The sequence below is a fragment of the Glycine max genome, chromosome 18 (genome assembly GCF_000004515.6).
Source record: "Glycine max cultivar Williams 82 chromosome 18, Glycine_max_v4.0, whole genome shotgun sequence".
In the NCBI taxonomy this organism is placed as follows: Eukaryota; Viridiplantae; Streptophyta; class Magnoliopsida; order Fabales; family Fabaceae; genus Glycine; species Glycine max.
The window spans coordinates 50,974,279-51,118,457 of NC_038254.2; the positions used below are offsets into that span (position 1 = coordinate 50,974,279).

Here is a 144,179-nt window from a genome sequence, read left to right on the forward strand (position 1 = left end):
TTTTCTTGTTTTTTGTTTGGAGCGTACAAAGCAACACGAATAGCCAGAAAAATTATAGGCCCAAATATTGGCCCAAGTACTGATTATAGTATCCACCAGCTTAGTTGAGTAGTTCTTCAACATAGTTAATCAATATTAAGCATTTCAATAATCTCAGATATTAGAAAACAAAGTCTTATATATTATATAACATTTGTCAAACTAAAGTTAATTTAATTCATAGGATGTACGCAGGAATATAAGATTTCACTGCATTTACCGGAGTCGGACAAATGTATTTGGATCAATGAACTACCGGCTAAACCCGCAACCGACACAGTATATGGGTTTTATTTTTTTTAAGATCGTCTTGAATGCATGCGGAAGTCAATTATTGAAGTCGATCCTTTGAGTTTGTAATCCATATTGTCCAGAATGGAAGTTGCAATGATGGTGGTTTCCTACAGAGACATTACTACGTTTAAGTTAATGGATGTTTTAGTATAGAAACAATAGTATAAAAATGGAGGATTTCGTTATTTAAAAGTGCCAAGTGATATGAATTAGGTGAGACTGAGTTAACCAAGCTGTTAGCCTCCCACTAATGGCCCTCGTACATGCTTCTGCAAATACACATGGAGTAGTTCTTGAAGTAGTAGCAAGAATGACCCTTTAGTTAAAATGGGTGGCATTTTCAACTTGCTGAAAATCTATGAACAAAATATATATATATATATATATATATATATATATATATATGAAAAGTTGAAGTTGAAGTAGACTCAAATTTAAATTTTAAAATAATATTAGAACTCATCTTATTGGTTGTTTTAGGTACCATCTAATTGTTATCAAATCACCAATAAACATCTAGTCTTACAAATTTCACACTCTAGATATTCAATCCTCAAAGTGAGAGAAGGGTATTGAAAATCCTACATTAATTAATGATATATGACAAAAATAATATATATATATATATATATAAAAGTAAGGATCATTATCATTTCCATAAATTAAATATCATAAAGTTAGAATAATGAACTTCCAAGTGTCAAGTTGAACCTCAATTTGTCTAAGGTTCATGATGTGTTGGATATTTATTGAGTGTGCATATATAATCATTGGGCCATTAACAATTTCAAAATCAGTTCAAAACAAAATTTAATATTGCAATTGTTAGGAATCGAAGGACGAGTTAAAAAATGGAAAATTTTCATCAATGGATCACAAACACATCACACAAGTGAAATTAACATTATGATTCAATCTAAAATCTTAAGGCATTGGCTTGTGAGTTTTTCTCACTTATTTGTTAGTCAACTTGTCTATTTTCATCCTATGTGGGACTTCTCATTCCTATTTGAACTCCAACATTTTTTTCCTTATGTGTAAGTCTCTTTCACATTATAGTTCTCCCTCATATGAAAACATTTTTCATCTATGTGTAAGGGTCAAGATTGGGATGATGAATTTAGAATGAAAATGAAAAAAAAAATAGGGTGATGTGCAAAAAATTAGTTAGATAGGTATTTGGAGAGTGATGTTGAAGATGATCACGTTGAGTTTAACATTTTGAATTGGTGAAAATTGAAAGCATCCAAATATTACATTATTTCCTATATGGCTAGAGATATATTGGTTTGTGAGTTTTTCTCACTTATTTGTTAGTCAACTTGTCTATTTTCATCCTATGTGGGACTTCTCATTCCTATTTGAACTCCAACATTTTTTTCCTCATGTGTAAGTCTCTTTCACATTATAGTTCTGCCTCATATGAAAACATTTTCATCTATGTGTAAGGGTCAAGATTGGGATGATGAATTTAGAATGAAAATGAAAAAAAATAGGGTGATGTGCAAAAAATGAGTTAGATAGGTATTTGGAGGGTGATGTTGAAGATGATCACGTTGAGTTTAACATTTTGAATTGGTGGAAATTGAAAGCATCCAAATATTATATTATTTCCTATATGGCTAAAGATATATTGGTTATTCCTATATCTATTGTATCATTCGAGTTTGCATTTAGTACATAAGGTAGAATTCTAGATTCATTTCTTAGTTCCTTGGGTCCAACTACTATTGAAGCTTTCATTTGTGTCCAAAATTGACTTAAATCTACCAAGCAAAATGTTAATGACTTGCAAGTTGAAATAAATGAAGTGGAAAAATTGAATCAGTGAATCAGGTGTGTAATCACTTATTTCATTTTTTTATATTTGTATAAAATATCAAATAATTTTTGTGCTAACAGGGTTGTGCTTAAATTTTTAGAGTTGTTTAGTTTGACTTTAAATACTTTGAGTGTTGAGACTCCAAGTGTTGGGAGTACTAATGTTGGAACATCTTAAAGTATTACTTTCAGGTATATTGTTATTAGTTTCACCTTTTTTCATATTTTTTTTTTACCATGCTTATAATATTAATGGATCACATTTTGTTCATTTGTTTCAGCAAATCTGGTTGCAACAAATGTGGTTGTAGCAAATCTAGTTGTAAGAAATTATTTTGTAGGAAATAATTGTATTTCAGACTATTATAGTAAATCTTGTTAAATAATATTTTGTTTTAATTTGTATTAGTCTACTTTAGAATATTATGTTGATGGTGCTAAATGAATCAATTTTACTACTTTCAAACATTTGATAATATTGTGTTAATTGGATTAGATATTTAAAAGAATCATGATATAAAATAATAATTTTAAGAAGAAAAAAAAGACTAAATTTAAATGGATAATCCGTTGGCTCAAACCGAATCAAATCGTTTATGAATGAGTTAGGTTAAAAAAATTGTCAAAATCGAAACAAACCAAACCAATCCAATTCGATTGGGTTGGGTCTTAAATTTGATCAAAACTGATCCAAATCGGCCTGCGAACACCACTACATTGCTCCCTCTGTCATCGTTTCCAATCAAAGCTCTGACGCACCATTGTCGTCTTTCACAAACATCGTCGATAGTAACCATGTTTCCCACTACAAACCCAACACCAACAAATACAACATCATCCCACACCACCAAATTTATTCAAGTTTGCTCTCACAAAATCAATCACCAAACACATGTGAGGTGTCGTTGTTTTGCTGCAAGTCCCAGGTGTCGACGCATCTGACAGATGTAAAGAGAGAATGAAATTGAAGCTTTAAGAGAGAGACATGAAAGATGAAAAAATTTCTATTCCGCTTGCAAAAATTGAGGCTCCATTGTTCACCCCCCCCCCCCCTTCAACCTTCGAGAGAGAATGATGAAAAAGATAAAAGTTTCTCCCTTTCCAAGATATCACAATAATCGTGGCTTCGCTGGACTTTTCTAATGGCTAACCAGACAACATCGTACCTAGCTTTGTCATCGCAAGTTGGCATTTATTATTGTGGGGACGTGAGGAGTAGGGAAAGAGTTTGAATCAATTGCAGTGGGATGGTAATGATGTTGTTCATGGGTTCCAATGGTTGTGCCGTTGTGAAAGTGATGGACAGAGAAGGCTAGGAGGAGTGGAAGGGAAAGATTGATAAAAAAAAAGTAGGATAAATAGCTTAGGTGACACATCCAAGACGAATTTCTTACGCTCTACACATTTAGGTTATTTATCTAAAATATAATTTAATCTTTATTTTTCTCTTTTTTTAATCGTTGCAAACATAATATTATAATAAACATTAAAAATAGGAAAACAATACTCAAACAAAATACACCGCCATTAAGTTAAACAAATAATTAAGATAAACAAATATTAAAAATGTTTTAATATTTGTTTATTTTAATTATTCAAAGTTAATATTAATTAACAGTTACTAAAAAAATATTTTAATTTTCATTAGGGGTATATGTGTCATTTCAAATATATTTTGGTTACTGTAGCAACTTTTCATACTTCTTCACCCATGAACCACTTAAAACACATTCTCCACGGTAGAAAGCGCCTTGATAATACAGACTCTTTAAACTCTTTTTTTTTTATTTATTTATTGAATTCTCTCAAAAGAACACGGCACTTGAAAGAAATTCAAGAAACAAGAAGGGGCAAAAAAACTCACGAAGGAAGTGATAAAGAATCATTTGCATTTGATAGGAAAAAGACGAAAAGAGTAAGTAGAAAAGTGAAAATGGCTCTTAGCTAAGTCCAAAAACATGCTGCATGCAAGTTAGCTTTAAAAGCAAAGACAAAACATATATCTCATCAATCTATCGGGAACTTTCTCTCTTATTTAGTACTACACAATGCTACAGGCAGAGGAGGCTCCACCATGTTAACAAGATAACCGGCGAGGAGCGAGGGAGAAGGGAGAAAATGGAACCACTGTCCCCTCGGGTGTTGAACCCCAAAATAGGAATTTGCAAAGCACACAATTAAATAGTTTTAATCACAACAATCTAATTGTTGGACTTTTCCCATTGTCATGATATAAGCGACTCTTTTTAGGTGTGGGGAATGAACAATGATTATTGAATTATTAAGTCACTTATAAACTGTGTAAACTAGAACAAAGTTACATAATTGAAAGATGATTTTCAATTTAGCCTCTAAGATAGATCATAAGTATTGATTAACTTTTACAGACACATATCATATGTGTGATAATTTTCTTTTATTATTATTATGTGTGATAATATTAAAGTTACTTTTTATCAATGACATGAAATGACAAAATCTCAGTCATGAAATGGTTCATGCATGATCCATCAAAATCAGTTATGAGGAACAGAGGAAGGACGTGTGGGTCAAAAACAATTTTGTCTTAAGGTCAGCAATGTCGACTAGGGGTCGGGGGGCTTATCAACTGAATCCAGCAATGGATTTTTTATTTGCAACAAGCATGTGTGTGTGTGTGTTAAAAATGTGTGTGTAGGTTCAATTTGATATCTTGAGGGTGCGTGTGTGTGGGAGACACTAAAATGTTGAATTTGATATCTTGAGGGATTATAAGGAGGAACCAATAAAATCCTATTTAACGAATAATTTTATTATAGTTTATTATTGGTTAATTTTATTGTTCCCATTTCACAAAAAAATTCTTAAACATTTACAGCTTGACTAACAACGGATAATTAGAGAAATGCAGTATCAATAGACTAAATTTTAGTCAATATTAATAGACGCATAAGTTCAGCATACTCAATTGACTCTCAACTTAATACCAAGTATTTTCCTAATGAGTTGATGATTAATGAGAATGAGCCTATAAAATATATAAAGGAGTGAATTTATATAGATATAAGATTTTTCAAACCTACATAAGAAAGTTAATACATATACTTGTCTATTTTTGATAAAATCACGCCTTTCTTATTGGTTCAATTAAAAAGACTCCTAAATAATTAGAGACTGAGATTATGTTAAAGGATGATGCGTATGTGGAACCACTCATATGATGTCGAAACTCCATGAAATTGAATTAGTGTCTTTAATGATTGAAGATTGTGATAGTTTATGATTAGATGTGATTCATAATATATTTTGATGGTTTATGTTAATAATGGGTGGTTGAGCTATGTTGTTGATGATTGATTTATGGTGTTTTAGAAAACAAATTAACTTTTCATTATTGAAATTGTTAACATTAAATGATGTTAACTAATTTTCAGTTTGGAGGAAGTAGCAGTGAAGCTTTTATTTTTAAAAATAAACTTTTCAATATCCAATTATCTTAAGAAAGAATAAGAGAAAATTTACAATATTTATTATGAGAAAAAAGGCTATATGCAGACACTAAAAAAATTTATATAATCATGTAATTATATATTTTCATGTATGATAAATTTATTAATTTTTAAAATAATTATTTAAAAGTAATTAAAACGATGATTTGTGATTGAATGACAATATCAAATTATTTAATATTGTAAATGCATATGCATTAAAGTTATTGAATATTTATAGACTATAATAATTAACAATACTTTGGTAAAAAAATTAATGTAAGAAAAAGTTAGAAAAGAGTTATATATAAAAAGTATAAGAAAATTTTAAAACAATCTCTTATATTTAAGGAGAGATGGAGTATATTATTGAGCGAGAGAACTTTTTATACGCGTGAGAAAGATGATTATTAAGCATCAGATGTTGTCATAATTGACTACTGAAAGCATGAATTAACTGTTTTGAGTTTATTGGTTTTTTAACTTAAAAATCTTAAATATATAATTACATTAAAGATAAATTTTAACCGTGATAATAATTTCATCGGATTTGAAAATAATTATCAACTACTTCCAGTAAAAGAAAAGTTATATATATATATATATATATATATATATATATATATATATATATATGAGAGAGAGAGAGAGAATCCATGTTGTGACATGTGAGCCATTTTAACTAGAACATAATCTTGAAATTAGATTTTGTATCATGTATGTACTATTGGAGTATTGTTGTCTGGATTATGCGATACTGAACAATGTTATGTAGACAATTTTTTGGAATACATACATAAAAAAAATTGTGAATGTATCCCTTGGCCCACCCTTGAATTTAGATATTGTGCAACATCGTTTTTACAATTGGACTTTAAATTATATATTAATGAAAAGTGTTACATATATATATATATATATATATATATATATATATATATATATATATATATGAATCGATGCAGTTTTATTTTTTGTTCAGTTATATGTTTTTTTTTAAATATATATCGGTATGATGATTTTGCTCTTTATTTTAATATGAAGGGATATGTCCTCAATTCCACGCAAACAAAGTTTGAGTTAAATATCAAAAAGGAAAAAAATATTCACAAATTATTAAAGAATTTTATTTGGGTAACCCAAAATATGTACGATATACTACTGTTCTCATTTATTCAATGGTGACATTACTTTGAGCAGAAATCTGGCCTTTTTCGAGTGTCTGTCTCTCACGTGCTGCAACTTTCTCTTACTATCACTGACATTGTCAGAGACAATTTTTCTACTGAGCCGGTGAGTAATAACGTAGTTGCTCACTTTATGCCTTTATGGTAACCTTCTTAAGCATATCTTAAAATGTTGACAGAAAAATGGTTAAAAAGCTAAGTGAATAAAAATTTGCATATATTATAAGGTTATATTAATATTACAATTTCATTATATTTATAATCTTTGAAAAATGATCATAACTTCTTGAAACGGAATTATAGTAACAAAATATTACTACTATATTGCTAGTAGTAGGGCACGCCACACGAGAATGGCCAGAAATAAAATAAATTTAGGTACGATGTATTCAACTCAAAAGTCATTTACCTTTTATATATATACTCATATGAAGACCTTCACCTTTTAGCTCACACAAAACAGTGCCATAGTTTACTGTTTGGCTCGAGAGAATCGAAATAAGGACAAAAATTAAATTTAAAAAATTTGTTTTTAGTGAAAGACGTCTGCCTTTTTCCCCCTTGATTGAAGTTTTACAGTTTCTCTTTAAAAAAAAGTGGATTTTTATTTCTTACATATGCATAATTTTGGAATTAAATTTAAAACTACTTATTTAAGGAATTAAACGATTTTTATTCGTGACAACACATCAATTTGATTCATTTTAATATTGAGTATAAGTTAATTAGATGCATTTGATACATATGTTTACTACATTAGCTTGCATGTATTTAGTTTAACTTATTGTTGGATCATATATTAGTGAATTTTTTTAAAGATTTAATTATCTATTTAGTTTTTATAGAAGTTGTCCTATATGACGAAAAGAGCCACCGACATGACGGAGAAAACTAAGACGGACTATAAGCTATGATATCATGTTAGATTTCATCTTAAAAATCAATTGACACTGAGTAAAATTGTCAACACATATATAAGTTACACTCCAAAAACTGAGGCAAGCGATGTGAGACTTCCTAACAACAACTTTCTCTTTTATTCATCATTTTTTTTAATTCCTATATTTTAAAATATCTCATTTTAATTTCTATGATTAGAATTATTTTTATCCATTTGATCTTTGTTGTCTAAAGTTACCTAATATCATTTGAAGTAAACATGGATTAAATGAATCATACCACCTTCAATTTTCATACAATGTTAGGCGACACTTAACTTAATCCATCTAATCCGCATATATATTATTGAGTTTTATCTTTATGTTGTTTATGTTAACCCTATTGTTATTCACATTCTAAATAATTTTAGACTTAAATATGAATTTACTTTTTATAAACTGGCATTTTGTTAAATTTAGCCCTTGTAATTTTTGTTTTCTAAATCTCTGTAGGTTTATATTTTTTTAATTTCAGTTACTTTAATATTTTAATTTTATAATTTTAATATTTATAAGTTAGCGCTTTATAAATTAATGAAAAAAAACTTACCGATCCAATATATATATATATTGACTAAGTTCGTATTTAAGCCTTAAGTTCATTCTCATTGTTTTTTTATATAACTTAAAAGAGAAATATTAACCATAACACACATAACATAATATTTTAATTACTCTATATTATTAACTAAAATTTATCAAATATCATAAATTTACACTAGTCTCATCCATTATTTAATGTTTTAGTGAAAAAATTATAAATTATAGGGTAATAGTCATTTTTGTCCCTCAATGTGTAATTCGCTGATAAATGCATCCCTGAAAGATAAAAATATAAAATTAATTCTTGAAAGTGTAAAAAGTGTGACGAATATATCCGGCTGTTAACGTTCGTTTATCATCGTTAATAAAATAGCCTACATGACACAGAGAGATAAATTTGTTACGGAAATGATTGCTAACATGAATTGTCAACATATGAATATATTTGTCATAATATTTTTTTGACTTTTCATCTTCTCACCCTGCTGACAAATACGTTACTGAAATATGAAAATGCAAATTTTAGTCCCCAAAAGTATAAAAAGTGCGACAAATATATTCGAAACTATAAAAAATGCGACAAATATTATTATTATTATTATATTATTATTATTATGTGTTTATAATTTACTGCTCCTATTCGTTTAGTAGTTATATAATATATTTTTTACATTGTCTTTATATATATATATATATATATTATTTTGATTTCTTTGTCAAACCTTAATTTTTGCTGTTAAAAAAAACTTTATCTTATATCTTATAATTTATCAAATTTCTATTAAATTTCTCACTTTTAATCTTTAAAATTATTCTATATCCCAATTCCAACTTAAGTATCCTTATATTTAGATTAAAAATAATATGTCAAGAGTTTTGAGTAGAAAAATACAATCACTCGCGGGATCACATTTATTTATTTTAAAAAAAGAATTTAATCAACTATTTTTTTTAAAAAAATCTCACAAAATTTAAACTAGATAAAGCTAAAGTGGAATTATAAATTTTTTTCCTTAATCAATAAAATGTATATACATATACCTCAAATATGAAAAAATCTTTTGGATAAACCTTATGTGCTTCCACTCGAGACAACACTTATTATATATAATATGAATGAAACGAAAACAGTTACTAACAAATAAAAAATCCAAATAAATTTAAATAAAAAATAAATAATGCTCAAACTAATACAGATGTTAACTTCAAAACAAAAAAAAATTAATACAGAGATTTATTCTTTGTTTTTGGAACGTAAAGTTGTATCTCTCGCTGATTTAGAGACTGCACCGATCATTCCACTTGGCATATTGTGACATAGTATGTAATAAAGATTAATAATTAATTTAAAAAACAAAAAATTTCAAGAAATAAAAGGCTTTCATTTTTTTAAAGGGTAACTCAATTTTTTTATATCATAAAACTAAAGAAAATTATTTTATTTTGAAAAATAAGTAGTTATATTGATTAATTAAAAAACTAATTAACAATTTGATAGATGAATAACTAGATAAATAATCAAAGTATAAGAGTTCAAATTTTAAGTTGTATTTTACTGTTTTTTTAATCCCTTTTTTCCTAACTTCACTCCTATACAATTCATTATTAACGTCCGAATATATTTGTTATATTTTTTATGCTTCCGGGAACTAAATTTTGTATTTTCATCTTTTAGGGACGTACTTGTTAATAGAGTGGGAAGATGAAAAGTAAAAAAAAAAATATTATGATAAATATGCTCTTGGGCTGCTAATCCATGTTGACAATCATTTTGTGACAAATTTGTTCCTCTGTGTCATGTAGGCTATTTTATGAAGGGTGACAGACACTATATATATTTGTCGCACTTTTTACACTTTCACGAATTTTCATCTTTTAGGACATATTTGTCAGCGAATTACATATTAAGGGACAAAAGTGACTATTTACCCTAAATTATAGTCAATAATAAATGAAATTAAAAATATGCTGTTAATTTTTTTAACCTAAAAATTATGTTACCTTGAAAATTTTCAATTTAACTTTTCTTTATATGACCGTTAGTTGCTCCAACTCATACAAGACGATTACAAAAATTCTATCTTCAAGGTTACGAACGATTATGCAAAAGCTTGTCAATCCCTGCCAAAGCAGTTTTATACCAAATCGCAATAGCAACGGCAATATAATTATCGCCCAAGAGGTTATCCACTCAATGAAGAATAAGAAATTAAGGTGGAAATGGATGGATGGTGATCAAGGTAAACCTTGAGAAAGCCTACAATAGGCTCTCAACTGGGATTTTATTCGAGAGATACTCTCAGTGATATTGGATTTCCCTTCAATTTTGTTAACATGGTGTGGCACTGTATATCTTCACCAACCTTGTGCATGTTATGGAATGGTGAAGCCCTAGACCCTTTCTACTTTCTAGCCTTCTAGGGGTATTGGGCAGGGGATCCTATCTCCCCCTATGTATTTGGTCTTTGTCTTGCACGTCTTTTCCACCATTAATGTTGCAGTGGATTAGAAGCATTGGAATAAGATACCTTGGTATTCCTTTACAACATGAACACATTTCAAAACAGACCTATGAGTTCCTTCTCGATAAAGTGCAACAGCGCTTGAGTAATTGGAAGAAGAGGACACTCTCTTTTAATTTGTGGGACGATTAGCAAAGTCAGTGGTTTAAGCTTTGCCCACTTATGTGATGCAATCTATGCTCCTTCCTATGTCCGTGTGTGATGAAATTGATAGGAAGTACAGGAATTTTGTTTGGGGGGATTCAACTGAGAGTCAGAAAACTCATTAGCTTGGATGGTGTTTGTATGCCTAATTTCTGGATGACAACTTTGTCATAAGAGGAAGGATACTATTGGGTACAGGTTATTCGGGATGAATATAAGTGTGGTCAAGATCCTATGCCTATCATTGATGATCTGAGAAAAGGCACTAATTTCTGGAAGGGAATCCGAAGTTGCAAGTAGAATGTAGGTTCTAATTTAAGGGTTGCATCCGATAAGGATTTTAAAGGATTTTAATTTTTTTATAAATTTTTTTTATACTATTTAATTAAAAAATTTAAATAATGTAAATAAGTTTTGTAATATTTAATTAAGACTTTTAAGATTTGTTAAGGAAAATAATAAAATTTAGTGATATTCAATTAAGATTTTTTATAAATTATAAAAAATCTTTTAATACTCAAAAATATAAAAATTTCAATAGATTGTTATGTAAAAAGAATTTCAATGAATTTTATCATACTTTTTAGTATAAAATATTTATCAAACAATCTCATATAAATTCTTGAGATTTTATTAGATTTTTTTTTTTCATTGGTTACCAAACTTTTTTTTTCTCATCACACATAACCCCTTCTCCAGGATGAGTGTATTATATATATTTCTCCTATTCTTTCGGAATAAAAGATTCCACATATATTTCTCCCCTGTGTTCTTTTACCTTTATTTTTCAACTTAAATTAATATTTGTCTTATGTGCTAAGACAAATCATATTTTTCTTATATCGGCTATGTTCATTACTTGTTCGATGTAATATTTTTGTGACTCTCACCCTTAATTTTGTCATTCACATAGCTCAATAACCCTATTATCAATTTTTCACCCTCACTATTCCCTTATAGTGTGTGTTTATTATTGCATTCCATTAGATTTATCATGAAATAATTATATTAATTAAACAAATTTAGAAAATCATCGTATAATTTTAAATTTATTGTTCAATCTAAAAGTGAGAATAAGATGTTATTGTAAAAAATATTTGCATAGGAAGACATAAAGTTAAAATCAATATAGTTATTAAAAGATTAAAAAAATTATATTGGTTTTACTTTTTTTTTTTATCCAAATCTTATCATTTCTTATTATTTTTTTACTAACTCTTATAATTTTGAATATATTTTTAAACCGAAAAAATTACCGGCTGAATCGCGGACAATGTCGCTTTCTTCAAGACGTTAGGGAACCTTTCTAGAATTACACTCTCTTACTTGACTTGAAAAGTTACTCTAATAGTCAACCGAAAAATATGACTTGAAAAGCCACTCTAAGAGAAAGAGAGAAATATGAGAGGGAGAAAGAAAAGTTGAGAAAATGCTTTTAAGTGGAACAAGAAAAAATAAAGAAAGGGACTCTATATATATATAGGGAATGAAACACTATTCAAGTGTTTACTCTGAACGATATGAGACTTAAAGTTTTTTTTTTCTTTTCTTTTTAAACTTTCACCCATTGTCTCATTTGTTCTATCATTCTTATAATATAAATCCATTAAAATTTAAACTATCATAAAAATCTTTAAAAAAATCTGATAAAATATAATATTCTTCCTTAATTTTTAAAACTCAATATTTTTTTTGTGTTAAAATAAATTTTTGAAATCCTAATCCAATACATTTGATGCATTGGTAATGGGAGATCAATTGGGAGGATAATTGGGTTCCAAATCATGGAAAGCTATCCCCTTTGTGCATAAATACAAACATTTCATTGCCTGGTTGCAAAGTGTGCTTGTGTTTCTTTGTTGATAGTGAGAGATCTTGGGATCTTGAACGTCTCAATCTTTTGCTCTCTCCCCAAGTAGTTGAAGATATCAGAAACTTTAAACCTCCTATTGGAAGTATGGATCATGACTTTGTGCAATGGAGAAGAACGGTTGATGGTAGTTTTTCCACGAAATCTGCTTTTGAGAGCCTCATTGATCAATCTATTCAAGTTCATGAACCCTCTTAAGCTTATCTAGAGGTGGCATGGCCCTGAACATATTAAATGTCATCTTTGGAAAGTTGCTCGTGGAATCTTAGCCATGAATGATCTGAGATACAATCATCACCACATGTCAGATATGTCCGACTGTACTAAGTGTGAAGGTGCTAAAGAAACTTTGCTTCGTGTTTCTTGCGACTGTTTGGATGTGATGAATGTGTGTGGCAGACGTTTAGGAGTGTTTGCGATCAAAAGTTCTTCTTGAATGGTCCTTTCATTGACAATTTAAGAAGCATCAAGGTCCATGAATTTGGGCCATGGAAGCAAATTTAAAATAAACTGTGATGGCGCAGTTAGAGTATCTGATGTGAGATCAGCTTGTGGTGGAGAGGTCCGTGATTTCCAGGGTCATTTTATTATGGGTTATGCTTGTTCTCTTGATCCTTGTGATGTGAATAAGGTTGAAAATATGGCTATTTTCCATGGACTGAAACAGGCTTATGAACATGGGTTATGAGAGCTATTTATTGAGTCTGATTCACAAAACGTGCTTAACTGGCTTGATACATCCTCTCTTCTCTCTAGTAGAGGGTGTTTATCGTATGAGTGGTAAGATGTTGTGATGCTTTTTCTCCTTTATTTTGCGAGAAGGAAATTCAGTGGTGGATGGTTTTGCAAAATTTGGGCAGGGTATTAATGACCCTTGAAAAGTTTTCTTAGAGATTCTTGATTTTGTATCTGTCTTTGTTCAGGAAGACTTAAGTTGTATGTCTTCCTCCTTTTCTAATAATTGATTCTGGTTGTGGGCTTTTGCTGATCATTTCCATTAAAAAAACATATACATTATTGTGGAAGTGTTCTACACTCTAAGACTTTTTTTTTTCTTAATTAATCATGTTTTTCAATGTTTTTTGCTTAGTCAAAACTTCGGGTTAAATTAATCCGGTATTATTAAGACCCAATTTCAGTCATACCCAAATATTGTCAACATTCTTTAAATTTAAGATTGAGTTAAATTTTTAAGCTATATTCAAGTCAAAATTTGAGACTAATTGGAAGATAAATATGATCGATCCTAACGTGCCCCGAAGACCCCTTCTGCTAAGTGCCATTGGTATCAATATGAGTACAATTTCTTCTTTCTTTCAAGGAAACATGCTAGTAACAGTATAGTTGAATAAATTATTGTTGTTTGAATTAAAAATCATTTTTTAATCTCGGTCTCATGGCTGGATGGAGACCAGTCAAAATTTACCTAAAGATTAAAATGAAATTTAATATAATTTAGGACATGTTTGATTTACAATTAAAATCCTTGTCTCACATGTTTTAATTCAAATGCAATGAATAAAAATAAGAATCCTATTCTTTTGACAAAATACTTTTGTCTCAAAAATATTTTTTTTTACCTAATTTCTAAATATGCGATTAGGTATGTTTGAAAACAAATACCATAAACATACGATTGATTCAAAAGTAACAAAGTTTTTCTTCTCGCATCATATGTTGAACCAATTGTCAACAAAGTTTAAAACATAAATTTTATGATGATAAATAATTAATTAATTATTTATATTGAATGTAAAGTAAAAAAAAGTATTTTTTTTACATTTTTTATATGGGACCACGATAATTTTATGGGATAAAATTGATTATGTTTGTTAGTGAAACACATACATTATTATAGGTAGATAAACTAAAGGGTTGTAATATAAAATCATGACAAAATTGTAAATTTGGTTCCCAATTTTTCTTTAATTTTGATTTTGGTTCCTCTTTAAAATTATTGACGAATTTTATCCTCCTATTTTATCTCATTACACAATCTTGGCCCTCCAGTTCAGAATTGGACTTTGACTGTGACAAAAGAATGTTGACTGTTACGTGTTACGTTCTGATGACGGTAACATGTCATGTTTTGATTGACCAATGATAACAATCAAAATATGACATGTGACTCATGATTCAATAAGAATGTGACACGTAACAATCAACATTCATTTATCACAGTCAACGTCCAAGTCTGAACTGAAGGATCAAGATTGCGTGATTGGATAAAATATGAGGACAAAACTCGTCAATAATCTTAAAGAGGAACCAAAATTAAAATTGAAGACAAATTGAGAAACCAAAAATATAATTTTGTTTAAAATCATTAAAATGTCATCTTATGATATTGGTTTTTCCAAAGGGAGCTTGGTTGCATATTTCCTTATAGGCAGTCCCGTTAAACAAAGCGGTTTAGAATTGTTTAATGTGTTTGGAAGGAGTTTTAGATGAAAAGGAAAGAAAGGGAAAGGTCAAGAGTTTAATATTTGATATGGCAGAAAAATCTTTGATTTGATAGTGCAGAATGTTTTGTTCAATGCATTGTACTCTTACGAGTCATGTGCAAAAAAATTCTTTATATTTAAGGACTCGTCGGAACAGCTTAATTCTTGTTTTCTTTCGTTAGGATAGGAATCACGGCACCTAAAAGCACTTGACAGAAATACCAATCCGTACTGTTTGTTTTTCTTAAGAAAATTCAAAACTAATTTAATGGTAACTAAACTTTATAAGTAACATTTTAATAAATTAAAATATTTTTAAACGTGAGACTCGTAAAAATTTAAAAATACTTTGTATGTATACTTCAAAAGTATTTAAAATTTTGAGTCTCACATTTAAAATTATTTTAATTTTATTAAAATGGGATTACTATGGTAATATTGAAGTATTTTTCCAATTCATTGGTGGCTTACATGGTAATATTGAGGTATTTTTTCACAAAAAAAATGCATAAGAAAATTCAATTTTTGGTTAGAAATGAGAAAACTTCCAACAAATTAATATAAAATAATCTAACACTATTATAATAAAAACACAAATATGACAAGAAATGAACTACTACTGTTAGAAGATTAAATTGAAACCTAAAGTTAAAAGATTAAGTAAATATTTTCACTTATTTTTTTAATTTTTCATGTAACCAATAATATTGTTAGCAACAAAACTTTAATCAGAAATTATTTTTAGCATCTATTTATTAATAATTAGTAAATTTATCTTAACTTTTGATTAAATGAGGATATAAAAAATATTTAAAATGCATTAATTATTCAATGAATTACTCATTTAAAAAGAAAAAGTCATTTTTTCCAGTCTAAACAACATAATCCGGTTATTTTTTGCAACCCAAACATGTACTTTTGTACAAACAATTTAGCTATATATAAAAAAAAAAGTAAAATTAACTGTAATAATTAATTTAAAATGTGTGAGAATGTAGCTGTGTCTCAGTTTCCTTTTTGGTCATTGATTTGCTGCCAGCTTTTTGGTAATGTGTCCGTTGCAGTTTTGACAAAATTTGATAAAAAATGAAATAAGGAGATGAAGTCAAGAGGAAAAAGCTGGTTGCTGATGCCTCAGTTGAAAGCAAAATGTCAAACGCTACGATTCAGATTTTTGGGAACTGAGGTTTGACAGCTCCTCCTCTGCTCCTCGTTCATAGCGACACTACACTTCCTCCCTATCCTCTTTATTTTTATTATACATCAATAACAATAATCAATAATGTCATGTGTCATTGTTTTTCGATTATCAATTCCTACTTTTTATGCCATACTACTACTATACAATCATTTCTACTACTTTATCAACATTTTCATCTTTGTTTATGAAAAATGTTCATTAGTGTCTTATGTATTGGCTAGTTAAGAAATTTTAAGTAAATTACTTTTTTATTAAGACAAAGAAAATTATTATTTATGATTTTTTTATACTCTCACATGATTTACATAATAAATATTTTTATTTTTTAATTAATATCCTAATGACACTTGTTATAGAGTAACAAGATCCTTTTTTCTTTGAAAAAAATACATTTGTTTATTAATCTAGTGTGTGTTTAAATTAAAGTTTTCAAACTTAAATTTAGATTAAATTAAATTTAAGTTTGTAAATTTTACTTCTCTCAAATTAAGTTTTAAAGTAATTTTCTTTACTCACAAACACATTACTTATTTAATGTTGATAAAAGAATGAAGATAGTAAAATTTTTAAAAATAACATTGGCCAACCAAAATTTGAGTGTAATTTCGATGTATTATTAATATAGCAAATATATATGGTTTTAAGTTAATTATTTTAAAACTAATAATGTCATTATATATGAAAATTATGACTAAATGCCAGTATAAAAGCTTGTGTATTTGATAGTGAATTCAAATTAAAAGTTTAAAATTTAGTAAACAATATGTAAAGAGGGTTCTTCTGTTAACTATGAGTTGTCATGGGAAGACGACGAAACCGTAGATAAAAATATCTGCCCTCATCCTAGCTTTAATTTCCGATCACAACCCCAACCCCAACACCATTACCTACCACCGTTCCTCCCTCCTTCTTCTTTCTTCTTTCTTCTTCCTTTCTTTCTCTAGCCACCTATTATATACTAACATATCCTATGCCTAATGTCACATTCATCTCAAATACTAAAACTAACATATACTTAGCAACATATAAATAAAATCAAACCACACAAAGACGAGGCACTAACCGCCGTGGCTAGTGCCATACATCCCTCCCCAACACAACACCCTCATTTTGCAACCATCCAAAAGGCAAAAGGCATAGAGAATCGTGTTGGAGAGAGGTGTGTCAATATTGGGAATCCTATAAACCACTGTCCCAATCTTCACAACGTTATCTGCTTGTAACTTTGGCCATGCCCCCCCTCTCCCTACCTACAAATTTCATTTCAAACTAACACCACACATTAACTTGTTTTTAAACCATACCCCCTCTTTACCTTAATTATTAGTATTTCACAAAGCAAAAACACACCGCTAGAATCTCTCAACAAAAAAAAATAAAAAAATTTCCATGATCTGAAGTACCTACCGACCCACCCATCATCACTTTTTTCATTAATTCTTCTTCTATATCTCTCTCTCTCTCTCTCTCTCTCACTCACTCACTTTCTCATCCCCCATATATGGCTGCTTGTGCTTTGTTCAGTGCTGGCGGTAACATTACCGAAGATGGCAATGTTAATGGAAGTGGAAGTGCTTCTAGTACTCCTTTGACAAGTGCCTCTAACTCTAGCAGCATGAGCAACGAAGAAAAAAAACACAACCTACATGGTGGTGGCATCATGCCACAGCCTCATTGTGAAAGAAAAATGGTGAGAAAAAGAATGGCTTCTGAGATGGAAGTTAACGTTCACGCAACTCCACCACACAACTCTTCCTCCACAACAAGTGATTATCCTAGGTTTCCTCGTCGAAGCAGCACCAACATGAACATGTTAGAAAAAGGGTCCACCAGTACCACCACAGCAACAACAACAACATTAGCCGAAGGTACATGTAATAATAATAATAATAATAATAATAATAATAATAATAGTAATTGTAGTAGCTATCATTATAATAATAGTAACAATAGTAATAGTGGTAATATTTCATCAAGAGATAACGTTGCTATTCCAAATTACCCCACTGTGACGGTCACAACCAACTACTCCACTATGTTGCTACCTTCATCCACCACCACCACTATCAATTCCTCTGGTGTTGCTCCAAACTACATCACTCACCACCAACACCATCATTTCCAAGGACTCGTTGAAAGCCAGGACCATCAGCAAAACCCTGTGCCTGCAGTTTGTGGATTCTCAGGGTTACCACTTTTTCCATCTCAAAGCCAAAGAAACCGAGACAGCAACAACACCCCCACCACCAACAACATAAGAAACAGTGGTGGAAATATTGTTGACGTGGTTGCTTCTTCTTCTTCTTCTTCTTCCATGGATGACACTTCAGCAGCAGCAGCAACAAGTGGTTGGATCGATGGTATATTGAAGGATCTCATTCACAGTTCCAACAGTGTTTCGATTCCTCAACTAATCAGCAACGTGAGGGAGATCATATACCCTTGCAACCCCAACCTTGCAATGGTTCTTGAATACAGGTTGCGTCTTCTTCTCACTGAGTCTACAACACAAAACAAAAGAGGCACAGAAGGGGTGCCTCTTCCTCCTTCTGTTTCCTCAGTGAAGCTCACGAGCAACCGTGTTGTCGATGGCATTGTTCCTAATTTGCACTTCACAGATGCTTCAGGTGGTGCTGTGGTTGTGAATCAGCACATGTTGTCCAATTGGGGTGTGCCTCAAATCACTCATCACCATGATAACAACACCAACACCAACACCAACAATAGCAACAACCCTTCAGTTTCTTTGGTTACTTTGCCTTCACCAACACCGCCGCTACCACCACCTCATTATTCACCACCACAAGAGAAGCACCCTCAAGAAGAGGATCTAGCAGCAACCAGCACGGCTGAGGTGGCACTTTCAAGAAAGAAGAAAGAGGAGCTGCGTGAACAGAAGAAGAAAGACGAAGAGGGTTTGCATCTTCTCACTTTGCTGCTTCAGTGTGCAGAAGCGGTTTCATCTGAGAATCTAGAAGATGCCAACAAGATGCTGCTGGAGATTTCTCAGTTGTCAACACCCTTCGGCACTTCAGCACAGCGTGTGGCAGCATATTTCTCAGAAGCCATATCAGCAAGGTTGGTGAGTTCATGCTTAGGGATATATGCCACTTTGCCACACACTCACCAAAGCCACAAGGTGGCTTCGGCTTTTCAAGTGTTCAATGGTATTAGTCCTTTCGTGAAGTTCTCACACTTCACAGCAAACCAAGCTATTCAAGAAGCTTTCGAGAGGGAAGAGAGGGTGCACATCATAGATCTTGACATAATGCAAGGGTTGCAGTGGCCTGGTTTGTTTCACATTCTAGCTTCAAGACCTGGTGGAGCACCTTATGTGAGGCTCACAGGGCTTGGTACCTCTATGGAAGCACTTGAAGCCACGGGAAAACGCTTGTCTGATTTTGCAAACAAACTTGGCCTTCCCTTTGAGTTCTTCCCTGTGGCTGAGAAAGTTGGGAACCTTGACCCTGAGAGGCTCAATGTTTGCAAAACCGAAGCTGTTGCTGTTCACTGGTTGCAACATTCCCTCTATGATGTCACTGGCTCAGACACCAACACCTTGTGGCTCTTGCAGAGGTAGGTGAAGAAAGGGTTTTAGTTTTAGGTCCATTTCATTCATTCATTCATTTATTTAATTCTATTCACTGCATGGCTTTATATTTATGCATTGGATAATTTGCATGATCTAGAGGGAGCGGATATGAGCTGGGTGGGGGTTTTTTTTAGTACACGGGGAAATAGTTATAGTACTACTTTTCATGAAAGAATTCCCCAAAAACCTTTTTTCACCTTTATAGGCTCTTGTACCCACTTTATGTCTGCCTTTTTTCTTTTCTAAGGAAGATTGGGAACAATGATTAAGTCTTGTTTTGAATCACTCTCTGCACATATATTAATGGGGAGAAACCAAAAAAAGAACTGTAGAATGTATATAGTAAGGATTGAATGACATGGTGATGGGTCTCGTGTATTTATCATTACTAACATTGTCACACTAAATAATTTCAGGAGTTTAATTAAAGGCATGCTACTGTAAAACCAATCCAAAATCTTCTTTGCTATCACCTGTTAAAGTGTTTATTTATTATGAAAGTTAATAAATTTTGTATCTTGCTAACCAAACTCAATGCTTTTAGCATACTAATTAAGAAATTAAAAAAATATTTATTATAAGATCACAGGAGAAAATAGAAAAAAATTATGGACAAATAGATACTTATTAACATTTGTCATAAATTCATTTTATACGAAGAATTATGATTGGATAATAGTATAAATATGAAACTTATTGCATGGACTTGTGTTATGCAGGCTGGCACCTAAAGTGGTGACTGTGGTGGAGCAGGACCTAAGCAACACTGGTTCATTCTTGGGGAGGTTTGTGGAAGCCATACACTACTACTCAGCATTATTTGACTCTCTTGGGTCAAGCTATGGGGAGGAGAGTGAGGAGAGGCATGTGGTGGAACAGCAACTATTGTCTAGGGAGATTCGAAATGTGCTAGCTGTTGGGGGGCCATCAAGGACTGGAGAGCCAAAGTTTCATAACTGGAGGGAAAAGCTTCAACAGTGTGGGTTTAGAGGCATATCTCTAGCTGGTAATGCTGCCACACAAGCTAGTCTACTCCTTGGTATGTTCCCATCTGAGGGCTATACCTTGGTGGAGGACAATGGCATTCTTAAACTTGGTTGGAAGGACCTTTGCTTGCTCACTGCTTCAGCTTGGAGACCACCCTTCCATAGTGCCATTACCCATCACAACTAGGCTTTTGTGTTGGCCTTTTTCATCATCATCTCATTATTCTAATCATGTGTAGCATCCACCCCCTCTTTGTTACTTAATTTAGAGAGAGATTGTTAAGGTGATCCCATAGCACGTGATTTTTCTTGCCTAATGTGTACCACTTCAGCAGTAACATATTAAAAAGAAGATATAGTTAAAAATAGGAAACAGTGATATGACCAAATGGTTGAAGGGGTACCCCACTTATTGACATAATGCAAGAAAGTTCTCTTGCTCGGGGAGCACTTGGGAGTTTTTCTAATAGTATTTTATTAAGAGAACTTATAAGGATGTTACTTTTATATTCTGATTTTTAATGGTTACCCTTAAAAAGGATGTTACTTTATATTCTGATTTTTAATGGTTACCCTTAAAAGGATGTTACTTTTTATATTCTGATTTTAATGGTTACTCACTTACCCCTAATGAGTGAGTTGGTTAATGGTTATTAGTTGCTGGTTTTCTCCCTGAATAAGTATTACCTGAAGTATACTATTGTCTAGTGTAACTTTTTGTTGCCTCATCAATTGTTGGTTGTTCAGTTTGGTTTGGAACAGTGACTTGAATGGCTTATCAACCGCGTGATATAGAACAAAGGGAAAGCATACTCTAAATTTGGATAGTTTCATTTTTCTTTTCTCAAGGAGTCCTGCTAAAAGAGATCTATAGAAGACAATTCACTGTAGAGGAATCCACATTCATTACTTCTGTTAGGAACATTCAACGGTCTTTTTTGTAAGCACTTTGCGCTTTTCTCTCATTTATAGCATACTCTTTTATTTGTGAGGGAAGGGAGAATTAAAAGCTGCACATTCTAAAGTAAAATGGTACTTTCATTTCTTTGGGAAACATGGCTTTCTTCAGAAAAATAATTGTTTTTATACATTAAAATTTACTAAACGACATCCTGAAAGTAGCAAGCAATGAACTTTATTTGCATTGTAAAACATTGCGATAGAATTAAATAACATTTATACGTTGAAATCCATCACATGTGTAAACATTGTTTAAAGTTTGATGTGTAAATAATCCATTTGGGTATCTGAAATAACTCTTCTCTTACAATTGAAAGTGAATAATGTCGAGATTCAATAAAAAAAAATGGTCTACAATATTCATCGAGTTATTTCTAGTGTAATGTGAATTCAGTTCCATATATTCGATCATAATACAGCTCAATTCATTTATTATTTTCTTTTTCATTTACGAAGAGGTTAAGCCAAAGTAAAAGACAAGTGTCTCAATTACATTCGTAGTTTGAGCCCGATAACAATTAATTAAAAAATATTGGTGCTTTCTGTATGAAGCTTTTAAACAAAAATATTTTTGAGATCTACTTTTTATATTTAATAAACATCTTATTTTCAAGAAACTGGTAAAAGAATGTTATAATTCTAAAACAATTTAAACTAATGCACGCACTAATCTCGAATCCATGCCAAACATTATTCCTTCAGTGCCATCCAAGAATTCTTCCCTCTAACAAACATTCTGCAAACCATTAACCATTAACCATTAACCTCAGTTACCAGAGACCACTCTGTTAAGAAGCCTAGGATCCTAATCTTCTACAGTTCAAGACGAACTGCACTCTCAATCACACCTTTCAATCATTTATATTAAATTACACTTTTTGGCCGAATAACCAAAGCGATTTTTACGGAGGTTGTCTACAGTTTTTGCAAAATACTGTAGACAGTCCCAATCCCATTGCCTCAGCATACATCCAGCGAGCAAAAATACCACACTCCGACCTTGGCTCCTACTCCCCATGAAAAGCGTGTTTCACTGATACAGTAAACAATAATGAATTGCAAAGGAGAGTAGTTACTGTTAAACAAATTGCTAGAGGACAAAATTGTTACTTTTTTTTTCATTTATAGAGCTGTTGGACAACATTCTTGTCATCAAATAAGAACAAACTTTGGGCAAATTATGAATGGAAAGAACTAGAAGGAATAGCTCTAACTGTTTCTCAGCTACGAATAATTTACATCATGTAGCATAATAAAATCTTGAAACAAACAATTTTACTGTCTTTTATATTGAGTTATTTTTTCATGAACCACTGCCTTGCTAATGTATAAATCTTCATAGTGCCCACCGGCATAGTGGGGAAAACCTCAACACCAATTAGCTATCTTGAAAACTGTGAGGCTACTCAGACTTCTTGGTCCTTTTGCCAGAAATGCAGGGAAGTTTCCCGGTTCCTTATTCACTGATTAATTTTTATAACTGGTGTGTTAAACTCATCACCACCGGTCCACCATTGATTCTTCCACAAAACCCCTTCGAAAACTAGAGTAGAAAATTGAGCACCCAAAGCACAGGCATCCTCTTGTTTAAGAGCTGAACCCTACAATTTTCCAAAAATGCAAGCTTATGCAGGAACTATAACTTATTATGAATTTACATTGCATTCGCTTAAGAGATGATCTTCTTTGTTCAGAAACTTCTTCCAATAGCTTTTATACTGAGGAATTCCCAGATCAAGCCAAGGTTTCATTTTCCCATTGTAGTGTAGCACCGAAGCAGTCTTAATGGGTTGAGTACCAATTGTATAATCATGACCCATTCCAGACACAACCCATGACTCATTGAGTGGATATATTTCATTCTCAAAGGTGAGCAAGCTTGCCCGCCATGCAATACCCTCAACAGATCCTTCCTGCATGGTAAACTACACAAGGAAATAGAAAAATCAGAAAATGTAAAAGGGACCAAAATATACAAATTTCCAAATGATTTATTTAATTAACTTGGAATAAAAAAATTTCAAAAGAATTGAAACTTCAAAAGAAGAAACTTATTAATTGAACTTCAAAAGAAGTTTATACTAAGGAAGCAAAAGAAGAAACTTATTAATTCTAGGGCCAGTTTGGATAAACTTCATGATAAGCAATTGTAGAAAAGAAGTCAAAAATAAAGTATACTAAGGAAGCAAATTCCATCAAACTTCTTGCAAAAGTTAAAATCAACCTTTGCACGTCAACTTTTTTAAAACTAACTTCATTTAACTTCTTGCCTTTAATCATAAACCACTAAAAAGCTCTCCTAAGCTAGAGGCTAATCTAAATTCTAAACCAGGTAGGCCCAAATGATTAATAGTTGATTTTGGCAGTTGAGTCTGTGAGTCAGGCACGTTGGAACTTGAGCTAGGCAAAATCAGGGCAGCAGCAATAGGTTAGGCCAAAATAAGTTTATAAGTAAATTTTGTTAGCCCAAATAACTCATTTTATTGGTTTATTTGGTTGAACCACTGAATCCATTGAGCTTGGCCAAAATTTGACGCCCCAATTGATACTAACTATATTCATCAAGATTATCTCAATACCTTTATTTCCAATTCCGAAAAGATTGTATTGCAATTGCAGTGAACTTAGTTACTTACCTCTTTTATCAACTTTCTGTAAGTTTGAGTAAGACCAAGCTCTCTCCACCTCACCAGGTCAATTATGTTCAACCCTGACATCCAAGCACAGGAATTCTGACTGAAACCTTTCTCACCCAGATAACTTTTCAGTTTACCCAGCTTTACTGAGCAGAACTGCACTGCACCGTTAACTTTGTGTCCCAAATCTATATTCCACAAGGCAGATAAGTCTTGTTGGATAACAACATCATCATCCAGAACCACAACTTTATTCAAATTGCTGAATAAATGAGGAAGTAAATAGTGTGAATCAGAAAAAATTGAAAGGTATTCCGTTCTAATCCGGTTCCTGGATGGATTATCACGAAATGAAATGCGGAACTCCTCAGGCAAGGATAGAAGCAATGGATTTTCCTTTTGGCTGTCCAGCTCAACATTTAGCACTTGAACAGCAGCTTCCTTATAATGATTTCTCAAGAACCAGAGTTTGATTGCATAATAATTTTCTCCATCAGTCAAAACATGAAAAACCAGATTCGAACTTTCCTGAAACATTGTGCAGCAACAAGTAAATGATTATTATAGCCCCAAAAACTCAACCTCTATCAAATTAGTAGTGCATGACTAGAAGCATAACATACTTTCGCATGAAATACAGTTGAGTTGATAACTACTGAAGCTGCAAGCACATTATTAGAGAAAATAACATAATGGTGCAATGAAGAATCAATAAACTTTTCTTCGTCAGCCTTTTCGTCATTATGCGAGGATTTGAAATATTCTACAGTTAGTTTTAGTGACAGGCAGTGATGACTCTTTGGCATTGTCTGAACATTAAGCTTATACAAGAATGCACTCTGTTTCATGTGGAAGTTGGCTTCATCCTCAGTCAAATCAAATATTTGTCTCAATTTCTTGTCCACATTGTCGCAAACCACAGGAATTGATTTTACCCTGGTTATTGTTTTTTCCATCTTCTTTGAATAACTTTCAGCCCTGTAAAATAATATTGAGTGCCATGTAAAATTACTTGCAAATTTATAGCATTTTAAAGGAGGAAAAAAAAGGAGAAACAGGTGCAATCAATCCTTGTCAAGAGACATAGTAAAACCAATCACATGCTTACACCTAAGAGCTTTGCATTTGGAGAGTTGGTTCATGAAATGATATTAGAACCTCCTTCACCAAGTGGTCACAAGTTTGATCCTTCCTGGCCCCCAATTCTTCTAAATAAAAGTTAAATTTCAGCACATGGTAAAAATGAGCCAGTGCATTGTTCATGCTTCAAGCCCTAAGGCTTTTGCATGAGGGTGTTTAAGAGATAATAAAACCATTCAAGTGCTTAAACCTAAAACCTTTAGCTTTTAAGAGAGTTGACTCATGACAATCCTGAAAGGTGAGGAAGACAGCAATAGCTTTTGGTTAAAGGTAAAACAAAATAAAGGACACATTAAACCCAATGATAGACCGAAGTTGAGACAAGAAAGAAAGATAAGGCTACGCTTTGGATAATAATGTATTAGGCCAATAGTTGTCTAGGGAACCATAAATGGCGCTAAAATATGTATTTAAGTAGAGCAGAAGTCATAGACAATTGAACTACTTTAAGGATTCTGAAAATGTGAAAATCAGCTGGATTCAAGAAAACTACCAAAAGCCTGATCTGCAAGCAGATATAAAAACTGAAATTCAACAACATTTTTATAAGACTACTTGATTGAAGGAGAGATTTTGCCCACCAATTGTAACTATGAAATTCCAATAGCAGCTCAAACAGAATGCAACTCAGACAAGTAAAACTTAGGGTTAAGGGAAATATAATATGAAATATCAGCTTACACTGGTGGAAGATCAGCATCTGTGGTAGATTCACTAAGCATGTGCTCCATCTCCTGTATATTCTGTTTCAGTTGGCGAGACAATTTATCATTTGCTGGGAGTTTTGCAAGGCTAGGATAATAAGCTCTGGCAACAAATAGTTGGTCTTTCAATTTCTTAACCAGAGCATCTTTCATTTCTTGTCTATGTTCTTGTTGCCAAAGGCAATAACTTCCAAATGTTAGCTCACATGACTTTCCACCTTCATCGGTAGAGCTTGTTTTAGGGTTGTTGACTTGTTCAATTTGACCACTTCTAGGACTCTGTTGCAGAATTTAATCAGTTCAAGTCGTTACATGAATGTCAATATATAAAATAGCTTGTAAAGAACTTTGCTGGAGAATAACAGTGTCCAGTTACATATCTTAAATGTTATAACCTGAGCCATTGAATGTTATTGGGCTGAGCCAGTATTAGTTGTACTACATTAGTAGTTGACCTATATTAATTAGTATAAATCCAAGTCTGTTATGAATTATACTATTCTGAGGAAACAATAATCATTGAAAGAGTTTCAACATGGTGCAAGAGCAGTACATTCCGATTTCCATCATGACCTCCTGTCCACTGTGCAGAATAGTGTTCCCCCCAAACCTTAAACTGTCCTGTATACCATTATCTGTTTCTCATCTCAGAATTTTCCTTTTGCATTCTTTTTCCCATAACTGATGCAAGACCCAGTCTATGTTTTCTGCTTACAGTTTTACTATTTGAGGGGCAGTGTTAGAGAGCATGAGTTTGCCTACTAAGAATTAACATAATATAGGCAAACTCATGCTCTCTAACACTAGTAATAGTCATACTAGATACAAGATTTGTGTTTGTTTAGATTATTAGTGAAAATTGGGGCCTGCATCAATATTATAGTTCAATTACTTGTTTAATGTGTTCAACAGAAATTTCAACCATTTACAGTAATATATGCTTACATTTGAAGTTGGAGGTGATTGCAGAACACCCTTAGGTGGCGCCCTAGAACCTGAAAATCATTTAAAACTAAAAGCATAAGATATGAAGGAAATGACAAACAAGAAGGTATCGTGGGATGAGAGTAAATAATATTGAATCAGTAGACCACCTCTTTGTTTATCACTCTTGCCTTCTCGAGTGTATTTCTTCAGAACATCCTGACATGAAATTATTGATAATTAATGATTATGCCAAAAATATTCTAGATCTATATGATGTAGTGTCCCCCCCCAAACCAAGTTCCAGTGTAACAAGACGGATTCTTATCCTCCTTGATCTTTCTTTTCTTTCATACAATCTTAGACAAATCAGTACATTTTTTTTTTTTTTGGAAGGCAAAAATATATATTATTGATATGAATCATAGCAGTACCAGGGGTACTGTTGAAGTATACATGAATACAAGACACTTAGTGTGTCGCCTTTCAACATAAACAAATACCCAACATTAATCCCACTACATAGGATAAATATACCCAGCCCACTACATAGGATAAAAATACCCAGCCCATATTAACTAAAATATTCCACAAGGTTAGAAGACCATTGATTGAAAGAAATACTAAAGTTTTTCTCTCTGGTCTTTAACCAAGACCATATGAGGAATAAAGCATCATCCATCACTTTAGAAGGTTGAAAGTGATTGCCCTCGAATACCAATTGGTTCCTATGCTGCCATACGGAGCTAGTCAATGCTACCCACCATCCATATCGATGGGATTGGTTTTGCCCTGCAACAAAACCCTCACAAAATTGGGCAAAATGAGATGCTGGAGAAGGTGCAATGGGGCCAACCATCTGATTCCATCTCATGGATTCCCACCAACAAATCAGTACACTTATACCCCATAATACAAAAGAATTGTAATAGATAAATGAGCCAGTTAATATGGAGCAAGGAGTTTAGAAGATTGAAGGAGACTTGAGAAAAGAATTAATAACACTAAATTCAATAGTTAAATCCTTAATTCTTATATGTTGAGAAGACTACAGAGCAAAAATCACACACTAAATCCTTATCCAGACAATAAAGACACCAAATAAAATTTAAATTGCTATATATTAGATTTACAGAGAAAATAGAAAACAAACTTTCATTGATCTTTTATGGGAAGTACAAAAGTCACTGAGTTACAACCCTATATATACTATCAGGACCAGCTAAGATAGGAGGAGTCAGTTGTAACTGTCTGACAGTGACAGTTATAACTGACAAGAGAAGAATACAGTAAAAGAAAATATAAAGAGAAGAATATTCTCTTACACTATAACTGAATCTCATAATCATATTAGGATAGGAAAGTATCCTCAATTATACATATTACTAATACTAGTATTATCATTCATACTATTATATAACCAGATTAAACCATATGCATTATGTCTAACTGTCTAAGTCTCTGAGATAACATAAAACTAATAATATTTTATCATATTCTCTATTACTCAATCATGTTCAAAGGATGAACTTTGCAGTTTAAGAGGTTAATCTTTCATTAATAATTAATAAATAATTATAAAAATAGAAAGGCAGCTGCACTAGCATCCATGGTTCTAGCCATTGGTTATGGAAATCCAAAGATGATACAATATCATAATGCAAAAGTCTTAAATTCACCACCTTAAATATAATTGTTAGAAAGGAAGGGAGAATTCTTAAAACCCAACATTTGACAGAGCAAAGATGACAGCTTAGGGTAAACTGAAGTATGATTACTATACAAATCACTAAAGATATACTACATAAAAGAACTAAAATACATGTACAATCCATGTCTCATTAAATAAAAAGAAAATCAACTTGAAAGCTACAAATACATCAAAAGGAAAAGTTGAAAAAGATACAAACTTGTATGGCATGTTTAAAAACTAAAATCATTAGACCTTCACTTTTGGGCACCGGTTCTTACATTGTAAGGTGGTGACTTTTTTTTGGTGATTTTGGTTAGCATAGGGTGTGTCCTACTTTGGAACAATTTATAATGGTTAGATACAAAGGCTTCAGCAAAATAGAAGAGGCATATATTTTGTGGAAATATGCAGTTTATGCAGTCCTTTGGTGCATATAAGTAGTTAGGATAGGATTATCTTATACCTCTCAACTATGGTATAGTATAGCATGCATGATATTCTTCTAAACTGCCATTTAAAAAATGCTTAGAGATTGGGCAGCTTTTGATACATTGTTTTTATATTCTCTTGTTCTCTTATGTATTTTTCTTTTTCTGTTTTGGAAATTCTTATCCTCCTTTTTCATCTGTACCTTTTCCCATTTTTTTCCTAATGAATTTATTTCACTATAATTATAAGGAAAAACCAAAATCCTCAACAACTTACATGGATGAAATTTTTAGATTGACATGGAACCCAAATTATAATGATGACAGTTACATAAATGTGATTTACTCTCAGTCTGTTTGGGCAGAGGAGGGATTTTAATTAAGAGAAGGGGTTGGTAACTAGAGTAATTTACTATTATAACCTTAGAGTAAACAAAGAAAACCATTAAGCATAAAAAGGATAATTAGGTCAGCACAATTCACAAACTCTAAGCTTTGTCCCCTTCCTCCAAACTCCCAAATATTGGAGGGAGGCAAAATCAAAGGGGAGGGATTTTGCCCTCTTATTTCCCCTTCCCTCCCTTCCGTTCTCCTCCAACCAACCACTGTTCAGTTTTCTTTTCAATTACAGTAGGCAAGAATAAACATGTACATTTTCAATACTCAATTAAAAAGATGAGAATCAGCAGTTTATAGATATGATATTTTATTAAACAAGTACAAAAATGAACCACCACAATATTATGCAGAGAACCTTTGGAAGAGTTGGTTCAAACTTTGTGATAAGATCCTCCACATGACTTGATTGTTCTCCCTGTAAAAGAAATTTACAAAAAAGACAACATAAATTCAGAGTTTGAGGGAATAAGATTTAACTTTTTGGATGTTTGTGTTATAAGTTCTATAACATTTGTGCAACAGCTATCCGTTTCTTTTAGACTTCATTGCCGATTACTGATAGACTACTAAATGTATGAATTGCTTGCTCAATTTTCTTTGTTTTGAGAACATACTATCAATAGTTGTGCACAGCTATAAAAAAATTGAAAAGTATTCACTCATTTGACTTCTTAAAAACGACAAATTACGCCAAAAATTTTGTTATTTTTCTGCAATTGGTGACAACTGTAACTTTACCACAACTATGACCAACAATATTTTGCCTAAGAATGCTAGAACAAATGGACAGTTACAAATAACTTGGGGAGGGTGTAAACCACCATACCTCAGACTCATTATGGCCAACATCATGTCTATCATATCTTTCAAGACTTTTCTCATTCTGAATTGGAAAAGAACAGAGGTGAATGGGAGAAAAGAAAAACACACAGCAACATCAATACAATGATATCACAAAGAGCTGGAAAATTTGTAACAATTCACAGATACATTTGAATTGAAAGGTTACCGAAGGAGTATTCTTCTGTTCATATATATATCCTGCAAAATTGCAATGATAAATGGAATCCAAGAGTCAGAAGAAAAAAAATCAAGTCAAGTCAAGGCACAAGATCTTTGATTAGTAGAGCATATTCAAGTACAAATAATAGTTCATTTATGACAACTGCTAATAAGTACACATAAATATATGCTAATAAATACGCATAAATATATCCAAAGCATGAGACATTAATTTTTGGAATTCCACTACACTACAAATATATAATCATCAACAGAACATCACTATTTGGCATTAAAAAAAAAATCACCATTTGAAAAATAAGTGAAACGCAGATTCTTCACGTAACTCAAAATTGAATGAAATTATTGAGAAACAAAAACAAACAAATAAAATCGAGCCACTGATTGTAACATATACGTCCTGCGTGGTTTTCCCTCGTAAACACGTTCTTTCTATTACTATTATTGAGAAAAAACCTAGATGCAATTCCTTATATGCTTTTCGTGTTGTTTTTTAACCAGAATTGGAGTTTTACTTCGGTAACGCATCATGATGACATTTAATGCGACGTAAATTACTGAGGTGAAACTCCAATTCTATGGAAGAACAACACCAAAAGCACCTAAATAAATCTATCTAAAAGTTTTATCCTATTCATTATTACTTTTTTCGCTATAAAAAAGAAAACGAGCACACAGATCTTTCACTAACAGCAAAAGCGTTTCGAGCTCGAACTACTCAGAACACATCGATTCGTTGATATGGAACAAGCGAAGATTCAACGACGCCGTTTCTCGTGAAGCGCGAGAAAACGATAGATCTAGCGCATTTGGAAGTGCGAGAAGAGAGAAATCGGAGGTGAAATCGACGCGGATCTGTTGCGGAGGGAGAATGTGGGAGAATGGAAGGGTATTTATAGAGAGGAGAGAGATCTCGGCGAGATCGTACCGGAGGAGTGGAAACCATTGTGGAGACCGAGCAAGAAGACGAGAGGGACGAGCATGGAGAGAATGACAAGACCGAGCACCGCAATTACGAGCCCTCTCCACCGCCGTTTCGCGGGGACGCCGTACGACGGAACCGCGCCCATACCACCACCACCACCACCACCGCTCTTCATCGGTTTTCTGTTTTTGTTTTTTTTTGTTTTCTTCCTCTTTTCTTCTCTCTCACTCTATGTAGAAGAGATAATATACCTCTCTCTCTCTCTCTCTCTCTTTCTTTCACTCTACTTCTCACTTTTTAGTTTTTAATTCTTATTTTTATTTATTTTTATCTTTCTGAGATATTCGTGAGCGTATTGGACTCCAGAGATATTTTTTTTAAATTATTTTTGGCGTATTTTAATCTTTGTCAACCGCCGACTGAGGGAGTTAGTTTTGTTCAGCAGAATTCGCCGCTCCTCTACGTGCTTCCATTTGTGCGCTTAACGTGAGCCTCGGTCTCCCAGCCCTACGATTTGAGTATGAGTTAAAAAGATGGATCAAACGGTCATCTAAGTTGTTGTTGTTGTACCGGCTATGGTAGGTCTTAGGTAAACTTGCCAGGAGAAAATTACAGAGTAAAAAAGACTAAAGAGGAGAAATTACTATCACTAGGTTTATGGAAACGGTAATTAACTAATTATATATTTATATTTTTTATTCGATATATGTACCTCATGGGTGGAACTGGACAAAATGCTGATAAATCGATCTCATTTAACGTAAACTACAAAAATTATATATTGGATTCCGTTAAATTTTAAAGTTATTTTTTGAAAACCAATTTATCTGATCTAATCTAATTTAAAACATATATGTATGATTTTATAATTTTATTTATGAAGTCATTGTAACTCTAAAAATTTATATAAGTAAAATTTATTTTTATAATAATTATAAATTGATTAGCATGAATCAATTTGAAATTCATTTTGTATCAGTTATACTTTTTTACTGTATAATATTTTGTATTTAATTTTGAAGAATAAATTTTAATAAAGAATGAAAAGAAGAAAAACTACGATTTGATTTTTTTGGTTCATGTAATATAAGATATGATAAGATAATTTCACCAAAGTTATAAAATAAGTTACAACAAAAGTAAATATTTTTTTTTTCAAAACAAAAAAAATAAGTTAGTTGATAGTTAAAATGTTAATGAAGATAGAGCATAAGTTCTCTTTCAGTAATCTAAACATGAAATGAGATGTATTACTACACGGGATAAGATATTTGATACTTTTTTTGCCTAGATATTTGATACATTAAATAAATTTTTATTATATTTATAGTTTAATTTTCCTATATCACGAGTTTAAAGATTTATAAATAAATTTTTATTATATTTATAGTTTAATTTTCGTATATCATGAGTTTAAAGATTTCTAAACTATCAAAAGTAAGTATTATAAAAATAAACAATCTTATTAAATATGACAATTTATAATTAGATAATGGTATAATTTTTTTATTCTTTCTAGATTTTTTTATTAACTATGATAACTCAATTTAAAATTTAGTTACACTTAAGGTTCATTACTCCTCCCTAATAGTGTATTTTGTGAGAATCAAATCATATTTCTTCACAAACTCAACCTATATTATTATCTGAAGTATATTCATTGGGTCTCTATCTAGGTTTATTACCACTTAAAAAAAAACAAAATAAAGTAAAAGGTGAAATTTTAATATAATGTAAACCATAACATATGTTAGATGGTAAAATAATATGAAATATGATAGGGCTAGATTTGATTATTTTTCTTCTCAAATTTGATATAATCCATTTAAAAGTTATCCTTAAAATTGAGCTAAATTAATCAAATTTTACTTTGAATAAAAGTGATTTTTTTTAACCTAATATTAAACTTTGTACAAAAAATTGAAATTAAAAAGTGAATTTCATAAAAAGATGAGAAACTAAAAACATAATTTATCAAACATTTGATACATGATTGTCATATCAAATTAGTAAGTCATCTTATCGTCATATCATCACTTAACAATGACACTTGATGATAGATTAAAATTGATCAAATTTGTTTTGAGAAAAAAAAATGAAACACAAAAAAATTAAGGGATGAAAAATATAATTTCACCTTAAAAATTTAATGGCAGGAACAATTTTAGTCTTCAAGATGTATGGTCTCTATCACATCAGTTTCCGAAGGTTACAACCAACAAATTCGCATAACTAAAAGAAAAGCAACATTTTTCTTATATCACTTTGTGTGAGGAAGTTATATATGAAGTGACTGAAGAAGAAACAATAACCAGCCTTATGGTGAAGTTGAAGAGCTTTTACATGACCAAATCAATTTACAAGTTATTGTTCACGAGAAGGTTGTTTGTGCTTTGCATGAAGGAAGGACCATCCTTGAAAATTGTTTAATTAATAATCCACGTTCTTGTGACTTTCACATTATTAGCATCACACTCTAATCAACTAAGCTAATAAGTCATTTATGTTATAAAATAATTAATATTACTATATATAACACTAAAAAATTTAGTATGTATTTAATACATATATAAATTTACATAATAAATTTTGTGACAATTAATTTTGATTTAATAATTAATTTGTTTACATATATAAAATTTTATGAAACCTATGATTTTTATTTAAAATTTATATATATATATATATATATATATATATATATAAAATACATTATTAGATCAAAATTAATTATAATAAAACCAAAAAATACATTAGTAGATTTATATCAAAAATGTATTTTTTTAACATATATAAATTTTTATTAAACCTATAATTTTTATTTACAATTTATATAGGTAAAAAAATTAAGTACTAGATCAAAATTAATTGTCAAAAAATTTATTATGTAAATTTACATGTGCATTAAACATATATTATAAAATTTAGTGTTATATATAACAAAATTAATTATTTTATAACATAATTAAATTATTAACTCAGCTGATATGCGGATTGTCAATTCATAATAGACTTACGGATTTATAATCCGTATCAATTTTACGAAAAGACTACATTAAAATTGTTCATCTTATGTTAGGTGCACAAACAATTTGTTGGGTGCGCAAGCAATTGTCATCATTTTCCCTAGGTTGAACTCAATCATTCTAAGTAGTCCATGCTACTTTGTCATGGCATATGTTACGTTAGGGAATGCAAGTTGCTTCTCCACTTCATTACCATCAAATGGTTTGAGAATTAATACAATGGTCCCCCGTAACATATTGACAATCGTATGGAGCATGGAAAGGACAAATGCCCCACATCATACACAACTATTTCATGTAATTAATTGAATTCTTATTTCAAAGGTAGAAATCAATTCCAGCACTTTATAACAATAAAAAAAACACACACATTTCGATTCAAATTTAGACAAACATCACAATCACATTCAACAATTCAAAATCAATTCTCCCAACCTCTAAAGCAAGAAAATAACTATAGATAGTAGTGAACCAGCAGTGATCATTATGTTGTCAGTATATTGTAAATTAACATTCTTGATTAAGAATTCGGTATAGGTGGCCAAAGCTTCAGATACCTTGGTGCATGTATATGTGTTGGAGCAGGTACTTTTCTGATTGAACATCCTAATCTAGATATAAGGTACTGTTCATCATATTTGCTTTGGTTAAGTCCACTGTATTTACATATCCGAAACTTCATAATTTTTCTTTAGTTCTCATTGCAACGGAAAGTGTGATTCTGTCTCCTGTTTAGTTAATTTTTTGGCACATTAAGTGATAGAAGCATATTAAGAAAGGTTACAACACAGTGTGGTAAATGACATGTGAATTGCATATATTTACAGGAACGTATTACATTTGAACATCATCTATGCAAGGAACAGTTGATTGTAAAATTTCAATCAACAATCATTCCAAGCAACATCAGTACATATACTGATGTATAGTTCCAATGAAGGGTAAAAAATTGAACAGAAGAAAATCCATGTATAGTTCCTAATCCTGAGTGAGATAACATATCAGGAATTTGAACACACTAATTAACTAGTCAAATCCTTAAACCAAATTGCTCACCATTCAAACTTGGCACAAGAACACGTCTCATCAAGAAAGAAAAAAAAACATTAATCATACCAAGTGCCTATGCAAACGAATTGCCACCCGGATCTCAGATGCTTCAATGCTACAGATTCTCTTAGAGACCAAAACGAGAGGCTTTGGATGCTCCATGTTTTCTGTTGCAAAAGATAAAAGCAGTTTCTCCTGATATGGCTATGCTAGCTCTCAAAACTCTTGGGCATTGAAGTCTGGTGTCGTTGGATACTCAAGGCCCTGAAGTACGGGCATCCTTCGTATATCTTCTTCTGAATAAGCAGGGATGAACCAGTATCCCTTGTCCATCCCAAAAACCTGATACCATAGCAACATAACTTCAAGATTCTAAACTTGTTCAATAATGATGTGATGAGAAGCACAGAATTAAAATAAATATATTATTAGCTTAGTATAGAATATAGAACTCCATGTCATCATGAGGATAAATCATTTCCCTTATATTCTAAAATTATAAGAGAGCATCTTAATTCTTAAAGCATCTAGACCCTTCCTTTTGCAAAACTGAGTTTGTGGAGATTTACTTTGGAATTTGTGCACCGCATTTTGAACAGAACTCCAAACATGCACTACATAGTTCCAATTACTTAGAAAAGCAAGAATAAATTATTTTGGTGTTGTCAATATAATGAATACTTTCCTTTTCATTAAATATGTATAATTTTTGTTTCCATATCTAATGCCCTAAGGGCCCCTCAATGATATTCTCCTAACAGATCAAAGTGAAAGTGAGTCTTACATTGATCATCCCATTATATTTTTGTTCAATTGCATTGAGGAGACAGAATTAGTGCTTGAGTAGTTAAAACACATGTTAGAAAGTTGTGTTAAAATCATTTATTAAGGATTTTGAATGCCACAGGTTTAATACCAACTGTAAAGAACATTTAAAAAGATAGGAGTAAACAAATACCAATATAATATGCACAAACCTGTTCAAAATTTTTTCTACGACCAAGGTCATAATGCCATTTTGAAGCAGTTTTCTTTTCATATGCCTTCTCACAAGAACGAAGAAAATTCAATCAGTACCCGCAGTACTTAAGCTAACCACCCATTAGGATAACAATTATCAAAGATTCACAATTTCAATGCAAATAAATACTGTCATTCAACTATGACCAGAGCTGCTTCTTTGGGTAAAAAACAGAAAAAATGTAAGGAAAAAACCTCCCAAATGAAATGAATAAAATCAAGTTCATAAGCTCTTTTGTTAACAGATTTCTAAAGTAAAAAAGAGCAAATTACACATAACACCACTTTTTTTCTATTCCTACACTAACCCCCTTTATGTTTGAAAACATTACACTGATAGTATGGCACCCCCTTATATGTTTGAAAACATTACATTGACACCCCCTCATATGCTACACTAACACCCCCTACAAGCGAGGCGACTATAATGGATAAAAAAGTAAGGGGTGTTTGTGTAATTACACAAAACCTCAGGGGTGGTTAGTGTAATTTACTCAAGTAAAAAGGGAAAGGGAAAAGAGTGCAAAACTTTACCTCAATAGTGGTTGTATTAGAAGCTACCAATGACATGTGCAAGACAAGAAATCCCAAGACACTCAAGGAAAAGGCCAGATTCAAAACTGCAGCTAATCCAACAGTGTTATAAAAAGTCAAATATGAAACCAACAGCTCAAATTAGAAACCATGTTTCAGAACCTAACCGAAAGTAAGAAAAGTTGTGGCAAGAGTGCCGGGTGTTCCAGGAATTTCTTCATCAGTAAAGAATGTTTTGAAATGTGGCAGTAATGATATAGTCACAATAGTGGTCTCAAGGAGAGTGTAGAACTGCAATAAGATTTAACATAATAATATTATATAATTACTGTATTCTGATATGGCAGCTACAAATAACACAACAAATGCACAACCTTTCATGTTTAGACTAATGGTAACAGGAAGAATATCACAAGTTAATTATATGTTACGTGTTTTTACTAATCATATAACAGAACACTAAGAAACTATTCAATAAGCATTAAATTAAGTTGTTTACCCAAACATGCTCTTAATCAAGTAGCAAGATTAGAAACTTGGAGGCTCCAATCAAATGATTTAAAAGTCACACTAAGAAAATCTAGTTTTCAAATAGTAGAAGGCTCCAACAGGCAACAACAAGCAAGATGGTGACAATTAAGTTGCTAGATATCTGACTTGTGTGAATATGAAGAAGTTGAAAAGCAGGAGGATGAAAAATGAACACCTCCAAAACAAGCTGAAGATGATAAAGTTAACAGAAATTTGAATGTTTGTAAAGATGAAGCACATGAAAGGCTTGGATAAGGAACGGCCACCTGATGATGTTGAAAATTTTCAAGTTAAAGAGGTGATGATGGTGATGAAATGAAACACATAGTCTTGCAACTCCTAAGGAATCTGCAGGGGATAAATAATGGCCTCAAACCAGGCCTTAGATGTGAAGTGTAGACTGTAAAGATCAAGTGGTCAAGTTATTACCGATAAAAGGTTCTTTGGTCACAACAAAGAGAGCCAGCAGTAAAGGATGTTAACATTTTGTTATTTAAGTAGTTAAAAGGAAAAACTAAATTAAGATTGCAGAAGAGCAGATAACCCCATTCAATATTATGGATCCAATGAAGATATGAACAAAGAACAAACCATTTACACACATGCTAAGGTATGGTAAGCAAATTGGAACATGGAAGATGTTATGAAAACCATTCAAGTCACATGAGTGATCACTAATCAGTTGAAATAAGAACTTTTTGAGCTAAGGTGTCCATACCAAGAAAAGGAGGAAATACTTGTAATTTGATGCCCCAACACAGTTAACTACCCAGACACAATGGTGGTCCATCTTCAGTACACAACGTCCACCTGGTATCAAACCAGAAAAGGTCAAACTTATCCTCACTTATTTCAATTTAGCAATGAAAATAAAAACTTTGGTGTGCCAAAACTCACAAACAGAACAATGATGACATCGTGGCGGCTTGGGCTGACTGCACTTCCGACAGTATCTGAACCGTTGATTTGAAGTATCAGACTGCAGATTACTTAATTCTACCCCGTTCAATGGATCAACCTCTCCTCTCTCCTCATCAACAGCAGGCTTCCAGTTAGGAGGTACAGTCCCCGGATCCGTAAACACAACAGCAAAGTAACACCACAATAACATAACCAACTGCATAATCAAAACAAAACATCAAATTACCAGTATCATTCAGTCCACATATTAAAAGACATGATACTTGAATGATCTCTAAATGTAATTATTCTAAAGATTTATTCTTCAGTAAAACAGCGTTACTAAATTTAAATGCTGAAGAGAAAAAGGCTCCAGGTTGAGGTAAAACAGAACATTTTTGTTCAATTAATCACCAAAAAATAATAATATATATGAGAATTTGATTTTTAACCGAATTTAGTGTCCTCATGTGATCCATGTGAGGTACCTCACTTAGTGGCACAAAACTATTGTTGTCATACTTGCTAAGAAAATTCAAACTTTCCAAAATCATCACCAAAATAATATACTCTAACCCACCATATAAACCTGTACCCCTCCAGCTCTCTGGGTACATATTTAGCCTCTTCGCGCCACAATGCTTCAGGCTGAGGGGCTATGTATCATTCAGTTCTTATTGGATCAACCTGTCCAAGCCCATTAACTCAGGATGACGAACGACCCGTCCCAAATACGAATAGGACGTTACTATATAATCCATACTAGACCTAGAAGACACAGATTACACTTTTGCTCTTGGACAAGGTCTCTTTTCTCCTCACAACCTAACGACAGGAACATAAACCCATTATCCATAACTGGCAAGCTAAATTAAAAAAAGACTCACTTCTTCCCTGAATAAGGTTTAAAAAAATTCATAGTTTCAAAGTCAAATTCAAAACCCAAATGCCAAAAACACATATTCGCACCCTCCACTCAAAAAGGAGAAAAAAACATTATTACTTGGTTACTTTTTTTTTACACAAAAAGAGAACATATTTAAAGCTTACCAAACAATGAAACAAGATCAACACCACGAAGGAGATAAGAGTATCAAGGCCTCCAACAAACAAGGCAGGTCCAAAATTAGTCAACACAACAGCGTAATAGGTAACACCCACAACCCCAAGAACCATTAGTATCATGATCGAGCCTAATCCTCGCAGGGCAGTGCAGAACCTAAACACGTTCCAAGCCATTCCAGCTCCAGATCTATACATATTATTGGAGAGAGAAAAAAACAGAGGAACCCCACCTCAATTTAGGACCAAAAGATTGTTCCTTTACGCACTTGGCGGTGATCCCAGAAGCGGAACACGACAACAGCTGCCAGTGGCGGAACAAGCAGAATCATCGATGTCCTCGAACGAGAAAACACGCGACCGGATATGGCGGTGCTCCAATTCCGGAGGCAAAGAAAAAATAAAAGTTTTTTTTTTCTTGCGTGAATCTATGGTTCATGCAGAATTGGATGGAAAATTGGGAACTTTTTGGGCATAGACGTAGCAACCTGAAATGTTGTTGAAATTACCGATGAGTAGTATATCAGTGGCGAATGGCGATGATAAAATTAATTTTGACCGTGTGGAGTGTGATTAAAATATACTAAATTTAAATTATATTGTATTTATATTTTATAAGTGCTATTTATTAAAAAGTTACTTATGAGGATTATGTTTTGTTTAACTCCAATTAAACGAAGATTTAATTAGTATACGAGACCATTTTTCATTATTGCAAACATATAATAATTTTTAGTTTAGGTTTAAAAAAATTAGTAATTACACATTTTTTCTCCTTTTTTAAAACCTCCTTGAACTTTAAAAAAATTACACACATCCATTTTAATTTTATTTTAAAATATAGATTTAATGTTATTATTATTGCTGATACCAAGTTTTTTCAAGTGATTTTGTGCATTGAATCATTGATGATTTGATTAAGGTAATTTTATTTATTTTCTAAAATCTATAATTAAGCTTATGCATGGGTTTGATAGAATAAAATTGATTGTTGATTTTTTATGCACTTTGATTCAATAATTTCATTCTTCACAATGGTATTCATTTAACTTTTAGATTTGCTAGAATGATAACTTAATTGAATTTTTTGCAACCTATTTATTTATTTATTTTATCAAAATTATCCCTACTTAATGGAGAAAGAGAAGTCATTTCAGAAGAAAAAAAATAGTCATTAAACAGGGACATTGTTATTTAAGATTTGCTTTATGTACGTAATGCTAGTAATAAATCATCGTAAACTTTGAAAATAACAATAAAAAAAGTTTAGTGATATTCCAATAACACCATAAACTTTAGGTGGTAAGTATTGGCTTGTTTAATCTTGTTTTAGTTAATGAATTGCCTTGATTTTATTGTTTTTAAAAATAAAAAATTTGTTAGAAAATAATGAAAGGGGAAAAATATTGTTTATATTATTTCCTTCATAAAGTTCTAATACTAAATAATAGTAATATGGTATTTTTAATTATTCCAAAATTATATCAATCAAAAACGAAAAATAGAAAATAAAACAAACCAAACAGTAACTAATACAAAACTCAGTATCCATATAATATACAAGGACTGATATTGGAGCACTTAATAATTTCAAATATACTTTCTTAATACCTATAATTTTTTTCTTCCTATTTATTGTACTTATCTTTCTCTTTCTCTCTAGTTGGATATCCACCATTTATTTCCCTATGTAGTAATATGTTGATGACAGAACCTTAACAACCGCCAACTCCACGATGATGACAACTTCCAGCGAAGGTGCTGCAGCAGCACAACCAGCACATGTCAAAATCACCATGTCACTGCCTTTGGGTTGAACAACATGGCTTCTTGTAAGGCTCTTGTCATTGTCATTTTTATCATCTCTTTTGAACAACTAGAAAAACATTTTTTTAAGTTGATTAATTTTCTTAAAATGTGTAATATAAGAGGTCTAATTCAACCCCAAAAGTTAACTGAGGGTTGTCGTTCACTTATAAAGTCTAATATGACTTTATTGTTAACTAATGTGAGACTTAAATTATTTACAACATTTCAACTTTTTCTGATTGGGAACAAAAACATCCCACGTCGTCCAATTATTGTAGCCTAATTCTCACACAATGATCACTGATCTCCTATATCCCTTTATATACAAGGTAAAAGCAAATGTCCAGCACCAACTAGGAGATAGGAGTAGAAAAATAAAATTACAAGAGGAAGAGAATTAAATGAAATACTTAGAATGAAGGGGGAATATCACATGGGTACTAAGAAAAATTGCCAGAAAAAGTAAGAAATATGTGTGACCATGAATTGAGAATGATAAATTTATTGTGAGAGATGGAGAAAAATGGGAATAAGAAAAATTAATAGGTATGCTTCTAGATTATCACTCTAGTATATGTTAGTCTTCTGTGATTCATAATTAAGTGTTACTAATTTTTTTTCATAAATTGTAAATTTTAAATATATATGGATATATAGTTGGTAGTTCAGAACTACCTAGCTAATAACTTCTCATATATAGGTATGGTTCTATATAGATGATCACTCTAGTATGTGTTAGTCTTCTGTGATTCATAATTAAGCGTTACTTATTTTTTTCATAAATTGTAAAGTTTAAATATGGATAGAATTGGTTCATAACTACCTAGCTAATAATTTCGCATATATATTTCTAGGCATGGTCTTTATATATTTCTGGGCATGATCTAATTTGCATGCCAGATTTTATATATATATAAAAAACTAATAATTTCTCATATATTAGTCATTATATTAATTGTAGTGCATTCTCCATATATTGTTTTGTTCATATATATATTTTAATGAACTAAAAACTGACATGCAATGCGCGAAAACTCCTTGCGAATACAATTTCTGCAGGAAGGTGCTAAAGAAGAGAGTTGTTGTTGCTTATGTTTGGACTAGTAAGGAAATACATAATGAGGTTAAAACAAGTATGTGAATACAATGGTGGGTCAGTTTAAGTTAGCAATGCTTTATGGTATTGGTACTAAATTTAGGGGTGGTAAAGTGCCAATAAGATTATAAGCTAAGTGTTGTAAAGAATGAGTGTTCATAAAAGAATATGATAAAAAAAAAAAACGTATTAATTAAGGGGAAAATCTGTTGAGGAAAAGATGGTAGAACCGTAGAATCAGACTTTACATGATTTGGTCATGTAAGATGAAAACCAATAGAAACCCTAGTAAAATGTGGTGGATCAAATGGAGAAAGACCAAGAAAAACTTTAAGTGAAAGCATTAAAAGGACTTTAGATCTTAAATGGTCTCTCTAAAGGCCTGATTTTTTATAGATCATAATGGCATAAATGGATCCACGTAGCCAAACCCACCTAATGGGAAAAGGCTTTTGTGATTATTGTTGAACACACAAATTGTCCATACCTTAAATCTATGCAAAATCCAGATTTGCTAATTGCTTGTTGCAAAAGGTACAAACAGTAGGGTGATGATAAACAAACTAAACAGCTATTATACAGCAGCATCCTGGAATTACATAAAATTGAAAAGACAGAGATTGAAACAATGTCCCCACTGAGGGAAGCCAAATATTCACCCAGGAACTTAGAATCTAAAGATCATATATAGCATAAGGGGGATCTTGATTATTAGCTCAACAGAAAATAAAGTACAAGGTGTGTGTGAAATGGAGTGATATGATATGAGATGCTGACAACAACAACAGGAACCGTTACACCCTTACCCTATATAAGAACCATATTGCTTACAAATATTATAGTGGGCAATGATTACCACTATTATAGAGGACCAAAACAAAAAATTCAAAGGAAGTTGAATACCTAGCAATGTGAAATTGTAATTTTAAGTATTTTTTTTTATCTAAATAGTGTTTGGCCCAACTTCTTCTTTTAAAGAGAAAATAAATAAAAAATAAGTTGAGTTGAATACTACCTAAATATAATCAAAGGACTAAAACCAATATTAATAAAGGGAGAGCAAAATTATATTTAAGTCTTAATTTAAGATACTCCCACAAATAATTTGTTATGAACATAAAAACGTAAATATTAAATGGTTTATTTAGTATTTAGACAAACGAAAAAGATTATTTCCCTCATTCATTTATTACGAGTAACATCATACATTCCAAGATGTGCATATCATGAACCATGATTGCCATCGATCTGAAATAGTTCAAACTAACAACCATCTTCGTCAATTTTACTTTGTCAATCTCATGGCTAAAATCGATTAAAGATAACCCTTTTCCTTGCAGCATTCAATTGCATCCTGAAACATGTCCTCCAAGCTATACTTGAACTCAAAACCAGCATCCTCAAGTTTCTTGGAGGTTAAATGTGGTTGCTTGACACCTTTAATTCCCTTCAGCTCGCTTAAGGAAAAAAACAAATTAAATATTAGTTATGCAATGAGATCAAAATGAGATAGTATTCAAGGTCTAAAAAAATGGTCCACAACTACAATTGTGATAGTAATTTGTAGCTAATTTGTAGCTCATAGTGATGAAATCGTAATTAGGACTGCAATTTGAAACCTTGATGATGCATATTTAGCAAAGCCTTTTACAAGAAGGAGGAGAATGGAACTCACTCTACTGTTGGTATTTGATATTCTGGATATTTGGCTGAAAGAATTTCACCCATCTCTTCAATGGGTACAATGAATGGTGAGCAGTTATACCTCCCTTTTGGATTAGGATGCTCAAGCAGGAAGATATGTGCTCTAGCGACATCATCCACATGTACCATATGGTAACGAATGACACCAATTTCTTCCTTTTTGCCTGCATAGCACCAATTTCATCTTAACAAGAACTTACAAGGAACTTGAAGTACATATTCATAAACTGTTTTACTTCCTCCCTTGAACCTGAATTTCAAGTGCAAAACTGCTAATCACTTTAATTCTTAACTTTACAAAACCTTTTTTTTGTTTCTGACTCTCTAGTCTTTCTTTTATCATATTTTTCATTAATATTAAGGATAAAAATGATATCTTTTCGATTAAAAGTTTAGATAAATTGATCTTGAAAACTCACTGCAAGTAAGACAAATCTTAAGGTTTAATAAACAGTCACAAAAATATTTATAGATTTAAAAAGCAAAAATGATATTACTGTCTTAATGATTAAAATGAGAGTTTTCTTAAAAGGATAAAACTACCACCACTTAGATCTAACTTTTTAGATTTTTTTTACCATCATATATATAATTTTAAAGCACTTGAGACATTGCATCTAAGTGTCATAGTTGACCTTCAAATGATTTAAATCAAACTCTATTTGAGAACATGAAAAATAAACAGAGTAGAGTAAGGTGCAGCCTTCATACCCAACACCATAAGCAGAGCTTTCTCAATGGAGTCAGGAAGCTTGGGACAAACAAAACGACCAACAATGAAAGGAGCAATAACAGTTGCAACTTCCAACCCATTCTGTTCTCCAAATTCAAGCACAGCCTTCTCAGTCAACACCTTTGAAACTGCATAGGACCATCCAAAGGGCTTCACACTCCTAAGCATATCAACATCACTCCAAACACTCTCATCTACCACATCTTTTTCTTCAAGGCTGCTGAAGGAAACGGTGGAGCCACTAGAAGTGTAAACAACCCTCTTCACTGTCTTTGCTTTGAGGCCTGCTTTCATGATTCCTAGTGCCCCATCAATGGCTCTTTTGGTCACCACTTCCTCTGGCTCGTTCACTGCAAAATCAATTGGGGTGGCAGTGTGGAAAATTCCAACACAACCCTCAACTGCTGGACCAAAACTCTCTGGGTCGCTGAGATCAGCATTGAAAATTTTTAGCTTTTCTGATGCACCAGGTAGGTTTGTGAGGAAGCTAACATCTCTCTTGCGTCCTGTTAATGTCAAAATAGAAACAAAAATATAACATTGTCTAACATTAATTCTTATAGATACACTAGACTTAGTCCCCTTCAATAAAGTCTCCATTTCAAATATTATGGATATAAAAATATAGGTGGAAAGAGAGACACTAAAGGTAAATCAGTTAAGTTTTCTTATAAATATTAGTTATTAATAAAACTGATAAATCATTCATATCAATATCAAAAAAATAATCATACACATACAAATTTTTACATCATCATGATTAACTTGTTGTTCTCCAATAGTAGTTTGAGTTTCACTTCCTTGTAATAAAGATTTACATTAAAAGTCATTATAAGTTACAAGTTATTAGGGTAAAGCTCTAATTTTGATCAAAGAACCACACAAAATATTTATGAAACTGCATCTAAGTTTTGTGCTACTAATAATGATAAAGATAAAACTTAGATGTAATTCTTTATATGTTTTTTATGTTGCTTTTTAATAAGAATTGGAGTTTTACCTGGGTAAGTTGCATGATAAAAGCTTACATTAAAGATCAATATAAATTATTGAGGTATAACTTTGATTCTAGTTGAAAAAATAAAACTAATGTTACTTATGAATACTTATGAAACTGTGTCTATGTTTTTTCTAATAATAATAAGGCTTATTTACCTGGGTCAGATCTAATAGTGGTATTAACAGCATATCCATCTTCAAGGAGTCTCTTGATGATCCATGAACCAAGGAACCCAGTGCCTCCCGTGACACAAACTCTACCTTTTCCCTCTGCCATTTGAAAACTCTTGCTATTGCAGTGTTTACTTTTCTTTGTGTTGTGCAGTCAACTTTTGATATGTTTGTTCTGCTGGCCCTGTATGTATATAACAAAGTTGTTTGGTAGCTTCTGCTATCCACTACCGAGCTCACATAGAGTTATAATTTTTGGACACATCTACATGTTAATAGTTTATTGATATTTCTCACTTCTTTTAGTTTTTCTTTTTTTATCATAATATGAAGTTGTGACATATTGATAGAATATTCAAATCTTATATATCATCTATACATAATCAATTGAAGTGATATATGAAAGGTTTAATTATCAAAATTTCAATTAGTCTCTTTTTTAATATATGTTGTTATATACGGAACCCATGACCAACAAATCACTAAGGCATAACTTTACCGCTGCACCAGGGCTCGCCCTCATGTTGTTATATACGGATATTTGTATATAATTCAACTGTAAATTGTACAATAGTGAAATTATGAGAGATTTATGAAAAAAAACTTGCTTGAATTGATCTACAGAGAAATTCTGCAGATCAAGTCACATGCTGAGAATTATATGGCTGGATGACGGAGTGGACGTTTGATTAGCCGTCTTAACTTATTATTTTTTTGGTGACCTTCTCTCATTTTATTATATTTATGCGTACATTATATAAAAGAATAAAAACAAAGTCCAATTTGTACAACTCCAGAAGATTAGCCGGTTGATGTAGATATTCAAACTGGAAGAAAATAATTTATACTTTGTAGACAAATTTCACAAATCCGTTGACTTGGATGCTTAAGAATTTCTTTATATATATATATAAATTGACAAGGCTGCTTCTGCCCAATGCCAACAGCTAGGCCTAGGACATATTTCCTTCTTGCCACATTACAACATTTTGCAGAAGATGAATTTAGGATTCGTCAATGTGCAAAGAAAGAGAATGGAATGTGAATAAAATCAAGAGTAAAATAAGATAAAACACTTACATTTTTACATTCTATTTAATTCAATTACTTTTTTTCACTTTAGCTAACGGTATCTTAGTAGGAAAAATAGGGTGATTCAGGTATCATAACATGATAATTTTGTATGAGTGGAGACATGGTGCTGATTAGCTTTATCGTATAAATCATAAATGAATGATGAAGTTGGGGGATCACTCCCCCTTCTAGAAGTAGACAGAAGACAGTCCATGTAGATGACTTGTCAAATGCAAAGGGTACAAACTAGGGTTTAGGGATGAGAGTACAACAGGTTAAGATAGATTTATTTTATTTTTATCTGACTCAAAAAATTGATCAAGACCTAAAATGTGGAATAAAATAGGGTAGATCGAATTATCATTGCAATATTAATATTGTGAATAGTTAACTTGTGTAGTATAATAATATAACTTTCATATACTCAACGACTCAATTATTAGATGACATAAAATTAAATTTCAAAGTAGGACCCTAAACGTGAATGAGTTGAACTATGTAACCTTTTAAAAATTGGACCCATATGTATTTTTGAGGACCACTGGTCTTGTTTGTTCCAAGTTATTCCAACCTAGAATAATGTGTCCTATATTCTTATAAAAAAATTTACTTTTTAAATAAATATATATTAATAATTTTTAAGAAAATAGATAATACTCTTTTATAACATGATGTTATTAATAATATTATTTATTTTAAAATATATTGTGAAATATACTTTAATTTAAGTTTTATATATATGCATAAGTCAACTCAGTAGATAATTTTTTAATAATTAGTAACATGTTTAACTTTGGGATTGAATGACTCACTTTTCCCCCACTTTATTTTCTTTTTTACTCTCTTTTCCTCCTTGTTTTTTTCTTTAAAAAATGCACAAGATGCTCTCTAGTTTTTTTTTTCTTTAATCTTAACGTTTCCAAGCCAATGGATTTGTGAAATTTGTCTACAAAATGTAAAATCTGTTATTCTAGTTGGAATATTTACATCAACAAGCTAATCTTCGGTAGTTGTATATAATTCTCAGCATATGACTTGATCATATCTGGCATATTTGTTCTTCTATTTATATATATATATATATATAAAAACATTTTCCTAGCTAGTAGAGACTTCCGAGAAAGAAAAAACAAGAAATAAAAAACTAATAAATGTAGATATAATAAGTTTTTTTTTCTCTTGTTTTCAATCCTTACAATTATTTCCCAAATCTGATGGAGCGCATGTATATTTTTTCGTTCCTTCTTCACTCAGATCATACCAAACGATGGAAGAGATTAAAAAACGCATGCTTTCCGTTCCCTTTTAATTGTTCCGCTAAGTTTCTACTGAACCAAACAATGAATTAAATTTTTGTAAATCTGATTTCATATTTGAAGATTCCTTTTTGATTTTATAATTCTTAATAAATTTTAATTAATAATAGAATTTGTGATAAAAAAAATATATCAAAAAGTGTATTGAGTAATTTTCTTTAGTAACATTGACAGGAGTATTTGAATATTAAAATAGATTATGAGTTTTTGTTGGTATAGAATGGATAATTCTTTTGTAGTTTAGAGATGACTCTTCAAGGTATGATTCAAGACTAAATGTGAATATATTTTTAGTGAGAATTGGAACATTGATTTATTGTGAGAAACTAAGAGTGTTTTGGTTTGGAGTTTTATTTTCTGTTTTAATTTTTTTAATTTTATTTTTATTTTTAAAAGATTATAATTCTAAAAATAATTTCTTGTTTTCTGTTTTTAAGAAATAAAAACACTGAAAGTGCATTTTCAAAAGAAAATATATTTTTAGATTTGTTTAAAATTATATTCCTACCAACACGTTTTTATTTTATGCAAAATGAGATTTTTGGTTTCAGCAGAAAATGAGATTTTATTGTTCTCAGATTTTGGTTCATTTAGAAAAATATTTTCACTAAAAATAAAAACAAAAATTCAACCAAACATATTTTCATCACCATTTTCTATTTCCAGAAAATAAAAAAACAATCAAACTAAATACCCCCTAATTAATTTTGTTAGATCCAAGATGAGACACACTATCAAGTATTAACATGTACCGGTACTCTATTTCTTAATACACCAAGCCACCTACCTTGTCTCTTTGAATGAAGAAAAACGAATTAATATCTATGTAGTTCATTCAACGTCGCTATGTTTGACTGAAAGAATAGTCAATAGCAGCACTAAAGTGACCTCAGATGATAGCAAAAGCCACCAACCAACATTGTTTTGTTGTTATTTATATACACACAAAGAAAGCAAGCAGAGCAAACGTGTTAGAAGTTGAGGATAGCACAAAGAAAAGTAAACACTGCCACAGCAAGAGTGTTCAAATGGGAGAGGGAAAAGGAAGAATTTGTGTCACTGGAGGCACAGGATTCCTTGGTTCATGGATAATCAAGAGCCTCCTTGAACATGGATATGCTGTTAATACCACTATAAGATCTGACCCAGGTAAGTAAGCCTTATTGTTATTAAGAAAAAACTTAGGTACACTTTCATAAGGTTGTTTTTGGTGCTATTCTCTTATCAAAATTGAAGTTATACCTCAATAATCTATGATGATCTTAATGCAAACCTTTATTACGCTAGTTATAAAGATGAAAACTCAATTCTAATCACAGGGCAAACTAAAAACATAAAGAACTACATCTAAGTTTTATGATTTTGTCCTTATTATTATTACTAAAACAAAACTTAGATGCAAGTTTTTAAATACATTTGGTGTCATTTTCGATCAAAATTAGAGTTTTACCTCAATAACTTATAACTTACATTGGCTTTTAAAGCAAATCTTCATTATATGGAAGCGAAACTCCGGTTGCAATGGGAGAACAATTAGATGATTAGCATGTTTAGTATCATGTTTTAGAAGTAGTTTTCAGAAGTTAATAGTTATAGCTTTTACTCCATCCTTAACGAGTTTCAAAACATGCTAGATGACGATGCAGAAAGTGGTATCTCTAAAACTATAGCAATTGATGTTTAGACAAGGTTATATATTTTTGTTCTGTTTTGACATTAATAGGACGCAAGAGAGATGTTAGCTTCCTCACAAACCTACCTGGTGCATCAGAAAAGCTTAAAATTTTCAACGCTGATCTCAGCGACCCAGAGAGTTTTGGTCCAGCAGTTGAGGGTTGTGTTGGAATTTTTCACACTGCCACCCCAATTGATTTTGCGGTGAACGAGCCAGAGGAAGTGGTGACCAAAAGAGCCATTGATGGAGCACTAGGCATATTGAAAGCAGGCCTAAAAGCAAAGACTGTGAAGAGGGTTGTTTACACTTCTAGCGCCTCCACTGTTTCCTTCAGCAGCCTAGAAGAGAAAGATGTGGTGGATGAGAGTGTTTGGAGTGATGTGGATTTGCTCAGGAGTGTGAAGCCTTTTAGTTGGTCCTATGCAGTTTCAAAGGTGTTGTCAGAGAAGGCAGTGCTTGAATTTGGAGAACAGAATGGATTGGAAGTTACCACTCTTGTGCTTCCTTTTGTTGTTGGACGCTTTGTTTGTCCCAAGCTTCCTGATTCTGTTGAAAGAGCACTGCTTTTGGTGTTAGGTATGATTCTGCCCTGTTTCTTCAAGTTTATTTTTCATGTTAAATTGTGTTTGATTTGAATCATTTGATGGTCTACTATGACACTTTTGAAAAAGTTCAACCCCTTTTAAAAGAGTCAAGACATCAATCTCAGGAACTAAATAAAAGTTTTGTAAAGTTGAGAATTAAAGCGAGTGACAGTTTATAAAGACTAATGGTGTGTTTGGATTACAATTGCATTCAACTGTACTCATGTTAAACTCAATGCATCACTCACATAGTTTTTTTATTTGTGCATTGGACTATGTAATTTTGTGTCCTGGATTACATTAGTGATTGATCGTTATAGCAGTTTTGCACTAGAAAATCAGCTTCAACAGAGGGAGCAGTTTATATGTCTTCTGATTATGTGGACTGCATGGAATTACTTTATCAATATATACTTTATCAATATAAACAGTTTATAAATCCTTGGTAAAATGAAATTGATGTTGTGCAGGCAAAAAGGAAGAAATTGGTGTCATTCGTTACCATATGGTACATGTGGATGATGTGGCTAGAGCACATATCTTCCTGCTTGAGCATCCTAACCCAAAAGGGAGATATAATTGCTCACCATTCATTGTGCCTATTGAAGAGATTGCTGAAATTATTTCAGCCAAATACCCAGAATATCAAATACCAGCACTAGAGTGAGTTCTATTCTCCTCCTTCCTGTAAAATGCTTTGTTAAATATACATCATCAAGATTTTAAATTGCAGTCACAATTATGATTTAGTTACCGACTTGGCTTCTCTATTATCCCTTTCCAAGTTGTCCATGTGTTGTCCCTTCAAAATGATTACGGATGATTACGATTAAATATTACCACAACTGTTATGCGACGTAGTCTTGAATGAACAACATAGGAATAACTTGAAAAGGGACAACAGAGAAACCAAATTGATTCGTTACCATGTTTAACATTGCAAACAAATTGGCTGCAATTGTGATCACAGGAACCCAAAAATCTTAAGGTTGTGGTCCCAATTATTACAGTTGTAGATAATTTTGTAAAACCTTATGTAGTATCTCATTTTGATCTCATTGTATAACTAATATTTAATTTGTTTTGTTCCTTTAGAGAGGTGAAGGAAATTAAAGGTGCCAAGTTACCACATTTAACCTCCCAGAAACTTGTGGATGCTGGTTTTGAGTTCAAGTATAGCGTTGAGGACATATTTACGGATGCAATTGAATGCTGCAAGGAAAAGGGTTACCTTTAATCGATTTTAGCCACGAAGTTGAAAAAATAAAATTGTCGAAGATGATTGTTAGTTCGTACTATTTTCAGATCCCTGGCAATGATGCCTCTTGACATGTACTCCATTTAATGCATGATGTTTTCTTAATAAATTGACCAGGGAAATAATTCTTTTGGTTTGTCTGAATAAAAAACAATGTAATTTTCACCTTTTCCCCTTATCTCCCTAACCTCGGTGAGTATTTATTAATTTTGTCTTTTGTTAATGGTTAATCTTCTGTGAGAGAGTTTAACTTATTATTCACAGAGTTTAACTTATTATTTTTTTAGTAAATCTTTCTTTCAAATAATTTTTTTTATACACAAAAGACTCAATCCTAATATCTTATTATTTTATGCATGATTATTTAAAAAAAATCAAATCCAATTTTACTCCAATAAACATGTCGGTAATCTTCACGTTTTTATGTTCATTATAAATTATTTGCTGCATTATCTTAAATTAAGAATAAGAAAGTCTTCATTGGAAATTATGATAAAGATACATTGAAAATTACAAATGCATCAATAACATTTTAATAAAAATAAGTTAAATTAAACTTTTGGCCAATGGTTAAGTGTTAGATCCTTAAAATTGTAATGTCGATTATGTCTTGACATTAAATAGATGATCTCATAATTAATAGTAAATAATATTTAGGTTATATTGTACTTTTGATGTTTCAATAATATCTACAATTTTTTATTTAAATTTAAAATACAGTAATATTAGAAAAATTATCATTTTCATCAAAATTACAAATAACACATAAATTTGCTTTATCACTTAACAAATAAAAAACCTGAACCCATCCGTGCAAGATGCAAGGCAAATTAGACATGAGACTAAGGCTCCAAAAAAAAAATTTTAGGCTCCTAAAATTTTTTTATTACTAACTATTAATAAATTTTAACTGATCAAAATAAAATAATTTAGAATCTCTCTCTTTTCTAAAAATTAGTCAATCAATATCATTTTTTTAAAAAATTAACCAATATCACAATTAATGTCATTTAAAGTATTTTATTTATCCCAAAAAAGTAAATCCTTATTAGCTTTCCTTTAACCCATCCCAATTCTCTAACTAACGTATCTCACTTTCCAGACTTCATTCTTCACGTTTTTTCATCTCCTCATCCTCTGTTCATAAAAAAAAATCTATTCTTCTCCTTCCCTTGAATGAAACTTATTGTCTATTGATCAAACTTTGTCTCCGCAGCTCAACCTCTCTAGATTTGACATCGTCTGGATTTTGAACGCCTATAAATCGTATACATCCCGACGTCCCGCGTACGGAGCCTTTCATCTCCATCCCAATGGATTGGTAGAACGATTCATTTCACGGGCATGACTCTGGGTACGCAGCAATACAACACGTATCACGTAACACCCTTGCGCCTGACACAACATCTAAACAAACAAAATCTCTGTCTGTTTCCAATTTCAGGTTCTATCGTTTTGTTCATCGATCATCATTTTCTATATTTATTTTAGAGTTTATTTTAGAGTTTAGTTTATTTTAGATTTTAGTTTATTTAGATTTCTTTAATATTTAGTTAATTTTTTTATTTATATTTCTTTAATATTTAGTTAATTTTTTTAGTTAATTTTTCTATTGAGACACGATTTGAACAATTTTTACAATATGAGACTATTTTTGGTTTTTTATTTTATTCCAAAAAAATTAAAGCTTTAAATGAGGACGAATTAAAAAATATTGTATTAATCTTGAAAAGTTTTTAAGGTTTAATGAATACTCTAATATTGATGGTCTTGATTTATTTTCAGACTTGAAAGTGCTAAGAGAAGAAATTAGCACACCAATAGAAGTATTGAGTTATATTAAAACTTTAAATTATTTTCCAAATGTTTACATTGCATATAGAATTTTATTGACAATTTTTGTAACAGTTGCTACTGCTGAAAGAAGTTTTTCAAAATTAAAATTGTTTAAATCATATCTAAAACCAACAATGTTACAAGATAGATTGAATGAGTTAGCTATTTTATCTATTGAAAGTGAAGTGTTAGAATTGCTTGATTATAAAACTCTGATAAATAATTTTGCAGCTAAAAAAGCTAGAAGATTAATATAAAAATTGATATTTTATATAATATATTAAGTCTTTTTAAAATTCTCGTAAAAAAAGACCTCTTTAACATTTTTGTCTTAGGCCCAAAAATGTTTGTACACGGCCTTGCCTGAACCACAATGATAATTTCTTTTACTAATTGCTTAAACCATATTGGTAGAAAAGATTTATTTCTTCTAAAACATATCGAAAACCAATGTCACAAAGCAAATGAATTTTACTTTTTCAAACATATACAGGGAAGGCAAACATGCGTAGATAAAATTGCCTTCCTAGGTCTCCATGTACATGATTTTTGTTGTGAGATTCTATCCCTCGCATTATTATTGAAAATGTTTTTAGAAATAGGAATAACCTCTCTAGCTATAGATTCAAATGATAGTTAAATTTTTTTTCCCATGAGTTTGGTTTTATAACCCCATGTTTTAATTTCCTCTCTTCCCTCTTTTCTAATAAATCAGGGGTATAATTTAGATGATAGATAGAACTAAAGGTGTTAATCTTGTTGTTGGGATGTTTGATTCTTTTGTAATGCCTTTGCATACCTCCACTTTTGCTTGAAAAAAAATGTATGAACCAGAATTTCAATTTGAGTAAAAAATATATATTATTTCCTTGATTGATTAATTTTGCCAATACTTGAAGGTATACATATAGAATTTATTATAAATATAACTTCATGCATTTGTCTACGTCTTATTTACTACTAAACAAAAATTAATTATCAACATAAACCAAATCAATGATAAATAAACATGAATAATTAAAATAGTTAAAATCATACCTACTACACGCGTAGCAATCAAATCAGAATCAAGTTTGTCATGGTCTTGTGTTATACTTGTATTCAAACACGTGTGCGGCCCCCCATTGCGTAACTTTTCATGTATCAGTTTTTTTAGATACAATTGCCCTCATATAAAAAGGTCATGGGATGTCATCATTTCGATTTGCGCAGCAAACAACATATTTTTGTGATTTTGATTCAACAACTTTAAAAATTTGGTGTACCTTCATAACATACTGTTGCAGTGCATTCTTTTGCTGCATTTTTGTTTTCAAATTTCATGCCAACAAATAACTCTTGACCAATATTGAAGGTTGATCCCATATCGAAATCACAGATGTCTTCTTCATCCAGATGACTCCAATTAATGTTACTATAATAAGAAACAGATTTTTAAAATGCAGTCCCACTTCCACCTGCAAATAAATCTTAATATAGGGTTTTTTCTCAAAAGTATTTATGAATTAGATATAAGATTAAAATATTATAAGATTACAATATTATTTAATTAAATATACCTTCTTCATCTGTATCAGATATATCATCAATATCTTCCTCCTCATCCAAAGAGTATTCAACATATGAATTAGATATCATGTAATCATCATTGTCAAAATCATTATCTAAATTTATTACAAATCTTTGAACTTTTGATTCATTGCCAGCTATATTATTCCCATATGATAATAGTGAATTTGCCATATTCAACGCAGAAGCACCGACAACATCTACTTCAATGTACAATTCAATGACACTCATTTCTTGTTGTTGTTGAAAACTTTCAATCATTGTTTCAACATCTTCATCGTCACAAATTTGCAATGCAATATATTTACCTGCAACTAAAAATTGACAAGTCATAATAGATATACTTTCATTTTTATCTAATTTTACCTTATCAGGAATTCTTTTTTTTAACCCATCAAAAGTTACACCACGTTTAATTTGAATAGCTTTTTTAGGACCTTCAAATCTAAGGACATCGTCACTTTAAAATATTCTTTCATTCAAATAAACCAGAACAATAATCGAAGAACTCATTTTTTTAATAAAACCTACAAAATAAATCAATAATGTCATCAATAATTTTCATTAACTATAATTACATAAAAAAATAATACAAATTAATAAAAAAAAATTAATAAATATATTACCGATTTTCACCTCACAAAAGAAATATCAATAAAGTTGTAATATAGAGAGAGAGAAAATTGGAGAGATGTAGAAATATAACAGAAAGTGTGTCTCGCTTATATAGGCATGTATTGCGTTGGTAGTAATGGTGCAATACGTTGTACTTAGGTAATTTGAGCAAAGGGTTGCTCCAACTGACATGTCACAACACCTTTTCAACTGGTTACGTGCTGTCCAAAACAGTCAACACTGTCATAGCCGGTCTAAAAGTGGTTGTGCCACTGCATGTGTAGCAACCCATTGCGCAAAGTTTTTGGCACAACAAATTCATGTCACTTGTCAGCTCCCGATTGAATTGCGCCCCTGCCTTTGGCACAATACAAATAAAAACAGACTCCCCCGGTAGATAGTTTCAAAACAATCCTCTTTTGGTAAATAGTTTCTAAAAAGACCTCAAACTAGTGCTTTTGCCTTCCAATGGTTGAAAACCAAAGTGTCAACTAATAATGTCACAAAGAAACACTCCTTCTGCAATACAAGAAAATGACCCATATGATAATACGGAATCATCCACCAACTTAAGTAGCTTTTAGGAACCCTAGAAATATAAAGGGTGTTGTTAGGTGCACCCAGTACTTAAAGGGAAAAGATTGAAATACCCTTGATCCGTAAGCCTTTTAAGTTGATTCGTAAAAGGCTTACAGATTAAGTTGATCCATAAGCCTTTTACGGATCAACTTAATCCGTAGAAGTCTTACGGATCAATTTGATCCGTAAGTCGTTTATGGATCAAGTTAATCCGTATGTGTTTGATATCAACATACAAATCAAGTTGATCCATAAGGATTCTATGGATCAAGTTGATCCGTATGTGCTTAATATCAACATATGGATCAACTTGATCCGTAGAAGCCTTACGGATCAATTTGATCCATAAGACTTTTACGAATCAAGTTGATCTGTATGCGGTTAATATCATCATATGGATCAACTTGATCCGTAAGATTTTTACAAATCAAGTTGATCCGTATGTGCTTAATATCAATATATGGATCAACTTGATCCGTAAAAGGGTTACGGATCAATTTGATCCGTACGATTTACGGACCACCCTCACGCATACCTATCACAAATGCGAAGAAAGCGCAGAGATAGTTTTAACATTTTTAAAAAATATTGGGTGCATCAGTAATAATGCTGGATGCACCTAGTAACACCCAAATATAAAATATACTTTGAATGCTTTGATCATAAGTCACCTTCACGTCGTCTTGATTTATGACAAAAAAAAGTGTTATATACGAAAAAAGTTCTGATTAATTAATAATGTACAAACTTTAATAAAGACAGTAAATACACATAAATATTAAACTCGTTTTTATATTCTTATAAATTAATTAATTAATTTTCGAATGTGGAAGTAAAAGGGTATGTCATAGCATATGTGCAAGTTAGCATGAAGATGGGTTTGAAGCTGTCTCAATATTTAATTGAGATTTCATTTCATGTATAATTTGGAAGGGACAACAACTTAAAAAGGAGTGATAGAGAAGTCCGTCCAGTTGGGGAAAGGAACGCGTGACATGCAAATTAAGAATCCACGTGTGCAAGTGCAACAGAAGAGCAGCAGCACCCAAGTACCAAACCATAATAAAACCAAACCCTTATTTCTTCGTCTTCACTTTGACAATGGATCCAGCGTTACCCATTGTAGCGTTATCGCTTCTCTTGGGTGCCATCATCGCATTTCTCTTTTTCAGCACCTACTACCGGAAGCGGCAATCCGAAATCCAATCTATCGCCGATCCCAATCCCAAACCCTTATCCTCCAAAGCCCCTCCCAAGAAGCCTCTCTCCAAACCCCATTCCTCCGACAAGGTCTGTTCCAATTCTTACCCACTTGTCAGTCTTAGGTTGCTGCTGTGGTTTTAGGAATGTGATTTGTTTTAAAGTTTGATTTTTTAGCCTGGCTTGACCTTTTTCTTTTTGTTTAGGATCAAAACAAGCGACATCATCCGTTGGATTTGAATACCTTGAAGGGTCATGGTGATGCAGTGACAGGGATATGCTTCTCCCCCGATGGACGAAATTTGGCAACAGGTATTTCACCATATATATATATATATATATATATATATATATATATAGATCACAATAACATTTATTTTGCATGCATCATTGTTGATCCTAATTCCTTTCACCTAAGATTCCTACCTGTTCTATTTTTTATATTTTTTTCACTTGTACAAGCAATTGAGCATTATATGAAACTTGTTTCTTACTTCCTACTTTATATTGTCTGTGCAAACAGCTTGTGCTGATGGAGTTGTGAGAGTATTTAAGTTGGATGATGCTTCAAGTAAAAGTTTCAAGTATGTGAATTTCAAGAGCCTCTTGATAGTTGATACATATGCATGTCATCTCAATCGATGTCAATCATATTTGGTAATTCATATGCATAAACTTTATTCTATCAACTCTTTTGCAGGTTTCTGAGGATTAATTTGCCAGCCGGTGGTCATCCAACAGCAGTTGCATTTTCTGATGATGCATCCTCCATTGTTGTGGCGTCTTATACTCTGTCCGGCTGTTCATTATACATGTATGGAGAAGAGAAACCTAAAACCTCTGAAGATAAACCACAAACAAAGCTTCCTCTCCCAGAAATTAAGTGGGAGCATCACAAAGTTCATGATAAGAAATCAATAATTACTATGTTTGGAGCCTCCGCAACTTATGGCACTGCGGATGGAAGTACAATTGTTGCCTCATGTTCAGAAGGTATCTTTACGACATCATTGCCCATTAGAATCTATGCAGAAATTGTTCTATCATAATTTATTTATATATTCAGGGTCTTCTCATCTAATAGTATGTGGCAATTATGAAAGGAATTTCAATTTTAATTAGAATTAGGTTGTGGAAAAAGAAATGCTTGTATGGATAAAGGTCCACAAAGTTAAATAGAGTATACATTTCTGTTTGTGTTGCCTTTGCTTCTCTAAAACCTACATATTTATTTGACCACTAAAAACTGCAAAGGTCTCAGTGGCCAATGCTGTCTTACCTCACCTAATGAGGTGCTTCTGAGTAAGAAAAATTAGATTGTTAAATAAAATTTGGATCTGGCATTTTGAGAGAAAGTAAAATAGTGTTTATCATTGCTCTGAAAAAGATTAGACAAAATTACAACCAACAATGTTATCTCTTTATATAGAGAGACTCAACCGTAACTAATTGCAAACTAACCCTGAAAGTTACTAACTAACTACAGTTAGTAACTGTAACTACCTTGCAGTTGGTGACAGCTCACTAAAAGTTAGTAAAAGTCAATACAATGGAGTAAGAATACTCTAATACCCCCCCCCCCCCCCCCCCTCCAAAAGCTCATGGTGGGTACCGAGAAGAATTGGAGGGATCACACAGTGTGAGTTTGGCCCTGAACACTTCAAAATTACTTCAAGACAGAGCTTTGGTAAGAATATTTGCATACTGACTAGTAGCAGGAACATAAACTACCTGACGTAGTTTATTTAGAACCTTTTTTCTCACAAAAAATAGGTCTAGCTCCATGTGCTTTGTACGAGCATGAAGGACTGGATTATGAGCCAGAGCCACGGTGCTTGTGTGGTCACAATGAAAAACAGGAAGTTTGTGAGGAACAAGTTCATAAAGAAGAGATTGAAGCTAGGATACTTCAGCAGTAACTAAGGCCAAGCTTCTGTATTCAGCCTCTGTGCTCAAGCGGGCAACAACTGACTGTTTCTTTGACCACCAGGATATTAAATTAGGACCAAAGTAGACACAAGCACCAGAAGTGGACCTTCTGTCATCAGGATCAGAGGCCCAACCTGCATCACAGAATGCATTGATGGAGAAAGGTGCAGAAGCTGGCTTTAGATCAAGACCCCATGTATGAGTACCCTTAAGATACCTTAGTATCCTTTTAAATGCAACCCAGTGATCTTCAAGAGGCTCCTTCATGAACTGACAGACTTTATTCACAGGAAAGCTAATTTCTGGTCTGGTTATAGTTACATACTGAAGTGCATCTACAACAGATCTGTATGTGTAGGGATCAGTGAGTGGATCAAATCCACTTTTAGTTAGCTTACATCCAGTAACCATAGGTGAAGAAATAGGTTTTGCTTCTGTCAAATTGGTTTTGGCCAGCATGTATCTAATGTATTTTCCTTGAGTGAGAGCAATAGAACCATCAAATTGATGTTTTACCTCTATTCCCTAGAAATAGTCTATAGAATCAAGATCTTTAAGAGAGAAAACAGTATTCAGCTTAGACATCAGATGAGTTGCTTGATTAAGGAAAGATTAATCCCTATTATGATGATATCATCTACATAAACAAGCACGTAGATTGTTGAGGACCCATTGGAGTAGACAAATAAAGAGGGATCACACTTGCTGGACTTAAATTCAAACTTCAGAAGTGTCTCCTTGAGTTTATCAAACCAGGCTGTAGGGGCCTGTTTAAGACCATAGATTGCCTTATTAAGCTTGCAGAGCATAGATTTGGTGGAAGATTCAAAACCAGGAGGTTGCTGCATGTACACCTCTTCTTCCAAAATCTCATTAAGAAAAGCATTATTTACATCTAACTGTTGTAATGGCCAGCCATAAGTGGTTGCAACAGTGAGAAGCAATCTCACTGTTATTGGCTTTATCACAGGTGAGAATGTCCCTGTATAGTCAGTTCCATACTGCTGATGGAACCCTTTGGCCACTAATCTGGCATTGTATTTACTGACTGTATCATCAGGATTCTCTTTAAATCTGAAAACCCATTTGCAACCAATAGGAACTCTGTTAGGAGGTAGAGAAACTAGGGTCCAAGTACCATTGTAGATGAGGGCGTCATACTCAGCTTTCACGGCAGCTAACCATGTAGGGTCAGTCAATGGATGAATTCGAGGCTGAACAATTCCAGACTTAGACCTAGTTTGCATTGGATGTGTGTTTTGAACAATGGGTTAAATAACAGCTTGTTCTGGTTGAGATACTTGTAGATCAGAATTTGGTGAAGATGAATTTGTAGAAGCAATAGAAGTTGTGTGAGGTACAGGATGAATCTCACTAGGAGAAGTAGGAGAGGATTGATTGGACTGGGAATTAGACATGTGTGAGGAAGAGTTATCAACCATAGGAATAGGTGCTTGTGGTTGAGGAACAGACACAGTAGGTATAGTAGTGGTGGGAAATTGTGACTCTAAAGAAGATTGTGAGGAAGAAGGAGAGGAAAACAGACTAGGGCAGGGAAATTTGGACTCATTAAACACAACATCCTTAGAGATGTAAATTCTACCTTCTGCTGAAAGACACTTGTACTCTTTGTGAGCAGGTGAATATCCCAGAAAAATACACTCTTGAGATCTAAACTGAAGTTTATTTTGATTCTAAGGTCTTAAGAGTGGAAAACAAGCACACCCAAACCCCCTTAGAAAATGAAAATCAGGTTGCTGTTTATACAGTTTGACAAATGGTATATCAAAATTAAGAGAGGAAGTAGGGAGTCTATTGATAAGAAAAACACTGGTTAGGAAGCATGATCCCAATAGGTAAGAGGAAGAAGAGCTTTGGCCAAGAGAGTAAGTCAAAGCTCAACAATGTGTCTATGTTTTCTCTCAACCACACCATTTTGGCGATGGGTGTGAGGCAAATCACCCTATGAATGATCCCTAACTGCTGTAAAAAGGAAGTAAAAGGTCTAAACTCCCCCCCCCCCAGCCTGTTTGAACAGCTTTAATAGGAAAACCAAACTGTTTCTCAACCATTGCTTGAATCTCTTTGAAAATAATCAGTGTTTCAGACTTTGCTTTAAGCAGAAAAATCCAGGTATACCTAGTATAGGCATCAGCAAAAGTAACATAATAATTATACCCAGTAGATGAAACAAAGGGAGCTGGTCCCCAAAGGTCATGAAAAATGAGTTCAAGTGGTTGATTGTAAGTTGTGTGAGAAGAGGGAGAATGTAGTTTATGTGCTTTACCAATACAACATGAACAACAGAAATCAAGCTCACTTTTATTGATAAATGGAATCTTACAAAATTGCATTTCAAGTTTTTGAATAGCAGACTAGGATGGCCTAGCCTAGAGTGCCAAGTGCTTGAAGTAATGGAATTTACAGAGGCAGAATTTACAAGAGAATGATGTAAACTAGACCTAGCCCTAAGAGAGCTTGTCTTGACATTGAAAGAAGGACTTGAGAGCAAGCTGGGAAATTTTTACAAACCATCAGAACTGAGATTTCCTTTGATGAGAAGTATCTTATCGGATCCCTGAGATTTCCTTTAAGAATAACATTAGAATTGAATGGAGATAAAAATGAAGATGAGCCAATAGAATTAATTGGCAAACCTTGACCATTTCCTATTATGACTTGATCAGATCCCTCAAAGGGAACACACCGCTGAATGTTTTGAACATTTGAGGTCACATGATGGGAAGCACCTGAATCTGGAAACCAGCTACTAGAGGGAGTAGTAGTGGATCCAGCAATCATAGCTTGTGGTTGATTAGGAGTAGTAGATGATGGAGGAGCTGACTGTGGCAGTAATGAAATATAGTTAATAGGATAATTGGCAATCATAGGAGCTTGTGAAGAGTTTCCCAAGTAGCCTTGTTTCTGCAGCTGTTGTGGAAAAACAGATTGAGCAGTCCATAAGTAAGCTTGTTGCTGCAACTGCTGTGGAGAGACAGGTTGAGCAGAAAAATTGTTGAGCATGGGAGCATTTTGCACTGGAGCTTTGTGCATACTGTTGCTGTGTGCCAAAAGGAACTTGCATAGGTTGAAGCATAGCTTGTATAGGCTGCATTTGTTGAGTCATAATAAGATTAGTTGTGCGATAGAAAGAGGAAGATGGTCTATGCCAACAATTGCCAGCATCATGTCCGTACTTAAAACAGATGGAACTTCAAACAGATGGAGCATTGAATAGAGCTGTGACCACCATGTCGACCAAACGACCTCCACATCCACCAAAGTGGCCACCACGACCACCATTGAATTTAGACTGCTGATATTGATTCTGATCATTTTGGGAATAATTTGACTACTAATTCTGATTAGGGTTTTGAGGCTGATTTTGATTCTGTTGCACAAGAGTAGCTTGAATAGAATCTGAATTGGAATTCAAGGGAGCAGCAGAAGTGGACACAATGTTGATAGAAGCAACATTTTTCTTATGAAATTTCTCAATGCAAGATTCATGTGCAAGAAGCACTGTTTCAATCTCATCAATAGAAAGAAGCTCAGATTTATTCGTGATGAAAGCAATAGAAGAATCATAATTCTCTGGTGGACCTTCAATAATGATGTCTATGTGTTCTTTCACAGAAATCGGATCACCAATAGCAACAAGAGAGCCAACAATGTTTGTATTGCAGAAAGAAAATCAGAAACAGATTGGCCTTCAAGGGAGATTTGGCGAAGATCAGTATGCAGCTGCCTTGCTCTTGCATTTGTATGAGCATGAAAATAATTGTGACTGTTGTCCCATGAACTTGCGAAGCATTGAAGCAGAAATGGTGGATGGAAGCCACAAGAGCAACAATTGATCCTGTTGCTCCTAGGCACGGTAAGCTTCAGTTACGCAACCAGCATCACGATCAGTAATCGTCGCAAACATAATCTGCACATTTTGAATGAAATGGAGAAGACGATGGCTGCGAATCACAGGTTCAACCTGTGATTTCCAGAAGAGATAACTCACAGCATCAAGCTTCTTGTAATGACGTGATTGAAGTTCGTGTTCGCCGATGGAGGTTAATCAGCTGCACATGGTCATCGTTTGGTGGAATATCACCACTGTCACCACCGGTGTTAACTGGAGTAGTCATCACGATTGCGAGCACAGCGGAGATAGGTGGAGGAGGAGGGGAAAAACAGAGATTGAAACCGAAGAAGAGATAAAAAAGATGAGGAAATCCCCAAAAAAATTGTTGCAGATCGCAACCTAGCTGTGATACTATGTTAGAATTCGATTGAAAGTAAAATAGTGTTTATCATTGATCTGAAAAAGATTAGACAGAGTTACAACCAACAGTGTCATCTCTTTATATAGAGAGACTCAACTGTAACTAACTCTCAACTGTAAACTAACCCTGACAGTTTCTAACTAACTACAGTTAGTAACTGTAACTACCTTACAGATGGTGACAGCTCACTAACAGTAAGTAAAAGTCAATACAATGGGGTAAGAATACTCTAATACTCACTAAATCAAATGCACTGTATTATACTCTTATTTTAATTTGCTGATGAAATCACTGTCGCTGTCTTTATGCTGAGATCTAATGCTTGATGATGGCTTTCTACAACCTGTTCTAAATTTGATTTCTAATTCAGGGACTGACATCATTCTTTGGCATGGAAAAACTGGGAAGAGTGTTGGGCATGTTGATACAAATCAATTGAAAAATAACATGGCTACTATATCACCCAATGGTCGTTTTATTGCAGCAGCAGCATTTACTGCAGACGTGAAGGTGAGCTTTAATGTGCAAATCTATTTAATTTATTATTAATTACTAATATATCTTATGTATGCACAACACCTTTTACTTTAATTTTATCAACAGTCAATCAACAATTTTTTCGGGCCCAAATGATTTTTAATATTGTGTGGCCACTGGCCAATGATAAAAAAATGGATACAAGGAAGAAACTTGACTTTAGAGACTCAAGTGGTCTGTTTTCATCTATTTAACAAATGTAAAAGTCGGGATTGCAAAGAATATTTTCCATAAAGCAAAAAGGAGAGAAAAGGGGGCATGTGATATATAACACTCTGCATTAGACATGGGTCCTTCCCCATTTAAGCCAATAGACATGGCCCACCAAGTTGAGCTCAACCCACAGACCATCCAACATGCACCCTTGATTGGGTGACTCATCGAGTTGACCCTGACCTACAAACCCAACATGCACCCTTGTGACTCTTTGGTTTTATTAGGATAACTTGCTGACATGTAGCAGTGAGTCTGTTAGATGATGACTGAAGACTAGGGGATGAAGGAAGAATATGGATTCTTTCAGTACTATTCTTGATGTCAGAACACATAATGTTTCAGGCAGTGCATGGATCTCTTTAGACAAAAAAAAAATTGATGTTCCAGTCCAATTGAAAATTTAGAATAATTTCAGATAATAGCCTGTTAAAGTAACACAATTGATCATAGGACTAGCTTGTCTAAGAAAGCTGTGTGTAATGATCAGCAAATTGGTTAATCCTCAATTTTTGTTTGTAATCTTTCAATAAATCTGCCTACTCCAGAACCAAGATAGTGGCACTTGAAACTGCACTGTACAACTGGTGAAAACCAGAATCAATTAAATTAAATATCCTTTGTGTGGTTTGTGACGGAAAATAATGGAGCGTTAACATTGTAAGCTGTATCAAACTGAGGTTAATACTACAACCACTTTTAATTCGTCTTTGACATGAATAGAGATTATTACAGTTGTCTAATAATTTGTTAGATAACCTCAGGGAGCTTCTCAATGCATCATTAGTATAATTAATGTGTCTTTTATTATATTTTCTGATTGACAACTTTTATCAGAATGTTACTGCTTCTTTTTTTAAAGATTACTTAATATCTCCACTTTTTCTTGTTTACAATGTTTGACAGATCTGGGAGATTGTATATGCTAAGGATGGATCTGTGAAGGAAGTTTTAAATGTTATGCAGCTTAAGGGGCATAAGGTTTAATATTAGCATTATTATTTTGAAGTTATTTAAAATTTAGTTTAAGCTCCCAATTTTACATTTATAGACTTTTCAAGCCAAAAAGTTTGAAGATTATATTTTCCTTCAAATGCATTGCATTTTTGTTTATATAAGAGGTATATTATACATTAATTTTCATATATTTTTATGCAGTAGTCTTATATTTTCATGTATTACATTAGAATATCTTGGATTAATGGAAATTTCATGAGCATGATGTGCATGACACAATTTTCATGAATGCATGCCTGCCTGCACACGTGCACGCATGTGTGTGATTTTTAATTTAAACAAAAGAGTAAAGATGATGGTCTGTTTTTAAAAGTAGTCATATTAACTCTCTTCGTGTGTGTGTGAGAGAGAAACTTACAATTTAAATAAAAATAATAAAGATTATGTTCCTATTATCATCTTTTCGACTATGATTAATATGCTTATTACTTGTGTGTCAGAGTGCTGTGACTTGGTTATGCTTTATGCCAAACTCTGAGCAAATAATCACTGCATCCAAGGATGGTTCAATGAGACTATGGAATATCAATGGTAAGCAAGTTTTGAAAGATGATTATTTTTTACTTATCGAATTGGTTTTATTTTTCTAGCAAACACTTGATGTCGAAGTCGGCCTGGAGTTGCAAATAGTCTTAATGGTTCTAGACAAGATATTTGGCCATGTTATTAATGAAGAATTCAAACAGTACTTCGATGAGAATCTTTGGCTGAAAAGGGGCATGTTTTCTTTTGCATGTTATTTTATTTGGCCTGATAAATGGGCTTGTTATTTGATCAATTAAGGGTATTCTTTCCTCTCCGGGGTTCCAAATGTTCATATGTGCTGTCTTAAGGACTAGGTTGTTAATTAATTCAACTCCTCTCACCTTTATTTTCCTTCTATCCTGAAGTTCGTTATCATCTTGATGAGGATCCGAAGACGCTGAAGGTGTTCCTAATTCCTCTTCATGATTCTTCCGGTACTACACTGCACTATGACCGCCTGAGTGTTTCCCCTGATGGAAAAATTTTGGCTGCGACCCATGGCTCCACACTGCAGTGGTTATGTGTTGAGACTGGAAAGGTTCTGGATACAGCTGAAAAAGCCCATGATAGTATGTCCAAGCATCCACCATTTTGATATTTCCTTTAATTGCAACTGAAAAAACAAGTAATTTTCTATCTGTGATCTTCAACTCCTTGATTATTTTCTTCACTTGCAGGTGACATTTCATGCATTTCATGGGCTCCTAAACCCATTCCAATGGGTAAGCTGCTACTCTGACTCCATTGCTTTTGGTTCTTTACCTAATTTATTGTTCTCAAGAAATTTCCATTATTGCCAAATCTGTTTCTTGTATCTTGTTTGCTAATCAGTGTTAGAAGATATTACAAAATAATTTAGATAACATACAATGAATTTGATTTAAAATGACATTGTTCTTAGTTGTGATTATATATTATGATGCCTATAAGGTATGCTAACCAGCATGTAATTTTGTTGTCTTGCTTATTATTGTTGTGGTGCCTTTTGCAGGAAATGAACAAGTTTTGGTTTTAGCCACAGCCAGTGCTGACAAGAAAGTGAAGTTGTGGGCATCTCCATCTATCCCTTCATCATGAACCACTATGATACTGCACCAACCATCTAGCATGCCTATGCATGCGCTGACAACTAATTTATGTTAAAGAGAGATGATTCAAAAGTTCTGGGACCTGGTCTCTTCATAGTTGGTTCAAGCACTTCACAACTTGATTAGAGCTGCATGGTATCATTGGAAAGTTGAATGAGAAACTAGGATGAGCTGAAATGATTCAAGCCCTTCAGTTGCTGCTTAGACTTGTATCTTTCCGAATTTTTGTGACTAATAATTTATATAGGCATAGAGATAATGTTGTTGGTTTTGGTTGTGCTAGTGAGAGGCTGACGTGAAATGATGAAGTGATGCGAGAATAGTGTATTAGTAACTTTGGAAGAGAACATAATGGACATGTTGCTAGTGGCTACAGTTTGTCTTTTAAAGAAGAAAAAAAAACATTTTCATATTTTCAGGACAATTATGAAGGCATTATTCCATCCAATTTTGAAATTTTGGAAGTGGTTGCATTGGAAAATAACTGCAAATTGCAACGAGATTCATTGCACATCTTTTTTTCTTTTTTTTTTTCCCTTAATGATACAGGCCAACAATCCAGCTATCTCTTGTTCAGGTACGGTAAAACTTCAAAGTATTGGATTAAATATATTTTTTATTCTTGATAAATATTTAATTTTTTATTTATTTTTCAATAAATTTTGGTTGTGTTGAGTCTTTAATAAAATAATAATTTTATTTTGTTCTTGATATTTTTTTAGTCAATTTTGTTTTTGTTTTCTAATAATTTTGTCGTTTGTAATTAGTCAGAATTAAAATAAAATTTATTAATTTATCAAGGATTAAAATAAAATAATAAAGATTAAAAATAAATCTATTATTTTATTAAAAATTTAACACAAATTAAAAATTTATTAAAAAATAAATGTAAAAATTAAGTATTTAAGTATTTAGTAGAAATAAAAATGTATTTAAGTCTAATATTTTTATTATGATAAAAGCCAACAACTGATCTAGTAAAGGAAGTTGTTGTTCAGGTCCAGTAAAAACGTGAAGTGATGTTTTAGATTATGCAGTACTTACCAAAAAGTAATCATTTGTTTTTGGTGCCAACAGAAAAGTGAATATGAAATGAAAAATTAAGAGTCACAATAAGAATAAAAAGAAAAACGCCCACCGTGGGGCTCGAACCCACGACCACAAGGTTAAGAGCCTTGCGCTCTACCAACTGAGCTAGACGGGCTTTAGGTTAGATTTCGTACTATTTCGTATATCAATTAGTGATAATTTTAGGGTTGTATTTAATCCAAATTAAGTTAAATTTAGTCAATTTTTTAACCCAACTCAAATAAACTTGATTAAATTCATTTACTTTTAGCTCTTATTTAAGCAACTTAACTCAGATCTTAATTTGATTGAATTGAATAATTGAGTTTAATAATTAAAAAAAATAGTCACCTCTTTAACTCTGAAAGAAAAAAAGTATTTCAAAATTCGTAATTCAGCATTATTTCATTGTTTCTTAATTCTTATAAGCTAGTCATTAGTATCCATTGGCTTCATTATTATACAACTCAGTTTATATTCATTAAAAAAAAATTCACAGCTCACAACTTTTAGATTGAGTCAATCTACAAAACTAAAATAAACTATTGCGGCTTGTAAGTAAATGAGAGTGAGAGTTTAGATTTTTTTTTTTTTTTTACTTTTTTTATTACTCAATCTCTCACATACAACACGTAGAAAGAATTGGGCAATTGTTATTTTTAATCATATATTTATTATATAGTCATGTTGGGTCGAGTTTAATCAGATATTAAAAAAGTAAAAAAAAATGTTTAATGAGATAATTATTGCTCAACCTCTCAAAATCTGCAGCCCTTTTTTTTGCTTATATAAAAGGTTTAAAATGATTTAATTGAGTTAATTTGTAAAGATTTTGAATAAAAAGAAAATAAATTGAGGCTTCTAAGAAGGATTAAAAAAAAACAAATTTATTTATTTAAAAATAGAAATAATTACTTGGTTGAAAAGAAATTGAAAGACTAAAATTACATATAGTTTAAATCAAAGAAATCAAAAGTACAATAAAACAATTTTAAAATATCTTCTATTTTGTATTTTTTTCAAAACTTTTAATTATTTTAAAAATGGTGCCAACACAAATGAATGTTGACACCCATATAGTTCCCTCTCCTCTCTATGATCGCATATATTAATTTTTAGAAGCAACATAAAAAATGTGGTGTAAGAATCAAACTTCACATAAAGAGTTTAAGCCGAAATGTAGAAAATCTGAACCATACAATTTAATTTTCTGCGGTGTTGAATATAAATCTAGTTAAATAAAAAAAGTTGCAATATATAAGGCCAATAAATGTATGGATAGATATATGATTATAGAATCAGAGGCTAAGCAGCACGAAACATATATAAATAGATAGTGATATATAGATGCACAAAAATAAAATATATAAAGCAGTTTATACCTAAATTACTCTGAATTTTAAGATGTTAGACACTTGGACGTGAACATAGAAGTAGTATCAAAATCACCTAATCCTTCCATCTTGTAATATAAGGCCATTTTTAAATGCTCATCTTTCATATGGTAGGAATTAAATGTTTATCTCAACTTTTTTTTTTATTTATTTAACATATAGCCATTATTAAAGTTGAAAGCTTAGCACAGCTACTCCATCTTGTAATTTTGGGCAATGAAGGTATTAGTAGAATTTTATTTGCGCATCTGCTTTCTGTATTGGTATCCCTGCAAAGTAGGGTATAGTAGCCTCGTTATAGTGAGCCATCTTTTTGCAGAAACATTGAATAATTCCTATGAATTATTTTTAATTATTTATTAAAAGTAGAATAGCAGATATTAATATCATAATTTGTAACTAATAATGCTTAAACCAATTATTTAAAAAGATGAAGCTTACCTTATGGGTCCCGTAAATGTAGTCACAATAGGTAAATACTGAGGCAAAGTTGCTTTGACTTTTTCCACCAACGTAGTGATGGTAGTCATGGTATGCAGGCCCTCCATAAAATGGTATATATTTTGTGGGACTCCAAGGAAAATCATACCTTTAACATGTAACAAGATCGATAACATTTGAAAAGAAAACGCGTGTGTAGAAATATGTGATATGTTAAGGAAAATTTAGGTCAGAAACAAGAAATATGCAACATATAAAGATATGCAAATTGTTCATATGCACTATATATTTTCCAATATTTCTCAGCTTAATTATGAATAGAAGTTTTCTCACTCCATTGTATTGTATTTACATCGAAACTTTCTGTACATACCACCAAATCATCATGTCAAAATAATAGTACAAGACTTACATGTGTTAAGAATTTTAGTGCCATGGTAGTATTAAAAATGTTTTCAAATTCTTTGACAAAAAGGTAGTCTTTTTTATACAAAGAAAAATGTATTTCACTCATTATATATCTCCAACCGAATGTTCAATTAAACATAAATGTCTATTACCAAAACCAATAATCATAGATTTCAAATATTACCAATTGTTAGTCTAAGACATTTTAAATATTTTTAAAATGAATATCATATGTTATAATAATTGAAATTTGATATTTTTAAACATTAAATAATAAATAAATAATATATGCACAAAAATTATAAGATTTTTTACCTTGTTAATAAATGATGATATATGATAACTTTATTAACTTTATAATAATACCTTAAAAATCATATAAGAATGATTTTTAATTGCCCAATAGTTTTAAAAACTTTTACACTGAAGATTCAAGAAAAAGATTTAATCATGAGTATACTTGTAGTTAAAAATCAAAAGTTTTACCCGCTATGAGTTTCGATGGCTTCTAGCTGTCGCAAAATGAACCATAGCCAATAGGTTGTTATGTGCCCTGGAACCAGGACTGGGCCTAGAAACGAGGGGATACCCAATATGATTATCTCGGGGGAGTTGCTACGTGCACCCAGCATTATTGCTGGGGCATCCAGCAAACAGTGAAGTGGCGAAACTGCCCTTCAGCAATTATTCTTCCGGAAGAAGGTTCTTCCGGAAAAGTTCCGGAAATAATTTTTCCGGAAAGTTTCCGGAAGAATCTTCTTCCGGAAGATTAATTTGTGTCTTCCGGAAATACTCACAGACAATTTCCGGAAGAACGTCATCCGGAATGTTTCCGGAAGAAGCTTCTTCCGGAAGTTAGTTTTTTTTTTAATGCGTATGTAATGACGATTTTGCCCTTGTGTAAATTTCTTTAAATTAACGTCTTCAGGCTGTGTTTTACTGCGCTTTCTTTGTTTCTTCTTCCGTTTGCTTTGTTTCTTCTTCCGTTTGCTTTGTTTCTTCTTCCGTTTGCTTTGTTTGTTTCTTCCGTTTGCTGTTGTTTCGGTGGTGGTCCCTTCAGCAGTCTGTTGGTGGTCCCGTGAAGTGAAGTATTTGAAGATTTGGTGGTCCCGTGTTCCGTATTTGAAGTTTTATTAGTGGCTGTTGTTCCTATTTTGTCGGAGGTACACGTTTATTTCGTTTTCCGGTTAGCTTTTAGAGAAGAAAAACAGTAAAAAATGTATCCGGAAGAAATTTTAGGCACAGAAGGAGGAAGGTCCGGAATGACCACTTCCGGATGAAGGTCTTCCGGAAACTACTTCCGGAAGCACTTCTTCCGGAATTGGCCTTCGTAACTTCCGGATTTTAATTTCTGTTTTATAATTTTTTTAATTTCTGTTTTATATATATTTCTGTTAGTTAATAATGAATTATTGGTTTAATTAGGTATAATGATATATATTGTGGATTATAATTTTTTTGTTTTATAATGGTATATATATATATATATTTCTGTTTTATAATTTTTTTTTATTTCTGGTTTATATATGTTGTGGATTATTGATTTAATTAGGTATAATGGTATAATATTAAATGATTTAGGTAACTTAAATGTATAATGGTACAAAAATGTTTTATTAGTTGTTTATTATAGTGATAAGTTTAGTTTAAGTAAATAATGTAGTTATAAATTTAGAATATAGTGATAATTTTAATATAGTCGTGTATGATGCATATGTCCTATTAATATGTTTGTTATTTAAGGTGTAGTAAATTTTTGGATGTGGTTATATGATAATTTGAATGTACTTGTGTATGATGCATATGTCCTTAAGATGGACGAAGATCAATGGAGGTATGACTTTGCGATGTCACAAGAAGTTCATATGGATTATGATTATGATAATCAAGAAGAATGTGGAGTGAATGAACGACATGTCGATTGTTCAAATGCTTTTAATACATCTCAGGTAATCATAGATAATTTGAGTCATTGGTTTAATTGATGGTTTGTACGAAAATTAATGTGTTAGGGTTGCGTTGTAGGTATTCGCTACTCGAGATGATGTTTTGCAATGGGCTCGAACAGTTGCCCATGAAAATGGATTTGTTGCAGTGATTATGAGATCTGACACAGAGACCGGTAGTAGAGGAAGAAGTTCATTTGTGTTAATTGGGTGTGAAAGGAGTGGTACGTACAAGTGTAGAAATAAAGAATTCGTTAGAAAAGACACCGGGAGTAGGAAATGTGGTTGTCCCTTCAGGCTTCGTGGGAAACCAGTGCGTGGAGGGGAAGGTTGGATGGTGAAGTTGATCTGTGGGATTCATAATCATGAATTGGCGAAGTCCTTAGTTGGACATCCATACGCCGGGCGATTGACTAAGGAAGAAAAGAAAATTATTGCTGATATGACAAAGTCGATGGTGAAACCGAAAAACATCTTGCTAACGTTGAAGGAACACAATGCCGACAGTTACACCACGATAAAGCAAATTTACAATGCAAGAAGTGCATATCGTTCTTCAATAAGAGGAGCTGATACCGAAATGCAGCATCTGATGAAGCTTCTCGAACGTGATCAATACATTCATTGGCATAGATTGAAGGATGAAGTTGTGGTGCGTGATCTGTTTTGGTGTCACCCAGATGCAGTAAAGTTATGCAATGCATGTCATCTGGTGTTTTTTATAGACAGTACCTACAAAACAAACAGGTACAGACTCCCACTACTTGACTTTGTTGGAGTGACACCAACGGCGATGACATTCTCTGCTGGGTTTGCATATCTGGAGGCTGAGCGTGTTAATAATATTGTATGGGCTTTGGAACGATTTCGAGGCCTATTTTTAAGACACGATCGCCTCCCTCTTGTTATTGTCACTGACAGAGACCTAGCACTGATGAATGCAGTGAAAACTGTGTTTCCCGAGTCTACTAATTTGTTGTGCAGGTTTCATATCGATAAGAATGTGAAGGCGAAGTGCAAATCTTTAATCGGGGAAAAAAATGCGTGGGACTATGTAATGGATAACTGGGGTACTTTGGTTGATTGTCCGTCCGAATACGAGTTCCATGAGTCATATCAGAAGTTTCAAGTTGCTTGTTCGCCTTGGTCGATGTTCGTTGACTATGTTAACGACACATGGATTATCCCCCACAAGGAAAAATTTATTACAGCATGGACGAATAAGGTCATGCACCTAGGCAACACAACAACAAACAGGTATTAACAACTGATTTTATTTGTTAGTAACGATTAATATTAAATGGTATTTAATTGTTGTATATTTTCATGTTTGTTGTGTATTTTAAATGTAGGGTTGAATCAGCTCATTGGGCTCTCAAAAGAGTACTACAAAATAGCGTTGGAGACCTATGTAGTGTTTGGGATGCCATGAACAACATGATCACGCTGCAACACGTCGAAATTAAAGCATCCTTTGAAACCAGTACGCATGTGGTTGGCCATGTATATAAAAAAACCTTATACAAGAGGCTTCTTGGGATTGTTTCGAGGGATGCTTTAAATCAGATTGCTTCTGAGATTGACCGTCTACGTTATCTCGGCAACAATCTCTCTTCTTGTGGTTGCGTGATGAGAAGCACGCACGGGCTTCCTTGTGCATGTGAGCTTTCTAGGTATACTGCTAGCAGCATCCCATTGGAGTCAGTCCATCTTTTTTGGAGGAGACTTTGCTTTTCAGACCAAGGGTTATGTGAGACGGAAGTCACCATCAAGGAAGAAATAGAGGTCATATCTAAAAGGTTTGATGAACTTGATGTGGCTGGCAAAGTAAATCTGAAGAGTAAACTTCGAGAAATCGCATACCCTGATCATAACTCTATGTGCCCTCCTCCATCAAAGGTGAACACTAAAGGTGCACCGAAGAAACCGATGAAAAGAAGTCAAACATCCACAAAGCGTGATCCGTCTTACTGGGAGTATGTTGATGCTTTTCATTCTGTTCAAAGCAGCAACTCTCCAGTGAAACGAAGTGCATCATGTTCTCAACCGCGTCAGCCAACAAGGATCATCCCGATGTTGGATCAATTTGCGTCATTCTTTCAAGGTTTCATTCGTGACGTTGTGGATGTGAAAGCGGACGGTAACTGTGGATATCGGTCCATTGGCGCTTTATTAGGTATGGGGGAAGATTCGTGGCCGTTAGTGCGTAATGAATTGCTTAAAGAACTTGGCAGGTGGTCGCATGAGTACATGAACCTCTTCGGTGGCACAGAGAGATTTGAACAATTAAAGTTGTCCCTACTTGTTGATGGATTTTCAAAGGTATGTTTTTAGGTTAATTTTTTTTAATAACAATGTTTAAATTACTTACATGTGTATGTTTGGTTCATTCAGGTTAGTGTGGACAAGTGGATGGATATAACAGACATGGGATATGTGATTGCTTCACGGTATAACGTAATCCTTGTATCGTTGTCCCAACAACAAAGCATGACATTTTTCCCTCTTAGAAGTCAACCACCACCTGACTCTTCTGGCCACCGCATCATATGTGTCGGTCACGTGTTTGGAAATCATTTTGTTCAGGTACATTGAATATAGTTAGTGTAACAATTATGCAATGACTTCGCTTGTTCGTTTGGCACGGTCAGCGCATGATATAATGTTTGTTCATGTACAACAGGTTTATTTGAAAGACCATTGTCCGTTGCCGCCCCCAGCGCTGTTGTGGTCAACCAATTGTTATTCTCAGGCAAAGCAATGGGCAATTCCATATATTAGTAGAATGCAGGAATACACAAGCTTGATGTCATTCAAAACATACTATGTATACCTAAATGAAGACTAAACATTCATTGTTTATTTATTTGTATTCATTATGCGATATAATTCGTTGTAACCCGTCACTAACCAATTAATATTATCAACTACTCGTTTGGTTAAGCAAGGAAATTGTTGGTCCAACAAAAATCATTTACGCGTACACCATACATCATTGTCATAATTGACAACACATAATGACATGCATGCGTGTTACAGTTTGAGCGTGACAACACATTGGTTGACTTCAGTACACATTTTGAAACTAGCAGTCGCTCAACAACACATTGGTTGACTTGACTACACATTAGCGACAACACATTGGCTGACTTGACTACACATTTACGCGTGTCTATTTTTTTGTAAACAAAGTTAAACAAAGGCTCGGTCACAACCATCTATATATATGGCAGACTAGGCTACTAAATCACACATTATCTTGCTTTCAAATAATCTCCCAACTGATACACAAACTATGGCCTTTCTAGGAGAAACTAGCAGTCAGACGATTGTCAACTCAAGGTTGGCTTTCATTTATCCAAATGGATCGATTATTCACAATGATACTGGGGTTTACTTCCAAACTTCAACTCCGGTGCCCATTCGAGTACCAAATAGGTGTGATTTTGCAAGCCTAAAAACCAGAATACACAATACCCTTCAGCTATCCGACAAACAATTTTTGGATGAAATTCACTACCGGAAGCCATTCACCGATACAGGTAACCAAATTCGCTTTGAGTGTATCAAATTGATAAATGATGACGATGTCAACACAATGTTAATGTGTAATGATCAATTTTCTTGTGTTGGTCCGATTGAGTTATTATGCACCGTTGGAAGAACACCAGATGGAATAATAAACTTACTTGAACGCACTATGCCTCGTATTCATGACGCGATCCTGTATTACAACGGCAAATGGAACATGCCACCGCAGAACAAATTTGTTGGTTGCGCGTTCACAGGAAAAAATCCTAAGAAATTTCAAATTCCTTCAACATGTACCATCGATGAACTGAAGAATTTAATCAAGCAAGTTGCACCTAAAGGGATCCCCCCTCTTGGAATTCACGAATCACAAACGGTAAGACGATTGTTTTTCCGCCAACCAGCTCGGTTTGAGTATTCAGATACGGTTATAAAATATGAAATAAATGAGCTGATCACCAACGAAGAACTGCTGAAGGTGTTAGTACAATCTAACTACTGGAAAAAATATGGACCAATAGAAATTTTAGCTGTCTTTACTAAATATGTTGAAGACGAGGTCAGTGGGACGTCGCTAAACAACTGAATGTCATGTTTAATTTTTTGTTTTTTTGTTGATGTAACCTTTATATGTTTACGGCGTGTTTAATTCCCATAATAAAGTTGAATGCGTTGTTTCAGTGGTCCAAAAATTTAATTGTTAAAAGGGTTCATTTCGTAGTTTTTTGGATTTTGAGACTTTGTTTTGACGTGTTAGTTGACGGAACTGGGGAACGGGACTATTTTTTTGGATTCTTTGACGTCCAAACATGAGAAATGGCCGCCCTCCATTGTCTCAGGGCACAGGCACACCCACGCAAAAAAATCCCAAACATGGGTACTTGAACATGGAAAAAGGGTTCATTTCCTATTTTTTTCGATTTTGAGGCTTTGTTTTGACGTGTTAGTTGACGGAACTGGGGAACAGGACTATTTTTTTTGGATTCTTTGACGTCCAAACATGAGAAATGGCCGCCCTCCATTGTCTCAGGGCACAGGCACACCCACGCAAAAAAATCCCAAACATGGGTACTTGAACATGGAAAAAGGGTTCATTTCCTATTTTTTTCGATTTTGAGGCTTTGTTTTGACGTGTTAGTTGACGGAACTGGGGAACAGGACTATTTTTTTTGGATTCTTTGACGTCCAAACATGAGAAATGGCCGCCCTCCATTGTCTCAGGGCACAGGCACACCCACGCAAAAAAATCCCAAACATGGGTACTTGAACATGGAAAAAGGGTTCATTTCCTATTTTTTTCGATTTTGAGGCTTTGTTTTGACGTGTTAGTTGACGGAACTGGGGAACAGGACTATTTTTTTTGGATTCTTTGACGTCCAAACATGAGAAATGGCCGCCCTCCATTGTCTCAGGGCACAGGCACACCCACGCAAAAAAATCCCAAACATGGGTACTTGAACATGGAAAAAGGGTTCATTTCCTATTTTTTTCGATTTTGAGGCTTTGTTTTGACGTGTTAGTTGACGGAACTGGGGAACGGGACTATTTTTTTTGGATTCTTTGACGTCCAAACATGAGAAATGGCCGCCCTCCATTGTCTCAGGGCACAGACACACCCACGCAAAAAAATCCCAAACATGGGTACTTGAACATGGAAAAAAGATTCATTTATGTAATTCTTACAAACAAAACTCATGATTCTAAAAACTTATGTTTTTTATGTAATTCTTACAAACATGGAAAAAGGGTTCATTTATGTAATTCTTACAAACATGGGTACTTGAACATGGAAAAAGGGTTCACTTATGAATTATTAATCATTTTAAAAACTTTTATTTTTTATGTAATTCTTACAAACAAAACTCATGATTCTAGGTTCCCTTTTTTAAAAATAAATTTAAAACAACCGTAAACTTCGCTTAAGGACCACAAACAATCGGAATAACAAACTATATTATAAAATAATAAACTGTGCAAAACACGTCAACTATATTAAACAAAAACTGTAATAATTACAAATATTCATGTCAACTACAACACAACAAAATAAATACAATGATCAATGGTCCGTGCGGCGTCTCTGACGAGCCCTGACCGTCCCATCAGCACTGGGTCCCTCTCTCGCGATCGTCAGGCAGTCCTGCATAATGTCATATAACTCTGTGTCTGCAGTGACTATCCTAAGGTTGAGCACACGCTCCAACCTCTGTGCAATCGCCTCATATCCCTCGTAATCATCCTGTCAAAGTCAGTAAAAACATTTATTATGAAATTCAAAATAAACAACAACTCATAAAACATTAAACGCGCAAATAATCTTACCACATATGGAGGGGGGTCAAATGCCACTGGAACCTGGGGGCTGGGCGGCTGTATGTAGTCCTCAGGGTCTGCAGCTGGTGCATCCCTCTGCTGGTCAGCTGCCTGGGTCGGTGTCATGAAAGGGTGAGATATGCGGAAAAACCACTCAATGTAATCCGCAGATACCTGCCCAGGCACTAAACAAGGCTGACCCGCAGGTAGTAAGTGATCCGCAAACTCCATCCACCTGTCATCTATCTGATCCTGTGACAATCGTGCACTAACAGGCGGCGGAGGGATGCTCTGGATGTAACCGAACTGGCGTACCACCCTCTCCGGTCGAACTGCGACGATCATAGGACCCCATCTGAGCTGACCCTGGAACGATGAAATCTCCTGAAACGCCCTAACACCCCGATGCTCCGTGTACGGCAACCAGGACACATCTGTGACGGTCAAACCATCACAACGTGCCCTGTAGGGTGCTCCTGTGATGCCCTTCATGTGCGCCTTCGACGTCAACCACCGGGAAGCACGTGGGGACGTCTCCTGGTATGTGTCGTCAGTCACGCACTGATGCACACTAGGGAAGTGCTCATAGATCCAGCACTACACAATAATTGAGGTTAACATAACATAAAAACATGTTTAAATCATAATCGAACCTAACATATTAATAAACACAAAATTTACCTGAAATAGCGTCAAGTACCCCGCAAGCTGTCGGGTGGTGGTCCTACAAGCCTCATCTAACTGGTCGTACATATGAACCAGCGCGGCAACCCCCCAAGCGTAACCACCACTATGAGCGAGGTCCCGGAAAGCGTCAAGGTGGACCACATGCACGTATGTTGCACTCTTATTAGCAAAAAGAGTGCAACCGACAAGGTGCAGCAAATAAGCGCGAGCTGCGACAATCCACCGCCGGGCCTGACATCTGGTCTCATAAATGTCACGAACCCATCCTAATCGTACATATGCTCCACGTGTGAGTGCTGTCTCGGCTCTGGCCTCCTCCGCAGACACTTCCAGCAACTCAGTGAGCAAGAATCTGGCCTCCTCCGTAGAAAGAGCGTGGAAACTGTGCAAGGCGCCAGTGATGGGGAAATGTAGAATGGACGACACATCATCCAATGTGATCGTCAGCTCTCCTACTGGAAGGTGGAAGGTGCTAGTCTCACTGTGCCACCTCTCCACAAATGCGGATATAAGTCCAGGATCGCCAGTAATAACTGAACAATCTATCAGTGGACTTAATCCTGTGGCAGCCACCAGGCCTTCAATCTCAGACACTGGCCTCCCAATCAGTGTCAGCTTCCTCCCATGTGACACTAACTTCAAATCAGGACGTTCCTGATTTGAAGTACAAATTATACAATTATTAAAAAAAATTAATCATAAACAAATAAATAAACAATGACAAATAATTAACAAATTAAAATACCTGTCCACTCCACACGGCATGTGCAACATGCTCGGCAAATGATGTGAGCACTGACGGGTCACGTGGACCACCAGGGAATCCCTCTGCAGCATCATCACCATCTGACCCCTCACCACTATCAGCACCCTGTGCGTCCGCACGCATCTCAGGTGCCTCCGTAGGCTGCTCAGGGACATCATCAGTCATGTCAGCGACGTCCTCAGCCATATCACGTCCCTCCGTAGTCATCTGATGAACGCGTAGCCTACGGGCTGAGGCAGTAGGCCTACGCCTCTCGGGAACATCGCCAGCATCCTCGTCAGCAGCTCTATCTCTGCCTACAACTCTACCTATGGCACGACCTAAACCTCGTGTTCTGGCCATGATCTGTAAATCATGTCGAACACGTATTTTTTTCGGTCAAAATATACACAATTTTCTTTATAAAAAATCAACTTTATTTATAAACAAATAAGACTAACTTAAATCAAATTATTTTCACACATACACGACCTAATTTTAAAAAAAAAAATTAAACAACTTCATTTATATAAAAAAAAACAACTAATGTAAAATAAAATTATTAATAAACATGCACAACTTAATTTTTTTAAAAAAAAATTAAACAACTTCATTTATAAAAAAAAAAAAAACACAACTAATATAAAAATAATTCATTACTAAACATCCACAACTTAATTTTTTTAAAAAAATAAACAACTTCATTTATAAAAAAAAACACAACTAATGTAAAAAAAATTAATTAGTAAACATCCACAAGTTAATTTTTTAAAAAAAAATTAAACAACTAATGTAAAAAAAAAATTATTTAGTAAACATCCACAATTTTTTTAGTAAATAAAATACTTCATTTATAATAAAATAAACTAATTAATTATAAAAAATTAGTATTTTTATAAAACTTCCAAAACACACAACTTTAATTATAAAAATAGACAACTTCATTTTTTAAAAAAAAACACTAATTTAAAAAAAAACAATAAACAAAAACAAACACAACTACTTTTATAAAAAAAAATTAATTTACAAATTAATATTTAGTAAAAATACACAAGTTAAATTATAAAAAAAATATGACATCAAAAACCCAAACTTCATTTTTCATAAAATCTAAAAAACAAAATAACCAAAATAAATAAAATAATTCATTTAAAAAAAAACAAAACAATTTCTGTTTAAAAAAAAATAAAAAAAAAACACAAAAAAAAAACAAAAAAACCACTTCCGGAAGAAGTGGTTCTTCCGGAAACATTCCGGAAGAAGGGGTTCTTCCGGAAAGGTCTTCCGGAACTTTGAAACTTCTTCCGGAAGTGCGCGTCTTCCAGAATTCTTCCGGATGAACCACTTCTTCCGGAAAGTTCCCGGAAGACGTTTTCCGGAAGACGTTTGGTTACTTCCGGAAGAACACTTCTTCCGGAAGACTTCTCCGTCAGCCTTTTCCGCCATTTTTTCCGGCGTACTCTCGTCTTCTCCCCTCTCGTCTTCTATGCTAAGGTTCCATTGTTATGCTAAGGTTCCATTGCTATGCTAACAGTGATGCACATTACAAGCTAAGGGTAAGGGGAAGGGGAACTAACCTGTTCGCGGAGAAGAAAAAGAAAGCCTTGGCGCGCCTCGCGGAGAAGAAGCTTCACGGAGAAGAGAAGAAGAAGCAGGTTTCGGGAGAAGAAGAAGCTGTTCCGGGAGAGAAGAAGCTGTGTTCCGGGAGAGAAGAAGCTATGTTCGAAAAAAAGTCTTCCGGAAATGATTTGCGTTTTTTATAATTTTATTTTAAAGGGCAAAATGGTACTTTCAATAAATTGCTGGGTGCACCTAGCAACTCCCTTATCTCGGCCCAATGGGCATAAGGTGCTGAGAGCCCAAATGGTGCTTCATATTCATGATGAACCTTGTGGATCTTCTCAAATGCCCATTTGCAATGGAGCATCCTATGAATCCAATAATTCGAAAAATCTTCTATGACAAAGTAAATTAATATTTGCCAAAATAATTCCCAGCCTGATGGCAGTGACAAACCAGTTCTGATCCCAATCCACTGAAAAAAATAATATTCAGTCATTACTATAGAGCAAATAAAAGAAAACGAAAACATGAAAAATAGCAAAACATATATGATAAACTATGCATAACTCAAAGGAAAAATAGAAACCTAAAATTAAGAAGAAGAAAAATCATAAAAGATAATGCATAAAACAAACAAATTGCGCTAGGGAGTCAAATGATGAATTTCTATAACGGAACTATTTATTTACCAGTGTTAAAAATAAAGTTTTTTTTTTATCAGTGACTTAAAAATAAATATTAGATATATATTTGTAGCTCAACCACAATAAGAAACTAAAACTTGAATGTTTATACTAATGATAGAGTAAGAATTATTGACCTAGTCAATGTTACATAATTTGTGTTAAAATAGTAACTTGAAACATATTAAAAAAGATAGTCTCACAGTAAAAAAATGTCTCTAAAATTTTTAATAAAATATATTTAGAAATAATTCCATAGATATTTCTTATTTCATTTAAAATATTTATAAAATTGTATAAGAAATTTATGTTAGAAAATTAGAAAGGATTTAACTCATGTTTAATTAAAATAATTTTGTAATTTTGAAATGTGAAATGATAAAATAATTCAATTATTTTATAACTATGTTGTGAATAAAAAATTATTAAATTTATAATATTTATACATAGTTTATAAAAAATGTTTTGAATAATTTAAATTCTAATATTTAATTAACTTAAATGAATTTTTTAAAATCAAATATTACTTATCGACAAGTTGATTTTGGAATTTAGATCGAATCCCTTAATATAAGTCTTATGGTTGAAAGAAATCCTGCAAAAGTCAATGGATATGCTGACACATTGTTATTTCATTATATAATGGATAATTTATATTTCATTAATAAATATTTGTGTAAGATTGGTTGTTATAGATTTTTAATATTATCTTTGAGGTATTATAAGAAAATGTATTGAGTTAAAAAGTAATAATATTTTTGTTTAAATATTTCAATAATTTTTTCACGTAGGATTTATAACAATGTTATATACCATAAGCATGTTAAAATCTACTGTCATAAAAAATATTTGCATTTAATTAAACATATTATTGATGAAGTAATTTAATTTTTTAAATAAAAATATATTCAATAAATTAACTTTAATACATTTATTATATATATATATATATACACATATAAATTTAACATTATTAAACATAGAGTCAAAATATTATTTGTAAAAAATATATTAACTAAATAATTTTATAAATATTATTCAAAAAAAATATTTATAAAATTATTTTATACAAGTTTTAAATAAAAATAATTTTACCGGATTGAAAAATAAAAAGAAAAAAATTGTTGAATATTTGGTATGAAATTTTGTTAAATACTCGGAAAAATTGATTTTTCACGTATAATGATCCTATTTAAGTATGTTTATTGTGAATAATACTTGTGATATCTTTCATTAAAAAATAAAACTACTTTAGTTTATGATATTATTAATTAAGTAATTTAAAATTGTTTTGTGATGAAAATATAGTTAATAAATTTACTATAATATATTTATGTAAAAAAATTAACATTATTGTAATAATTATTTATGATATTATTGGTAAAGTTATTTAAAACTATTTTGTATTAAAAATTTGTTTAATAATTAAATTTTACAATTTTTATTATATACGTATGCATAAAAAATTAACATTATTGTATAATGATTAGTTAACAAAATTTTTGTATATGAAAATATTAAACATAGTCGAAATTTTAAATCAATTTTTAATACAAAAGTTTCATCATCATAATATAAATATTCGTTTCTATAATATTATAAACAAATAAACTCATGTATCATTTAATATAAGAAATAAAATTGATATTAAATTCAGAAAATCTAAATATAATTATTACACATCAATAGTCATATAAGTTTCTAGGAAAACATAAAATAAAAAAGAAAATAAAATAGCCTAAAAAGAAGAAGGAAAGAAAAAAATGAAAAATTAAAAGAAAAAACTGAAAAAGAAGAAAGAAAAAATCGAGTAAGATAAATAATAAAAGAAAATTTATTTATATTTTAAGAGGATAGATATACAATAGAAATGAAAAATAAAAAACAAAGAAGAAGGAAACAAGAGGGAGCAATAGAGAGGGAAAAGGAAAAAAGAAAACAGAAGGAAGAAGGGAGGGGGGAAATGGGAAAATGGGAGACTGAGGGAGTGACACTGGATGTAAGGGTCTAATTTTCTCTAGGTAGATAGAGGACATACTTTATTAAAATAAATTATTTAATATTAAAGAAGATAGAGAACACAAAATTTTATTACTGGTATTGTTGTTTTCAGAGATGGGATGGATTCATTATATGTAGACTGCAACTTTTTAAGTGGATGGGCATTTTCTTTGTGTAGACATTTAGATTTTTTTTTTCTTTCTTGCATTTATTTATTCCTTGAAATTCTAAATCTCTGCACATCTTTCTCTAAAAAAAATTTCTGCACATCTTGTGTTCTGGTTTCATTTTAATAAAATATTTTGTTCATAAAAAATACTAAATAAAAAAATAAGTTGTGAGTTCAAATGTACTTCAACCAACATTTATAAAATGGTTATAAATTTTATTTTTCTCAATATCTCTATTTTTCAAACAAACTTATAAGTTGGTCATATAAAAAAAATTTAACTAAAATTATATGCTAAAATATTTTTCAAATAAACTAAAATAAATCATATTAAAATAGATAAAATTATAAACATGATTCGCAGGTACAATGCCAGACCCCACCCTCCCACCCTCAAGAGTCAAGAATTCACAAGGCAAAGAGCAAGAATTTTCATTGAATCATTTAGGATATGTTTGGTTTCTATTTCTATTTTTTGTTTTTATTTTTTGAAAATTATTTTTATTTTTAAAATATTAGAATTATGAAAATATGTTTCGTTTAACTTATTATTTTCTGCTTTCAAGAAATAAAAATATTAAAAATACATTTTCAAAAAGAAATGTATTTTTAGATTTGCTTAAAATTACATTCTTTTCACCATGTTTTCATTTTATCTAAAACGAGGTTCTTAGTTTCAAACAAGATTTTGTTGTTTCTAGTTTTTGGTTCGTTTGAGAAAAAATATTTTCACTGATTCAAAAATCCAACCAAACACATTTCCATTATCATTTTTTATGTCCAGTAAAAATAAAAACAAAAAATAACTAAATCAAACACTTCCTTATAATTTCATATTTAGTTTTTAGTCTTGATAACAAATCATGCTAAAAACAAAATCAGTAAAATAACTCCATGTAATTCCCCGACAACAAATCCTAACTTTGACCATGCTCCCATCTCCAAACCCATCAAATAATAATATAAACTTTAATATACTTTTATCAAGCAATGAAATTTGATTTTAGTCCTCAAACTTTAAGTTAATCAATTTAATTCTTAATTATGTTTAAAAATTATAATTTTTGTCTCTTCCCACGATGAAAATAATCTGTGACGAAAGACATAATTTTTTTTTATAATATTTAGAGACTAAATTAATCAAAATTAAAATACAGAACTAATGTCAGTTATTACAAAAATTACAGAGTAAAAATATATGCTATTCATATATTAGTATAACATTTCTAGCCTAGAAAAAGAATTTGTAGGTTTGACCAATTCCATGTGATATATGAGTTTTATATAAATTCACCATCTTCCATTTCCTATATATCCAGTTATTGAAAGCATTTCAAAGCATCGGAGAAAGAACAACTGGTATCTTATCCAACTCAGTTTTTGAATCATAAACAATTTCTGGACCTCACTCTCATAAACTGCAACTCAGTTTTTGAATCATGAACATTTATGTCAAGCTTTGTGACAACAACTCCTATATACTCAAGTGCAACTAGCTTGCTAATATTGAAATCTAGAATCCACATACAAACTACCATGAATACTATTGAGTAGAGTCGATAGAGTCAACCTGACTCAATGCATCGACTTCACCCATTCATATCTAGAATTATGTTAGATTTCAAAAATATAAATTATATAAAAATAAGTCTTTTAGACCTGGTCCATATAATTTAACCAGTTAAATAGACAAACTTTCTATCAATTTGAAAGTTATTTTCTTTAATTTTTTTAATATTTTTCTTACATAATTAATTTTTAAAATTATTTTTGTATTAATCTGAATAGGCTCAATAACGTTGAGTTTGACATAAAAATGATCTTAACTGAACCTAAAAAATTTCAATCCACGATAATATGAATCAACCATGTTGTCAAACCTACTATTGAGTAGCATCATTTCTTTCAAGAAAGCTTTTGTTTTATTTAAATAATTGTAAAAGAAGAAGAAAATTTAGCTCCCTCTTTCCAAAGATTTTTAGATCCTTCCCTGATGATTGGTACATATATTAATATCAAAAGCTTCACAAACCAAAATTAAAGTAAATTGTGAATATATAAAATAAATATTAAGTAAAATTGACATTGATTAACTAATATATATGTGAAAGGCTCCTGAATTACAATATTTTATATTATAAATATTGGAAAGAAAAATGGTATTTCTCAACCTTTAAAAGGATAACGATGTAAAATAATAATAATAATCCCAATCCCATCGTCATCATCTGTTATCTCTCCCACTGTGGCACTGTCCTTCTGCGGTTGCATTATTGCATATGAAACTGTCATTTAATAACTGCATCATGCATGCAGTATTGTAAGCCAGGTTGAGAGTATTTTTCAAAAGTTATTATTTATTTTTATTATTTTTCTAAAATTGTTAGAATTTATCATCTCATTTTTCTAATTTAATTAATTAAAGTTTCTGCTTTCCTAGACAAAGAAAGAATTTTATCTTTCTAAAATTATTGCAACTTTAACTAGTTATCTTTTCCAATATAAGCGAGATTTATTTTTTTTATTAATTTATCACATTTATTATTTATTGACTATAAGATATTGTGAACTAATCAAAAGTATTTTAATAAAGAAATGTAACAGACAATTTAGAGATCTTATAAAAAATCAATTTTTTTAAAGAAAAGTTTATATATAAAATATGGAGGTAGTATAACAAAATGTAAATAAATTATCATTACTATTGATAGTGTTTATTAATTAAATTTGATATTTTATATTAATAATTGCTATTTTTATTTTAATAGTTAAATTTACGGGTAGGTACTGAAATAAAACATCAATTCAGTTAAAGACATTACAGAATAATGTCAAGGATTAAAATTAATTTCATGAATATACTTTTATATAATCATTAATATACTTTTTTATCTAACGTAAGTTAGGATATGAAATATAAATATTATGAATTTATACATTAAACAAATATTTTACAGTATTAGTACGCAACTTTTTTTTTCTCGTACGAGTAGTAACTTGAATATAAAATGTAGTACAACATTGCATATTTGAGATGACAAGCACCTATTCCTATTTGTCACTTTCAAATGATTGCTACTTAATTGTTTTACTATGTAGTGTGTTTGGATATTAATGAATACCATCTAAACCCTGTTTGGATACTAATGATCAATGAATACAGATGAATACCATTAAACCCTATACCTTACCGTTGTGTTTGGATATTAATGGATGCCATTAAATCCTCACTTATTTGCATAACTTTTCATGTTTTTAAAAGTTAAATTTTCAAGGAAATTAGAAGAAAAACAATGATTTTATTATTAACTAGAAGGTCTCAATACCACCGAATTCACGATGATATTCATCGTTTGACGATTTTTTTAAGTTGAATTCAACCATGCGAATGCACTTTGGTCTTTAACCAAAAAACCAGGTTTCCTCTCTCTCTGTTTTCTTCATTGTTAGGTACATATTCTTTGCTGTGCTAAAAAATTGCTCATAGGAATTACCTCCGACAAACTTTAATAATATCTTAGTTACTGGTTACAGTAGCAATTACCATGATAATAGAACAATAAAAACTTGAGTGTAGATCTAAAATATGATTTATATATTTATATGACAATTTAAATTATTTAATTGTAGATCTAAAATATGATTTATATATTTATACATATTTATTTATTATAAATTTTAATTAAACATTTATCATATGTACATAGCCCAAAATTTAATTTAATATTTTTTGGCCAAAAAATATACTTTTGTTATTATTTAACTCATTATATAACTTGAGTGTTGCTAGGTGCACCCAGTATTATTGCTGGTGTATCCAGCATTCTTTAAAAATGGCAAAATTACTCTTGTTAATTTCTCCTCTTACGTTTTAAGTGATCTGTAAAAGACTTATGAATCAAGTTGATTCGTAAGTCTTAAAAATTAACTTACAGATCAACTTGATCCATATTAAGATTTACGGATTAACTTGACCATATTAAGATTTACGGATTAACTTGATTTATAAGAGGTATTTCTCTCTTTTAGTGTTTAGGTTAATTGCACCTAGTAGCACTCTATAACTTTCGCCCGGCCCAAATTAATTAAGCAAAATGGACCAGGCAAAATACCTGGGCCCAGAAAAATCAAGCACCCTTTTTCCAAAAAAGAACATACTAAAGGGAAAATTCGAAAGAGTTGAGGTTGAGATTTGATTTCATTTCCCGAAAACAAGGAACTCCGTTTAAGGAAAGGAAAACAGCGTACGAGGAAGAGAGAGATAGAAAACGGCATGCAGTGGTGGGCTTCATGGCGGAGGTGTTATATTGGATCTCAACGTTTGTTCTCATTTTGACTCTTCTTTGTATTCTCGGTTACCAGGTATTATTACTACTATTAATTGGATTATATCATTGTTCTGTTGCTTTTTATTTTTTTAATCACTGTAATTGTGTGCAGTAATAATAATTTAACCAGATTCAACAGTTTCATTTTGTGGGAGGGGGGATAATTTACTTTGAGCGTGCATGCAAGGGCATAAGTTTTCAATTCTGATTGTAAAAATTGTTTGTTTTATTTTCATATTTATATATATTTTTTTTGTATATTGTGTGTATAGATTTTAGAACAATTTCTGGATGTAAGTCATTTATTCGGAAAAATGATTAGATTTTAGAAATGATTGCTTATTTTTAAAATCTGTCTTATAAAAGTTTAATAAAGTGATAATTTTCTTAAGATGAACCAAACACGCATAAGGACTGCATTGGTGGGAATCTCACTATTTTCATGCTTCATTCCACTTTCTTTCTTTTTTTTTTAGGCTTTTACCTTGCCTTTCTGAAAGAAAATGGCCATCATTTAAAAAGCGTTTTTTTTTTAAAGTTTTTCTCTGTAAGGCTTTGTTCTTTTACCATTGCATTTGGCCATTCCTAATGGATAGGTGAAGCTCTGCTATGTCATCATTGTCATGTGTATTTATTTCCTACAATTTTCCTACTCCAGAAAGATAGTCTAGTGTACTAGTAGGAAAAAAAAGTTTACCTACAAAACTAATCCAGAAAGAAGAAGTTTTAAGTAAAATTGATGGTTACTATTTATGAAACAAATTTGACATCTTTTGAAATTTTTATTGCAGCTTATATTATTGGTGGACCTGGAGTTTGATTATATCAACCCATATGATTCCACGTCTCAGATAAACCAGGTTGTCTTGCCAGAGTTTATCATCCATGGAATCTTCTGCTTCACCAATCTTATAGCCGGGCATTGGTTTATATTCTTGATATCTCTCCCTTTCCTGTATTACAATCTGCGATTGTAAGTTTTTTTTTCCTTTCCTTCTCCAAAAGTTTGTGCTTTATTGATTCTGAAGTTGTTAGTTTTAAATTATTGAATGCTGTTTAAGTAGGCTTCTCAATCTTCTTAGGAGCATTTTTGCGTTGATTTAGGGGTTGAAAATGTTGGTTACTTGAAGGAAAACTCAATAGAATGGAATGAATATGTTTCTTTCCTTTTTGGATGCAAAACATTGTTTTAAGGGTGATTTGATGGTTTACAATAGCTAAAATATTAATGATTACAGGATTCGAATGGTATTTTAACTAAAGGGTTTTGTCTAGACTTTCATACTGCCACTTGCAAATCGAAAGAAGAATGAACATCAAGTGGTTGTTCAAACAGTTTCCAATATTGTAATTTGAGGGATAACTTGAAAAGACACTTGTGACCCTGATCATAGTTATGATGAAAACCCCCCAAATACTTCTGAGTTTTGACACACACACACACTCATAATGAATACAAGAAGACTGTCAACTCAGAAGTTAGAAGACTGAAGACATGATTACAAACTTATTTAATCAAGGACTATGAAAATTTGAAGTGTGCAACTTTCATAGTTTTTCCTACTTGAAATTTCATTGTAGTTTTAGATTGTTATAGTCTGAAACTCTTTGGAGATGGAAATTTAACCCTTCTGCCATGAGATTCTGTTTCCTATCTGTATGAAGCTTAGGTTGCATCTACATACAATTAACTTCAAATTACCTGGATAATTAGATTGCAAATTTGAATTCAAAATTTCAAACATCTTTAGCATTAAAATGGACATTTGCAGCATAATGTAATGCTGTATGAGATAATAAATGGAATCCTGAAAACATTGCATTTCAACAACTAATCTGTGTAATTATGTGCTGTTATTCCATATGCACATCATTTCCAGATATATTATATGCCTCATTAGTCATGACATGGAAGCTAATATGTCAGGTACATTAAAAGAGAGCACTTAGCAGATGTTACTGAAATCTACAATAAGCTAAATTGGGAGAAAAAGAAGCGGCTGTTCAAAGTTGCATATCTTGTTTTGGTATTTGCATTTTGTATAGTCAGGTATTACTATTAGAAGTGCATTCTTTTGTAAATTGTCCTGTACTATTTCAAAGGAAAAGTTGGTGACTGTTCTCTCATCTTAATGTGTTTCAGCTTGGTATGGACCCTTACCGAGGATGTGCATTAATTGATGGCTTGCCTTCCATGCCTGCCATATGTTTCGCTTACATTTTTGTTCGAGAATTGTGTTATTCTTTGTATAAATGTACCAGCTAATTAAATTCTTGGTAATATCAAAGAAGTTACAGGCTGATACATTCCCTACATTGAGGGCAAATCCATCTTATGAGCTGAATTCCATTGGCAAGAGCCATGGTGAGAGCAATCCGTGATGAGCCAAGCTCTTTGGAGGGACACGTGACAATCCATATTGGTGCTAAGGCTAGAAAGAGAGAGGCTTGAGAAGTTGTGATTCTTTAAGTTTTGTATTACTTCTGCAAGGTTAGACTGCTTTAGGCATGAAAAAATTATTTGAGCTCTCAGTGGTTTAACCACAAACATAAAAGGCTTTTTTGCCTAATATGTATATTTTGATTTTGTCATATTTGCCTCCTCTGCATGTAACCCCAAGAGTAGCAGCAGCAACACCACCAAAGACCGATAATATTTTCTGTTGTTTTAAACCCTTTTATAGAGTTGCAAATTCTTTATCCAAGGCATTAATACCTTGATAATTTGATAGTTATTGTTTTTAAATTTATAATATGTAACTAATAGTACATAATTGCTTGACAAACAATCAATTAGCTATGCCTCCGAGATATAAGTTGAGTTGGATGGTTAAAGAATGGAAAAAAAGTTACAGGTTTTTTTCCCTGTTAACAAAATTAACATTCTAATAATTGACATTTATCGATAAATAAATAAAAACTAATTATGCCTGGTAAAAAAAGTATGCATATTGCCTAGGTTAGTAAGAGAATTACTTTGTAAACCTAATGTGCTTGAGTTACGTACCCAAGTTTTTATTTAAAGATTATTATGGGCTTGTTGAAGAAAATAAGAAAAAATCAAATAAACTTTTCTCTATAGGCTAAAATTAACTTAAGTTTAAGATTGTTTCATTCTTTTAATTTTTTTTCCTCATAGGAAAGTTTATTTAAACAAGCCCTATAACTTGCATACCCAAGTTTCCATCGAGTTATAAGTCACTAATTTACAGTGAAATGGTTACTTCTAAACTCAAATGAATCAATGGTTATTGTCAGTCACACGTATACGCACATTCTTTTTTGCTATATAAATAGCGCTGAATGCATGATAATTTCTTTGGCTTCGGATACACAACAAAATTAATGGCCACCGCAAAAAGAAAAGGAGAAAAGATCAATATACAGAAATATTAAGTTCAGAAATAATTACATTTTTGTGAAGTATCTACAGAAAAAAGTGTTTGTACAACCACTAAGAGTTATCGAACAATAGGTTATTTGTGTTCTTTTATCTTTAATTATTACATTCGATTCCTTCTGCTATTAATTTATTATATAAAATTTTTAAATTCTTTTTTATTTAAATAATTAGAAGTTTATGATGGACTTAAGATGGAAAGATAAAAAAAAGTTTGAGGTGAAGATTTTGAAGATGGAAATGAGGTTTTTAATTCAAGGTAAAATATAATATTTTGATCAGGAAATTTTGAACGAAAGATAATTTAAAATGATTTGATTAATTCAATTTTTAGAGACTTTTTGAAAAAAGAGAGTTAGAGAATTTTAGAAAAAGGAAAATTTATTGCAATTTTTATAGCAATAAAAATAGAAGATTTTAATTATTATAATAAAAAATTATCCCAGTAACCATCTAGAAATAAAATTATACTGTACATGTGTTATAATTGAAAAGCAAAAGTGAAATTAAATCCAGACAATAATGCATTTTGCTCATTAATAAGGCACAGATTTCTTCATAGGGAGTATGTGACAATCAAAGTGTTTGACGTATGTAACATTTATTCTTGTGAAAGAGTGCACCTTACGCTTTCTTCTTTTCTTAAAAAGTTTACTTCAATAACTAGGTTAACTTCAAGGGGAGATAAAGCAACCTCTATCCTATGCTATGCTATATTCCTATTATTACTGATATTTTAGAACAGAGAGGGTTTGGTAGCATGCTTCTTTCAAGACTAAGTATCAATTTTAACCCAAATCATCTTTTCTTTAATGCTTTTAAGGCACGATGCAACATTTCTATTCAAATGTTAATGCTTTTATTTTTACTTTTTACATATTTTTTAAGTATTATGTATCGAGATATGTAATAAAAAGACAAATATTCCTTTATTACCCTTTATTTATATAAAGGTGTTGCTGTCGACTTTAGTAATTCATGATTAATAATATCTACCCAAACGCTTATTTTATTAAAATATAAGCACAAAAACACATGGTTTATATATTTCAAGTAATGAGGATTGAGATTTGAGGAGTACTAGCATGATACTTTCTAACACTATCTTATTATTTGAAATTCATGTAAATTTCATTAATTTGAAAATGAAACCTATCAAATAAATAATGAGACCTACATCGAAAAATTGAATAAAAAGCTTAGCAACTGGTTGGTTAAAAGATATCAATACTTTCACATGAAATTGAAAGAACTTCCACTAAAACATACTTATTTTAAAACATAATAATGGAAAGTGACTACGTTGAGGATGATTTCGGATTAGGAATCTTTAATTTTTGTGGAATATTCCTTTATTTATTTTAAAAAAAATTCTTGAATTTTCTTACTAAAATTTTGATCTATACTATTTTAAATATAAAAAAAATTGACTCAATCAAACACATAATTTGTTTTTAAATATAGTAGAGTCCCTCCACACTAGAGTTACAGGGCTTCTTCCAACCTACTTTTATATTGTATTTGGTTTAAGATGATAAAAGTAGAGAAGATAAAAATAAAAGAGAAAATTTTAAATTAAAATAGAGTATAATAATTATAAAATTCATATGGAATCCACACAATTTTTTCTTTATTTCTCTCTCCTTTTTCTCAACCAAACTCACCCTTCAATACGAGATTTAAAATAAATCTTTTGATCTTAACAGTGAATTTCAATTATAGTTTTTAATCTTTTAAATATGTATCCTTATATAAATAAAATATAAAGATCAATTATTAATGACACTAAGGTCTAAGGACTAATATCTTACTGATGTAAAACAAAGTCAAAGACCAAATTTATAGAAGCACACCAAAGTCACAGACCAAAATAAATAGAGGGTTTTTTTTTTTTTTCAAATGATAGTTGTAGAAGTTTGAGATTAAATTATGAACTCTATTAACATTAGGAACCGAAGTGCTTTACCAGTGATCATTTTCAAAAAGACCATTTTTTGGGTAATTTTAGGTACCAATTTAATAATTCATTCAAACGAGTCAAGTAGGAAAGATGGTAAAAGAGAGATTTGTTGAATCTTAGATTTTGTATTTTTCTTTTATTACCTTTATTTCATATTAATTTCTTCCAAACAAGTTGTCCTATCATTAAAATTTTACTATCTAGATTCCTACATTCTTTCCAAATCAAAAAATTTCAAATATTTAAACATTATCAAGAAAGTTTAACTCAATTAATTAAGATACGTAGGTTATTATAAACCGACTGATATTGATACCCATTATAAAAAAATGCTAAAGTCATTAAAGCAAGTTTAAGATGATATAGAGAAAATAACAAGTCTATACTCGTGACATAATAATAAATGGCTAGGTTGAGACAAAAGATCCAACAAATTCAGTTGTGATTACATCCAAATTAGCCTACTCATAATAACACTGCACATTGCAGCATCTACCTAATCAGCCGAGGAATCAGATGCTCTGGTAGGCAAAGAAAATTATAGAAACCTAGCTGCAACTTACACCACTAGTCAGCTACTTCGCCCTACAGTCATAGGCAAAAAAAGATCATAATAGGTTTGAAAAAGAGTGGAAACTACGCCATATAGAACAACACTGGAACCATTAAACAAAGAGTTCAATCATGAATGTTGACAGGGAGACTGCAGGTTGATCATCAACTATCAGGAAGAGATATGTTAATGTCAGTAGCCGACTTCATCGAGTCTGTCAAGGAGTGCATGTTAACCCAGTTTTCGCGTCGAAAGGCCGAGGGAGGAGTAAGGTTTGAGTTAAGGGTTGTGCCTGAGTTGTTGTGTAGTAGGTGTCCACCAATGACATCCTCCTTTTCACCATTAGTAGGGGGTGGTGCAGAAGACACCGTAATGGAAGGAGTGACATTAGCTGGTGCATAGTCAGACTTTGGCTTCTTTGGTTTCTGATCTTGCTGGTTGTTTGGCAAAAAGCTTCCCACCACCACCTGATAACATAAGGATATAAGTGATCCTTCATTTGAGGAAAAAATGTTATGCATAACCTGTTCAAAGTAAATTGCACCAGATGCTACATTATGGTAATTCCCTTGTGTAGTGCCCTTTATTTAGGCATGCAATTCTGCCTCTTTCATTTGAAAACCCTCAATTGCTTGGGGATGCATTTGAGGAAGATTGTTTGGCAAAGTTTTCAACATCACAGATGATATGGGATGTTGCAGACTATTTTGAATCCAACCTTGTAGTCCCTACCACCCAATCCATGCTCACGATCACATACATAATTGAGTTGAGAATAGCTTCTAAGGGTTGAGAGAGGAATGTTTACCTGCACAGGACCGGCAGCTACAAGGAGACCAGCAACTCCACCACCTACAACACGACCATCTGGACTTGACAATGAAACGCTCATCCCACCCGACCTGCTTCTTGATCCTTGGTTGTCAGTAGGCATGAATGATCCAGACAATGAAAGTATCTCAAAACGGCCCTAGAAAATAATCCAAAATGTGAAACATAAGATTTTATAGCACCCATCATGAACCTCGTACCAATAATCAAACTAAAAACTACAATTTCCAAGTGAATGATGAACGTAAAGTCACATACAATATTACAAATTTCCATCAAGTACCACCGAAGGCATAATTCTACACCCAAGTATTTGTTTCTGTCATTTCCAGCCAAGCGTAGCCCGTTTATTTCAACCATTTGTAGTCTCTATGTAGCAAAACTGAATCCTGGAGTTCTCTCAAACTAATCAATGCTCCCATCCTAATTTTTAAGACCATAAAGGGATACTTCTATTTCTAAGGCCTTACATGCATGATGCATATCAAGAATAGTTTAAGCACTCTTATCATTTATCCTTCCAATTCTATCCTCATTTTGAAATCTTGAGCCTCTTATCTGATTACTTTCACTGCAATCAAAGGCTTTCACAAAAAGCCTCTGTTTATCATCTTTCATGCCTAAACTTAGTGTATTTTCTGCTAGACACAAAATCTAGTATCCCCGTCACTCTGGTCAAGCTTTCAAAAGTCCTTAATATTATATGAGAAGGGTGTCAAAGAGTGCATCAGATCTAATGCCTACTTAATTCCTATTTTCCTAAAACATGACAAGGAAAATTTCAAACTAATTGAAAATGTAACTACAAAAAAGGCAAGTTAAAAAATTATAAAATAAAACATGTACTGATGAGGTAATTTACTGCAGCACCTCATAGGTTAAGGTTCCCCCAGAAGAATCAGGCTGGCGAAGTGTAACATTTGAAATTACACCACTAGCAGATAGGATGCATATTGCACGGGGTCCTTGTTGGGAAAAAGATATAACCTTCATTGTAATGTCCTGAAACAAGTGTTCACAAAAATAACAGTATTTAATTGTCTCTTTTGCAGGAAGAATTAGCATTACAATATATAAATCATGTTAAGGGGATATTGAAGGTTTTTTCTTGTTGAATGGAGAATATAACACAAACACTTGAGCTTTCTCACTTTTACTTATGAATAACTTTAGCTAAATTTGCAGTGACTTCATATGTGAGACTCAAAGATGAATAGACAATAATCATTTGCAAATCATTCTATATTGCAGATGTAGAACCAAAATGTTGGAACAAATATGATATGCAACAGAAGTTAATAACCACGACAAAGGAAAGGAGCGAATCCAACCATGGAAAGAAACTAGAACTATGTGCTTGGCCCTTCATAAACAAAATGTTTAACCAAAAAAATGAAAAGAAAAAGTAAAAGAGTTAAAAAGATACAGCAAATTCCAGTCTTTTATTTCCGTCCTTGTTGCATAGTGTATATACATTTTAACAAACAAACAAAATAGCATTACATTTTTCTGAAGAAAGCATGTTTCAAGCCAAACACAATAAGCAAAAAATGTTAGTTAATTTGAAAATATCATCAACACATGAACAGAACATTTGTATATAATTGTCCATATATTACACAAAAAAACAATAAAAATTAACAAAAACAAACATAAATTTATTAATACATTCCAGATAAACAGATAGATAAAGGAAACAAATCATACTTCCTTAAACCATAATATCATTATTTGCAAGGTTTACCCTCCAACAGATAACTGAACAAAGCACACCCACTCCACATTATTGATTAAACCAGTTACACAACATGGCGGATAACAGAAGTTTATACACCCATATATTTCAGATACACAAGGGTATAATAAGGATAGTTTGACAGTAATTCAAAGCAAACTCATGTACCAAATAATGTTAAAAGAAATGGTTTCCCCCTCCTCAGGCATACCTCACCAGTATTGACTGTAATGATATGGGGCATAAAGTTTGTACCAACAGAGTCACCTACAGAAGTACCAACAATAGATATTAACAGAAATTAGTAGAAACTTTTAGTAATTAATAATTTCAACAAGTAGTACTCATAATATAATAATATCTACAAAAAGTAGTCATACATTTGTCCCAGGCTACATATATTATGAATTATCTTAGTGTGAGCAAAATTAAACAAAAACCAATTAATATGTTGGTATTTTCCTATGTTAAGTGGAGTTAGTAGAAAAGTTATTACAATAAATCAATAAAATGATATATTTTGAGAACAAATGTTAAATTCAAGGTTTTAATTGTCATCATGGTCGGAGTAGCAAAAACTTCCAAAACCTCTTAAAATTGTGAGAGAGGAAAAATGGCAGACAAAGTGCAGCTGATGTGGTATTGCAACCACAAATTGTGGTTGCAGACCACAATTCAACACTCCCTTGCTAAAATAGAATCAGATTTCTATGCATGGAAACGTCATCAAAGTCTAAAATTAAATTGATTCACCTCACTTCAAAAAGTTCTACAGCACAAAAGGATAAATCCTTTTAAGGTATGGGGTAGTCTAAAAGTTTGACCAGAAGCAAACTTTAAGAAGCAAGAAAAGTTATAAAAAATAGAAAGATACTTCTGAATTAACAAAAATGAATATTTGATAAACCATGTTAGTGACACATAATCATGCTGTTTACAAGAAATGCATGTTATTAAGCATTAAAAGTACCAAATTTCATTACCAAAAAGATCCACTCCGACTTTCTTCAGCAGCTTGTACTCCATCCCCCGCGATTTCCCCCGCTTCCCGGATGAGAAGTTATTAGCAAATGGAGCTGAAGATGAGATTGGCATGGGTGACAATGCCATAGAGTTCAACCCATCTGGCCCGTATTTCCTTGGTCTACCCCTTTTCTTCTTAGCTGCTGTTCCATCCAATCCCACACTCACAGGTGAGACACCAATAGCTCCAGCTGTTGCTTCAGGAACAGGAGGAGGAACCTGACTTGGAGCTTCACTCCTTGGTGCCATATGATAGGCTGATGGAGCTTCTGCCCCTATCACTGTAACCCCAGAACTGAAGCCTTCTCTTCCTTCCATGCGCATATATCAAACTATTCACTCCTAAGTCCACACAATCAAACCAACATCTACAAGCAAGAGATCAACAAACAATGTACTCAGAAAGCAAAATGATTCATTAGAAAACATGCCATAACAAAAATTTGAGTATTTTAGCAAAACCAAAAATTTGAATCTTCTTAAACATGCAAGGAAACCAAAATGAAAACTCATCAAAGGATTCCCAGAAACTAGGAACAAAGAAAACAAAGACGCAAACTTTGGATTTTTTAAGTTGTTTAGCTGAATTAGCTGATCCATCTAAAACTTTTAATTAAATTGCAAAAATCACTGATCACAGCACTCTAGGGTTTGAGTAGAAAATCATGAGGAAAAAATGCAGTTATCTTCCAACAAAGTTAATTTTTTTTCCTTCTGTTTCCATCTCTGAAAAATGGGTACTTGCTCAGTTATCAAGTTTTCAACTTTCTGGTACTGAAACCAGAAATTTGATTCGTAACAAAAAGGAATAAAAAAAAAGACATTCAAATAAATACAAAAATAGAAAAATGTTTTGCCATATTATTACAACCTCAAAACATACTTTGGTAGGAAAATTTTGAAAAATGCTTAAAAATAGAAAATTCAAACTCAGTATCATAAATTTTGTCAAAAAAAACCACTCATTTACTTCAAATATTTCTTGACCCTGAACTCTGAACAGAGCAAAAGCAACCAAAAATACCAAAGGTTTTTCTAAAGGAGCAAAAAAAAACAAAAAAACAAAAAATAAAAACACCACCCTTTTGCATAAACCTGCTTTGTATCCAGCATTTACCTAAACTTTTAAAAGACAGGAAGCTGAAACTCAAGGAAAAATTAAGTACACAAAAATATATATATAAAAAAAACTTGGTTTTTACATACCAACATCAAACTCTGAATACTGCTCAGAATACAAAGATCATGACCTGTCACAAAGATTCCACACACTTCGGCAAGACTCTTCTGAAGGTGTAATCTTGTATAAAGATTTCTTTTCAGTTCCCTCCAGAACTTAACTTGCTCACTCAACCCAGAAAGTGAAAATGAAATTAAAAAAAAAAACACAGAAAAAAGGAAAAAGAGCAGAAAAAAGTGAAAAACCGTTTGCTCCAGAAATTTAAAACAACTTGGAAATTTCAAGAGTTGAAAAAAACCTGTTGGCTGGTTGGGTTTTCCAAAGCTGCTTGAATTGAAACTTGAAAGTTGAAAATTTTTAATGGGAAAATATGGTAAAGCTCAAAATAAATACTGCAGCAGCAACATTAAAATAATAATTAAAATAAGGGAAATGCTGTATCTTTAATCTTTGATATGTTAAAAAAGTTTTAAAATATATCAAATATATAATTTATTTTTTTATCAGGATCAAATATATAATACTTAATTTTTTTAATAGATTTTTATCGTAATTTTCAACAGCAGTGTTTGTTATTAATTTTTAAATGAACTTCTTAAAAGACAACAAAAAGATAAACGATTTTTTAAAACCCTCGTTATCACGAATCAAATAATAACAATCATAATTGTGAAAAAAAAAAGAGCAATTCAAGGGCAATAAAATAGGTGAATATATTGTGTTTAATAATAAATTATCATATATTTAAAAATAGTTTAATTTTTATAATAATTATTTGAAAATTATATACAAAATAATTCCCATTTATTTAATGATCCAATATAAAAATCTTCCCATTATTATCGAGAAAAAAAAAAGCTTCCCATTAATAATTAATAATATATAAAAATTAAACTAAAAATACAATCTAGTTAAGAAGAATTTCACCTCTGTAAAGGGTAAACTTTTTTAAAAAAAAGACTAAATATTCTCATTTATATTATAGAGGAAAAAAACATACATAAGTTTTCCATTTTTTAATTTAACAAACTAATATGATTTTCCATATAAGGATGCAAGTCAGTGTTAGATGGCCAACCTTCCTGCGGCCGGTAACCTGCTTTTTGTCTTTTTACTTAAAATATTATAAATAGTAATACCTTCAATAAAATATGTTGATTTTTTTCTTATATAGGATAAAAATAATATTAAATCACAAGTATTTTTATAAGAAAATAATCATATTTAAATATTTTAAGTATTTAATATAAATGTATATCTAAAATCTAAATTTCAGACATTTGATTAACAACAAGAGTGAATAATTGATTAATGCATATATTTTTTAATTTAAACCACAAGTATCCTCCGTGGAAGACAACTTACTCGGATAAAATAAGTCACGTTAGTTTATCAATGTTCAGTGGTTAATCTATGGGTATTTAGTTTTAGATATATGAGTATTGAATTTTTTGATATTTTTTTTTATATATATATATGAGGAAAAGTTATTCCCTAAAATATTTAATATAATTTCATAATCACATTCGAAAAGGGTGAACAATTAGGTAAAATAGTGAGTGTTGTAACGAAAACTAATTATAAAAAAAGAGAAATCAATCACATTAAAATTACCTTCTAAAGAGGTTCGATTGATATTCAAAAATTGTTCGACAACAGTCGAACAAGTAAAAAATATTAGAATAAATTATAAAAATTTAAATAGAATTAGATCTAAATATTGACTAAATAAGCATCATATAATAAAAGAAGTAGTTATGAATAAATCCGGTAGACCATCCACATGGAAAGTGGTCTAAAAGCATATTCATTTAGCACCAAGTCCCTTTTGTGCACATTATGGAATGGACCTTAGTCTTCATGATATTTATTTTGATGGGTTTGGAATACTACAAGGTTGAACACTCGGATCCCGAGTAATTTTTTGGATCTCCTAAGACCAAAATAGGCTCGTTGACTCCATTTATGTGTGACACTTGGATATGGTGTAATTATGGAAATGGAGAATATTCTGCTCGCCCAGAATATCAATGGCTTATCACTAATACTATTCAAAATCAATTGCCACAACATAATTTGAAATGTTATAGCGCCTGCGTCTACCCGAAAAAAAATCAAATTGTTAAGAGTAAATAGTTGTTTTTTAATATACATGGCGCTGACAATTTTAGCTTTTAAAAAATAGAAATTTAAATTTTAGTTTTTGAATGTAAAAAAAATATAAATTCATTTATCTACTAATTTTTATTTGTTATTATTAATGAAGGATCTACGTAATATAAAGGGACGGCTAACATGATTACTGAATAGATTAGACTAAAATATTAATGAGTTTTCATTGAACTGATTTGTTACACCCTAAATTTCGTTTCATTTAAGAGTAAAATATAATTTAATCTTTATTCTTATCTTTTTTTTTATTTTTACAAAGATAGCATTATAATAAACACTTAAAAAAATAAGGAAGCAAACATAAGTTAGAACAAATATAATAATAAGAATAATATTGATTAATAAGTATAATGTATGTTTCTCTAAAATTTCTATTGTGATAGTATTGGGTAGTGACAAAATCAAGTTGAATCTTATTTTATTTAAGGATTAAATTGTGCATTTTTGTTTGAGTTTTATATTTTAGATAAGATATTTGTCACATTAAAAATTTTATAGCAACAAATATATTATATTTATTATTACGTTTGTTTTAACTTATATTTTTCACCCTATTTTTTTAAGTGTTTATTATAATGATATGATTGTAACGATATAAAAGAGGAAATATCATCAATCATATTAATAATTATTTTTATGATATTTTCGTCCCTCTTTATCATATAGGTTTTTTTACGGTAATAGATAAAAGTTAACGAATAAATAAATTTAACGTATTTTTTTTTTTACTTTTGAAAACTAAAATTTAAATTTTCTTCTTTTTTGAAAATAAATTTATTAATCATGTATATATTAAGAACAAAAATAATTATTTATTTAATTGTTAGTTTGGTTAGTTCTCAGAAATACTCTTCCTACAAATAGTCTTAGTATGCATAGGAATTTATTTGACATATCTAGTGTCAGGCTTGCTTGCATCCATCATAGGGCATTATTCATTGCATGTGTGACTACCCTTAGGCTAAGGAGATTTGACTCCGCCTGGGATTCCATGCTCGTGACAATTTCATTCAAGATAATGCTTGGATATAGGTGAAGAACCAGCTTCGTTCATCACATGGATTCTTATTTGTTGCCACTATTTGGTGGTTGTGGAGATGAAGGAATAACATTATCATTGACTCATAAATATGGTTCATTCATCATTTTCTAAGACAGATCTATACACTCAAAAATATGATTCATTCATTATGATGACATTGTTGCAAATTTTAAGGAATAAGGTAAGTTAACCACTGCACTATTTTATGATTTAGGACCTAGATGGTCTTCGCCGCCTATAAAACACCTATAAATTGAATGTTGATTTAACAAGTTGTTCTAAATTCACCCTTTGAGTCTTTTATGCCTTTTAATTTATTAAATTTGATTTGTTGATTTTTTTTAAAAAAGTTTTAATTTCTCTAAATTATATTTTATATAATAAAATTAATAAGTTTTAACTTTTTAACACAACCTACTTTTTGCTGGAGAAACATGACTACTAAAAAATTATATACATATTATGTCTATATTATTCTCACTTTCATACAAAGACATCTAAAAATTTCAAGTTGTAAGAGCAACACTCACAGATATAAATTTATGGGATTAATATTTATTATAAATTAACTTTTCTTATTGTTTTTTAAATTATGAAAATAATTTGTAATTACATATATGTTATTAAAAAAATTTAAATCTGGAGACAACTTACTTCATAATGATTAAAAAGTAAAATGAAGTGATGTGATATTTATTTTTACATAAATTAAAATTCCAAACTACATTTACACTGATTTATTTTAAAGTTAAAATAACTTCATACTACATACATTTTTTTCTTTAAATATTTTTTTTATAAAAAATCTTTAGTAACTATTCCCTCCAAACCGAAATATAAGTAAAAAAATAAGTCACACTTATAAAAAAAATTAGTTAAAATCATTTAATTATAATTATGTTAATAATAAAAGTTAATCCACTTTCTAAAGTACTATTATATTAATTACATAAATCAAAAATCAAAAGATTATTAAAAATAAAACTTAACTTAAATGAAAAATATTATCATTAAAAAAATTAATTAAAATTTATTTATATTTTAATGCAATAGATTGAAAAAAAATAATCTCCGCGGTAGTAATAGATAACATCACATAGGGGTAAGGTTAGGTAATATTGGTTATTTATGATCTAAACAGAAGTTGCATGATCTAATAAAGAAGGAAAACAAAAAAAAGGTATATTTATTGCATGTTACCTGTTATACTTGACTACTTGTGTTGAAATCTGAAAGGATTCATTGGCACGTGACAGTGGACATTTGTCATTGTAGTTGGGAAAGAGCAATTGACTTGCCTAGTCTGTGAATAAAAGAGAAAAATATTTTTTAACTTTAGGAAAGAGAAATAAAGAAAAATGATATTTTACCCCAAAGACATTTCATATTATTACTATTATTATTATTTCATAAAATTATAGAATAATCCAGAGTAATTAAAATATCATGAAAAAATACGGCTCACTGAGTCGTATATTTTGAAGACGAAACACATTTGTGAGGAATATTTAACTACAAAATATCTTGGACGTTTTTTATTCTGAATGTGATGTCATATATCTTTAGACCAATAAAAATTAAAATGTTATAAAAATATTTAGACAAACAAAAATTGCATGTTATAAGAAGTCCACATTTTTAAAATGAAAATAATACATTTCCTAAAAAGAATGGAAGTAATTTTTATGTTCTTATAAATTTTTGAGTTAAAGATGAATAAAGATCCATCACTTAGCGTTGGATGATTTTGTTAAAAATGAATAATGTAGAGCAACACTAGAGAGCATAACTTGCAAAAATTGGTGAGAAAGTTTATTAATTTGAAGATGTGAAAATTTGAATGATATTTGTTCTAAAAAGTTAATAATTTTGTTATCTATTGTAAACTAATTTATGGTAACTATTTATCATATGTATTAATAGAAATGATCTTTAATTAAAATATAACATGTAAAATATAATAATATTGAAGACTGAAATGTTAATTTTAGACTATGTTAAATTATGTAAACAGATTGATGTTAGTCAAGCTAAAAAAAAATATTACGTTGAGAGTCTAAATATTTCAAGGTATAACATATTTTAGGTGGTGATGGGAGAGTATTTGGTGACTTTGGGGCGTCAAAGTCACTGTGACATTCTTATTTTTAGTACATTATATTAATCTGATGGTTCAAATTAAATTTTGTCATTTGTTTTGAAAGATATTATTAATTTATTTTTTAGATTTTTATAATTTAAAATAATAATAAATATTACTAAGTGGATAAATAACTAGCACAAAATTATTTTATTTTAATGTATTCTTTAGTGTTGTTCAGATTGTCAAAAATTTCATATAGTTATTAAACTGTTAGAAATTTTTTTAGCAAGAAAAAAATCTACAATTTAAGAATTATCATAAAATATTTGATGATTTTTTTATACACTTCTTTGTTATCTTTCTTCGAAAGTAATCCAACTTTAACTGAATTACGACTGTTATAGGCAGGCTCTAAAATGATTTTTAGAGAACATTGGTTAAACTATAATAATTCTGTACCAGTTAATTTATACATTCAAAAGTATTTTTTATGATTTTAAAGTATAAAAAACATAAAAGCTAAGTTAATTATTAAATTAAAAAATATTTTTTAAACAAATGATAAAATCTAATCTGTTCAAATTAAATTTAATCTAATGGTCTAAAATGAGGGAGACCTTCACAAAGTCACTGAATCCGAATGAATATTATTTAAGACTGATATTTTTCCAACAACAAAGCATAAAATTAAATAAAGCATAGAAGTATAATATTGAATATTAAAGCATAAACAGATATGAAAATATGAAAATGAGTTCATAGAATTCAATTTCCTTACATTCAACCCTAATAATAGGGAGCTTAGCTTTTCCTAGACATGTGTAACATAAAAAAGGTGAAGAAATGAAGAAGGTGTCATAAGAGAGCTCCATTTATATTTCTTTTGTTTCAAACTTTCTCTGATGACAACTTATTAATTTTGCACTAATAGAAATCACGCGCAAAGCACAGAAGCATGAATTAATAAGGGTTATCCCACGCTTATCGCAAAAATGATGACGCTTAGTCGAACATAAATACACAAAACTTTGCCCAGTGAAATTCTCTATGCTAAGCGTGAAAAGCAAAATCACTTCTTTTAGGGTGTGTTTGATTTTTACCTTTAAAAAGTGCTCTTAGCTTTTAAAAACTAAAAATTAGGAAAACGTGTTTGATTGGTGAAAACAGTTTTTCATTACATATTCGACGTTTGGTAGACCATTTTTTTTTTTTTTACATTTTGAGAATCTTAAAATGAAAAATTATGATTCTTATGTTTGATATTAATAAAAAAAATTGAAAATTACAATTGAAATTTTAAGAGAAGAGGTTTTCGCGACGACATCTTTAATTTATCCTTGCCTTTTTAGTTTTCAATTCAAAAAATTTCTAAATTACAATTGAAATTATAGAATTATGTCATTAGTTGGTCAGGTCAAACACAAGCAGTAAGCATAAAAAGAAGAACAATAATAATCTTTTTATCTCCTTTTAGACCTCAAGTTTTTTTCAAAATTATATTAACAATGTTTCTTAAATATTGTTAGAAGTCATAGATGAAATCATTTTATATTTTTTAATAAATTTAGAAAGTATTCATAAAGTTTAATAATTTTCTAGTAGATCAAGCAATTGCCAACAATGATTAAAAAATTGAGTGAGTTTAATATCTCAGTAAGTTAATTGCCATTTTTCAATGCTCTTATCTTTACAATCGAGTGTGGAATCTCTATGCTTCAAAATTCATTTCAAACCTCATGATTTAAGATAGGATTTTACCAATAAAGAATTGAGCCTTTTGCTTTTGTTTACAACAATAGAAATGGGTTGAAATTCAACAAAGTGTGGCTGTGTAGTGTAGGTACATTTCTAGAAAGCTCCAATAAATAAAGTCCAAGGTCGATTGTCCTTGTGCCACGTGTCGAACACCCATGAGACCGATTTGGGATTGTGGATTCAGTCACAAGCTCAAGCAGTTACCCTTGTCTTAGGTTTCTTTGGCATTTAGTCAATAGTCACCTACCCTCACACACTAGGTCACTTTATCTCTTCTCCTCTGGATATTGTTCTGCACATGCTCTGTTGCTTCAAAACCCTACATGATTATATTGTACCCACCAACACATTTTCAAATTTGGACACAAATCAAACACTCTCTGTATTTTGTGAGGGGGAAAAATTTGATGGATTTACTTTATAAAAATAATAATATACATGATTTGTCCTTTAATGAATAATGATAGATAATTTGAAAAATCTTTTAATATTACTAATTTTGACATTGATTTGATCTTTTGAAAATGAGTTTTCAATATTAATTTTTGATGTCCAAACAACATAGAAGGGTTATTTTGAGAAGTAAAATTATTTTATTCTAAAAACAATCTGTTTGCTCTAAATTTGAGTTTAAAATCTAATTTTAGTTTTATAAAAGTGGTTTTTTGGACCAGTGTATCATAACAATTGTATTGTTTTTGGTATATAATAATGGGCTAATTTGCTACACATAAAAAATAATTTTGATATAAAATATTTTAGTGGTTATTTTTTCATATATTTAAAAAAGCAGAAATAATATGTTATAATTTTTTTTTAATTTGTTTATTTTATGAGAAATTATTTAACGTAACTTCTTATTTTAATATGACTTTTTATTCTTTTTAACTTTTGATTATTTTGAAAAGTTGAATCAAAATGTAAAAAAAAAAACTTCTAAAGTGTTTTTTTTTCTTTCAAAAATGTCTCTTTTAAAAAAATTGAAACAAAGGGGTTCAATATGTATCTTTTTAATCATATTAAGAGATTTAGAGACATTTTTACAAGTTTTAATTTTTGGAGTTGTTCCATAAAATTTAAAGCTATAAAAGTGAATCAACATATCTCAATCCGTTATGAATTGTTCAATCATGGATTGATGGGTTAAATGGATTAGTTTATCTAAAATTAAAAATTAAAAGATGATTTTTTTATAAGAAAAACATTCCAATGACTTTGATTTATTGTTGATCGTAAAAAAAATACAAGAAGAATAATTTAATCAAGAAAAAAGAGTGAGAAAAAAAAGTTTAACCTTGTGTTGTGACAAGAAATTATTTTTAAATAATATTAATATGCATCTTACCAAACTAATTTAGTCCATCAAGAATCAACTCGTGGTAATCGAGTTCTAAGTGAATTGATTAATATTTTATGCATAATTAAAATAGGTAAATTTTTTCCAATCCAACTTACTTAAATTTGTGGTAGACTGAATTATCATGCAAATTTTGATTTATTTTTAATGCCTTTATTTTAATTAATTATGAGATTAATTCTCAATTTAAAATAGATTGATGCTTAAAATCTTTTATCCCTCCTCTAATATATTACGAGTAAATCAGCATTATATACTATATAAAACTCAATAAGTAAAAAAAAAACATATAATAAAATCTAACTTAATAAATTGAAAAGAGTAAATAAAACATATCAGCCGACATTCCCGAAGATTAGAAACGACATTGTACGACAGGAAATCCAAAGCCATGATCATGTCAATAAAGCAATAATATTTGGTCACCTGAGTCACTCACCCATTCATATTAAAATATTTTTAATGTCATATATGCACTATATGCGCGTATATTCGTATAATATCCCCCCTCCTCATATTATATATATAATTAAATTAAAATTTTCTTAAATTATAAAAACTGACTATTTTATTATATACAATAATGTGAACAAATAATGTAAAAAATTATTTAAAATAATAATAAAAGATTGCCAAACGTGGTTGAAATTATTTTGATAGCATTTATTGGGACTGACTTTAGACCCAAAAGAGCAAATTGGGGACTGACTTCTACGATTAATATTTCTGAAACCAACTAATTATGTTCCAATCGAATTGATTGAAAATGAAGAAAAAGTAAAACAAAATTTACATATCGATTTAAATATTAAAAATAGCAAAAACTTATTTAATAATATTATATTTTTACATTTCTGATATAATAAATATTTTTAATTAAATTTTATTATTTTAATTCTTTAATCAGTATGTTAACATTTTTTCAAAAGTTTATAATTAGAGCTACTTAGTAGCAGAACTAGAAGGCTCGGTTAGGTTCAGCGCAAATAAAAATATAAAAAAAAATTGCTTAACCAATCTATTTCCATGTGGCCCAAAAGAAAAGAGCCCCCATTTTTACACTGTATCTTGGATTAAATAAAAAAAAGTATTAATTGGATGGATCAAGTGGAGACACCATATGACATTGGTTCATGCATAATATAACTAGGCTTGAATCGTTTATGTTTTCAAATTCAAATTTTATAAATAAAAAAATATGATTAAAAAAAAAGGTTTCATTGATAAAATTGATGAATATTTGATGCCAATATTGAAGTGATCATAAAAGAAAAAAGAAGAAGCCGAAACTCATAACAGTAACCTGCTTTAATTTTGAAAAAGATTCAACCAAAATACACTTATGCTGAATGAAGACCCAAACCAGTATTCCTCAAACACCAAAAAAGTTCACAATGTTGTCATTGCAATTTTCAAAGCAGAAAATTGGTCAGCAAACATACAATCATGTGTTGATTGTTGAATTTCCTCTCCAAACTGTGAATCATTGAGCATAGGTTTTGGATAGCCCCTCCTCAAATGAATATTCAAATGATTGACTAGTCTTTGAAGCAGCAGTAGCACCAGAATACACACTGTCTGGTGTATTGGCAGTCAACATAGGGACCAAAGTCAAAGGAGTGGTAGGCACTGGAAGTGCCATATTCTTTGGTGTCATGTTTTCTTCATCGCCAGCTATATATGGCCTGGAGGGTGGAGTTGCTGTTAGAATTTGGCTTTTTTGCTATGTTGCTACGTTCTGTAATTTTCTATAGTCTTCTTGAAAATTTGATCGACTTGACTTTTTTGTTGTCTTTTTTCAAATTGTCCCTGTGCTACCCTTTTAAAATGATATTATTTTCATGATTTTTAAAATTGAATAACGTATTAAATATTAATTCAACTATTATGGAACGTCGTTTTAAAGAGATTGCATATGAATAATTTGAGAAGAGACATCAGAGAATCATGACCCAAATTTGATATGTTGGCTTTAGATAGGACTGCGGGAGAAACAGGAGAGAGGGGCTTCCTAGTGAATGATGACTGAATTTCAATGCCGTTTTCTGAACTGCTTGCAGTCTTCACTGAATGACCACTAGCTTTAGAGTTATCCTTTCCTGCTTAAAAGTTCCATTGACATCAAGCATTTAAACACAAGAAAAAAGGTTTTGATTTTGAGTACCTTTCTAGTTAAGCCTTTATTGGAAAACAAAACATCTATTGTGTCATAAATACAGTTGATTGAAGGAAGAAGGGGGTGTGAGAGGTCGTGCCGTGATGGGTTTGAATTTATCTCATTAATAAAAATTAACAACTTTTTTGATAAAAATAAATAAACATAATACGGTCTTAAATATAAGGAAAAAAATTACTATTTTCTTGATTTCAAATAAGAAAATTTCAATAGAATGCACTAGTACTACTATATTATATGTTTATAATCTTTGCAAATAGAAAAATGTTCATTTTTAGATACTACAAATTTAACTCCTCTTGGTGCATGGTACTCCTTTACATTATCACTACTAGAAGAATAATGCAGCTAACAATAGACAAACAACCAAATACAGTTAATAAGCTGAATTCAGTACTTCACCATGTCACATGGCAATATTTTATCCAAATTTAGCTTATCATAATAATAGAAACTATAGTGTTAGTTTAGTAATAGTCGTAACTAAATCATCCGTGTATTAGTTGACAATAGTTATGTTCTATTGTGTTTGTTAGGTTCCTATCCATTTAGACAGAAAGTGTATGCCTTGCCCCCTTCTTTTCTTGTTATAGATATACAATGGGCTCTTTGTATCCACATCTTATTCAATCAATAACACAATGTTTTTCTATGACAACCCCCTTCTCTACTTTGAGCTTTATGGGGTGTAGCCACATCAAGTTGGTGTTACATACTCGATACTACACCAGTACACCTATCAAAATTTTGATAGGTAAAACTAGATCCAAATTCCAGAGGCCACTGCAAATTGATAGTAAAGTATTTTAGGAACTAATTATGATAAAGGGATACTCACCAGGAATTTTGCTTAACAAAGCACGGGCCTTCTCAGCGCGTTTTAAGGTAAGATGTGCACCTCTTCCAGCATTATAACGATTATCATCCTAAAAAAACCACAGTAATTAAAAAGATAAAGCAAACAAAAATAAAGCAGGAAATATCCAATAATGTCAATAGCAACACTGGATCACCCTATTGTACTCCTCCAACCAGCTTTCTTCTTGACATGCAACCAACCACTTCTCAACCTTTTCAAGGATTTCTTTCCTGCTAAGAGCTTCTTCTTTTGTCTTAGTAATTAGGTGATCAATTTGATCTGCGGAGTGATTATCAAAATGGATGATAGAACAACTAGTGACATGCATGGCACACTTTGTTAAACAACAACAAACTGGTAAAATACTTGAGAAATAAAAAAATTAAAGCAATCCTATGGAAGAAATTTAAATTAATAGCCATATCATTGTTCTTCTGCTCATGATTATTTATCACTAGACGATCTTGTGACTGGCCTATGCCTTGGTTACTTAACATGCATCCTTTAAAGGCTTTAAATTAAGATTGCACATACTGTGGAATCATTATACAATTAATGAAGAATGATATAATCAACAGCAATCTTCGTATTTCAGATGTCAAATTCTTTATTGTATTGTCACTGACATCTTTTGTCACAGTGGAATTAACCATAGTGGGGCAAATCTCACAAATTGTGTCTTTGACATCCAAACCAAGGACTAAACAATGAATTGAGAGTGTTCAGTTGGCCAGACACCCGCTTCAGTCGACTGGCCTGCCGTAATTCAAAAGAAAAATCATAGAGAAATTAACCTATGGAAGTTTTTCTTTCTTAGGGTAAGATTGTAAGATTATGTCTAGAAGAAAGCAAATATGACTGTTTCATCTAAATCTATTCAAGCATTAACAATAAGTCACACAGCATTGCTTAACACATCGTGAACAATATGTGTTTTCTGTCTACCAAAAGTTTAGACAAAAAATAATATATGATTAAAATTAAAGACAGAAATCACCTTCTCATTTTGTAATTGAAGTAACTGCTTCTGTAATTCCTCTAGTCTTTTCAAAGACAAGTTGGTCTCATCTGAATAAGCATTAGCCACCATGGAGCCATAAAGCTCACTAGAAATATTCTTCAACTGATATAAGACCTCTGAAAAGTGTTTCTTCCTATCGGTTTTCAGCTTGCGCATCTCCTCAAGCTGTGAAACAACTGTTTCACGTGCTTTCTTCAAGCTTCCACAAGCCTTTGGATCAAACTGAGGACAGACCAATAAAAGCTAGTCAACTGAAAAATCTCCATGTGGCCAAGAAAAAAATGGCTAATTCACTCAATTGTGGAGTTCCAGCAAGACTTACATGTAATGGTTGTTCACCCATTGCTGCACAGACGCCAGCAATTTCCGCCACATAATCAGCAATTTCTTGCTGAATTTGTGCTCTACATAGTTTGGCTACATCCACTTCTTTTCTATACAAATCCAGACACTTTGTTCTATTTCCCGCAGCATTGCATCCCTTTGAGAATCAGATTCTCCAACTTTATCCCATATTATCTTACATTCCACACACAAGGATTTCTTTTAGCAACAAAAGACATGTTGTTTCTTGTTGACTAAACTGACTGCTACTACGGTTGCTGAACATAGGAACAAGTATGCTGGAAAAAACAAAAAAGCCAAAATGATTATCTGAAAATGTATAACATATATGCTCACTTAAATACAATCAACAATTCAAAATTCCCATTAAATCTAAGCTTAAAACTCTGGGGGCCAACAATAAACAGAACAAAACAACAAGGAAGAGAATTTTTTTTTTGCGGATAGAATGAGCACAAGTATACTCTGCTCATACAGATACATATACATACATACATGCACACACATGAACAAACACTACACAGTACACACATAAGGAATGATGAATCAATGGTTCCCTCATATGATAGTAGTCGTTTGCTACTGCACAAAGAATGTTTTGTCTTATCTCTCTTCTGATAAGAAAAAAAAATTCCATATAAAATATTTCAGTAAATTTGAAAATGCTCTAACTCCATTGTTACAAACAAAAAATGCGTTTTTTTTTTACCCTTCTTCGTTTTCTGGAGAACAAAACAGAGCTGATCGTAAAAATTGCCGAGGAAAACAGAGCTTCAGATTCAACACGAAGACGAAGAATTGGAAACCAAAACCGGTTTTGGGAGGGAAACCGGAGAATCTAATCTAGTGCAGTCGGAATTTTTATGTCATGCAAGAAGGAATATGAACCGTTAGATTTAGATCTAACGGCTATGATCTCGAACGCCTGTTTTAATTCCAATTTACGATGTGACATATCTGCCGTGGATCAAGATTGAACGGCTATTATTTACCAACTTCGTATAGTAAAAGTCACATTTTTTAGAACCAAATTAATAATATTTTTTATAATTCTAGAATAATATTCACTTTTTAAGAGCAAAATAATGTCACATATATGTTTCACAATTAAAATATATGAGTTTATTCTTTTTTGGTATGTAACAAGATATGAGTTTAGTATAAGAGTTGATATTCAGCGCACGCATTTCCAACATTAAACGAGTTTTAAATTTATAAACTATTAAAAAATATTGATGAAAAAGGTAAATACACTCTCTATTAGAGTATATATATATATATATATATATATATATATATATATATATATATATCTTTGGATGTTGTTGTTGTTGGTATTTCAAAGAAAATGAGAGGTAGCACCATTGAGAACATAAACTTGAGCTGGGGATTGTTGGTAAAGAAAAATGCTGGTATGAGGTAATAAGACCAATTAGTATGTTCAGAAAAAATGAAGTCACCTCCAGATTATAATGCTCAGGAAAGGATTGTTGCATTTTTATTTTCGGGCATGTTTTTAATGTCTTTTTTTTTTTTTCCTATCAAGGAGTTTCTATGTAATGTTAGTAATACTTTCTTTCATATTTCTTTAACATTTTCTGTTTAATCAATTGACCAGTCAAAATTTATTGAAAAGTCATTAATTTTGATAAATCACACTTATCATTTATAATTTTATCTCGTAATTTAAATATGAAATTCATCAAAATGAATAATTTTTAATAAATTTTAATCACTCACAAGAAAAAAATATTTAAAAGAGAATGTTAAAGTGTTTGAATTGTGTTGCACATGTATGTTGAGCTCCAATTCTCACCATAGTTATTAATAGTATACTCTTTTCTCTGGTCTTAAAAAAATGTTCAACTTATTTTGTGCTCTTCACATGGAAAATAGCAATGAAGACGAATGTACAAGTAATTTCATCTAAATTCTGGTTCTCACATTTTTTATTTGGAAAGGTTGTTGTATTTTGTTATTCAACGTCGCATTATGTATCTATATTTATATGATAATTTTAATATGACTTGTTTTATATTTATCAAGTTATTTATGAAAAATATTTTGCAAAACTATTTTAATTCAGTTTCTTTAAAAACAAGAAAAATATCAAATTACAAAATTAATTTTTTCTCAATTACACAATAGAAACGTTCCATTATAAATTGAGTGCCTATACACAATATAAACAATATTTTGTTATATAGTAAGGCATGCAAAAAATGTTGCACTACGAAAATAAGTTTTTATTGTGTATTTCGCCTAGATATACAGTGAAAACATAGTTATGTGGTCAGGGGACATTTTCGTCAACATATGCAATACCAAATCTTGTGGCTTTAAATAGAAATTCGGGAAAGCAAATAGCAAGTCCCTCATGATGGACATCGATCAGGGACCTATTTTATTTATTGGGCCAAAATTTGGGTAAATTTTAACACGGACTTGGCATGACCTGCTCCATCATGGTTCATTGAAGAGCTTAAAAATATTGAAGAGCCTAGCATTTAAGGTTAAAAATGTTGTTTTACCCCCCCCAAAAAAAACAAATCAATAGCCTAGCTAGCATTCAAAAGGAAGAAATCAGTTTCAACTTCTTCATAAAAAGTAAAAGCAGCTTCAACTTCCAAAAGAAAATCAATATTTATGAATTAGCCTTAGCCATTTGTTTTATAATTTAGGATAGGTTAAAATATACAAATGGTTTTTTAATTTATTTTTTGGTTCTAAATTGATTCCGTAACTTTAAATTTTTTTTAAAATGATCCCCTTACTTGTTTAATTCATGATAAGTTAGTCATTTAGAAAAAAAAATGAGTTTTTTTTTATTTTATATTTTATTTTTGAACCTTTTTTTTAATGAATTCAAGACATGAAACATATTTTATTAAATTCACCTACATGATAATTATAGGAATCAATTAATGTTTAAAACAAAAAAAACGATAAATATAATAAAAATCACATAAAAAATGAGTCTCGTGAATAATAAAAAAAAATGCAATAATATTTTTTTAGATTTTTGGTTGATCACAAGGCTCACTTTTCATATATTTTTCATCTTATTTGTCTCTTTTTAGTTAGAATATTAGGTGATTTTTATAATATATATATATATATATATATATATATATATATATATATATATATATATATATATATATGAATTTAATGAGATAAATTTTGCATATTGAATAAATAAAAAAATGTTTGAAATTGTGTCCAAAAATTAAAAATAAACATTTTTTTAAAGGATTAACTTGTCATGAATTGAATTGAATAAGTAGATATTTTATAATTATTTAAAGTTAGAGGATCAATTTAAAAAGAAAAGTAATTTAAGAAATGATTTGTATATTTTAACCTTGAGGTTATGATGAAAGCCTTAATATCCAATAAAAGATATGGGAATAAAGTTTGAATAAGGAGATTCACTAAAAACAAACTCATCACCATCAAGTGGTTGTTAATTAGAAGAAAAAAGTTGGCTGTCATCAAGCTGAAGATTTGGTTTGACTATTTCAATGACATATTGTGTACACATAGTAATTTATTCTACAAAATTGAGATGGTCTGAGTCTGACTAAAAATTATTTTAATCATTTTCCATCAAGCTAAGCTAGCTATAACTATATAATAGTATATGCGATCTATTTGCTTTCTTGTGAAAACATCGTACCAATATAAATACTTTGATGTATCATGGTAAGCATTTTTTTATCATTCACGGTAAGCATACATATTGATTGGTTTAGTTAGACAAAAGACTATGAGTAAAACATTCACATGGGGAAATGGTTGCTATTGCGTTATAGTTAATTATAGAAAACTAGTGGAAGAAGGAGGCTTAATATACAGAATAAAATTTGAATAAAAATGAGAAAAATAAAAACAGTTTTAGTGTATTATTTATTATTCAATACATGTTTGCATTTCCACTACCAGTTTGTGTCTATGATGAGTAGTTCCTTATATTTTCTTTAGTCATGTAAACTTATTTGAGTGTATGTATACTTACTTATTTGGGAAAATGGATTTAAAAAATGTGGAAACTAAATGGGGTTATCATATCTCTTTTATTATAGTTATAGATTTAATTAGATTACATAAAAACTAGATCACAAACCTGTTCACAGCACAAGGTACAAATGAATAACTTTTCTTTCAAATTAAAGCACTATAGTTTAAATGAAAATTAATAAAATGCCATTTGTGCAGGATTTTTTTTAATTGTCACAAGCTGATGCATATAGGAGTACTGGCAGTTTTTATTAATATTACTCAATTGATATTGACGAGGTGGTGGACACAGCAAGTATTACAGTCACAATATGATTTTAAACTCTTTAACATCACAGTCTCAATAACTGTTAGAAAAATAGAAACTATTTGTGTTTAAACAAATCCCCTAAAATTGAAAGAAGAATCAATTTCCTTGCCTGCTTGAAAAGAAGAAGAAAAAATCCCTTTTCTCCTGTTCATGGTGACCTGCTTTTGGCCAAGTCCGTGTTGCCACTTCTATAACTTACAGAAGTATCACTATCAGGAGGAACGGTGCCATATATGTTAATAATAAAATATGTTTTCCATATACTTTGAGTAAAAACTAATAATGAACCCCCTTAAAATAAATATAAAATAATACGGCAAATGTCTATTGCATGCAATAGAAACTTATTCACCAGAGATATCCCAACTTCAGAGAAAGAAAAAAGAAATCAAAACATGCTGGGAGTCACTAGATTTCTGGATACTTGGACTAGGATGAGTTTGAGAAGGAATATTAAAGAGATTTTTTAATGTAATGATTGATCTTGTGAAAATCATTCGATAATATATATATATATATATAAACACTTATAAAACTTTTTATTAACTCTTATAATTTATCTAATTTCTTTTTTTAATTATTATCACACCATATTATATATCTATCTATTGTATATTTTTCTCTCTCTCTACGTACGTGTCAATTAGCATCTAAGTATCATTTGAATGATTTTCTAAATCATTCCTCTCTCCTCTTTAGTTCAAACTCTTAGAAGTTATAATTAATATAATCATATGCACCACATAAATAATTGCACTTTGGCCTAAGCTAGCTAGCAGCTGATTTGCCGCATCTTGAGGTGACATCCTGTAGTTCAAAACACAAATATTCAAACTTAAATTCCGGCAAGTAATGATAATTATTGTGGCATTATATTCTAATCATTCCTAGGTGTTGATCACACGAGTGGGTGATCATGGGGCCCTTCTTAAAGAATAATAGATTACCACCCTGTTGGTTCTATATATATTTTTGTACAGTTAGCATAAATTATACTTATAGGCATGCTAGGTCTAATTACAAGACACTAGTGAGACAAGCTTAGAAAGCAATTCAAAGAGTAAATTCATGTATCTTCTATATATCATGTGCTGCATCGCACGAAGATCATTTTCCTAATTCATGTATCTTAATTGGGACCATGTTGCTTGAACTACCTACATGATAATGACTCTTTGATATATACTTAATAGTGGTTACATGTTTGGTTAATTTGCAAGTGGTTAAGAGAGCAAATAAGGTCAACTATTTGTGATTTATTTGAATATGGCTCATCATATATATGTTCGATTAAACTCATCATTTGTTTGATTTAAGAAAATATAAATTTGACTATTAATTAAATGAATCAAGTCAAAACTTTATGATAACTCGCTAATAACTTGTGTATATATGTATTATTTAAATTATTATAATTTTATTTATTACATTCATTAAAAAATATAATTTATTTATTATTATCACACATTTTAATTTTCAAGAGTTATATACAATATTAAAAAAAATCTTCCATTTTCGCATCACTAAAATTTCGTTTCCGATTTTGAGTCATCTTATATATATATATAATATAAAATTATATTTTATTATTATTTTACATTACTTTCTAAAGTTAACATATTAAATACTAAATTTCGTTTCCGATTTTGAGTCATCTTATATTTTATTATTATTCTAAATTTCTCATGATATACATAATTTCATACTTTGCAACGGAAAATATAATTAACGCGAGAGGCACGTTATCAAAACATTAATTAAAAATACGTGTAACATAAATTAAAATCCCTAAATTTCATAATTAGGTTTGATGCATAATTTGGTGAAATTAAATTATCCCTAAATTTCATAATTAGAGTTCATGCATAATTGGGAGAAATTAAATCATTCTTGGAGAATCATAAATTTCATAACACATGCTTTGATACCACATGTAAAACATTAAGGAGTTTCCTAGACTATTAATTATAGGAAACAACAGGATCTTGAAACCTATGATTATCACAAACAATCAATAAACAATAGATAATGATGCGTACCTTTTTCCATAGGAAGACTTGTACCTTTCTCCATATGAACTTCTCTCCGGTGCACTTTGATTTCCTTAAAAGAGGAGATAAATAAGATTTCACTTCCTTAGGCCTTTCTTTTCTGCCTCTCTCCGTTCGTAATGACTATGAGTGAGAGATAACACTTTTCTAGTCAAGAAGGGGACCTTATTTTACGTTAATGGGTATTAAGTCCTTCTTATGATCACTACTCCCATCAAGTAGCACTTATCTCTAGAAACTTCTCCTATTAAGTCCAATTACAATTTAATCCTTAATCATTAATCATTTACTTATTCGTCCCTACATAAGTCACATGTCTCTCACATAAGACATTAATTCTAACATCTAAGTGCTCTGATATTTGACATTTTGATCATGTTTTTGTTGAGAATCTTTATTATTTATTGTGATTAATTATTTTTTATAATTGATGATACACATTATGTTTTGATGCTATATGCACTATGTTCTTACCTCGATTATTGTTTCTTTTTGCTGAAATAAAAGATGTTTTTCTTGCAACAATGCTGCTTTGATACCTTTTGCTCTAATGATAAGTGCTGTTTAAACTTTGAAATTAGATATTTTGATCGTATCTCTTGTTTTTAGCACTTTTATTCGATTTACGTGTATATGGATCCAATATTTTTATAGTGTGGATATTATCTTAGTCTTATTTGCTTGTTATGACCTTTATTTCTTGTGCATTTAGTATTTTATTTGATATCATTTTTTTGATAATGACAAAGGAAGAGAAAGGTCTTGTGTTTTTTTGTCTTGCATGAATGCACACATTAAAGAGGATCGAAAATACATTTTCTAGTTCCTGCAAGCTTTGTCATCAAGCTAGCCTTATCACCCTTGTTGCATTCAAATTGAAAGTGGCTTTTCAATGAATTGTTTGAAAGCTTTGGCATAATAAAAATGCGGGTATATTGTTGACATGTTTGAGGGTGTAGTTTCTTAAACTTCAAAATTGTTACTTGTTTAAGTCTTTAGTTTTGATTATTCCAATTCCATATTCTCTTTCAATATTTCATTTGAGTTGTAATTTGTTTATATCATTTGATAAACATTGAGTGCCCCCTGCTTTGTTTCTTTAAGTAGTTGTACGTGCATCTTCATTTAATCTTTGATGGCATTTAGCATGAGTCTCACTTAAATGTTTCTATGGTTTTGATTTAAATATGCTTTAAAATTACATTTGAGAATACAAAGTATTAGAATACTTGCAGAGTAGTATTATAATACTAAAAAGAGCTGCTTTTTTATTTTCTAAAAAATTATTTGAATACTTGAAAAGGTATTCAAATACTTTGTAGAGAAATTTGTCTCTAATTTCCTAATACAAGTATTCAAATAATTCAGAGTATTCTAATACTCTAAACTGAAAAGTATCAAAATACTCCCAAAAGCATTTGAATACTTTATGCTAGATTAGAAAAATATAAATTACGAATTTGGTTGCAAAAATTAATAATCTTTAAACAGAATTATCATTTTAGCTAGCAAGTATTTTCAAATGTAATTTTAAAACATATAAACAGTATTATTAATAAATATTTTCATTAAAGTTTCATATATTTATTAATTTAAATTATCAAATTTTTTAATTAAACCCCTATTAATATTGTTGGTTTAATCTCAATTAGTCAAATTGTAGTTAATGTTAACGTTTACGGTTAATATATATAATCATATGTATTTCCTTCTATCTTATAATGAACCCTTGCTAAAATGTTTTCAGTAATGGACTATTTTATTGGGTAAGTTAGTTATTCAATAAGAAAATAAATTAAATATTCATTACTTTTTATTTTCTTTTCATGTGTTATTGTTATTCCAAATTTTTAAGAATTAACACATTGTTGATCAAGGTGAAGTTGGACTTGATTTTTTTAAATAAGATATTAAATTTAAATTTTATAGATAAAAAAAATTTGATTGATAAAAATTATATTAAGTTTGAGCTTTGTAGATAGGTGGCTTCTTGCATGGGAAAGTGGAATAGATCCTCCACCATAAATCATAAGAAACATTTTTTTCCCTTAGATACATTTGTAAGTCAATAGATGTCCAAGATATTGTTATCTCAATTATAGAGAATTGTTATTTTTATATCAACAAAAAAATATTTTTTCCTTCAAAAATCATTATCGAAACATTTTCTCACAAAAACAAAATTAATATCACTCTATCAACATAAAACCAAGAACATAAGAATTCAAAATATACAATGAAGGTCTCGCCACTCCAACACTATTGAACATTTCTGCGATTTTATTTACATACAATTACATTTTCATTGGCATCGATTTTTGTTTTTTCTTATTTTCTTTCTATTCTATTTTACCCTTCCATCTTCGTCACTTACACCCTCCCCCTTCCATTTTCTTGCTTCGTTGAAACTTGAAAATCAAAGTAATGTCAAATCTAAATATAAAGCAAACACCATAAAATCTTGAACCATATATAATTTAAAAATCCAGTCTGATCCGGTCGGGTTGGATCGGTCTAACCGAGATTTGGTGGCATAACCAAATCAGTTTGATTATTAGACCGGTCATGCATCTGGTCTAAAATGACCCGGCCAGACCCGATCGATTTGGGGTAAATCGGTGACTCAATCCAGTTTTTAAAACCCATTTTACGTAAAAAAAACAAAAAAAATACTCCAAAAAAATAACAAGACTTATGTAATTATGTTATTGAATTATTATTTATTGATTTGTGTTATCAATTTTAATATTTCAATTGTTATTTTGAATTTTGATTTATGAATGAATTTTCTTAATTAAATAATATTAGTTATATATTTATATATAATAGATACCTATTTAATTTTAAATTTTTAATATATAATGAATCAAATCGAACCAACTACTGATCCACTGGATCAATGACCCACTACCTCAATCGGATCAAGATCGAATTTCATAATTTTTTCTTTGATTCCAATGTCTTGCTGGTTCGCAGTGTGTATGAAAGGGGAAAAAAAGGTTCGTGAGAGAGAAACCTATAAAAAAAAAAACAATTGTATGGTATTTTATTTTTCCATCCAACTCTCCATTTTAATTGCACTACTGGAAAATGTTTTTGCATTGCGTGAGACTTAAGGGGTAGAAATTAACCAACTTGTAGATAAAAATGTGACTCAAAAGAAAGAATGTACTAAAGTTGATTAGTCGTTAAATTATCCGTTATAAATTTAATTATTGATAAAATTGATAAATATTATATATTATTAATATTATGATGATAAAAAATTATCTTTTAACATTTTTTTATATTGAAATTTCCAACGAGGAATCGAAGTGGTTTAAGTATCTTGCATACTGATAGACTTCTAATCGACTTTTTTTTTAAGATTTATTTATTTTTTTAGTTGCTGGCCTGCCGGAAATCTTCCTCGCCCAATGATAAAAAAATTTCAGTTTTAATTATCAGAGTTTTCTTTAACGAAAATATGAAAGAGTCTCACTAATTAGCAAGTTACCTAATTTGTTAAGAAAGTTAAAAAAATATAGATATTTAATAAATATTAAAATTAACGAAATTAATTGTATTTTTATTAAACTATTTAAAGTTTATACTACATATTTTCTTTTTTTATTTATCTTTTAAGTTGTTATGTATAAATCAAGAAATAGAATAAATTTTCTTGATTCTTCTAAAATAATTGTAAAAAAATTATTTTATATTTTTTTACACTTCACAATAAATAAATGTATAAATTAATTAAAGATTATGAGACAAAGATATAATTGATAAAATAGTAATTGATGTCATGTTAAAATTTATAAACAGAAATATATAAATAGAAATCAAAACTTTCTTAAAATTCGACAATTAAGAAACGGAGGCAACTATACGCTGCATAACATGTACAAAAATAATTAATATCCGTGACGAGCGATCATTTCAGGAATAAATAAATAGTATTTCATTCATAAAAAAAATTATTTGACATTGATTACGCTACTTCATTAATTTCGAAATGTAAGTTTATGGTTTATTTCATTTATAATTTATTCCTTAACTTTTTTTTTCCGCCAGATTTAACGAGTCTCATTTAATTTTTTTTCTTTTTTAAAATAATTAATTTAATTCTTGTAATATTTTTTTTTTCTTTTCCATGTTATTCTCCGGTAGCAAGGATACATATGATTTAAAGCATTTTGCCGGCTCTGACAATTTCATTCCTATATTATAAAAATAATCAATTTAATCCACAAATATTATGTAAATGTAAAGATAATTTAGTGTGCTAACTGAATTATTCCCATTTTTATTAACGCTTTTGGTGACGTAACACATGAAAGACGATGGAGCAAATTCAAGTGACAAAAGTGATCTCTAAGCGTTGGTGTAGATATTTATATGGATCGATATGGATCAAATTGTTAATTCTATCTTTTTGTTTTTAGGATAACCAATGACAAGTGTCCATTGATTGACTATCCATTTTTTCTTTTTGTTGTATTAATTTGTTTGTTTTGCCGATTAATGCCATTAATTTGTTTGATTTCTTTATTGTTCTTGAATCTGAGTTATTTTCAAGTGCATAAATTGATTTGGACTTTGGAGGATTTGAAATTTAAAATTAATTAGTTAAGAGATTCATTAATTTTCAGTTAATACTCCTAATTCCTAAATTTGGGGTTTTGAGGTTTAAAATTTATAATTAATTCGTATGTGCATTTAGAATAAAATTGAAAAATAATTAATTCCTATAATTAACATGAATTATTTTATCATTAAGTTATATTTATTAGATACCATTTTGTCATTGGATAAAAACGTATTAACACAAAATTTGGAAGAATAACCTTCTTAAAATATCTATTATCTTCTTAAATTTAAAAATCAATAATGAAATATTTTTTTATTGACAATTTAGTAAAGAAATTGTTAACTAACATGAAACGTCTCTTGCACTCGTCATGGATTTGTCAAGTTAACATCAATATGACACATATGTACTTATAACTTGACAATCAGATCAAATTGTCACAAATTTGTGTGTTTGTAAATTAAAGTAATCATTTTTATAGTATAGGAACAAAATAGTTAATGCTTGCAAAATGCAAGGACTACAATGGGCATTTACCCAAAAAAATGTTGTTATTCATCTCTTAGTTTCCTATTCATTTTGTTTATTAAGTACCTATTTAATTAATTCAAAAAATTAGGATCAAATAATAAATTTATAGATTATATCAAATTCAAATTATGATATAGTTAAAATATAAAGAGAAAAATGACACTTAAACCTTCAAAATAGGAGACTAACAAAAAAGACTAATACACATATAAAAATTTGAAAATATCAACTTGAAAAACACGAACCAAATAAAGAGCACTCGATATTTAATTTAGAGGAATGAATAATATATTTAATTCACAAATTAATTTATAACTCTGAATAATTTTGGCAGATATTAGTTTGAAATTATATAGAATTCAGGATTATTCGTTTCTATCAAAATGGAAATCAACATATCAATTTTATTCATTCACGTACGGTAATTCACAATCTCGACCAGTTAAGTAGAAAAGACCAGTTTTTTATTGTAAAAAACGAGAGTAGAAAAAGACATTTGTTTTTTTAAAACCAATCGAACATTCATAGCTTCTTCACTTCCCTTTTTGTAACTTGCATATTCAATTCATATTCACAACCCAACATATCTTAACACCAAATTAAGAGAACCAACACACAAGCATTCATATATCATAACTCCCAGTCTAAGCATTTTGCATTTTGCATTTTGTAACAAGGGTTTGTCTAATTAATTTATCCTAAATAAAAATAGGATTAAATAATAGATGCTTAATGTAATTCTTCATGTACTGAAAGATAATTAATACATTTTCTTAACTACATCAATCATTCACGATGGGATTATTTAACCCTATTTTTACTGAGATAAATTGACAACCCCTTTCAAGTTTCAGCAATATGTAATTGTGTGATTGAAATTAATAAGAAACCGATCATAAAAGGAGAGTTCGCTCCTTTGCCCTCACGCAGCTTAAAAGTTAAAACAAGCAATGGCCAAAATACATATCCATTCTCCTTGACTCTCTCTCCCTCTCTTCTCTCTCTATACATACATATAATAATGGTTCTTCACTTTGGTTTTGGCTCAGTTACAAAAACCTCTATTATGATTACATCATCTCTTGGTCCAAATTCAAAGCTTCCCCTCCCAATACATACCTTGCACTCACATGATACCAACTGGGAGAAGTGTTAAGTGTGCGTGTTTTGGAGAGAGAAAGGGGGAAAAAGGGCATGCGTTTTTGTTGAATGAATTCACTATCACGAGAGGAATGAGGACAAAAGAGGAAAAGTGAAGCAGTTTTGAGGAAAATAGTAAGCTACATTAGGTTATATCTCATGTTTTTCTTCACGCAAACAGCTAAATGTGGAGGTTAAGCTTTTGCTCCTTCGCGTGGCTTTTAAGACTTCTTCGTTCCCTATTAAATCCTCTCATTAAATTACCATAGCCCCACAAAAAACGTATCCTAGTTAAATTCATTCCTACAAACACCACCGTCCGTTCTTGTTCTTCCTTTTCCTTCTTCTCTCCCTCTTTCCATAAGGCTATGAGTCTAACAAAATCCTAACTCTATAACCTAATCATTTCATACCTTTCAATTCAACACCTTTCTTAAGGTATAGCCATTAAAACAAAATTGTATAATAATTCTCATTAACCATGAGTAGTGGTAACGGGGGTGGTGGTAGTAGTAGTGGTACTGGTAGCCCTTGTGGAGCTTGCAAGTTCTTAAGGAGAAAGTGTGTTTCGGGTTGTATCTTTGCTCCGTACTTTGATTCGGAGCAAGGTACAAGCCATTTTGCTGCGGTGCACAAGGTTTTTGGGGCCAGCAATGTCTCCAAGCTCCTTCTTAGCATTCCAGTGCATAGGAGGCTTGATACGGTCATCACCATTTGTTATGAAGCACAATCAAGGATCAGAGATCCAGTTTATGGCTGTGTTGCCCACATCTTTGCCCTTCAGCAACAGGTAATCATAGATTAATTAATTATTGGTTTTGATAATAACTTCTGATAGAATTATGATTAAACATGTTTTTGTAACATAAAGATGAAGATGTTTTCCTAGCTAGCATATGCATTATATATTTGTTGTTTAATTGTTTGCTTTTAATTTGGCTATCTTAATTATCAGTTTTTCTTTTCCCTGCACACTAAGCTAACCAAGTTAACCAGGGGAATCATAGAACTGGTATGCGTTTTCAAGACTTATTTATACTCCATTTTTTTCAGACAAATAAGCTTATTCGCAACAAAAGGAAAAATACAATTTGATCGAAATAAGATCAAACTGGTGAATGCGAGTATAAAACCTAGAAGCCTCAGCAAGAGAAGACTTATTTTTACTCCATTTTTGTTATTGACTACAGAATGATCAGTATCATAATTAGATTATTGTTAGACTATTTAATTTATATGAAATTACTGGAAACCGCTAATTAAACAATGATACATGCATGACTCATATGTAACGTCCCAAATTTATTTTGTTTTGTTTGCTAGCCAATAAAGTGAAACCAGTAAAGTGAAAACTGATCTAGATAAGCCTCGTTTTGTGTTCACATAAGACTTGGATGGTTTTGAATCTCATTTTGAAACCACAAAACAATGGAAAAGAAAGAAATGAGTTATTATTATTATTTTATTGAAGTCAGTGTAGCTTGTGAGTTTCTAAATGAAACTGCAAGGAGATGGAACTCATCAATATATAAAATATTAGTAAATTTATTTTTTGTTTTATTTCTCCCAATCTTTCAACAAAGATTTTGCAATTTGCATATTTGTTGTAGTAGCAAGTGGTTTGTTACCTCTGAAAGAGGAACAAAAGTGAGGTTTAGGGAAGAGGAAAATAAGAGTAGGGTTCGCCAAGCCATGGAAATAAGGAAGACAGTCTTTATGCATTTCAATGAAATCCATAACTCTTATTTATTTAACAAATGATGTGGTCGGCTGTTACATAAATGGGTAGTCTATGGCATGGGCCATTACTTCCTTGGTTCTTGCAGGTTTTGGGGAGATGGTCGGTTAGTTCAGGGGTTAAATTAAGCAATTTGATAAAGAAAATTAAAATAAATATTTTTGTCCCTAGCTATCTTTTTGTAAAATTAAATGACCATGACAAAACAAGGTTTTTAGAAACTCACATCCATTCTCAATATAATATATTTCTATTATAGAAGTTATATTTAGACAATAAACGGTTAAATCTTAACACATGACTATCTCAATTTTTTCTCCCACCTGAGTGGATCTTCCAGATACATAATCTGTGTAAATGAGCTATGCTGTGATCTCTAAAAATGTAAAAGGCGTGTTTTAGGATAACCGATCGATGATCCTTCATCCATTACAGTTAGATGTATAATAATACATTTTTTATAATATATATATATATATATATATATATATATATATATATATATTAAAATAATAAACTAACTTGTTATATTCATAGTGGATCATAAGTTGTCTAACACTCCAATTAATGGACTACCCTATATATAACCATCTTTGATTCACACATAGAAGTTATTTGTCTAGCTCCATATAGGTGGGAAAAAATCTCCCTTTTTACCTTATTTTCTTTAGAATAGTGTTATAAGATTGGGACTGTAGCTTGATAACTAGTGAAAGGAAGAACACACATACATAATACATTTATTGTCCAACATATATTGTCCACCATATAAGCTCATAGAGTGTTTCAAAAGATGATTTACTAAATTGTGAATAATAAGATCTTAGTAATTTTTTTTATATTTTCTCATAATTTTTTATTATTTTTGAAGTCACACATATTAATCCGTTATCTCTGACTATTTATAAGCTAGAATCTAGGGCCTTAAAATATGGTTTCGTAGAAGGAAGTTTTTCTTAATTCCTTTTGCAGTAATCTACTTTGGTTTGTAGTTTCTTTTTATCTCACTTATGCTGTAACACAGTAGGGAAAGAAACGAGTTATAAATAATTTGGGTTGACTTTCTAGTGAGACTAATTTAAAATTTTATCATATAATAAAAAAAATGTTAAAAAGAAAATACTGTTAGCATTTCAGAATAAATTTTTGGCTCTAGTATATATATGTACTTGACTATCATGCAAGTACTCTCTATCTCTATCTTAGAAATCAAAGATTTGATTGTTATATTATAAGTAGCTAATCTTTGTCCTCTAATACATATTAGTCATTGTTAGAAATGTATTAGTATTGAAATTATTTCGTGAAAAATGCTAATTTTTAAAAGAACTATATTGTTTTCTTCCTTCAAGCTTAATCATGTTAATTTGTTTATTTTCCGAAGCCACTTCGTTTGTACAAAACTCTTGCTTATATATCCTCTAGAAGTTTGTTTAAAGTTACGCTTTCATACTTACATTATTATTATGGAGAGAGAAATATTGTTTCATTTATAATTAATTTTGTCTTTCTCTATTTTTCTATTTGAAGAAAAATTTTCGTGAAAGGAAATTATTATTATTATTATTGTTCATGTAAAGGGGAAATTTTAGCATAAAACGGTTAGAGAGAAAGATGCGTGTTGACACAATAAAATAAAAAAACACAAATATAGAATGAGTGTCTGATCTAGAAAAAGAGTGATGATATAGAAATCTTTATGTATCAAATACTTTATCATTAACATTTATTATTTTTTAATTTTATTTTCATATTACATCATATTTTTATCTTACATATAGGTGTTAAATAACATTGTGTACACCAATATTTTTTCCGAAAATAAAATAATGTCGTAGAAATTTATTGTAATTGATTTCTAAAATATAAAAAACAAGTTAGTACACCATCAAATTTATATAAACAATTTGTTTGAAAACAATGTCATCTGTCTTTTAGCTAAACTATCATAGAATTTTTCTCGCCCTAGGTAATTCTTCAGATGGAGAAAAAAAATAAGTTAAATTTAATTATTTATTTAGTTTCTATATACTTATAGTTTCTAAATTTATTTTTTTAGTTTTTATAATTAATAAGTAAATTTTTTAATCCTTAAAATTTATATTTTAATTCTAAAAAAAAGTCATTTTATTAAAAAAATTTAAGTAATAGAGTTAAAAAAATTTGACGCTAAACATTTTTTGAAAATTAAAATATAATCTTTAGGAACTAAAAAATTTACTTGTTAAACTTAAAAATTAAAAATTTCATTTATTAACATTCACTAAAAAAAATAAGTGTAAAAATTATAAGAATTAAATGGGTAATTAAACCCATAAATTAGGATAATTCATGGATTTATTTTAAACAATAATTAAATAATCACAATGTATAAACATTTTTTATTTTTGCTTCATTGTTCTACAGCTGGTAAGCTTACAAGCAGAACTCTCTTACCTACATGGCCACCTTGCTCAAATGGAGTTACCTCAACCATCACCACCTCCTCCACCACCGCAAACAACGGCAGCACCACCCTCCGGTTTCTCAATTGCCGACCTACCGCCGGCCACAGTTGCGGCAGTGCCGGCCACCACCTATGATTTGTCTTCACTTTTTGATCCACTGGGCCAAACTTCATGGGCCATGCAACAGAGGGCCATAGACTTACGTCAATACCTAGCTGCTGCTGCTGCTCCATCAACCACCTCTGGTGCTGACATTCAAGCCGTGGCACGTGACATTCCTCATAGACATGGGTCTCCTCCATCACCTCCTGCGTCAAGCTCCAATGCTTCACCATCTCTATCGCATTCTAAATGATCAAACATCTTTTTTGCTTTATAAATTAATGAACTTATATATTTTTCTTTTGGTAAATGGAATTTAATTAGAAACTAGACTAGCAAGGGATCTAAAATTTTCAAACATATTTCAATATATATATGAGCAAGTATATTTATTATAATAATCATGATCATATATGATTGTTCTTTCCTTCCTTTCTTTTATCCTTTTTTGTGTTGTTGGAAAAAAAAAAACCTTACTATAGTATAGACATGCATTTGCTTGCTAGTTATATTTCGAATTTCTTTTGCGATCGAGTACGTGCTGATAGTATAAGATGTGGCTCTCGATCGTCAATGAGTCTTGGATTATGGAAAGAGGAGGATGCATGCGCATTATGACAATGATCATGTTTGACCATGGTTGAAAGTTTTTTCATGGTTGCAATCTTTTACATCCCATATTTGCCTCTTTGGAACTTGTGCTTAGAAAAAACTTTGTAAAATAAGTGGCTCTTCTATTTTTACGTCTAAGGGGATGTGATAAAGGATGATGAATGCCGAATTTAAAATTAGGTTAAATGTTACCTTTATTATATATGTTTTAATAATTCTTTTTTGTTGTTGTTGTTGTGATTCTTTATGTTTTAAGAGACATGCCATTAGGATTTTAAATTTCAAAATAATTAATTTAAAGTGATGATTTTTAGCTTCTACAAGCTTTTTTCTTATTGTATTTTTTAAAAGTTATAAACCCAACACCTTTCAAATTCAATTCCTATAGACGACTTTTCAATTCAACTCCAATAAAACCATAATCAAGGATTTACACAACGAAGTGCACCACAAATGGAGCTTTCTATGACTTTGCTTCGATTCTGTGTGAGGCGAATGCAACACCTTAAGGGATGCCATGTCACAGCAACTCCTTCTACCACCACACACATGCACATAACCTCTCATCCCTTTCCACCAACCACGTTCTTTGCCACCGTTGTTAAGCTTCTTCCACCGCACCCACATAAGTAATCGTTTGTGAGATAAAGTTAATCAGAGTTAGATATTACAATTATCTTATATATATTACTATTATTATGGATAATTATAAACAAATGATCATGTTCGTTTTTCTGAATCTATTTGTGGAATAAAATTAATTATATATACATGTAATCAGCCACATGTGATGGTTATTAATCATTTGTGAGGTAAAATTAACTATCATTATCCATTTCAATAATCTCATGACACTATTAAACACATGGGTAATATGAGTAATTGTATATAATTACGTTCCTTTATTCTCAACCACTTAAGACAACATAGAGCAGTTAGTGAAAATAACAGTCGATCTTTTCTTCTTATTTTCCCTTTCTTTTCCTTCTTCTTCTTCTTCTTTTTCTATTTAACTTTCTGTCAGGATTATAGACTTATAGTGGTTTTTTGAACTTTGGGACCGCTGATTTTGTGAACTTTCGTTCCCGCCAGGCATGATAAGAGAGCGGGAATGGGGAGGAGCAAAACGCTAATGTAAAAATGTGTTTTGACTGAATCATTACTTCGACTGTGCAAAGTATCTGCATAAATATAGCTTTAGAGGGCTATGGTAGAAAAAATGTGTTATAAGCAATTAAGTTAATTGATTCTCAACCCTTGCTACAAAATATGTTATCATGCCATGATGCAATTCAACAGAACTAAACTTCTGTTCTGAGTACTTGCAATCTATTTGACATAAATAAAATGTCGACTTGATTCTAAGGATTTCAATCTCATGGTTTCCTTTTAGATCGAGTTCGAGCTTATCTCACTTGCACATAATCTGATACAAAGCTCGGTCCAACAATAAATAAATGAGATATAAAGTAATTTTTTTAAAAAAAAATTTACTTTAAATATATTGAGCCTTTTTGCTAAACGTACTGTGACTTTTTTTATTAATGTATGAGGTTTTTTTTTATAAATATTATTAACAAATATATATTTTTTTTCTTAATTAGTGGACCTAAAGCATAATTTTTAGTTATTTTATCTTTAAACTGAACATGTCATATATACATCATTTAATAGGAGTCACTTTTCTCAGTAAGATGCACTAAAGTGAGAGAGACATCTTCATAAACACAATTACTGCATAGTACCATATAAGTGATGTTTTTGTTTTGTTAACCACTTATACATAGCTATCAAAATGGATCCAAATTCACGGGTCAATCTATATAGCTTATTATGGATTCAGGTCGAACCAGGACTGTAAAATTTAACCTAATTCACGTATGACTTGATTCATGGTAGGTTGGGTTGGTTCACCTAATCCATCTAAAAAATTACCAATTAGTATAATATAATATTTTTTAAGACGTAGTGTCTTGTTCATTTAACTATAAATAGAGTAAACTTCACCTAAAATATACTTTTAGCATTTTATAATATTGTTCAACGTTATTTTATTTAGTGTTTTGTTCAAAAATATTTTTAAAAGTTTTGTTATTATAATTCAAGGCTTCTAACTTGTGATAATATGTCTTGTTGTGGTGTATGAATAATGAAAGATTTAATTTAGTTAATATTTTTCTAATTTATTTAAATTTATTTTTCTAAAAAAATTGATTTTTTTTGTTAAATTTTCTTTCTGAAAAAAGAAAATATTTTTTTAAAAAATTTTAGATGAATTGATTGACCGACCTGTTTAACCCATGACCCATGATGAGCCGAATTGAACCATTTTTTTAAGAATTAAATTTAAGTGAGTTGGATTGAATTAACCCATTTAAGAGATAGGTAGAGTTGGATCAAGCTCAATGAATCAAGCCATCTTGCTTTGTTAGCTATAGAGCAAGACATGCAATCCTACAACATATCATATTAATTGGGTCAGCTTAAAAGTAAATATACTAAAGGTGTGTTTAACCCAACTTAATTTTTATTTAAAATTTACTTTTAAATAAAAATTAAATATTAGAGCTTAAAAATAAGTATAAGTTGTTTTTTATATTTTATTATTTTAACTTAAAAGCTCTTTTTAATCTAAAAGGTGTTTGGTAATTTTTTTTGGAAATATCAATTTTATTTAAAATTAGTTATCTTATCTAATAAAAAGTATTTATCAAATAAAAATATTGGGCAAAATTAATTTAATTACATAAATTTATTTTAATGATTATAAAAGTAAATTAAAATATTAAAGTATAAGCATTTAAGTTTTTAAGTTTATTTTAGTGATGATTTGAAATAATATTTATTAATTATTTATTGTACAATAATATTTTGAAAGAAGTAAAAATAATTATTTGAATATAGTTCAATAATATCAAATCTCGTTAAAAAAATTGAATAAATAAGAATCCACTAAGAAGCAAAATTGTTACCGCATATGATAAAAAAAAAAAAAAAGCAAATTGTTACTGCACACACAATCGATTAAGTCCAATCCAAAGTTGTTTTTGAAAAATAAATTAAAGAAGAAGAAGAATACAGGCTTACGCTGAATCGGATGGAAGCCTTGGCAATATAAGCTCTGCAAAAGCCCATCAAAAGCTACTCTAGGGAACTTTTGTTAAAAGCTCCTTTTCGTAAAATAAATAAGCTTTTAAAAATTTAAGGACCTTTATTCAAATATTGTTTGGCCCAGCTTCTTCTTTTAAGGAGAAAAAAATTTAAAAATAAACTAGACGAAACACACTCTAAATCTCATGTTTTAATAAAGCAAAAAACCATATGTTGTAAAAAATATTCAAAATATAGTTCTTCCGATTAAAGTAAAAAAAAAAAAATCTCTTTAAATGAACTGCTTCACTTACCATTAAGTTGTTCATGTTGGTAATCATTTTTTCTTCTATAGATATTAATTATTAATTTGTTAAAATTAAACTTATGATTTATTTTCTTAATTATAAAATCAATCTTATATCTCCCATATATTGTATCTCTAGTACTTATCATGAGAATTTGAAGTAATTTATTCAATAACAGAAGCTAACCAAGTCCCTGAAGTAATAGCTGACTGCATATATATATAGCCTTGAAATGAAGATCAGAACAGAGAACCTCTTGGAACCTTCAAAGCACAATGAGAGTGTGTCGAAGGCTTCATCAAAGGCAGCATGCAAGCCTACAACATCTAGTGTTTAGTATAACTTACATGACTATTATAACATTTACTAACTTATCTTGAAAGGAGAGAAATTAAATTATTCTAAAAGTAATTCTTTCACCGTTAATTTTCTTTTGCATAATTTATTTTCTTGAAAGTTAATAATTATAACGAATAATTAATTTTAATTATTAAATTTTAAGAAAATAAATGAGAAGAAATGATTCTTTTAAAGTTATTCTTATTCCACTTTAAAAAATTTATCATAATTTCATCGGTTAATAGTATAAATTTTGTTGCCATAAAAAAAATAGTACAACTTTTGTTACTGTAAAAGCATAGAAATTGAATTACGTACTCTCCACAAATCTCTTCCCTCGTCTATTTGGTTCGTACTTTCTTTGAAGTTAATTGAAACAGATTTGTCGACCTGAACATGTTTCCATTTTTGAGAAAACGAAAACTCGCCAGAAGTATGGGACACGTGTGTGTAAATTTGTGTAAGGTCATTGGGAGAATATGTAGCTGATCACTTTCTAGAAAAAGCATGCAACATATATATCAAAGACAATGAATGCAATCGATCAATGTAGTATAAAAATCTAATTTGAAATTTGATTGAGAAATTTTCATTAAAGATTAAACTTATATATTACTTAAATGATTCAATCAGATTACCCACTTGGGTGTGTCCAAAATGTTGGTTGGTTAGAGAATTAATTTAGCTGGAATCTAATTCTTATTCAAGATATATCGCTGAGGTTCGCTTTGTCAGATTTTTGTTTTGTTTTTATATAATACTTATACCAAAGAATGTGTTTGCTTTTACAAAATTAATTTCCCAAAATGTGAACTTGAGAATGTAACATACATTCCGATGCTTGATATAAGTTATAAAAAAAATATTCTCATGCATTATTTTCAAGAGTTCATTAGCTTATCTGATTACTAGTAACAAAGTCTCTTAAAACAAGCTCTACCTCTTCCACCACCCCTAGTTTTCGGAACCACTTAGCTAGTACCGCAGAAGCTTCTTCCTCAACCATAATGCCATCTCTCTCCAAATCTATTAGAAATTCTAATGCAGTATTTATCTTACTTTCCTTCTCATATGCAACCAACACTGAAGCTATGCATTTATCACTAGGTTTGATACCTGCTCTTCTCATATTTTCAAATGCAATGAGAGCCTTCTGACTTTGCCCAGCCATAACATAAGCATTAACAACCAAACTACAAATCTTATCATCTGGGGTGATACCGGCCAGTTGAATTGCATCAAACACCCTTTGTGCACCTTCAGCATTACCAATCATAGAGTAGGCTCTAAGCAGCGCCTTGTAAACCTCGCTGCCTGCGAGTATTTCTTGTGCCTCCATTTCTTGAAGTAAATTCTCTCCTTCTTCAGGCATTCCAGCTCTGATGTAGGCCATGATCATTGAGCCATATGATCTTTTATCCAAAGGTTTGCCGAGCAATTTGATCTCTTCAAAGTACTCCTTGGCCCGGTCATGATTGCCAGCCTTGCTGTACATGTGAACCATGGTAGTCAGAATTACCTGATCATAGATGAAGCCCCTTTGCTTCATGAGTGTGAGAAATTTTTCCGCATCTTCCAATAGATTGTGCTCGCCATAATAATGTATTATCTTTGTGTAGTCACGAATATTGACTTCAAAGGATTCTTCCATAAGAGCATGTTTTGCAACCTAAAAATGTGTATAAGTCCGCAGATTAATTTTAGACTGTAAGGCATAAAGGAAATAAAATGTTTCACTCATAACACAAACAAATTAAGGTGCATGGAATCCGGTAAGAAAATGATCACCTACCATGAAAAACAGTTGGATAAATATCATGTTGCTTAAATTTTCTTCCTATCTTTTCAACACAAGTAAATCACTCCCTTGCTTCACAAACTTACTCGACAGACCAGGAGGTTTAGATGGTTAGAGGAAAAAACTGCATTCCCCTTCCAATTACCAATCAAAGAGCCATGAAATGGACAACATATCAATTTCCATCATGCATGTAAATTTAATTTCTTATTTTATTTTAGTTTATTAAGTTCACTACTTTGTGGTAAATACATAAACCTCAAACTTGCATCTTGGCGTGGGTCTTCACATTTAAAACTAACAAAATCAAAGGGGTAAATACAGCACTACCACATGCAATTTGGATAGTTTGAATAGCTTCAAACCTCAGTACCAATAATATATCAAGCAAAGATAAAATGTGAAATACCTCAAGGTAAACAGGATGTTCCCTTATTTTCAACTCTTTCAGAACTGAAAGCCAGTCTGCTCTGGTAGGCTTCATTAACTTCACCCATGATCTCAAAAGATCAGACATGGAGCCCTTTTCTGCAGAATAACATATAATCTGTCTCATCAAGGCTTTGCATCGATCGGCCATCCTGAAAGGAAGTTTAGATATGGCCTGTTGTTGTTCTTTTGGGACATTTTTGCCAACCTCAATCCACCTATACCTTCTGTCATTGTCTTCTTTCCCTTCTTCTTTAACAACTTCCTCCAAACCAACACTCACTAATACTGAATCAAAACGGTGTTTACGCAAACCAAAATAAACGGGGTTTTGGCATAATGAGTTTCCTCTGGTCAGAACTCGACAAAATTTGGTAACATCATTGGTTATTGAGTAGTTTGGATGATAAAAGTTGCACAGTAGGTTATTGCAATAGGTGCCCATCATTATAGTGTGATCAAAGCCAACACATGTTATATCCTATGATATTCGTCCAGAACTAGCTAGCAGTTGGAACATAAGAAGTTGAAGTTTTTTTTTTTTTATCTCAGCATTCACTTGCCTTGTAGTGATATCCTAAACATGCTCCTAAAATTCAATACAGAAGCAAACGTTGGTAATTAATTTATTAACACATATTAGTTAAGAAAAACGCTAACACAACTTATTATTCCTGTGGAATAGCAAATATTTTTCTCAAGCAAGATGCCATTTTTTTATGAGCAAAGCTTAACAGAAAAAGGGTGCGAAGATCTTACAAAACTCACCGATTCAATGCATAACTCTACGAGTTCCCATTCAAATGACTCCATTCAGGTGCTGGTGCTATGATTCAGTGCTCTCAGAAAGTGGATCAAAGGCTTCCTATTCAACGGATTCGGATGCTTCCTCGGCCGCGCAGTACGTACTTCTGTTTGGAGAGTCTACTTTGAGTGAGTGGCTTGGTTTCGGAGTTAGAAAATTGGGTTCTCTTATCATCGTTGGAAAGAACCAGAAACGCCGAAAAGACACAATTGCCCTCAACACGATCTACTTAGGGACGGTTATTAAGTCAATTCACTTCCAAACTCGAAGCCTATCGCAAAACGGAACCGTAATCCTCAATCCAACACGACGGCGCGTTTGAGACCACCATGACGGCAACGGTGGAGGCAGGGAATCCGGCAGATTTGTTGGATTCCACTGAGGAGGACATGTTGGATGCCAAGTATTGGGAGATCAGTATGTAGAAGACGGCATTGGAGGGAAGGAAAGAGGAGGTGGTGGAGAGGGACGATGATTTGGAGATTCAGATTGGGAATAAGCTCAGGAGAGATGCCTTTTTGGTGTTCAGGGCTCTTTGTAAGTTGTCCATGAAGACGCACAGTTGATGAAGGGGAAGATTGTGGCATTGGAGCTGTTGAAGATCTTACTGGAGAATGCTGGAGCTGTCTTCAGGACTAGTGAAAGGTAAAATTTGTGTTGTATGCTATCATATTGCTTTACTTTTTTTGGGATTTAGTTTAAACTTTAAAGTTGCTAGCATGTTTGGTCAGTCTTTCTTGGTTTAATTATGGTGATATTACTGTCATAGACAACTGGGAGATGTAATGGGGTGTTAAACATGGTACTGGAAAGTGGTAATGTGACTGCATTTTGTCAATTTTCTGTCAAGGTTGATAACTCAAATTTCACTTTCATTTGGGTTGTTAACGTGAAAATGAAATTGTGGAGGATATTTCGGGAGTTATGATGTTTATGATGCAAGATATGGAAAGACTGAAGAGAAGTATGTAAATGTCATATTGGGCTAGTTTGTTTAAGCTTATTTTTCAAAATAAGTGGTTTTTAAAATAAAATAAGCAGTTTTATGGTTTTCTGATATGTTTGTCTAGACTCCTTTTACTTAAAATAAACAGTTTTTTGCTTTTTTTAAGAAGCAAATCCTATCTGCTTCTTTAAAAAGTGCTTTTTTTAAAGTTGTTTTTTTTAAAGTATAAACAAACTCACCCATTGTTATATAGCTTGATTAGGCTTCACATGTGCCAAATATATTCTGAACTATGAATCTGCTTTGGTTTCAGGAATTCCTTTAAGCAGATATTTTACGATTTCTACTTGAATAGAACATCTCTGTTGAGAGAAAATAGAATTTCACATTGCTAGGTATTCAACTTTGAATTTTTTTTGTTTTGTTCCTCTATAATGGTGGTAATCATTGCCCACTATAATATTTGAAAGCAATATGGTGCTTATATAGGGTAAGTGTGTAACGGTTTCTATTGTTGTCATCTCATCTCATCTCACTCCATTCCGCACTAACCTTGTACTTAACTTTCTCTTGAGCTAATAATCAAGATCCCAGGTAAGCTATATGATCTTTAGATTCTAAGTTCCTGGATTTAAGTCTCTTCCTTCAACACAATTTTTCTAACTTTCGTATACTTGACTCATAACTCTCACTTAGGTTCAAAAAATTGTAACGGTTCCACTCTAAGATTTCCTACCTAATATTAATTGGGTGCTAATTGAATAAACTGAACAAATCACTTCTTATTTCTGTAAACTTGTTCAAACTTAAGGTTTACTCCTTATAGGAATTTCACTAGAAAGCTTAAACTTATTGGAGTAATCTATAACAAGGGTTAAGGTTAATTCAAGGAATCCTAAAATAACTTTTTGGTTCGACTACTAGTAAAGGGCGTCTCATCTTAATCTTAAGTTTCTTCTCATCTCAAAACAACTTTTGTCCAAAAAGGATTTAAAACCATCTCTCACCTAGACGTAGCATATGCTAAGGGTCATGATCATCTAACTAAAATACATAACAAAACTCTTAGCACGAAACGTGATTCCCAAAGGTCTCTAAGAATCTTATGATACACCCCATAATCCAACTTAACTGGAAACACACTAAAGTGTCAATCACCAAAATCACTACAAGAGGTAACTTAAGGTAGAGAGATCATGTCCATGCATCCCATGAACATACAGGGACATCAATCTTGTCTAGGCATGACCAGGTACACGTAGAGGCCACAATAGGTACTAAGGTAGTCATCAGAGCATCCTCAAACTTTTCCCATATTAAGGTAAAGAGAACTAAAATTTATCTTGCTAATTATACAACTATCATCAATAATCCTTTAGGTCATCTACTTGGCACAAAAACACTCATTCTTGAACTCTTCCATGCTTAGTGATTAATGCCCTACTAACTACCTTACTCTCTTCTTAAGGTTTCACACTAAACCTCTTAATTATACTTCATAATTTTTCCAACTACTCTATGTTCTCAAACAACTCTATACTAGATATTTTCCACGAACTATGGTTACAAGTTTCTATAGGTACTATGCCTACAAGATTCTCAATCTCGCACTTAGGTGGTAACTAAGCATATCCTCAAGGAACACAAGTACATGACTTACTAAGTTTGACTTTCGTCTACAGGTAACAAGGATCATGCCTACTCAAGTATTTTCTCTCGAAACATCTTAACGTGATTGTCAAGGGCGAAGTCTCTCTTCATTCGTAACAGAAGTAACAACATGACAATATATCAAGGAGTTTAACAAGACATGATTGGAAGATGAATAGCCAATAACAAGATGAACACTTGATTGATTAGGAGACAATAATTTTAAATCAAGAAGGATCACTCATCCAGAATCAACAACAAATATTTCAAATGAATTCTATAAACGAAAACATGACCATAACGTAGACTCATATGGAGATATTAACAATTCACTTAATTGTGACAGAAACATCAGTAATTCAATTGTTTGATGTAGGCTCATAACACAAGGAATGAATTATATTCAAGCTTGCAAGTGTAATCAAATTACTTGACTTAAGCACGCAACACAAAGAATAGGTTGCACTAGAATCAAAAGATACGGTCAAAAGAGTATTTTTTATGAAATATATCTCGATATGAGTCATCAAACTATAGAGTATTAGCATCACTAAGAACAAGAAATCACAAACAACCATACTATCTATGCAATTAAGGCAAAACACCATACTACAAGTATACATAGAATTATAAGGTTCCTATGACAAGTATATAACATACATATAAGAATAAAGAATTAAATAGTCACTAAGAATGTATTTAGGAATCACAAACTTCAACAACTACATTCATAACTACACACAAAACAAAGGGAGTTAAGTAGTCATGCGTTTACATATCAAGAAAGACACACTCATTCAAGGCATATATATATATATATATATATATATATATATATATATATATATATATATATATATATATATATATATATATATATATACGGTTCAAAAGGTTTTCACAACACTAATCCACACATCAAGAGAAAAATAAGTTTATTAACAACATACACGCAGGAAGTTAAGGACTCATTAAGGCATTATCCATCAATATCAAGACTACCAGCATCACCTAACGATTTGCCATAATATCCAACTACACTTCACAAATTATAAAGATGGTCAATCTCATAGCTCATGAATCAACAGTGAATTTATGGTATAGCAGACATTAAGGATGCAACACACATCATAATTATCATTTCATCTCATTTAATCTTACAAAGGAAAATACAATCAATAATTCAAGCATTCTAAACAAAAATATTAATAAGTAACTATAAAGAGCAAAGGAAAATACAATCAATAATTCAAGCATTCTAAACAAAAATATTAATAAGTAACTATAAAGAGTGCACACCAGAATATGATAAACACGTTCGAATAATTTTTTTAAAAGATGAAATTAAAAAAATAAAAGCTAAAAGAAGGAAGTGTCATTTGACTTTTTTTTTTCTTTGATATTTTTCTGTCATCACGTACTAAATCCTATGAAGGAAAGAATTATGAAAAACCATAGAGGTAGGCCACATATGTCTGCTTTAATGACAAAATAAAAGTGTCATGTTGTGACCCTCAAGTTTTAATACAAGGATTTTTTTTTTTTTTAACAAAGTGCATATTCTCTCTCCTAAAAATTCCTAAAGTACACTTATTTAATTTGTTTTTTTCAAAGTATATTACTTTTACGTGATCACTAGGAAATCGGGTTTGGTCACCTTGACCGGGTTTGACTTTTTTTTTTAATTTAAAATATAAATATTATATTATATAAAATTATTTTTAATTGGTTTTAAAATTATTTATTTATTAAATTAATTTTTTAAGAGTTTATTAAATTAATTTTTTTATTAAGAAAATAATATTATTAAATATAATTATTTTTGTTATATTATTTAATTTACTTAAGATATTTTTTGGGTGAATATTTTTTTAAATTTGAATTTTGTATAATAATATATTTATTTTAGTAAAAAATTTAAATTTTTTAATATAATTATTTTACTGAATATAATTAGTTTGTTTATGTCATTAGATTTAATTAAAAATGATAATACTTTTTGTTTAACAATTTATTTATAGAAGAACATTCTACCGCATTATCAATAAAATACCTAAATAATAACATTTGAGTAGTGAAAAAATTAAGATGAAAATACGTTAGGACAATTATTTTTATTATGATTATGTTATCAACAAATTTCACATTTTTTTTTATTTTTCCGTTCATTTTTTTCTTCATGTCCATCTCAATAAAAATGCGAGTTAAAATGAAATAAGATCCTTAATATTCTTGTCATATTCGTGTGACAATAAATCAAAAAAATTATAATAAACTTTGGTAAAAAAAAAAAAAACCACTAAAAACTTTCATGTTTACTCTGTATCCCACAAAATAAATACAACTGTAGAAATAACTTATTTATAAATAGATAATCAATGTCTTAAAAATAATATCAGTTAAATAATCAATAATAAAAACATTGAAAATCCCATTAAAAATAGAAATCAAAATACGATTAACTGGTAATATTCATTAACAAAGACTTCCGATTTATATTTCTTAATTAATATCTTTATAGCATTAATTTATATTTACTGTGTCGTAATAGCCTGTCTCTAACTTGAAAGGGAACTTATTTACGGGTTAGTTGTGGAAATGGTTAGAATTTTAAAAAATTACTATAATGAATATTTTTTTTTAAAAAAGTATGAAAATGAGTAAATCATATACGATTTCACAATAAAAAAAATCGTATGTCAAAGATCTCACTTTTTAAACTTTTTACTGAGAGTATTGATAAGAAAAAAAAAAAGACAGAGAGTGTAATGAAATTTTTTAAAGTAATGAATCCGAAAGTCTAAATCACTAATATAAAATATTATCCGTATGAAAAAAAAGAAAAGAAGAACAATAATTAAAAAGCTCTTCCATTTCTCCGGCGTTTGCAATACTTAAAACCGTAACTACCCCTACATTATCCATTTCATTACATCCAATAACGTCGTCACTTCACAACTTATGCAGGGGCTCTAGCGTCAATTCACGTTCAGAGTGAGCAACGTGCCAAACCCGAAAATGCGATCTCAGAAAACTCAAAACTCCAGCAACCTTCTTTTTCTGCAATTCAGATCCCTCTCAAACCTTGCTCACTAACTCGTTCTCTTCCCCTTCTCAACTCAGTGAAAAACTGAAAATTCACCGAGTCAATTCGCTCCTCTCGCAGCTCATGGCACCACGATCCTAGTTTAGACGCGCCCGCATTTGATTTTCCCCGAAGATCTCACTCTCAGCCGCGTCGCCGAGTCGCAACTCGCTCCGAACTCGGGAATGGCTTCTTCGGAAGCCGATTCCCGGCTGAGTCAGGTCGTGGTCCCCGCGCTCGAGAAGATCGTCAAGAACGCGTCGTGGCGGAAGCACGCGAAGCTCGCGCACGAGTGCAAATCGGTGATCGAGAGCCTCAACCACCAGCAAGCGCCGCCGCCGGGATCTCCGTCGGACAGAGAACCGGAAACCGCCGTCCCCGGTCCGCTCCACGACGGCGGCCCGGTGGAATTCTCGCTCGCGGAGTCAGAGTCCATCCTCGCGCCGCTCATTAATGCCGCCGGCTCCGGCGTTCTCAAGATCGCCGATCCCGCCGTCGACGCCATCCAGAAGCTCATCGCGCACGGCTACCTCCGCGGCGAGGCTGACCCGGACTCCAGCGCCGCCGCGCCGGAGGCCAAGCTCCTCTCCAGCCTAATCGAATCGGTTTGCAAATGCCACGATTTCGGCGACGATGCGATGGAATTGCTCGTCTTGAAAACCTTACTCTCCGCTGTGACGTCGATTTCGCTGCGAATCCACGGCGATTCATTGCTCCTCATAGTGCGAACCTGCTACGACATATATTTGGTCAGCAAAAACGTTGTGAATCAAACAACGGCGAAGGCGTCGTTGATTCAGATGCTGGTGATCGTGTTCCGGAGAATGGAGGCGGATTCCTCCACGGTGCCTATTCAGCCGATTGTGGTGGCGGAATTGATGGAGCCGGTGGAGAAATCCGACGTGGACAATTCGATGACGCAGTTCGTTCAGGGTTTCATAACGAAGATAATGCAGGACATTGACGGCGTTTTGAACCCTACGACGCCGAGTGGGAAGGTTTCTTTATTAGGTGGACACGATGGTGCGTTTGAGACAACCACGGTTGAGACTACGAACCCTACCGATTTGTTGGATTCTACAGATAAGGACATGTTGGATGCGAAGTATTGGGAGATTAGTATGTATAAGACGGCGTTGGAGGGACGGAAGGGGGAGCTTGTGGATGGGGAAGTGGTGGAGAGGGACGATGATTTGGAGGTTCAGATTGGGAACAAGTTGAGGAGGGATGCTTTCTTGGTGTTTAGGGCGCTTTGTAAGTTGTCCATGAAGACACCGCCCAAGGATGCGGCTGGGGACCCGCAGCTGATGAAGGGGAAGATTGTGGCTCTGGAGTTGCTGAAGATCTTGCTGGAGAATGCTGGAGCTGTGTTCAAGACTAGTGAAAGGTATCATGTTTTACTTAAGTTCCTCTTTAGGTTGAAGTTTAAACTTTGGCATTGTTGCCAGTTAGGGAGAAGATGTGTTATATTTTAGTTTTGCTGGTAGATGACAAAAAGGTGTAGTTTCTAAGTTAAACATAGTAGTGAAGGTGGTAGACTTGATTGCATTGTCTGGATGTTCTGTCTAGGAGTTAACTCATAAGTCATAACTATTACTTTCTCACTTGTACATTATATTTTATATGGTT

The 144,179-nt window shown here is 31.4% G+C and overlaps 11 protein-coding genes, 2 long non-coding RNA genes, 1 other non-coding gene and 1 pseudogene across 21 annotated transcripts in view; 8 read left to right on the forward strand and 7 right to left on the reverse strand.

The window, feature by feature from the left end:
- Positions 1-17,339: 17,339 nt before the first annotated feature.
- On the forward strand, positions 17,340-21,599 carry LOC100806779 (protein SCARECROW). The gene is made up of 2 exons (XM_003551583.5): positions 17,340-20,046; positions 20,782-21,599. The coding sequence occupies exons 1-2, from the start codon at positions 17,972-17,974 to the stop codon at positions 21,233-21,235; spliced, it is 2,529 nt and encodes an 842-aa protein (XP_003551631.1). The 5' UTR covers positions 17,340-17,971; the 3' UTR covers positions 21,236-21,599.
- A 1,500-nt stretch (positions 21,600-23,099) lies between these two features.
- LOC100807309 (probable galacturonosyltransferase 7) lies at positions 23,100-32,167 on the reverse strand. Its single transcript, XM_003551584.5, has 10 exons — positions 31,884-32,167; positions 30,942-30,973; positions 30,759-30,815; positions 30,288-30,347; positions 27,583-27,631; positions 27,434-27,483; positions 26,466-26,767; positions 25,268-25,622; positions 24,645-25,172; positions 23,100-23,933 (listed from the first exon to the last, which is right to left on the reverse strand). The coding sequence occupies exons 1-10, from the start codon at positions 32,053-32,055 to the stop codon at positions 23,655-23,657; spliced, it is 1,884 nt and encodes a 627-aa protein (XP_003551632.2). The 5' UTR covers positions 32,056-32,167; the 3' UTR covers positions 23,100-23,654.
- Positions 32,168-35,699: 3,532 nt separating this feature from the next.
- On the reverse strand, positions 35,700-40,526 carry LOC100776675 (probable protein S-acyltransferase 14). 2 transcript variants are annotated; one of them, XM_006602685.4, is made up of 7 exons: positions 39,992-40,526; positions 38,939-39,158; positions 38,760-38,851; positions 37,678-37,801; positions 37,511-37,596; positions 36,934-36,999; positions 35,700-36,298 (listed from the first exon to the last, which is right to left on the reverse strand). In XM_006602685.4, the coding sequence occupies exons 1-7, from the start codon at positions 40,199-40,201 to the stop codon at positions 36,173-36,175; spliced, it is 924 nt and encodes a 307-aa protein (XP_006602748.1). In that variant the 5' UTR covers positions 40,202-40,526; the 3' UTR covers positions 35,700-36,172. The 2 variants fall into 2 exon arrangements, with proteins under 2 accessions (XP_006602748.1, XP_003552340.1); XM_003552292.5 differs by having other exon boundaries at positions 37,511-37,602; positions 39,992-40,525.
- Positions 40,527-44,058: 3,532 nt separating this feature from the next.
- LOC100194416 (vestitone reductase) lies at positions 44,059-46,681 on the reverse strand. The gene is made up of 4 exons (NM_001249591.2): positions 46,501-46,681; positions 45,324-45,851; positions 44,584-44,776; positions 44,059-44,365 (listed from the first exon to the last, which is right to left on the reverse strand). Exons 1-4 carry the CDS (start codon positions 46,619-46,621, stop codon positions 44,224-44,226), a joined length of 984 nt encoding a protein of 327 aa, NP_001236520.2. The 5' UTR covers positions 46,622-46,681; the 3' UTR covers positions 44,059-44,223.
- Positions 46,682-49,882: 3,201 nt separating this feature from the next.
- On the forward strand, positions 49,883-52,723 carry LOC547660 (2'-hydroxydihydrodaidzein reductase). The gene is made up of 4 exons (NM_001249125.2): positions 49,883-50,054; positions 50,629-51,156; positions 51,635-51,827; positions 52,260-52,723. Exons 1-4 carry the CDS (start codon positions 49,934-49,936, stop codon positions 52,399-52,401), a joined length of 984 nt encoding a protein of 327 aa, NP_001236054.2. The 5' UTR covers positions 49,883-49,933; the 3' UTR covers positions 52,402-52,723.
- A 5,231-nt stretch (positions 52,724-57,954) lies between these two features.
- Positions 57,955-68,180, forward strand: LOC100306508 (transducin beta-like protein 2). Its single transcript, XM_003552291.5, has 10 exons — positions 57,955-58,311; positions 58,428-58,533; positions 58,745-58,805; positions 58,922-59,214; positions 64,798-64,937; positions 66,084-66,158; positions 66,635-66,725; positions 67,085-67,288; positions 67,397-67,441; positions 67,711-68,180. The coding sequence occupies exons 1-10, from the start codon at positions 58,123-58,125 to the stop codon at positions 67,794-67,796; spliced, it is 1,290 nt and encodes a 429-aa protein (XP_003552339.1). The 5' UTR covers positions 57,955-58,122; the 3' UTR covers positions 67,797-68,180.
- A 758-nt stretch (positions 68,181-68,938) lies between these two features.
- TRNAK-CUU (transfer RNA lysine (anticodon CUU)) lies at positions 68,939-69,011 on the reverse strand. The gene has a single exon. It is a non-coding gene; the product is annotated as a tRNA-Lys (tRNA).
- A 6,576-nt stretch (positions 69,012-75,587) lies between these two features.
- On the forward strand, positions 75,588-75,847 carry LOC121173916 (uncharacterized). The gene is made up of 2 exons (XR_005889538.1): positions 75,588-75,650; positions 75,748-75,847. It is a non-coding gene; the product is annotated as an uncharacterized lncRNA (long non-coding RNA).
- Positions 75,848-88,943: 13,096 nt separating this feature from the next.
- Positions 88,944-91,511, forward strand: LOC100306239 (uncharacterized). Its single transcript, NM_001248935.2, has 4 exons — positions 88,944-89,118; positions 89,876-90,057; positions 91,012-91,134; positions 91,228-91,511. The coding sequence occupies exons 1-4, from the start codon at positions 89,047-89,049 to the stop codon at positions 91,259-91,261; spliced, it is 411 nt and encodes a 136-aa protein (NP_001235864.1). The 5' UTR covers positions 88,944-89,046; the 3' UTR covers positions 91,262-91,511.
- Positions 91,512-94,833: 3,322 nt separating this feature from the next.
- Positions 94,834-100,164, reverse strand: LOC100777213 (AT-hook motif nuclear-localized protein 1). Of its 6 annotated transcripts, none has more exons than XM_014771103.3 (7): positions 100,065-100,123; positions 99,837-99,926; positions 98,547-98,954; positions 97,775-97,830; positions 96,699-96,830; positions 95,806-95,967; positions 94,834-95,464 (listed from the first exon to the last, which is right to left on the reverse strand). In XM_014771103.3, exons 3-7 carry the CDS (start codon positions 98,908-98,910, stop codon positions 95,162-95,164), a joined length of 1,017 nt encoding a protein of 338 aa, XP_014626589.1. In that variant the 5' UTR covers positions 98,911-98,954; positions 99,837-99,926; positions 100,065-100,123; the 3' UTR covers positions 94,834-95,161. The 6 variants fall into 6 exon arrangements, with proteins under 6 accessions (XP_014626589.1, XP_006602752.1, XP_006602751.1 ...); XM_006602689.4 differs by having other exon boundaries at positions 99,793-99,926; XM_006602688.4 differs by having other exon boundaries at positions 99,793-99,934.
- A 9,494-nt stretch (positions 100,165-109,658) lies between these two features.
- LOC102663660 (65-kDa microtubule-associated protein 4-like) lies at positions 109,659-113,253 on the reverse strand (annotated as a pseudogene).
- Positions 113,254-125,234: 11,981 nt separating this feature from the next.
- Positions 125,235-129,879, forward strand: LOC100777737 (LOB domain-containing protein 18). Its single transcript, XM_003552294.5, has 2 exons — positions 125,235-125,991; positions 129,346-129,879. Exons 1-2 carry the CDS (start codon positions 125,683-125,685, stop codon positions 129,739-129,741), a joined length of 705 nt encoding a protein of 234 aa, XP_003552342.1. The 5' UTR covers positions 125,235-125,682; the 3' UTR covers positions 129,742-129,879.
- Positions 129,880-134,712: 4,833 nt separating this feature from the next.
- On the reverse strand, positions 134,713-137,918 carry LOC100778274 (pentatricopeptide repeat-containing protein At1g01970). 2 transcript variants are annotated; one of them, XM_003552295.5, is made up of 3 exons: positions 136,833-137,918; positions 136,045-136,653; positions 134,713-135,506 (listed from the first exon to the last, which is right to left on the reverse strand). In XM_003552295.5, exons 2-3 carry the CDS (start codon positions 136,510-136,512, stop codon positions 134,730-134,732), a joined length of 1,245 nt encoding a protein of 414 aa, XP_003552343.1. In that variant the 5' UTR covers positions 136,513-136,653; positions 136,833-137,918; the 3' UTR covers positions 134,713-134,729. The 2 variants fall into 2 exon arrangements, with proteins under 2 accessions (XP_003552343.1, XP_006602756.1); XM_006602693.4 differs by having other exon boundaries at positions 136,824-137,918.
- On the forward strand, positions 137,143-138,417 carry LOC106797176 (uncharacterized). Its single transcript, XR_001386300.3, has 2 exons — positions 137,143-137,514; positions 138,129-138,417. It is a non-coding gene; the product is annotated as an uncharacterized lncRNA (long non-coding RNA).
- A 4,027-nt stretch (positions 138,418-142,444) lies between these two features.
- Positions 142,445-144,179, forward strand: part of LOC100778814 (brefeldin A-inhibited guanine nucleotide-exchange protein 2) — an 11,257-nt gene continuing 9,522 nt past the window's right edge. The window contains exon 1 of the mRNA XM_003552296.5: positions 142,445-143,937. Within this exon, the coding sequence (XP_003552344.1) occupies positions 142,736-143,937 (1,202 nt within the window). The 5' untranslated portion in view covers positions 142,445-142,735. The remainder of the gene's footprint in view (positions 143,938-144,179) is intronic.

Bases quoted from the DNA above. Each gene is read 5' to 3' on its own strand.
- LOC100776675 (XM_003552292.5), bottom strand. From the start codon at position 40,201: ATGTATAGATCTGGAGCTGGAATGGCTTGGAACGTGTTTAGGTTCTGC. The intron at 37,603-37,677 runs GTTAGGTTCTGA...CTGTTGGATTAG, and splicing joins CACAACTTTTCTTACTTTCG to CTGCAGTTTTGAATCTGGCC. The intron at 37,000-37,510 runs GTAAAGTTTTGC...TCTTGTGAGAAG, and splicing joins CTAATACAACCACTATTGAG to GCATATGAAAAGAAAACTGC.
- LOC100777213 (XM_006602691.3), bottom strand. From the start codon at position 98,910: ATGCGCATGGAAGGAAGAGAAGGCTTCAGTTCTGGGGTTACAGTGATA. The intron at 97,831-98,546 runs GTAATGAAATTT...GTACTTCTGTAG, and splicing joins AGTCGGAGTGGATCTTTTTG to GTGACTCTGTTGGTACAAAC. The intron at 96,831-97,774 runs GTATGCCTGAGG...CACTTGTTTCAG, and splicing joins TTACAGTCAATACTGGTGAG to GACATTACAATGAAGGTTAT.
- LOC100306239 (NM_001248935.2), top strand. From the start codon at position 89,047: ATGGCGGAGGTGTTATATTGGATCTCAACGTTTGTTCTCATTTTGACT. The intron at 89,119-89,875 runs GTATTATTACTA...TTTTTATTGCAG, and splicing joins TTTGTATTCTCGGTTACCAG to CTTATATTATTGGTGGACCT. The intron at 90,058-91,011 runs GTAAGTTTTTTT...CTAATATGTCAG, and splicing joins CTGTATTACAATCTGCGATT to GTACATTAAAAGAGAGCACT.
- LOC100778274 (XM_003552295.5), bottom strand. From the start codon at position 136,512: ATGATGGGCACCTATTGCAATAACCTACTGTGCAACTTTTATCATCCA. The intron at 135,507-136,044 runs GTATTTCACATT...ACACATTTTTAG, and splicing joins AACATCCTGTTTACCTTGAG to GTTGCAAAACATGCTCTTAT.
- LOC100194416 (NM_001249591.2), bottom strand. From the start codon at position 46,621: ATGGCAGAGGGAAAAGGTAGAGTTTGTGTCACGGGAGGCACTGGGTTC. The intron at 45,852-46,500 runs GTAAATAAGCCT...TGACATTAACAG, and splicing joins CACTATTAGATCTGACCCAG to GACGCAAGAGAGATGTTAGC. The intron at 44,366-44,583 runs GTGAGTTCCATT...TTTTTCCTTAAG, and splicing joins TATCAAATACCAACAGTAGA to CGAGCTGAAGGGAATTAAAG.
- LOC100807309 (XM_003551584.5), bottom strand. From the start codon at position 32,055: ATGAAGAGCGGTGGTGGTGGTGGTGGTGGTATGGGCGCGGTTCCGTCG. The intron at 30,348-30,758 runs GTATGGTGGTTT...TTTCTTTTACAG, and splicing joins TTGGCCATAATGAGTCTGAG to GGAGAACAATCAAGTCATGT. The intron at 25,173-25,267 runs GTATGTTATGCT...ACAATGTTTCAG, and splicing joins CAACTGTATTTCATGCGAAA to GAAAGTTCGAATCTGGTTTT.
- LOC547660 (NM_001249125.2), top strand. From the start codon at position 49,934: ATGGGAGAGGGAAAAGGAAGAATTTGTGTCACTGGAGGCACAGGATTC. The intron at 50,055-50,628 runs GTAAGTAAGCCT...TGACATTAATAG, and splicing joins CACTATAAGATCTGACCCAG to GACGCAAGAGAGATGTTAGC. The intron at 51,828-52,259 runs GTGAGTTCTATT...TTGTTCCTTTAG, and splicing joins TATCAAATACCAGCACTAGA to AGAGGTGAAGGAAATTAAAG.
- LOC100306508 (XM_003552291.5), top strand. From the start codon at position 58,123: ATGGATCCAGCGTTACCCATTGTAGCGTTATCGCTTCTCTTGGGTGCC. The intron at 58,534-58,744 runs GTATTTCACCAT...CTGTGCAAACAG, and splicing joins TGGACGAAATTTGGCAACAG to CTTGTGCTGATGGAGTTGTG. The intron at 59,215-64,797 runs GTATCTTTACGA...TTTCTAATTCAG, and splicing joins TGTTGCCTCATGTTCAGAAG to GGACTGACATCATTCTTTGG.
- LOC100806779 (XM_003551583.5), top strand. From the start codon at position 17,972: ATGGCTGCTTGTGCTTTGTTCAGTGCTGGCGGTAACATTACCGAAGAT. The intron at 20,047-20,781 runs GTAGGTGAAGAA...TGTGTTATGCAG, and splicing joins ACCTTGTGGCTCTTGCAGAG to GCTGGCACCTAAAGTGGTGA.
- LOC100777737 (XM_003552294.5), top strand. From the start codon at position 125,683: ATGAGTAGTGGTAACGGGGGTGGTGGTAGTAGTAGTGGTACTGGTAGC. The intron at 125,992-129,345 runs GTAATCATAGAT...ATTGTTCTACAG, and splicing joins TCTTTGCCCTTCAGCAACAG to CTGGTAAGCTTACAAGCAGA.